This window comes from Nerophis ophidion, linkage group LG05 (assembly GCF_033978795.1).
Source record: "Nerophis ophidion isolate RoL-2023_Sa linkage group LG05, RoL_Noph_v1.0, whole genome shotgun sequence".
In the NCBI taxonomy this organism is placed as follows: domain Eukaryota; kingdom Metazoa; phylum Chordata; class Actinopteri; order Syngnathiformes; family Syngnathidae; genus Nerophis; species Nerophis ophidion.
The window spans coordinates 51,654,927-51,783,237 of NC_084615.1; the positions used below are offsets into that span (position 1 = coordinate 51,654,927).

A 128,311-nucleotide genomic window follows, 5' to 3' on the forward strand; every position below is an offset into this window, starting at 1 on the left:
TGGACATAACACACACACAGACACACGGACACACAGACACACAGACACACACACACACGAGATACAGAGATAAATTAGTTCACAGACACCTGAATTGGATTACAGATGCACAAATTTTTATCGGCATTTGCAAATAATTTTGCTGCAATAGTAGGTTGCCTGTAATGCTTTGATTGACCAACAAGTATCATGTTTCATTGCCTGCTTTATCACCTTTGGTTTCAAAGCGCAAAGCCCTAAACAAGATTTGTTGTGGCCCTGTTTTTCGGTTTTTAATATTCCAAGGCTTGGTTTTATGAGTAGCTAACCAGAGAGAATCCTTCCGGGGCTCTAAATGGCACTAGTTATTGGAAATATAAACAATGTGCAGCACTGTAAAGATCAGGTATCAAGATATGAAGTAATACACAATGACTCCAGTGTTCCAAGCTTTAATGAAGAGGTCATTTCAGTCAATTAATATAGAATAACATTTCTTAACATACTTTGATTTAAAGGGGAACATTATCACAATTTCAGTAGGGTTAAAACCAATAAAAATCAGGTTCCCAGTGGCTTATCTTATTTTTAGAATTTTTTATCAAAATTTTACCCATCCCGGAATATCCCTAAAAAAAGCTTTAAAGTGCCGGATTTTCGCTATCTGTGAAACCACCGTCCATTTTCCTGTGACATCATCCAGTGATGCCAATACGAATAGCGCAGCAAGATATAGCGACATTAGCTCGGATTCAGACTCGGATTTCAGCGGCTTAAGCAATTCAACAGATTACGTATGTATTGAAACGGATGGTTGGAGTATGGAGGCAGATAGCGAAAACGAAATTGAAGAAGAAACTGAAGCTATTGAGCGAATAGCTATTGACGCTATTCGGCCATGTCTGCCTTAGCATCGCCGGTAAATTGTGCAGACCAACGATCGGAAGTTTCGCATCTTGTGACACTGGATCAACTTAGATGTGTCGATTGGTAAGTGTTTGTTTGGCATTAAATGTGGGTGGAGTGAAATGCTGGATGAAAATATAGTTTCAAATGTACATACAGCTAGCCTAAATAGGATGTTAGCATCGATTAGCTGGCAGTCATGCCGCGACCAAATATGTCTGAATAGCACATAAGTCAATAACATCAACAAAACACACCTTTGTAATTTTGTTGACTTTATCGTTGGAAATGCATCTGCAGGTTATCCATACATCTTTGTGCCATGTCTGCCTTAGCATCGCCGGTAAAATCTGCAGACACTACGGCACATTCAATGGGGGTCTGGCGGCAGATTTCTTTGACTTTATCGTTGGAAATGCATCTGCTTTGAGTGTCGCAGGATATCCACACAATCTTGCCATCTCTATAGTAGCATAGCTTTCGTCGGTATAGTGTGCGGAACAAACGACTGACCATTTCGTCGGCTTTCCCCACACCCTCGTATTTCGAACAAATTTCGTCCAATTTCTTGCCACTTTCACATCTTTGGGCCAGTGGTGCAACTTGAACCCCTGCCTGTTAGTGTTTTTACACCCTCCGACAACACACCGACGAGGCATGATGTCTCCAAAGTTCCAGAAAATAGTCGAAAAAAACGGAAAATAACAGAGCTGAGAGCCGGTGTTTGTAATGTGTTTGAGAAAATGGCGGCTTTATTACCTAGGTGACATCACGTTCTGACGTCATCGCTCCGAGAGCGATAAATAGACAGGCGTTTAATTCGCCAAAATTCACCCATTTAGAGTTCGGAAATCGGTTAAAAAAATATGGTCTTTTTTCTGCAACATCAAGGTATATTTTGACGCTTACATAGGTCTGGTGATAATGTTCCCCTTTATGCTATTGGTGGAAAAAAGGTGATTATCGAGAAAATACTAAAACTAGGAGTGTCATGATACATTTTCACCACTGATACGATACTGACTTTGGAGCTGTCAGGCTTTGGTGAGCGTTGGTTGTAGCGTGACCCCAAGAATGCGGAAATAACAGAAGGTATGCAGGTAAAAGTATATTTACCGGCAACAAGAAGCAGACTAAAAAATAGTATGATCCAGCACAGAAGGAGAGACCCAAGTGGAACTAATTAATGAGAATAAAGTGTGCGAGCAGGACATGGAACAGAAAATAAAGGAGCTTCAAAACAGACAGCAAACAAAAAATACTGACAAAACAAGAACACCAGGACAGGAAGTGATTCAAAAACACAGGAAGTATAAACTAGAAATAAGAGTAATGGACACGAATTAAAAACGGCAAACACAAGAAAGCACAAACATGATCAAACTGTTAGTAGCAAACCTGACAGTAGCCCCACTTCCTATAACGGATACTAGATGTTTAAGTTCAACAGAAAGTCCAAAAACCAAGGGAGGGTGAAGGAAAGAATGGTGGAGGGTCGCCAAACTGCATCCCGCCTCAAAGGGCCGGCTAACTATCCATGCCATTTTTCCCACAGCAAGCGGGGAAGAGCCAGGTGTTGGCGGCAAGTGCAACACCGACGCAGCTGGCGAAGGGGAACAAGAGAAGCCCACGATGAATGCCCCAGGAGCAAAAGTCGTCAACGCCCAGGTCCCAGGCGCTGCTGCAGTCCGTGCAGAGGATGCCCATGGACTGGCCACCATTGCGGCTGATAACAAGAGATAAACGCCAGACGGGCGCTTCTTCAGCAGGCGAGGAAGGTGAGCGCCAGACGGGGCTTCTGAAGCAGGTTAGGAAGCTCAGGCGACGTGAGAGAGACAGGCAACGACCCCACCGGTAGAGAGACAAGTGGCGTCGCCAGGACAGGACAGAACGGTGTTAGCATTGTAGACGAACTCAATGGCACAGAATGGAGTACTGATAGCGACGTCGTTAAGGACAGCCCAGCAGGGAAACATAGTATCATCATGCATGACCTCACCGGAGCACAAAGGCTTGCTGGAAGCGCCGTCGTGGATGACCTCACTGGAGCAAGAAGTAGTCGTTCCTCCCCAGCTGCACAGCTACTCATAGCCCCCCCCCCCCCCATTCCATAGAACAGATCCCAAACGCCAACAGATGTCAGGGATGGATGGGAGGGAGCTTGATGAGAGGCTGAAGAACGCTTCAACGTGGCCATCAGTGCCAAATTATTTTCAAACCGCTGGGCCATAGAAATCTCCGCGGGGTCACTCACTGGCTGGATCTTTTCTATCAGGATTTGGTAAACGTTGCTTGTAGCGTGACCCCAAGGATGTGGAAATAGCAGACAGCGTGCAGGTAAAAGCATATGTATTCGGAAACAGACTAACAAGTAGAATGATCCAGCACAGAAGGAGGGACCCAGGTGGAACTAAATAGAACTAACTTATGAGAATCAGGTGTCCTGGCAGGACATGGAACAGAAAGTAAAGGTGCTTCAAAACACAGAGACCAAACAGGAAATACTGAAAAAGCAAGAGCACCAGGGCTGGAGGGGATTAAAAAACAAAGGAAGTAGAAACTAGAAAACAGAGCACTGGACAGGAATTAAAACACCAAGCAAAGGAAAACAAAAACATGACCACACTGTCAGTAGCAAACCTGACAGCAGCCTTGAGTATATATTGGCAGATACCGATGTTTTTACAATATATCAGCACGACTCATACATACTTTTATTTCAAGTGTGAAATGTTAGAAAAGGGTTGATCAGGTGAAATTAATGAAACAGAATAATGGTAGGTATAAAAAAAAAAAAACAACAACTATCTATTACCAACTGTTTGGAATGGATTTACGCTATCTTTTGGTTCAAGTTGAATGTAATTATTTTTTGGTGACCCTAGTGGCGACAGTAATTCATCAAATTAAGCTCTTGACGCAGTAAGTATAACGATGCGGATACATTTTTTACTGGATACTTTCTAATACACTTCAGCCTTGGAGATTTTATTTGTGTAAAAAATATGCAACTATAACTATTTGATACTTGTTTATATTAACCAATATGCTGTTATAGACGTAATTTTCTGTTCAATTAAGGACACTTATTACATATGTCTAGCTTTTGTGCTTAGCTGTTGTGTGGGTGCTAGCAACCTTGTTGGAAGACATTTAGCTCTTGTTTGGAGTTCAAGCTTTGCAGAAGTAAACATGCTGCAGGACTGCCTGTTTCGGAGAGTTTATATGAGAAATTTTAGATCCAGGCTGATATAATCCCATCCTTTCTTTTGATGCTGTGATTGGACCGATTTCCGATCATATCAGGTTGGAATACCTGTAAAATTAAACGGGTAAAAAATTGATGGACTTGCCATGTTAAAACGTGCACATCACACATGTGGAAATGGTGCATTGTGAAAGTACTTAAAAAATATTACGATATCAATTAGAAGAACAGGAGTTGATCATAAACAAGTGGGTTTAAGTCTCGAGTCGTTGGTGCTTGTTCAGGCAGAAAGATTGCTTTCAGTGACATACAAACATGCATTGATGGAGTTTATATGACATTTGAACTTGAATTGTTTAGCGTCAATATCATCAACTTGTAGGGGCGTCCAATTAAAATGGTAAAAGAATGCACATACTGAAATTATAATTGTTCATTATTTAAGGCTGTTAATTGACAGAAACATGAACTTTGATAGGTGGGATACATTCAATGAGGTATTGAAGGTGCTTTCTCCGAACAATGTGTTCCTCGGTCTATTCAAGAAGGGTAGTACCTCGAGATACGAGCTGAATTGGTTCTGTGAGCAGCTTGTACCTTGAAAAACTCTTAACAGCCCATTGAAATGAATTTAAATCAATTTAATCTGTGATAATCCCGCCTTTAAAACAGCACCGTTTTAAAATGCCTTTTAAAAGGAAAAACACATTTTTATATTAGAAATGGTTTTATCGAGTAATGTATAGTATTTACCTTGGAGAGTGGACTTCTAAGCTATCTCTTATGAGTTGCTGCTCCATTAAACACACCATCAGCAGCTTCTTTATATTTTCATGGATAAATGTCCGCCGTTTATATATTATTTTACGTCTTTGGCTGGCCCTCTACTCATTTTACTTCAGTATGGTGGTGGTATGGTGCTTAACCACGTACTCATTATCTTTGATTTTTTTCTTAAATTCAATGAATATCATCAGGTTTTTTTTCTCAGCACTGTCCTTCACACTCACATACTTCCTTCTTATGAGTGGAAAACAAAGTTAGGTCAATCTCTAGCTAGCTAGAAGCAAATTCTAGTGAGTAAGACAGGACGTTTTAGTCGAATCTTAAGGGGTTCACTGACATTTGCTACGCCAACTAGTAACCCGAGGTGCCACTGTATTCATTACCTGAGATGTCTGGTTATGCATTGGGCAAGAGGCTCCATATTAGAAAGTTGATATCATATTATGGCCTACAAGACGATGGGAAGGATTTCTGCAAGCCACATGCATAGAAAAGCCAGCTGTCACAATGATTTAGGGCTGGGCCGATAAAACTTTAACAATATATTCCCGATTGACACATCATTTATATGAGTAGAAATGTTTTGAATACAACGTTTGAGATATATAAATGATAAATGGGTTGTACTTGTATAGCGCTTTTCTACCTACAAGGTACTCAAAGCGCTTTGACACTACTTCCACATTTACCCACTCACACACACATTCACACACTGATGGAGGGAGCTGCCATGCAAGGCGCCAACCAGCACCCATCAGGAGCAAGGGTGAAGTGTCTTGCTCAGGACACAACGGACGTGACGAGGTTGGTACTAGGTGGGAATTGAACCAGGGACGCTCGGGTTGCGCACGGCCACTCTACCAACTGCGCCACGCATATATATATATATATATATATATATATATATATATATATATATATATATATATATATATATATATATATATATATATATATACATATATATATATATGCTTTTGGTCGGAAGAAGCTGTAAAAGAACAAAACACGGTTTGTTGCATGAACAAAGACACTTGCGGTCTGTTAACCTAAAAAACAGGAAGTGAACAGTGAGTAATGGGAGGGACACACTAAAGAGCAAATCGCATAACAGTATCAACTATCAAGTTTGTTTGCGCCACCTTGCTGTCTTGCTGTTGATTCTCTGCATGGAGTGAGAAGATAAAGTAAAAATGAGTGCTGCAGAGAGCGAACGAAGTGTTGATAAAAGTAGAAAAATTAACCTCGACAGCATGGCAGTTTTTTTGATTTTTTCAAAACTGACCATACTCTTTTGCCACGCTCATCTTTTCTTTTTAACCCACTCTTGTAAGTTCCCTGTTTGGATATTCAGAAACAACCGGCCGGAACTGTGCACGACTGTATAAATAAAATGAATAAAAAATATAACAAATGTGTTACTTTAGAATAATAATTTGGTCCAATAATATTTAAATTATTACTGCAAAGCATTAAATTAATTTGCATACCTAAATGAGAATAACAGACCAAATTAAAAGTTACACAGACCAAATTAAAAGTTACACAGACCAAATTATGTCTTGGCAGTAAACCTTTAAAAAAAGTGTTCTTCTCAGGTTTCCCTTGGTATATATTTTCCCATTTTGCACTATTTTGTTACACTTTATTAGTCATTTCTTACGTATTTGTTGTTTTTGAGTCTTCATTGAAAGAGATTAATGTTAAAGGTAAACTACACTTTTTTGTAATTTTGCCTATCGTTCACAATCTATATGGGAGATAAGAACATTTATGTACATTTTGAGGGGGGGGGGGTTAAAATTGATTAAAAAAAAAAGCTTGCAAGATGCGGCTAATGGGATTCACAATTGTAGCCTTTTAAGCAACTTCAAATCCCTCCGTTTTATATACACACTGCAAGTATATATATAATGTAGTAACAGACATATTTATAACAGTATGTAATATGTAAAATATTGGCCCTGTGATGAGGTGGCAACTTGTCCAGGGTGTACCCCGCCTTCCGCCCGAATGTAGCCGAGATAGGCACCAGCGCTCCCCGCGACCCCAGAGGGACTAAGCGGTAGAAAATGGATGGATGGATGGTCATTTTAAGCAATACTGATGGTCAAGCTAGCTGTTTTCAATGGGTGCTGGGTGCCATTTAGCCGTTCTTGAAGAAAAAGTGGCCCTATGTTTGCGTTATTTTTGTGCTGTACAAATCGTGAAAAGGAATAACTTTTCTTCAGAATTCCTTCAAGAAAAAAGGGTGGAAGAGTGCAAGACTTTACGAAACAACATTCAGAAAAGCATGCAGCTCACACTTCAGTCCAAGGGAGCAGAGTCGAAGAATGCATAGTTTGTTTGATATACTTGTAACATTTATTATTTCCCATTTAAGTATTATCTTGATATCATTTATATTTTTTAAACACGTTTGCTACGAGTGTTTCAAAAAGCACCAACTTGGCGTCTATAATGTGAGCAAAACCTAAGAGTTGAGCTTTCAGCACATACACAATGTTGACATCTGTTGTTATATTTTAATAAAACAGGGAAAAACACGGCAGTTGTGAGCAGTGCGTGCAAGAACAACACATATATCAGTAGACTCAAAGTTAAATCCTGAAATGCAATCTCACCTGAGTCTTGGTACCAATTTCCTTGACCCAGCCACACACAAAGAAGTTGTAGACCTCCATGTTTTTCCAAGTTTTCATCTGTTTGTCGTGTAGAATGATGTCTGGAGCACAATAGTTCGATATATTTGGGAAGGCGACTGACGTAATTCTTGATATTACTCGACAAATCTTTTTTGATAAAGTATACGGATAGACTCCATTGTATAGTTAGATTTTTTGCTCATATCTGCTTTTTGCAGGAAGATGTAAGCCTCTTTTGTTACTCAGATTGTTTGCGCGCTGCTTGCTGTACAACAGCCACCTCCCTTGGTTGACCATCACTGGTTTTCACTTCTGGGAAGAAGTCACTTGTCGGAATACAAGAAATACGGAGGATATACTGCTGCTTATAGAAGCCAGCACGAAGAAGAGGCTAAAACGTTGGAGCAGACAGAAGCCGAGAGAGTGAAGTTGATGTGTCTTGGTCCTGGTGCGAATTTTGAGCCAAGCTATGCTGAATTATTGGTGTGTCTACCCACAATAACTGAAAACGGCCCCGGCTAGCTTGACCAAACGGACAACTGTCCATCGAGTGAGTCACTATAATATTTATCATGATCCATACAGCACACCAATGTACAGTACATAAGCTGTCAAGCTTGATATGTACAAACAAAACATGAAATGTGGGCTATTACTTTACAGATACTGTAATATGATTGTTCATGTTTTTCAGTTAGTACAGATTTTTGTTCTGTCGCGTTGTGTTGGTTTATTACATATTCAAATGCGAGTCGGGTGCTGACGTAGAAGCGCGCGTATCTCATTTCCGTAACTTGCTCACGGCTAATACCGTAGCACGCTGATGTGTTGGTACGCTAAAAAAAAAGAGTTCCTCCGTGTTCGCTCTTACGATAACAATGTCACTACAGCTTGGTTATTATTCAGGTTAAAGAATGTAATGGCAGTTTTTAAATGCATTTTTAAAGTGATTTAGAGGTAGAATTGATTGCTCGCCAAACTAAAACAAGGTCATTTTTATATGTTAGAAAAAGAAAATGATTGTGAACGATAAACAAAATAAATAAAACATAGTTCTCCTTTGAGTGTTTATTTCGATTTCAAAATGTTGTTTACACTGATAGTTTTCCTTTGTCATATTGAAATGTCCTTTATTTTTTGCCTCGATACCTGAGGGGATTATCATCAGAGGTAGTTTACATTTTAAATTAAACTGTTAACATTCAGTATAATTTTTCCTGGTCCATATTTTTCATAGGTTATAAAAATGTAAGTAATTGTCAATATCAACCAATATAGAAAACTTGTATTGTGGTACAGTTTTCAGCCATACCGCCCAGCCCTACAATGACTTGCTGTAAGGAGCTTTTTATTTGCAGAAGAAATGATTATCCAAAATTGACATGGACTCATCAAGACCAAACTTGAAATGTGACAATGAGCACATGTTGTGTATGTGCAGTGTCAATGTCATGCAATAAGAGGTGAATGAAACTCATAGGTGCTTTTTGTGCTCCCTCCTACTAGAATTATTATGATGTTCCAAGATGACAAATTTGACTTGTATCACATTGAAAATGAATAATAATGTTCATTATGTTCATTTGCTACCTCAGTGTCATGTAACTTGTTTCACTCAACTGATGGTAACATCCTGCATGATATAATAAAATATAGAAACAACAGTGACTCTTGAGATGTAAGGATTCTTACATCTTCAGACTTTTGGAAGAGTTTGGCAGTTGTATGTTGGATGACATGGGCAATGTGCAATGAAAGTAAGACCAAAGAATGGCGAATGATCAGCTACAATTTATAGGATGGTCAGTGATGAAGGCACTGAAAATGTCTGCGTCTGTTTTGGAGGGCCAAACTGCAGCATCCCTTCCATCATACGATCCAATATGAAGTAAATTTAATTCATAAGGAGAAAAAAAAAGCTGGTGAGCACTGATGTGAGAAAGTTGTAATGGTCAGATTTAGTGCTAGAGACTATCTGTCCTGGCCGTCCATCCTGAGACTATAATCCGAAGCGTCCTCAGAGGGAGTGTCTAACACTGGGTTGACAAAACCCTCAAATTCGGAGTCTGCGCAGTCCTCTGGGTGAGTACTCACAAAATCATTCTCCCACTCCAGTGCGTTGGAGTCCTCAGAGTTGGAGGTTGGGCCACTGTGTGCTTGCTTCTCGCCGGGCCTCAAGGCTGCACGCAATATGTCCTCTTCTGTCCGAGACCTCTCCCAGGCTGGAAGGGCTCGGTTAATTCCTAAGAGAGACAGAGGGATTGAATTAAGACCACAAGGTGCTAAGTTGTAGAGGATGTGAAGTACAGTATTGTTTCAAAACCAAAACACGTATTTGACATGAGAAAAATATCACAGCACATCACCAAGCCTGCCTTGGCTCATTCTGTTGGATGAATGCTAGCTGATGAATAATGTACCTTCTGCCATCCAGTGGAAGAACATTTGATTGTACTACCGGTCACCAATGTTCCCTCTAATTTTCCATATGCGTGAGCAAACGCAAAAACTCCTTGAGCATTCAGGGGAGCACATGTGAGCGACGTTAGACGTGCACATGTACTGTGGCCACACCAGCAAAACACCGGCCCCAAACCTGACTAAATAACAAGTTAAATGTTTTCTTATTATAATCAAAAGACAGCAGTGATTTCCATGAGATTATTCTTTAATATACGAACCCTGTTTCCGTATGAGTTGGGAAATTGTATTAGATGTAAATATAAACGGAATACAATGATTTGCAAATCCTTTTCAACCCATATTCAATTGAATGCACTACAAAGACAAGATATTACAGAGACTGGAGGAGATGTGGATGAAGAAACAGGGCTGCGGAGCTAGCACTGGCGCCGGGACGGACAAGCTTCACAGTGTCTTGGCTGAATGAGCAGGTATCAGACACCTCAGTCTCCTCGAACGTATCCTCGCTGATCCATGCGGACTGGACACTGGGCGAGAGTTGCTTGGCGGCCGAGAGTGGAGTCAGCTCTCTTGGTTGCTTTGTTGGGTCTGCTCCTGTCTCTGGCCATGCTCCCTCCACTCCAGCAGAGGATGGCACAGTGTATATGTTTATTTTACTTTTAATTCATAGCTGTATGTAGAAGTGGCTGGTTGCATCAGCTCTGCTTTTTAAGGGCCTACTGAAACCCACTACTACCGACCACGCAGTCTGATATTTTATATATCAATGATGAAATCTTATAAGGGATTTTCCAGAATTATCCTAGTAAATGTGTCTAATAACATCTGAATCGCTCCCACTGCCCTGTCTTTATTTTTTTCTTCTAGTCATTCACTCCTACTATCATCCTCGCTCCAATTAATGGGGAAATTGTCACTTTCTCGGTCAGAATCTCTCACGCTGCTGGTGTCCATGATTGTAATCAATGTGCGGATGTGAGGAGCCCTCACACCGGTGACGTCATGCGCACATCGGCTTCTACTTCCGGTACAGGCAAGGCTTTTTTATTAGCGACCAAAAGTTGAGAACTTTATCGTCGATGTTCTCTACTAAATCCTGTCAGCAAAAATATGGCAATATCGCAAAATGATCAAGTATGACACATAGAATGGACCTGCTATCCCCGTTTGAATAAGAAAATCTCATTTCAGTAGGCCTTTAATGTCTTTAATGTTCTTTGATGTTGTAAAAGGGATGTCTACTATGGTTATGAGTTGTTTTCCCCCCCTTTGCCTCAGTCTGGACCCCCTCTCCAGGGGCCCAGGCTTAGACCGATTTTTTAAATTTTATTTTATTTTAATCTTTTATTTTTTTGTCCCATTCCCCATCACTTGTTTACCTGTATCTCACCTTTTTGTAAGGGGCACCGGAAGTTGGCAGACCCGTCAGCGATCCTGTTCAGTCTCCCTGTAATGTTTGTCTGAATTTGAATGGGATTGTGCTGAAAATTTAAATTTCCCCTCGGGGATTAATAAAGTACGTCTGATTCTGATGTTAAAACTCATAAACTTTATTTTTTTTGGCAAATAATAATTAACTTAGAATTTCATGGCTGCAACACGTGCCAAAGTAGTTGGGAAAGGACATATTCACCACTGTGTTACATCACCTTTTCTTTTAACAACATTTAATAAACACTTGGGAACTGAGTAAAAACTAATTGTTGAAGCTTTGAAAGTGGAATTATTTCCCATTCTTGTTTTATGTAGAGCTTCAGTCGTTCAACAGTCCGGGGTCTCCGCTGTCGTATTTTACGCTTCATAATGCGCCACACATTTTCGATGGGAGACAGGTCTGGACTGCAGGCGGGCCAAGAAACGACCCGCACTCTTTTTTTACGAAGCCACGCAGTTGTAACACTTGTCTTGCTGAAATAAGCCGGGGCGTCCATGATAACGTTGCTTGGATAACAACATATGTTACTCCAAAACCTGTATGTACCTTTCAGCAAAAATGGTGCCTTCACATATGTGTAAGCTCCCCATGCCTTGGGCACTAATACAACCCCATACCATCACAGATGCTGGCTTTTGAACTTTGCGCCTATAACAATCTGAACGGTTATGTGGACTCGTCGGACCACAGAACACCTTTCCACTTTGCATCAGTCCCTCTTAGATGAGCTCGGGCCCAGCCAAGCCGGCGGCGTTTCAGGATATTGTTGATAAATGGGTTTTGGCTTTGCATAGTAGAGTTTTAACTTGCACTTACAGATGTAGCGACCAACTGTAGTTACTGACAGTGGTTTTATGAAGTCTTCCTGAGCCCTTGTGGTGATATCTATTACACACTGATGTCGGTTTTTGATGCAGTATTGCCTGAGGGATCCAAAGTCTGTAATACGTGCAATGATTTCTCCAGATTCTCTGAACTTTTTGATGATTTTACAGACCGTAGATGGTAAAATCCCTAAATTACTTGCAATAGCTCGTTGAGAAATGTAGTTCTAAAACTGTATGACAATGTGCTTACAAAGTGGTGACCCTCACCCCATCCTTGTTTGTGAATTACTTAGCAATTCATGGTAGCTGCTTTTATACCCAATCATGGCACCCAACTGTTCCCAATTAGCCTGCACACCTAATGGGATGTTCCATGTAAGTGTTTGATGAGCATTCCTCAACTTTATCAGTATATATTGCCACGTTTCCCAACTTCTTTGTCACGTGTTGCTGGCATCAACTACCCACACACTTTTTTTTACGAAGCCACGCCGTTGAAACACTTGTCTTGCTGAAATAAGCAGGGGCCTCCATGATAACGTTGCTTGGATGGTAAAATCCCTAAATTCCTTGCAATAGCTCGTTGAGAAATGTAGTTCTAAAACTGTATGACAATTTGCTTACAAAGTGGTGACCCTCACCCCATCCTTGTTTGCGAATTACTTAGCATTTCATGGAAGCTGCTTTTTTACCCAATCATGGCACCCAACTGTTCCCAATTAGCCTGCACACCTGTGGGATGTTCCATATAAGTGTTTGATGAGCATTCCTCAACTTTATCAGTATTTATTGCCACCTTTTCCAACTTCTTTGTCACGTGTTGCTGGCATCAAATTCTAAAGTTAAAGATTATTTGCAAACCAAAAAAATGTTTATTAGTTTGAACATCAAATATGTTGTCTTTGTAGCATATTCAACTGAATATGGGTTGAGAATGATTTGCAAATCATTGTATTCCGTTTATATTTACATCTAACACAATTTCCCAACTCATATGGAAACAGGGTTTGTAAGTATTTTGGCCCAATTACAATAACAAAAAAAATTGTTTTTCATGAGCTGTGTACTAGTATTGTATGTCTGGGTGGGGTTCCTGGTTTGGAAATAATTTGTACCCCTTTCAGAAATCGCATTTAGTTCCAACTAAAACATTCACATGTTACACAATAGGATGCAAACATGGGATCATGTGTACATTCCTGTAACTTTGTTTGTAAAATATATCTTTATTACTATTTATTTAATATAATAACGTAACTTCATGGTTAATATTTATAAATTAAGATATAATTAAGAAACATACTTTAATGTTCACTAAAGAAAGGTTCGGTGAATGCGCATATGAAACTGGTGGGGGGTTCGGTACCCCCAACAAGGTTTAGAACCACTGCTTTAGTGTGATGCAGTGTTACCCAACTGCAATAACAAGAATAAACATACTATTAAATGCATGCTTTCTGGCAATGTTGTAATTTTAAATGTAAAATGTGTTTACTAGTTGAAAGAGCTCATTAGCCCTTATTAGATGATGTGGCCTGGCATATTGGACCACAGAGTTTCATGTTAACTTTTTGTTTACCCTGCAGTTGGAAAGTCTTCTATGGCAGCTGATACTTTAAGATGATTAAAAGTGGAATATATTATTAAAGAAAAAGAAGGATGAGTTACAGTGACTGTGATGAGGTGACGACTTGTCCAGGGTGTACACCGCCTTCCGCCCGATTGTAGCTGAGATAGGCACCAGCGCCCCCCACCACCCCAAAGGGAATAAGCGGTAGAAAATGGAAGGATGGATGGAGTTACAGTGAAAAGCATTTTTAACACTGCACATAGTCTCATTCTGCACGATCTCATTATTGAGTTTACAAATTCAGAGGCATAGTTGTTACTTGGCCAGCTTTCTGGTATACTCACATAGTTTGCCATGTGATCGTGGATTTGTTGAACTGACAGCATTGATGCATTCATTTTGATGGCAAGTAAAATGTTGTCAATGACAACTTTAACTTGCTTGGGGTCAGAATTTGTTTGACGGCTCATTCCTTTTCTCTCATTCTTTTGCGTTTTCCCGCAATAATGTACCAATCCCCAGTCCCATCTTGAGTCTTTGTACAATTCCAGCAGCTTTCAAATGACTTTCCTGCTGAATATGACGCTTGAGGTAGTTCAACTTCCATTCAGTCCACATTTTTCCCTCGGAAAACTAATTTGCTACTTTAGCTTCGCAACATGTTTTGCAGAGTAGACCCTTCTCACTCGAAAAAGAAAAAAATCTCACCCAGTTTCACCGCTTGTTCTTCTATTTGAACATACTCCGACAGCCATTTCATCTTAAAAGAACCGCATTTCTTTTTTATGACGGCTTGGTGAGTGGAGGTGTCGCTGCCCGTTCGTTTCGCCAGGATAACGGGTTTTTGTCAATATCAATAGTGTCAATGCCATGATTGGCTGCGTAGCGTAAGTGAACCGAATCGTATCATTGGCTGGACACCTGTCACTCACTGAGGTACGTTACAAAATGGTACAGAAAAAAAAATAAATTATTATTTGTATTATTGGTTTAATTGATTAGATAAGATTACGAATAATATTAGATATTAATTAATACATTTATGTTGAATTTTATTTTATGCGCTGCATAGATTTTCTTGTGCGCTGAGAATGTGCGAGCTGTGCGCAATTGCCCAATCGCGCAGCTCAGAGGGAACATTGCCGGTCACTGTATGTCACAGAAACATGAACACGATATATTTGTAAAACATAAATAATCATTTTTGGACTATTAAGTTAAATTGAAAAATCATACAAATCTGATGCTCTCCCATGGCACACTAGTGCGCAGCGGCACATTTTTGAATGTTGTGTTTAGTTATAAAAACATTTCTATTTGCATGTTCTCATATTTAACTTCCATCCATCCATTTTCTGCCGCTTATTCCCGTTCGGGGTCGCGGGGGGCGCTGGCGCCTATCTCAGCTACAATTGGGCGGAAGGCGGGGTACACCCTGGACTTACTCAAATAATCAAAAGTATTGTTATCAGTATCGCCAATATGAAAATCCAAATATTACAACATCTTGCAAAGGTTTGTTTACTCCACTGAATAGATTTACAAGGTGGAACTAATATATGACATAGGCTCATAAAATGCAATTACCGGTAAAAATATTCTAACTCTTTTTTTGATATAATTGTAATCATTGTGGCTTACACCTTTGAAAGTCTTAAATTGAAAATCTCCGAAAATTTTAGGGTTTCAAAAACTGTAAGCCATGATCATCAAAATTATAACAAATAAAGGCTTGACATATTTAATTTTGTATGTAATGAGTTTATGTCCCACATTAGTTTTACATTTGAACTTTTTTGCACAATTTTTCAGTTTCATCTGTATTTACTTGGTATCAGAATGATGACAAAATTCCCAGTATTACCCACCACAGTAACCAAAATAACAAAGCACTTCCTCATTATGCATCAATATGGTTTTATGGCGAGCAAGGTTGCATTCACCAACCTCCTGAATTATGAGCATCAACATCACAACACAAACAAGTCGCTTTTTGCACGTTCTCTGTGTTTTGTATTGCTGCAATGGTTAAGGCAATTTGTTAAGGATTTTTTTCCCTATTGGTAAATGTATTACATAGTTATCATTTAATTTAGATATTGTAAGTATTTAAATGTCACAAAATTCCATTAAATTATAAAGGCCTTGCCTTGGTTTTTTAAAATGGACATGTTTTCCATTTTTAAAGTCTGTGTTTTGTCACCGTTAAATACCAGAACCACTTTAGAAGTACCTATTTGGTACGAGTATCAGTTAATATCTAAAAGATACCCATCCTTAGGACGCACATTGTGTCCAGTTAGTTGGAGGAGGCGGGTTCGAACGGGTTATTGAGTCCCCTATCTTGCAACACCGAGCAACACACCTGCTGCCCGTGAGAGGCGTAGGGTACTCAACTTACCTCCCGGTGGGTTCAATGTCCGACGATTCGGGTTCAATGTCCGACGATTCGACAGCGAGGCTGATAGTCGAATTAGACTCTTCGAATGGAATCGTCATATAGTCAACAATTCTAAGACCATGGCCACAAGAACATGGATACTTTGAAGGGGACCTATGATGATTTTAATTTAGATTTAAAACACTTCCTTTTGGTCAAAAGTATATTGGATATGCTTTGGTGTAATTTCTGCTCACATTTAGAATCCGTTTTTTAAGTCTGTCTGCAAGATGTTTGATTGGGGATGCATTCGCAAATTGCAAATGAAAAAATGCTCTGGTAGTGGTTTATATTTCAAGATTGCTGGTTCACTCATTTAGCTGTCAATCAAAAGAGGGATTAAGCCTCAGACATATAGTCCAATCATCATGTGGAAGCCCAATGCCCAGGCCAGCCATGGCCAAGCCCACATTCCATACACTTCCAGAGACGCCAAGCATCCGATGGGCGGGAATAAGTCAAGTATTTATCCAATGACTGTTTAGTTTGGCTGCAGTGTAACAACCCACTCTATGCTCCCCCAATGAAGTCAATGGACGGTCAGCATCAACAGCGTCTAATGCACTGTGACGCTATCACAATGAATGACAAGAAATGATAAGTAGCTAATTCTCAACAAAGGCTGAACGTGCATATAGCGCAAATTCTTTCTGTTTGTAGTTTGCATGTTCTCCTCGTGACTGTGTGGGTTCCCTCTGAGTATTCCGGCTTTCTCCCACCTCCAAAGACATGCACCTGGGGATAGGTTGATTGGCAACACTAAATTGGCCCTAGTGTGTGAATGTGAATGTTATCTGTCTATCTGTGTAGGCCATGCAATGAGGTGGCGACTTGTCCAGAATGTACTCCGCATTTCGCCCAAGTGCAGCTGGGATAGGCTCCAGCACCCCCTTGACCCACAGAGAGACAAGCGGTAGAAAATGGATGGATGTTAGGAGGAGCTGAGCTTTCGCTGTGGCACTGATTCAGAAAGTGTATAAAAAAACAATTTTTAGCACCATTTGTCACTGAATGTTGCACATCAGTGTTATTATGCAAATGCAAAAATTAGATGAAAATAACACTATCGTATCTTTTTTGTGTTTCCTCATGGCCTGAAGCAGAGAAGAGATTGACTTAATTTCCAAATAAGTGCACTGTGATGTCGCAACATAGCCAGAGGCATACAAAACTCTGTGCATGAACCTTATGTTTTGGCATTGTTTAACACCAGTATCCGACATTTGAACAACATTTACAAGTCAGAAAAGACTAAATTCATCATCAGTCTTCTTTAAAAACTCTTACTTGTTTATGCGTCTTTTGTCCTTCAAAATGATGGCGGGGGTAAATATTTTTTTTAATTCTGTCGCAGTGGAAGAGTGGCCGTGCGCAACCCGAGGGTCCCTTGTTCAATCCCCACCTAGTACCAACCTCGTCACGTCCGTTGTGTCCTGAGCAAGACACTTCACCCTTGCTCCTGATGGGTGCTGGTTAGCACCTTGAATGGCAGCTCCCTCCATCAGTGTGTGTGAATGGGTAAATGTGGAAGTAGTGTCAAAGCGCAAAGAGTTTACATCTGGGCATTTGGACATTGCTTGTGGGGTTCCACAGGGATCCGTTCTTGGTCCCAAGTTATCAATCAATCAATCAATCAATCAATGTTTATTTATATAGCCCCAAATCACAAATGTCTCAAAGGACTGCACAAATCATTACGACTACAACATCCTCGGAAGAACCCACAAAATTATTTAACTTATATATTAATGAATACATTTAAAGTATCAAATGTATTAAAATTAGTCATATTCGCAGACGACACTAATATTTTCTATTCTAACGATAATTATACACATTTAAATTAAATTCTTAGGAGTCACTATTGATAATAAATTAAGCTGGAAACCACACATAAGACATATACAAAGCAAAATCTCCAAAACCATCTCTATTATCAATAAATCCAAATTCTTCTTAAATTACACAGCTCTGCATTTATTATATTGTTAATTGGTCTTACCATATCTAAATTACTGCATAGAAATCTGGGGCAACAACTACAAAACTTCACTACATCCCCTGGTTACACTCCAAAAACGTGCAATAAGAATTCTACACAAGGTGGGATATTGTGACCACACAAATATTTTATTTTTACAATCTAAATTATTAAAACTGCCTGATCTAGTTGATTTTAATACAGCTCAATTATTATTTAAAGCAAACAAAAAGGCTCTACCTGCCAATATTCAAATACATTTCAAACACAGAGAAGGAGTTCATAATCTAAGGGGTTGTAGTATCTTTACTATTCCAACAGTAAGAACTACCAGGAAAAGTTTGTGTGTGTCTGTGCGTGGAGTGAAACTTTGGAACGGATTGGATATGGGGCTCAAGCAATGTTCAAATGTCCATCAGTTCAAAACAAGATACAAAAAAATGGTATGGGCAATGTGTATGAATGTGAACATGGATGCCTAAGTGTTAAACTCCATCACTGGCTAATAATGATTATTGTTATTATTATTATTATTGTTGTTATCATCATCATCTTCATTATTTTATATGTATTATTGTCATCATTTATTGTCATTGCTATTGTTCATATTGTTATTATTATTGTTATCATTATCGATATTATTATTGTTTAGTCATTGTTGATATTATCATAATTATTATTACTTCTATGACATCACCCAACTAGTTAAACTATATGAATTAGTATCAATGAGAGGAATACATTGAATTGTGTGTGTGTGTGTGTATGTGTGTGTGTGTGCGCGCACGTGTGTGTGTGTGTGTGTGTGTGTGTGTACACAAACAATCCTATATGCAATTTTGAGTAATACTAATTTTCTGCAAATGTAAAAACAAATATGAATTCTGACTAAAGAATTGGTCCCGATGGAAACTAAGAAAAGGGATTTGGGTACACTATCTGGAGTACAGGGTAGGCAAGTGGGGGATCTTATGTTCGTGGATAGCTCCTCTGGCAGGGGGCTCCCCTCGACTCTTTTAATGCGCAGCATAGGACACATAATAAGTACACTATCTGGAGTACAGGGCAGGCGAGTGGGGGATCTTATGTTCGTGGATAACTCCTCTGGCAGGGGGCTTCCCTCGTCTCTTTTAATGCAAGGCATAGGACACATAGCAAGAGTGGTCCTCAGGTCCTGTTGATCAGGGGCAGTAGCTCCACAGCCACAGATCCACTATTAACCACTAATATCACAGTCAAAATGAAAGCTTGTTCCCATAGGCACCATAAACTGTTAATAATGTTTAGACAAAAGTGTATATTATATATACTATTATGTGCAGCCCTTTGAGACACTAGTGATTTAGGGCTATATAAGTAAACATTGATTGATTGATTGATATATATTGTATTTATATAGGTGTGTGTGTGTGATGGATATGTGTGTATTTTGGGTATATGTGATTGTGTGTGTATGTGTATATATGTAAATATATATATATATATATATATATATATATATATATATATATATGTATATGTGTATATATATATATATATATAAATTGTATATATGTGTGTGTGTAAATGTGTGTGTACATATGTATATATGTAAGTGTGTGTGAATTTAAATGTATTATATATAGACAATATATAGCAGCAACCACTGAATTGAATTATATTATATATATTATTGTATTATATATATTGTATATGTATAGGGGTGGGACCTAATAAGTTTACTTCTTCCCACTCCCTTTTGAGCCAATCTTGACATCTACAAAAGATTAGGCACATGTAATGTTTTCAATGTAGGTGTAAAAATAATGTATCTATATATTTCTTTTGTATTTTATGTCATTCTCTTGTTTTGTTTGCATGGCTCAAAATAAACCCATTCATTCATTCAAGTACCTTGAAGGTAGAACAGCGCTATACAAGTACAACCCATTTATCATTTATTTATCTTCAAGGTGTGCGTGTGGACCGATAAACAGAGGATTATAGCTTGCACCCTGTCTGATGACGCTACATAGTGTATGTGCGCCATCATTTCCAACAAGTAACATTTTACAGTGTTGTTTCACATTGTACTGTACTTAGGCAAACAACACTGGCTTTAACATACTTAAAGTACTTAGTGTGTGATTAGACATAACTATACTTCTACATTTGCTCTACATGACAGAAAGAGGCGCTACATATGCCGTTCTTCTTACCATGACCAACCATGTGTGATACTGTATAGTGCCGCCTCCAGAAATAACGTTGTGGACACTTCTAACTGCCTAAAAATGCCTTACAGTTGGGTGTGTGCATGCATGGATGGGGACAGAGATGGTGTTTCCAAAAGCATACAGTACGTGTGGATGAAAATAAACAGCTTATAAAAGTAGGGCCATAGCGATCTGTGAATCATGTGATCATGGAAATGATGTCACTTGACGACTAGCACAAACCAAAGACACCGTGTGTATTGGCATTGGGCAAAAAAACCCATCAACAGCCACGGTTTGTACTTCCAAGCTGCCGGTATTTCTATATTTTGCTAGCAAAACACGTGATCCCCACACCCCTGGACACACTGATAAATAAAAAATGAGGACATAGGCTTCAATACAATTTATCGACGTGTTACTTGGGTAGATTGTGTGACATACAGTGCATCCAGAAAGTATTCACAAAACTTCACCTTTTTCACATTTTGTTATTTTACAGCCTTATTCCGAAAATGGAATAAATAATTTTTTGTCCTCAAAACTCCACACACAATACCCCAAAATGACTTTTTTTTTTGCATTTTTTGCAAAAGTCATAAAAAAACAAAAAACCAAGAAAGGACGATATATCCATTTATGGATTAGTTCATGGGCCAAAAAAAAATAATCGACATGAGTTAAGGTCCATATTACCAAGCCCAACAGTCATGTTAGCGACAGTTTAGGGATGTTCACTTGTTTAATTGAGTGTTGCACTAGGGGCCTATGGTGGCATTGTGTTTATATGTATGAGTGCACATGTGTACCTTGTTTGAGTGTGAATAATGAAATTGTGATATTTAAGATATTTCATATTGCTCCTGAAAATGTTTCTGTGCGCCCAAACATTTTTCGTGCTACTATTAGGACTAACAGGACTACCTGGTAAGTATACAACAAAACCGGCAATGAGGCATGACCTCATATTATTTTTATTTGGATTCCGTTTTTTATTTTTTACTACTGGGAGATTGAGCGTGGCCAAGGTCTGCGCTCTCTTCGTGCCTTTCTAGTTCTTATGTTTGATCTTTTTATGACTGTATTTCGTATGTACTTTGGGTGTTCTGTGTACAGTGTGACCTAGCAACTCCTTGAGCTATAAGCTTCGACTTACACTGAAATAGGAAGTGCTATACTTTAGTTTTACAATATAATGACACTCTCACCCTCCTCATCTTCCCACTCTAGATCCAGTGAGGTGCCGTCATCATTGGTGGATCGAGTCTTGGTGGTGAAATCCCAGCTGCTCTCTGTGTTAGGAGTCACTACGTTTGTGTCGGAAGGAAGTCCTGGAAATGAAAAGATCATGTAAAAAAAAAAAATCAGAATAGTTTGTATTAGTTGAAGGTGTGTTTAATTTTTCAATTTATTTTACCATTAAAACATTTAGTTATTTGCCAATTAATTTTTACAGGATATAAAAATATAAAAAAAATATTTTCACACTGGAAAAGCGTGTGTATTATAATATTCATTCTGTTTGACTGTATTTATTTCTGTATATATCCAAAATGGATTATTGATGTGGATGCTGTACTTTTTTATGGTGCATCACTCACTGTTGCTTCTGAAGGCCTCTGACTGGACCTTTACATTCTGCAGGAAGGGATCCAAACCACCAGCAGCGTGTCTGAAACCATGAAAAAATCAACTGTAAATCATTTCTTCACAGCTTTTGTAAAAGTATTAAACTTGTCGAGAAAAACACTCTTTTTTGTAAAGGAATAAAACCAGCATTAAAAATTCTGTTTATGTAAAGGGCAGAACATTAGCAATAAAACACTTTTTGTTGGCATACGACTAGCATAAAAAAAACCCACTTCTTTTTCTATAGGCATAAAACTAGCATCAAACCCAGTTTGTTAAGATATAAAACTAGCAATAAAACACTCCTTGTAAAAGGCATAGAACTACCATTAAAACACTCTTTGTAAAGGCATACAACTAGCATTAAAACACTGTTTTTGTAAAAGCATAAAACCAGCATAAAACCCAGTTTGTTAAGATATAAAACTAGCAATAAAATACTTCTTCTAAAAGGCATAAAACTAACATCCATCCATCCATCCATCCATTTTCTACCGCTTATTCCCTTTTGGGGTCGCGGGGGGCGCTGGCGCCTATCTCAGCTACAATCGGGCGGAAGGCGGTGTACACCCTGGACAAGTCGCCACCTCATCGCAGGGCCAACACAGATAGACAGACAACATTCACACTCACATTCAAACACTAGGGCCAATTTAGTGTTGCCAATCAACCTATACCCAGGTGCATGTTTTTGGAACTAACATTAAAAATATTTTAGTAAAGGCATAAAACTAGCATTAAAACAGTATTTTGTAAAAACAAAAATAGAATTTCAAAACACTTTTTGTAAAGACAAAACCAACCTTAAATACACACTTTCAGTGAAGAAATTAATCTACTATTAAAAAACAACATATTTTAAAAGCATAAAACAATCTTTGTAAATGCAAAACATTTGCATTATAACACTTTTGTAAAGACAAAACTAGAATTAAAAATTGTTTTGTGAAGCCAAAACTAGCATTAGAAACAATATATGAAAAGACAAACAACTATTATTTTTTTTTTGTAAACATGAAACCAGCTTTAAAAACACTACTTGTAAAGGAATAACACTAGCATTACACACACTCGTTTTGTACAGACACCAACATTAAAACACTTTTTATAAAAACATAAATGGTGTATTCTTAGGTTTTGGTTGAGCTGTTCGTTGGAGTGTTACCTGCCACACACATTGTCTCCGTTCAGCCACTGGGCTGCACAAACACACCGCCACGTCCATCTGTCAATGAGGTCATAGGCCTGTCCAACGTGTCACACGTTTTCTCCTTTACGGTCAACTACATTTTTTACCAAACTTGACCTACATAACGCATATAATCTTGTTCGCATCTGGGACGGCGACGAATGGTATACAGCGTTCAACACCCCCCTTGGCCATTGCCAGTACCTGTTTACGCCATTCGGTTTAACAAACGTACCTGCCATTTTTCAGGGCCTCAGTAATGACATTTTCCGATGATATTTTGATTTATTCCTTGCTGACTTTTGATGTCAGCAAGTTCGATTAGTCCTCCAACGTTTACTTGAAAACAAGCTGTTTGTCAAGGCTGAAAAGGGTTTGCTTCATTCGGTAAACTTAGACCCGATCCCCCTAAGGTCAACGGTAGACTGGCCTACACCAGTTTCTATGAAGCACTTACGGAGGTTAATGGGCTTCTAAAATTTTTACCGTTGATTTATTCTGATCTTTAGTCGCGTTGCTGAGCCGACTTCCACTAAGGTCCCGTTTATTTGGACATCTGAAGCGAGCTCTGCCTTTTTGAAGCTGAAGAAATTGTTTATGTCTGCACCTGTTCTTTGTTACCCTGACCGTCCCCTATAATTTTTCTGACACAGCTGTAGGGGCCGTTCTCTCCCAGCAATCCTCCACCGACCAGAGGCAGCACCCCTGCGCTTTCTTCTCACGTCGCCTGTCTCCTGCTGAGAGTAACTACAACATTGGCAACAGGGAGCTTCTGAATGTCATCCTGGCCCTTTAGGAATGGAGCCATTTGCTGGAAGGGGCGTAGCTAATATTTCTCATACTCAAAGACCATAAGAACTTGCCGTATCTACGAACCGTGCAGAGACTGAACTCCCGCTAGGCCAGCTGGCCATTGTTCCTGACACGGTTCAACTTTGTTATCACTTCCGTCCAGGATCTCAAAATGCGAAGCCTGATGCCTTTTCCCTCCTCTACTCCCCTCCCTTGGAGAAGACTTCACCGGAACCAATTGTTCCCCACACCCACATCATTGGGGGACTTCAGTGGGACATTGAGAGGTAAGGGTCGAGGCTCTCAAATCACCTGTTCTTACTCTCTCTCTCTCTCTCTCCCACAGTGTGGCGTGCGGCAGGCTCGAGAAAGCAGGACACACCTGAATCCAATTAATGGTCACACTATTTAACTGTGCAGGTGCAGCATGTTGGCGTCAGAGCTTTGTGTTTTTTCATGTTGGTTCCACGCTTCCAGTTTTGTCTGTATTCCGGCCACTGTCCAATAACCCAGGTCTGTCCAGTTTTTCCTAAATTTGCCTAACACCCTTGTTTAGTTTTTTTTTAAATTTGTTTTTCTATTTTCATTGTGGCCTTTTTTTCGCCACCATCACCTTTTGTTGTCTTATTTTGAGTGCCCTCGCAAATAGAGGAAGAGTTATTGCTTGCAAACTTTCCGCTGCTGCAATTTTTGACATACACACCACCCGCACGCAACAATAAAACTAAACTAAAAATAAAAACACTCTTATTGTAAAGGAGTGCTAATTAAAAGGCATTTAAGTATTCTTGATGGACAATTGGCATCATTAGGAACATTATCTAAATGGCATTGTTCAAAGGATGGAAAAAAATATCTAAATGTTCTTAATTGCTGTTTCAATGCAAAGTTGTACTGAATAATGTTATCTGATGGAATTAAAGGCCTACTGAAACCCACTACTACCCACCATGCAGTCTGATAGTTTATACATCAATGATGAAATATTAACATTGCAACACATGCCAATACGGCCTTTTTAGTTTACTAAATTGCAATTTTAAATTTCCTGGGACTTTTTTCTTGAAAACGTCGCGTAATGATGACATGTACGCGTGACGTCACGGGCTGTTAGGAATATGAGCGTTGCACACACACACAACTAAATGTCGTCTGCTTTAACGGCATAATTATACAGTTTTTGGGACATCTGTGTTGCTGAATCTTTTGTAATTTGTTCAATTAATATTGGAGAAGTCAAAGTAGAAAGACGGAGTTGGAAAGCTTAAGCCTTTAGCCACACAAACACACGGTGATTCCTTGTTTAAAATTCACGGAGGTGAAACTTTCCTATGGATCACAGCGGACATGGATCCCGACTACATGTCAAGCAGCAGGTTTCGGTGAGAAAATTGTGGTTAAAAAGTCCCCACTTACCGGATATCAGCTGAGCTTCTGCCTCCCGTACAGTTGCCGTCGACTTCCCCGAGACACCCGGCCGTGGACGTACACTTTCGACTATCAGGTACTGTTAAACTCACTAAAACACTAGCAACACAATAGAAGATAAGGGATTTCCCAGAATTATCCTAGTAAATGTTTCTAAAAACATATGAATCCGTCTCAATGCAACGCGATTGTAATCGCGTTTTTTTTTCTTTTTTTTTTTTTCCTAGTCCGTCGCTAACAATATCCTCAAACACAAATCTTTCATCCTCGTTTAAATTAATGGGGAAATTGTCGTTTTCTCGGTCGGAATAGCTGTTTTTGTTGGAGGCTCCCATTAAAATCAATGTGAATATATGAGAAGCCATCACACGGGTGACGTCATCGTCTGGGACTTCCGGTAGAGGCAGGGCTTTTCTCCAGTTGCGAACTTTATCGTGGATATTCTCTACTAAATCCTTTCAGCAAAAAAATTGCAGTATCACAAAATGATCAAGTATGACACATAGAATGGACCTGCTATCCCCGTTTAAATAAGAAAATCTCATTTCAGTAGGCCTTTAAATAATAGATAATAAGTTAGTTTTTTTCCAGCGACACACTAGTTGACAGGGCGCCACTACTGGTTGCAGATGAGCAGCAATTTCTTCCAGACAAAAAAATTCAATAAACAATTGACAATTGTTGTATTGATTTAAAACCACTAGAATTGAACATTATCTGCAAATGATTAATAAGATTTTTTTTTTTTAAAGTGCACAAATTATTGAACGCTCACATTGATTCTGTCTTCAGAAGTCAGACAGATGTAACACATTATGATACTCTACTCCAGAAAGATTAACGGGAAAAAAACCTGCTAATTCTGTTGACACAATCATCCGTTTTTCTGACGAGTGGATGTGACTCACTTTCTCTGCTGAGGTTCACTACCGCAACCATCTGCTTTCCCCCTTGTCTTCTGGGTGGCCAGCTGCAGAATAAAAATCCGTACACATGAGGTTGATCAGAAAAGATATTCATAAAGCATGTATAAGGATATATTTATATTTATGTATTTATAAAAGTGTGCAAGCATGTAACATGCCATCAGAAAAGCAGTGAAATGAGGCATTAAAAATATGTCAATACGCATCAAATGTGTCTGACAGTATTAGGGTTGTCTCGAGCCAATATAATGGTCTGATATCAGCAAAAAAATAAGTATACATTTTATTTGGCTTGCATCTAAACTCTGAAACAAGCAGTCCTGCAGATTGTTTGTGTGTGCAAAGCTGGACGGCCAGTTGACATCTAAATTTCCTTTCTATAAGCACACATGGTTGGTCTTTTCTTGTATTTTAGTCTAGGCGTTTACAAAAGTGAAAAGTGGCTATAGGCCAAAAAGAGCAAGCAGCTACACAACTGCTACACACACAATAGCAGAGAAATGTAATGCAAACTAACAATATTGCAGACTAAAACAAATGACAACATCTGAGGTGAAAGTATGGATGTTGTACCTTGGCTCAAAGCACAGGGAGGCCCTTGGAGTGTTTTAAAGTTTAAAGATTTTTCTGCAATTTAAATATGTAATTCATACAAAGAAAAAAAAAAGTCATAAATATTAATATAAAATTAATACAGTTCAGTAAAGTTGTAGAGTTCAATATTAAAGTTGCTTAAATCAAATTTAGAATGTTTAAGAGCACCCCCTATCAAAAATACAAAATGATTTGTTCCACCTGGATAGCAGCATACCTAAAGTTCACCTTTAAGAGGTCACACACAGCACCAACATTTTGGAACAAGAATGAGGTGATAGAAAATAGAAATATAATAAATCTATCTGTGGCAGCAAAGGAGAAAGGTTATGTGCAAGTTTCACGGTTACATTTCCTTGCACACAACTGTGGTATGTTCAAAGGCCCTCGATTAAAGTTAGAGACAGAGAGGCCGCTAGTTTTTGAAGATAAGGGGAGACATAACTCCCTGGAGATGCACTAATAAAATAATCATAAAAATTGTGATGTATTATCATTATTCATATTAACTATTGATAACCATAATTCTATGTCTATTATTATCTATTCTCAGCTTTATACTCAGAACTAAAAGGAAAACTTAATAGATGTATATTTTTATTTAAGTGAATAATTATTTGATACGTTCATATGTTAATCACATCTTTCAAAAAAATCTGAAACCTAAGTAAGATTTTTACATGCTTATTTCAACCAAATGCAAGCAGTAATACTTTTTAGAGCATGTTAAATGTGTATGTTGCGTTGGGATGGGTGGGCTTTCAGGAGTCTTTTGTATCGGAGCTCAGAATTTGGTGCTAATTCCATCCATCCATCCATCCATCCATCCATTTTCTACAGCTTATTCCCTTTTGGGGTCGCGGGGTGCTAAGTCCATTATTGTAAATATAAACAAGTATCAAATAACTAGAGTTGCATATTACTTACAAATACAAAGTCTGCAAGGTATAAACATATTAGCGCGTATCCAGTAACAAATGTATCCACATTATTTAAATTACTGCGGCATGAGCTTAACTTAATTATAGTAACCACTAGATGTCTCCAAAATAACAATTACCATTCCACTTCAACTTTAAGATAAGTCCAATGCAGGCAATTGATAAATAAGTTAGTGTTTTGTAAACCTACCATAGTTGTCTGTCTTGATCAAGCTTTTTACTAACGTTACACACCACATAATATTTAAAAATGTATGTAATATTCCTGATAATAGCCTACTAGGTCAAAATTGAAATCGGCCAGTATTGAAGGTATTCCTGCTAATGGCCTACTAGATCAAAATTTAAATTGGCCAGTATTGAAGGTTCCAATATTTACATCGTAATGTTGTATGGGGACACTCTTACTATGTATTACAGTGGAAGTCATTTATACCAATTCCCGAGATAAGGAGTTGTGCAAGAGAGATGATCTTCCATGTGCACTGAAGGTTCCAAAACAAATGAGCAGTGAAAACATGATACTGGGAGATTAGAAGCAGCTACATGGAGGGCCTGCAAGTCCATCAGCCTCTGGGTGGAATCGGTAGGTCAGTGATTGTTTTTATCCCGGCAGAAAGGGGGGAGCGCTCAATGTCGCCTCACCTCCTTCTGTTTTCGCTCACGTGCCAATCTGGCAGCCTCGCGCTGGGCAGCATTTCTAGCCTCCTCTTCTAGCCTCAACCTCTCCTCTTGTGCCTCTAACTGAGTGGGGATAACCAAATGAAGCAAAACACAGACACACACACACACAACAGAAAATTACTAAACAGAAAAAAAGCAGTGCAGCAAATCATAAGATAAGCAAAAAATAATGTTTTAAAAGATGAAACAAAAGGAACGTGGGCAGCCTAACTACAGTGCATCAATGTAACAGGATACAGGAGAGAGTCTTACCTGGGCTTGTAGCTGCAGGTCTATCAGTACCTGCTGATTTGAAATGGCAGTGTACCGATGCTCACGGAGGTGCTGAATTTCATCCTCACTTATGGGCCTAAAAGGAGGATAAAGGATTGTTTCAGCTATGATCATGCACTGAAAAGACACTGAACATTGTACAATATTGTAAATTAATATTTTACCTTGGACAGGGCTGTTGACTCTCCTCCTGTGATAAAAGAAAAACAATTATTTCACAGAGAATTCCAGTCTGAGTCTACTTTTTCAATGTTCAGTTTAAAGGCAACATGTGTGCTACAAATGATGAAGCTGCCACCCTGGACAAGTCGCCACCTCATCACAGGGCCAACACAGATACACAGGCAACATTCACAATCACATTCACAATTTAGTGTTGCCAATCAACCTATCATCAAGTGCATGTTTTTGGCGGTAGGAGTAGATATATATCTATATATATATATATATATAAATATATATATATATATATATATATAAATATATATATATATATATATATATATCTACTCATATATATATATATATATATATATCTACTCATATATATATATATATATATATATATATATATATATATATATATATATATATATATATATATATATATATATATATATATATATATATATATATATATATATATATATATATATATATATATATATATAAACTTTAAAAAGTCTGCGGTACAGTATGTGTGTTTGGGTCCCTTCTCCAGGAACATAAATACGAAAAAAATCACAATAATGTCGGATTGATTTTGTTAAACACGGAATGGAATTAAAAAAATGTTTTACTGAATAAGACACCCAGAATGTACATGTAAATAAAGAACGTGGGATTGACAATATTAACAATGATCGATAAAACACTTATCACATCACTCTTTTACTTTCTTACATCACCTCCTCGATAAACATCTTTTACAATCAAGCAAAACACAACAAAAATGCACCAAACCTGGCGGAATATGAAACCAAAAAGTAAAAAACAATCAATTTGATACAACATTGCTTTTCTGCAGAACTTTGTTTTAAAATATATGCTTCCATGTCCCTGACACCTGGGACTCCGTTGCAAACAGACTTTTATCTACGACTGTTGTCATGCCTTTCATAATGAGTGTGAATGATAGGCACAATTCCCCAAAAAGTGTGGTTCCCCTTTAAAGCTTTAAATGTAAGCATGAAGTCAAAACACTTACCTCGTCACTTTCTACAAGATTTTCAAACTGCAAATTTGAGCAGAAAAACAGCAACAGAAATTAGATACAAGACACACCCAAAAACAGAGTAATGCTTGTTAAGGTAGGAGGTATACCTCTATAGTAAAATGCTCCCCTGTCGTGCTGCTGCGGAAGTATTTGAACCTGTAAGAACAATTAACCATGAACGTGTTTTTAAAGGATTTCATTTGCAAAGATTCATCCTGAGGCTGGGCACGTGTGGTTTTACAAAGTTTAACTTGTAATTGTCACAAATGAATTAATGATGTAGATAATTGCTTGCTGTCTTTAAAAGGGGCCCAATTATGCATAACTCTTTCTTCTTACCCATTTGTACATGTTTTTTTTAATGTGTTTGGGATCTGAATGAGTCCTGAAAGTCTGAAATCAAACCATGGAATCTTGCCTTCTTTCATACTTCCAGGAAACGGGTTGTTTGGAATTTTCTCATTTGGTGACATCAGCGGATTATTTATAAATGGAATTTACCCGAAGGGCTTTGCACGAGTCTGCCTCTGTAGTCAATAAGTGCCTTCTTTTTCTCTATCCTCTTGTTGTGGGGCAGACTGACTTGTACATGCACATCCATCCTCTGCAGTTGCAAATGCATGGAAGTGCTAAAAAACTACTACATGGCTAATGGGGAGAAGACATAGTAAAAGTGGAGGCACCTAAATAAAACCGCCCACAAATCGGCCCATCCTTAGGAGGTCAGAAAGTGGCCTAAAGCTGGAAAGCAAAACATATACTAAGCAATATTTTGACAAAATAATCACCATTGCATGTTATATAGACCACAATGAAATGTGTTAAATGTAGGGGGAAAAAATTACTTGAAAGAAAATACATATAGTAGTCACTATGCCACTGATTTGTACTGTGGAACGCAGTTTTTGCTGACAAGCAAAAAAAAAAAAAGAAATAACTGGAGGAAAAAAGTTTAACACCCAAAAAACATAATGAAACAGAACCGAAAATTGTGACCCGAAATTGAGGTACGGATTGTAATGTGGGTAACCTGTATCATCGCGCTCCTAAATGGCGGCATATTTTAGTCCATTCATTTTAAAACTTTTTTTTTTTGCATTATTTAGAAAAATAAAATACAAATCTTGTCTGTTCCAAAGTGCGGGCCCAGTGGCATGTTTTGGGTAAGCAGCATTTCTGTTTTTTACTGATGCTCCGCAAATTCCAAAAAGAAATTGAATTAGTTCTTAAGAAGATATTATATTATTCAACAATACACTCATTTGCTATGTCACCAATTAAACAAAGTAAAATGTGAATGTTTTAATACAAACTTTGGTATGTGTACCTCCATCTGGTGGTACTTCAAAAGAATCCATCCATCCATCAATTTTCTACCGCTTGTCCCTCTCGGTGTCGTGGGGGTGCTGGAGCCTATCCCAACTACACTCGGGCAAAAGGCGGGGTAGACCCTGGACAAGTCGCCACCTCATCCCAGGGCCTACACAGATAGACAACATTCACACACTAGGGACAATTTAGTGTTGCCCATCAACCTGTCCCCAGGTGCATGTCTTTGGAGATGGGAGGTTGAACCCACGCAGTCACGGGGAGAACATACAAACTCCACACAGAAAAACCCAGGATTGACCTCAGGACCTTCGTATTGTGAGGCACACGCATTAACTCACTCCACCATGTTACATCCTTCCATCCATCTTCTACTAATGCTTGTCCCTCTCGGGGTCGCGGGAGTGTCTGGAGCCTATCCCAGCTGCACTCGGGTGTAAGGCAGGGTACACCCTAGACCAGTGGTTCTCAAATGGGGGTACGCGTACCCCTGGGGGTACTTGAAGGTATGCCAAGAGGTACGTGAGATTTTTTTTTTAATTTCTAAAAATTGCAACAATTCAAAAATCCTTTACAAATATATTCATTAAATAATACTTCAACTAAATATGAATGTAAGTTCATAAACTGTGAAAAGAAATGCAACAATGCAATATTCAGTGTTGACAGCTAGATTTTTTGTGGACATGTTCCATAAAAATTGATGTTAAAGATTTATTTTTTTGTGAAGAAATGTTTAGAATTAAGTTCATGAATCCAGATGGATCTCTATTACAATCCCCAAAGAGGGCACTTTAAGTTGATGATTACTTCTATGTGTGGAAATATTTTTTTATAATTTAATCACTTGTTTATTTTTCAACAAGTTTTAATTATTTTTATATCTTTTTTTTCCAAATAGTTCAAGAAAGACCACCACAAATGAGCAATATTTTGCACTGTTATACAATTTAATGAATCAGAAACTGATGACAGAGTGCTGCATTTTACTTATTTATCTCTTTTTTTCAATCTAAAATGCTTTGCTCTGATTAGGGGGTACTTGAATTAAAAAAAAATTCACAGGGGGTACATCACTGAAAAAAGGTCAAGAACCACTGCCCTAGACACGTTTCCACCTCATAGCAGGGTCAACACAGGTAGACAGACAACATTCACACACCACAGTTGCCAAAAATATGAAATATACTTGTTTTTAATGAATACTCAGGCCTACTTCGCTACTGTATTTTAATGTTGGTCTTTATGGTGGTACTTGGAAAGCCAAGTGTTTTCAGAGGTGGTACTTGGTGAAAGAAATCTGAGAACCACTAGTTTAGCACATATTGATGTTGATAATGATTAGTGGACAAATGTATAAAACGATCGCGTTATGGACTGTTGCCCCAAAGCACAGGACCCAACTCAGCAATTGTTGTCATGCGAGCGCCTTCTTGGTGAAGTAATAGCCCGCACATGACGTCAGACGCCAGCGTTATTAGCCCAATCGGGATACCATAGTCGGAATTTAGGAAAGCATAGTTGACTTGTTTAATTAACATCCAGTTTCAAGACGTTTGAGTCACTCTATCGTGACTATCTAAATGTGGCAGACATGGAAGTAGCAATGGTCACACAGGGGTGGGGTCTTGAGGGGTTCAGACGCCAGCAGACGAGAATAAAACGTGGTGTATTATTAGTGAAATAGGAACATAAAGACGTGTTAGAAGTCACACGGCAACACCACTTTCACACTCATTGACTGTTGACTAGCGTTAGCATAATGCATCCATGCTAGTTAGCTCATAATTCACTTACCCTCCTCCTCTTTGGATCCTGTTAGCTTCTTTCCTGAAGAAGCCCACACAGAAGACCCAGCAATTACCCATGGCATTGTCAAATAGGACTAAGATCTAGCTCACATATATTATATGTAACAATAGTGACAGTCCAGGACAGTGCAAGTTGAACATAGGACAGTGTTTGCTCCAGCATTACTGTACTTCCTTAGCCTCCTTTTTCTACGACTGATAACACTCTGCCGCCATCTACCGGCTAGTTGTTGTACTGCAGTCTCAGTAGGCACAGTCCATTGCAGGGGTCGGAGACCTTTTTGTCTTAGAGCAGGGGTGTCAAATTAATTTTAGCTCAGGGGCCGCATGGAGGAAAATCCATTCCCAAGTGGGCCGGAATGGTAAAATCGTGGCATGATAACTTCAAAGTAAAGACAACTCCAGGTTGTTTACTTTGTTTTACTTTGGCCAAAAATAGAACAAGCACATTGTGAAAACATACAAATCACAAATAATCCTCTGGAAAAAAACACTTAAAGTTAGTTGAAAATTCTGAGGAAGTTGGTGCAGTTTCAAAAACACAATGAGTTCAGGCGTGGTATCAGTTTATCTACAAAGCCAGGATTAAACTTTAAGTCGCAGTCTTTCTGGGATTGAACAAAAAACACAACATGTGAACTCTTCGAGGTATCAAACACTTCTTTTGTCATGTCCACGTATCAATCCAGAGTTAACTCAACAAACCGTGAGAATCGGAGGTAAAACTATTCAAAAGGGTTAAGTTTTCTCACTATATTTTCATACCTTAGTTGGCTCCAGTCGTGGCGGTAATCCTAGAACCCGTTAATAGAACACCTTATATCACCAATTTGGTCCATGTGGCGCCTCTAATGGCTTTGATATTCCGAAGCATTTTGGGTGTATAGAAAATAGTTTTATCCATCTATTATTATTATAATTAATGTTATTATTATGGAAAAAGGACAATAAAGAGGCATCTTGCAATGTTAAAAGTTGATTTTCAAGACAAAAAATTATTTTCAAGGTAAACGTTGATTATCCGAGTACACAAGATACTACCGTCTATTCTTAAAACCCACACAAAAACATTATTGGGGAGTAAGGGTGCAAAATAACGATGTGTTTCAAGCAGAAGACACAAACCTCTTGCTGGTCCTAACATAATTGCTATAGTGACATCCAGTGGACACATTCAGAACAGCGTTTTCTTTCATTAAAAAAAAATGCAACTCATTTTAATACTTGGCAAACTCCTCAGGCGGGGCGGATAAAACCTGTTGGTGGGCCTGATCCGGCCCACAAGCCGTATGTTTGACACCCCTGGCTTAGAGAGCCAGGAATGCCAAATAATTTAAAATGTATTTCCATAAGAGCCATTTAATAAGTTTTAACACTAAGTACAACTAAATGCGTGCATTTTTAAGTAAGACCAACATTTTTAGAGTACAATAAGTATCTTATTATTTTTAATAAAATTTGTTATTTGATGCTAACCAATAATAAATAAAATACTTCTTACCATTAATGCAACTTCTTGAACAGGTGCGGTAGGAAACGGATGGATGGATTAAAATGCATGAGAACGTCTTATCTTTTGAATGTAATTTTTAACACTGTGATTATCAGCAGAATTATTCATTACTTATTGTGTTATTGTGTTATTGTGTTAAGCAATGTCAGCTAAGATTTATCTGAGAGCCAGATGCAGTCATCAAAAGAGCCACATCTGGCTCGAGAGCCATATGTTCTCTACCCATGGTCTATTTCAACTTTTTTGAAGGAAGCAACCGGGAATAATTAGAAATAATTGAATGCCACTTCTGTATTGATTTCATAGTGTATGTGTTGCACATTTCCATCCATTTTCTCCCGCTTATTCCCTTTTGGGGTCGCAGGGGGCGCTGGTGCCTATCTCAGCTACCATCGGGCAAAAGACAGGGTACACACCTGGACAAGTCGCCAATTCATCGCAGGCCAATACAGAAAGACAGACAACATTCACACACTAGGGCCAATTTAGTGTTGCCAATCAACCTATCCCCTGGTGCATGTCTTTGGAAGTGGGAGGAAGCCGGAGTACCCAGAGGGAACCCACGCATTCACGAGGAGAACATGCAAACTCCACACAGAAAGATCCCGAGCCCGGGATTGAACCCAGGAGTACTCAGGGCCTATGTATTGTGAGGCAGATGCACTAACCCCTCTTCCACCGTGAAGCCCGTGTTGCATATTTGTATTCCACAAATGAAAACAATTCTTCACTTTATAAAGGAATCCAATAACGGTGAATGTCACACATTCACATAACCAATATGACAAATAAATGCTACAAGGCCTAGCTGTATATATTTAAAAAAATAACGTGTTTATTCCCCCAGTCCTTTTATGAATTAAGAATACAGTACGCCTGCAGACAGGTTCAACTTATTAAATGTTTCAACATTTTCAAATACAGGAAATGAAAACAAAAAAACATTTGAGAGTAAATGGGTTACACTATGCTTTTCTACCTTACAAGGTAATCAAAGCACTTTGACACTATTTCCACATTCACCCATTCACACACTGATAGCGGGAGCTACCTTCCAAGGCCCTAACCACGACCCATCAGGAGCAAGGGTGAACTGTCTTGCTCAAGGACACAACGAGGTTGGTAGAAGGTGGAGATTGAACCAGGAACCCACGGGTTGCTGGCACAGCCACTCTCCCAACCGTGCCACGCCTTTGGGAGAGTGGAAAAGTGAATATAATAAAGCTTGTAAGAATTTGTTTGTATGTGTGGATAGAAGTAAAACATTTGGAGAGAAATATAATTGTTATACTATTTAACGTTCCTTTTGCTTCCTACAGTAAGTCCAATGATGTGGAGAAGTAGTTGTTGAAGTCGTCGTCAGCAGAAGAACTTTCCACTTTTTTAAATTTCCCCTTCTGGGCAGTAGGGAGGCATCTAGGCATTAGTTTACGTCCACTCTGAAAGGGGACATAGACACATTTTCGTTTTAAATGCGTTCATTAAATTACAGTTATTTAAAAAAAAAAAAAAATCTATATCCCTTATAAACACTTGTATTTGTTTTTACTCTCTAAATGCGTCTTTCAGGTTTTGAAAAGCACATTATAACTACAAAATAATATGCATAATAATAATAATAATAATAATAATATACACAGAAAATATATACACACACATACTTTACAGCTTGGTTATACTTGTTATTGTCAGTATTTTACACTTGACAAGATGAGATACTTGGATAGGAAGATACTTGAATTAAATTTAGCATAAAGATGTGCCTTGTAGTAACAACCTCCACAATGACCAGACAAACACATACTCACATCAATAATAGTCCTGCCTTATGTGAGTACACTACCAAAAATACCACCTAATTAACAGCCCCTGTGGACCCAAGTGAAAGGTCCAAACGCAGCTGGTCAGTATGTTACATTACAGTATTTGTAAACTAGCGTTAATTTTCTGAGCCCCACGGCCTGCTAATGGTGGGGTAGGGAGGTGGGTGCGGGGGCTTGCTAGTTGCGTAATATAAATAAAGAGGGAAAATCTATTATATTTAATGTGTATCATACCATTTACTACATTAATATCACACTAAAATAAACTAATTTTCACGCAAAATCAGTCGGGCCGCGTACTTGTTTCCCTGCAACTCATTTTGCTAGCTTACTGTAACTGCGCGCAATGATGGAGGACGCTCAATCAAGGGCAATAGTGTGATCCAGGGGCAAAAGTGAAGATTGTCCCAAAATAAGATACTTGAAGATAAAAACCTAAATGGATTTCTTTAAAAATGGGATATCTTTGAGGTCCCTCGAGGATCGGTGTTTTGACGAGACGTGACCCCCATTGGAGTTCATGCGACCTCTGCATATGCACATGTGCATGAATCCCCAGAATGCCTGGAATTGAATGAATCAAATTGGTTTCTTCTAAAATTAATCTCTTTGTGGTCCAGTATCGGTGTTCTGACAGGACATGCTCCCATTGGAATTCATGCGCCCCCTGCATTTACGCAGTATGATTCCAAGGAATGCGAATATGTATTTGTGCATCCCACTGAGTGTATCCCTTTTAAATAAATCTTTCACGTAAGTACAATTATTACACTAAACAACACTATATTTTTATATGTTGTCATTCAATGTACAGGTTCCACACCAGAAGCAATCAAATGTATGATTTATTAGGTTATTTATTTTGCCTGTGAAACTCAAAGCGCTCCCAGCATGGCTGCCGTTTCTTTTCTTTTCTGCTCTGCCCCCCACAACTGCATGATGAGGCACTAGCCTCTAGCTGTTCAAAGCTGGGACCCAGGGTGGACCACTCCGCTGTGCATCATTTGGGGACATCTCTGCGCTGCTGACTTGTCTCCATTCAAGATGATCCCCTGCTGGATTCACTATGGACTAGACTCTCTGTGTACTGGGGGGGTTCCCACATCTAAGGTCCACTCCAAGGTTTCTCACTTTGCCCATTGGATTGAGTTTTTTCTTGCCTTGATGTGGGATCTGAGCCAAGGGTGTCGTTGTGGTTTGTGCAGCCCTTTGGGACACTTGTGATTAAGGGCTATATAAATACCTTTGATTGATTGATTAATTGATGTCTTTCCCTTTTCTGTGCATTGTAGATAACAAAAAAGGCTAGCACAAGGCCATGCAGGTGATGGGTATTTATCTATTTGGCCCATAAATCCCACTAAAGCCCCCCAATACACTTCAATCAATCAGTCAATGTTTACTTATATAGCCCTAAATCACTAGTGTCTCAAAGGGCTGCACAAACCACTAAGACATCCTCGGTAGGCCCACATAAGGGCAAGGAAAACTCACACCCAGTGGGACATCGGTGACAATAATGACCCAGTGGGACGTCGGTGACAATGATGACTATGAGAACCTTGGAGAGGAGGAAAGCAATGGATGTCGAGCGGGTCTAACATGATACTGTGAAAGTTCAATCCATAATGGATCCAACACAGTCGCGAGAGTCCAGTCCAAAGCGGATCCAACACAGAAGCGAGAGTCCCGTTCATAGCGGAGCCAGCAGGAAACCATCCCAAGCGGAGGCGGATCAGCAGCGCAGAGATGTCCCCAGCCGATACACAGGCAAGCAGTACATGGCCACCGGATCGAATCGGACCCGCTCCACAAGGGAGAGTGGGACATAGAAGAAAAAGAAAAGAAACGGCAGATCAACTGGTCTAAAAAGGGAGTCTATTTAAAGGCTAGAGTATACAAATGAGTTTTAAGGTGAGACTTAAATGCTTCTACTGAGGTGGCATCTCGAACTGTTACCGGGAGGGCATTCCAGAGTACTGGAGCCCGAACGGAAAACGCTCTATAGCCCGCAGACTTTTTTTGGGCTTTGGGAATCACTAATAAGCCGGAGTCCTTTGAACGCAGATTTCTTGCCGGGACATATGGTACAATACAATCGGCAAGATAGGATGGAGCTAGACCGTGTAGTATTTTATACGTAAGTAGTAAAACCTTAAAGTCACATCTTAAGTACACAGGAAGCCAGTGCAGGTGAGCTAGTACAGGCGTAATGTGATCAAACTTTCTTGTTCTTGTCAAAAGTCTAGCAGCCGCATTTTGTACCAACTGTGATCTTTTAATGCTAGACATGGGGAGACCCGAAAATAATACGTTACAGTAATCGAGACGAGACGTAACAAACGCATGGATAATGATTTCAGCGTCTTTAGTGGACAGAATGGAGCGAATTTTAGAGATATTGCGGAGATGAAAGAAGGCCGTTATAGTAACGCTTTTAATGTGTGTCACTTGATATACAGTACATGCTGTAACCATGTAGTGTATCACACATAGCAACTAGTGTTACTTCCATCAACAACAACAATAGCACAGAGAGTTTGATCTGTGTTTGCCATCTTGGATACTGTCGTTTGGCATCCCAAAAGAGGTAAAGCATTCTTGTTGGGGTATGGAGAGGATACAGACTTGAGTCTAGCACAATCTTGCAGACAAGATTTGTCCTATCTAGTGTTTGAGCATAAATTGATACACCTTACTTGGTTAAAAGATGAAACGTCTTCTAGGACAATGTCAACCATCCAGTTGAGATCCATTCAATGCCCCGAAAATACAATAAGTGAGATTTTACTGAAATATGAAAAAAAAGTAACTGATTGAAAACCCTGCAGTAAAAGTTACTACTATGCATACATGTTTTAATTATGCTGTAATGTAATGTAATTTAATGTATTAGGCAGCACCATGCACTCTCTGCTCTAAAGACAGTACACACAATAAAAAATCATTAACTGAAGGACTTACAGTTTTCTTGGACTCAGAGAGCGACCGCTCTGAGTATCTCTTCATCCTTTCTATCTGTTTCTCTCTTTGCATCCTCAGCTTTTCTTCACGTTGCCTCAAGAGTAAAAGATTCAGAAAATGTAGATGCATGAATGTTGTATAAACACATCCAAATTAAACAAATCCTAATGGTAATACATTCAAGTCACCAATAATCATGCTGTACATTTATCAGTGGTGTCCCTATCATTTTCACTTCTAATATTGGGGCCTTAAGCATTGTCTGATGCTGATATTAATCCGATACGATCTCAGCACGACTCATAGTACATACTTTTACTAACTTGTAGTGTGGAATGTTCGAAATGGCTTGTTTTAGTGAAATTACACATATAACAACGGTATATGTAAAGAAAACACTAACACTATGACCAAGTGGTCCCAACGAATTATTAAATTAAGCTTATGATGATGCAGTGAGTTGAATCATGTGGGACATGTTTGGTACTGGATACTTTCTAAGAGGTTTCTGCCTTGATAAGTAATAAGCAAATGTATTTATTTGACACTTAAATATATTGGCAAATGTTTTGGACTGCAATATTGTTCAATTAAGGACACGTTATGTATGCATAGCTTGTGTACTTTTGTGTGCTTAGCTGTTGTGTTACTGCTAGCTCTGATTATCTATTGTAAATGATTTCCCCAAAAATGCAACAAAAGACATACATACATAAAAATTTCAGGTTCTCTTTTTTTGTGTAGGATTAGTAAATGATACTAAAAGGGAGACCACCTCTAGTGAGAATGTCATAGCATACCTGGTCCTTCTCTCGCTGTCCTTGATCTTCTGCATCATTTCCAAGCTTTCTGTTGGTATGTCATCCAGGCAGTGCAACAGTGAAGACATCTGTTTCTCAATGCTGGCCAGTTTCTCCAAAGTGCTGTGGCTGCTCCCCCTGTTGTCCACACAGCACCTATACACCTCTGCCACCTTCTCGCTGAGCGCACTCAGCATGTCATCCTGCTATGGACCCACAGTGGATTTGATTCCTGACCTTATGTATGGTAAAACATGCTCCCTGTGTCAGTGCTTCCTCACCTCATCCTCTGTGTTCAACAGAACATGCAGCTGAACCTTCTTTTTAAGCTTGGCGGCTCTCGCTTTCTCTTCCTCGATCTTCTTATTCATCTCATTCATTTGCTGCGTTAGGAGTGCCTCATCCTTTTCACTTCGAATAGAGAATGTTTTGCACTCAATCCACCGGAACATTCCTTACACCAAGAAGCAGACAGTCAGTGCTTACGTCGTCTTCTTGATGGCCTCCATCGACTGTTTAAGCTCCTCTAGTGTTTCCTCAGCTCTTGTAGAGTTCTTGATCAAAGACAGATTCTGCTCTGTTAGCTCCGTCATCAGCTCAATAAGCTGTTTTGGGTCAGTGAAGTACAACTCTGGATCTTCCTGTGAGGATGTGATACACAGTAAGTCGGCAACTGTGAGCGACAGCAAATAAAGCAAGGTTGTGTAAAACTGACCCCGTATTCTGAACCTTCAGCATCCAGGTCAAGCCGCATTGAGAGACTATCACGTTCAGGAAAATATGAAAGAAAGATAATTTGGAAAAAAAACATGCACACATAAAAATAAGGTACACAACAACTTAAAAAAAGATAACTGTCATGTCTTGTGATCATGTTTTGTTTAGTTATGTTCTGTTTTGCTTAAGACTCATTTGTTTCCTGTTTTTACACTTCTTTGTTTGCTTTGTTTCCATGCCAACCCAACTTAGCACATCAGAAAAACAACCCTCACCCAAGTCCTAGTCATGACAATAACAATTACTTATTTTAGGAGGTACTGTCCTAAACAACATTGTGTTTGTTGTCTGCGAGGTTTACTGAGGTATACAGCCTCAATAACAGTAGTATGAAGACCTCTACTGAAGCCAAGTATGTTTGCATGTTGACTTTTTTTTTTACTGTTCAACTTTATGGCTATATTTATCCCACATACAAACACATTTTCCTGACAATAATATCTTACAAAGTGCTCCAATGAAACTGTGGGAACAACTCAATAGCTTTTTCATCAGCCAATCGATGACCGCCAATTTAATCCAAATTGGTAAATGGGTTGTACTTGTATAGCGCTTTTCTACCTTCAAGGTACTCAAAGCGCTTTGACACTACTTCCACATTCACCCATTCACACACACATTCCCACACTGATGGAGGGAGCTGCCATGCAAGGTGCTAACCAGCACCCATCAGGAGCAAGGGTGAAGTGTCTTGCTCAGGACACAACGGACGTGACGAGGTTGGTACTAGGTGGGGATTGAACCAGGGACCCTCGGGTTGCGCACGGCCACTCTCCTAACTGCGCCACGCCATTAGTATGAGTCTCCCTTTAGCTGCTAAGATTCTTGTTTGTCACCATTCACTCTTTGGATTTATAACTGCTATGAGCCTTAGTAAAGGTTTGCTTTTTGTCTAGAGGTTCACAAACAAGGATGGGGTGAGGGTCACCACTTTGTAAGCAAATTGTCAAACAGTTTTAGAACAACATTTCTCAACGAGCTATTGCAAGGAATTTAGGGATTTTACCATCTACGGTCCGTAAAATCATCAAAAGGTTCAGAGAATCTGGAGAAATCACTGCACGTAAGCGATGATATTACGGACCTTTGATCCCTCAGGCGGTACTGCATCAAAAACCCACATCAGTGTGGAAAGGATATCACCAAATGGGTTCAGGAACACTTCATAAAACCACTGTCAGTAACTACAGTTGGTCACTAAATCTGTAAGTGCAAGTTAAAACTCTACTATGCAAATCCGAACCCATTTATCAACAACACCCTGAAACGCCGCCGGCTTCGCTGGGCCCGAGCTCATCTAAGATGGACTGATACAAAGTGGAAAAGTATTCTGTGGTCTGACGAGTCCACATTTCAAATTATATTTGGAAACAAGAGGACGTGGTGTCCTCCAAAACAAAGAGGAAAATAACCATTCAGATTGTTATAGGCACAAAGTTCAAAAGCCAGCATCTGTGATGGTATGGGGGTGTATTAGTGCCCAAGGCATGGGTAACTTACATATCTGTGAAGGAAACATTATGCTGAAAGGTCCATACAGGTTTTGGAGCAACATATCTTGTCATCCAAGCAACGTTATCATGGACGCCCCTACTTATTTCAGCAAGACAATGCCAAGCCAGGTGTTATAACAGCGTGACTTCGTAGTAAAAGTCCAGACCTGTCTCCCATCGAAAATGTGTGGCGCATTATGAAGCGTAAAATACAACAGCAGAGACCCCGGACTGTTGAACGACTGAAGCTCTACATAAAACCAGAATGGGAAAGAATTCCACTTTCAAAGATTCAAAAATTAGTTTCCTCAGTTCCCAGACGTTTATTGAGTGTTGTTAAAAGAAAAGGTGATGTAACACAGTGGTGAACATGTCCTTTCCCAACTACATTGGGACGTGTTGCTGCCATGAAATTCCAATTTAATTGTTATTTGCAAAAAAAAAAAAACGTTTATGAGTTTGAACATCAAATATCTTGTCTTTGTAGTGCATTCAATTGAATATGGGTTGAAAAGGATTTGCAAATCATTGTACTCCGTTTATATTTACATCTAACACAATTTCCCATCTCATATGGAAACGGGGTTAGTATTATTAAGTCTAGAATGGATTTATGGTGTGTTTAAGTTGGAGAAATGTGGTAATTTGTTTTTGGCGACACGTTGTGGTCACAATGTAGTTAAGATCATGATGCAGTGATTATGCGGACACGTTTGTTACTAGATACTTTCTAATACCCTTTTGCCTTGGAGACTCTGTATGTGTAAGTAATATGCAATCATAATTATTTGATACTTGTTTGAATTTAAAAATATGCTGTTTTAGATTGCAATACTGTTTAATCATTAAGGATGTGTAACTTCTGTGCTGTCGTGTGCTTGGCTGTTGTGTATCTGCGAGCTTATAGTTTCATATGATGTTAACTGGCTGTTCATCTTTGCAGAGGTAAATACGCTGCAAGACTGCTTGTATTGATTCACTTATTTTGGAGGATTTAGATATCAGCTGTTATGACCTGATACTTGTTATTTTTCTGATATATGGTAGATGGGGACACACCTACTTTTGTCATCGTTTTTTTATAAGTGCCTGTCCTGAGATTTTGCGGAATGACCTAAAATTGTAAACTGTGAGAGTATCTGAGAATGAAATAAAACAAGAAATATATCTGCAAAAATATTGTTTTCAATTGACTGGAGAGCAGGAGTGTCCCGACTTTTTCCAGTGAGGGTCAGGTTGATATTTTTGATTTTGTATAATAAAAAGGTTGAAAACAATCCAATATGCTAAAGTGTAAACTGTATCAACAGTCCGCGAGGACTGACTGGTATGAGATGTTGCCGACGACGTTTAATGCTTTTAAATGTGATTGGGTGGTTGTACATGTATTGTAGGATTTCATGACTATCACGTAATTAAACTGTTTTTTCATTATTACCGTATAGCAATAGTTGTTTTGTGTGTACTTCAATGTTGTGTTTTAAGTTGGTTGTATACTATCATATTCATTTGGAGTACAATGGTGGCTGTTGCTTGCACAACGAGCTAATTCCTGGAATACAACTATTGACAGAAATTGGAGGGTGCAGGCTATTTAGGTCCCCTGCACTTTTTACCATCCAAAAATACATTCCTAAATAGAGACAAGTTAAGCACTAAAAAACGATGACTAAAGATTTCTGTTAAACTTTGCTGCACTGCAATGATTGACCGCGTGCAACAACTGATGAGCGGTCAGATGCACTGATGTTTGATGCATGTCGAAAGAAGAGTTGGCCTCCAACGCACGTAAAAGAGAAAAACATCAAAAACAACTTTGAACTTGAAGCTGGCTCTGTTGTTGACATTTTGGCATAAAAACCTTTAGGAAAATAAAAACACAAACTACACAATCTTGTCTATTGGTGGCAAAGTGGATTACTGGTCTGTCTTTTGTTGCAGAGAAGGCGGTTTGAATCTCAGCCAGGACATACGAGGATAAAAAAAATGAATATAAGTTTGTTTTTACTGTTAATTAATTGGTACCTAACATCAATTATTATTGTTATTAATTATTATTATTATTATTATTATTTTTTGTCCTGTCCACGTTATCAGGCAAATCATATTGTTGATGTAGATGCCCATATCAGTTATACAAATTTACTTTACAAAAGGGAAGTGTGGGATACTTCTTTTGTTGTCTTATTTGTATTTGACTTTATTGTTGATAATAGAGGTAAATTGTCCCTTGTTCCCTGGGTGCCACACCCGCTGTTTGTGGGTTGGGCTCTCTGGGTGGCTGGGGCCGTACTCTGGCTCCCACACACACTGGGAGTCAAATATATTGTACATACAAATACACATATACCGTATTTCCTTGAATTGCCGCCGGGGCACTAAGTAATTTAAAACCTCTTCTCACTCCTGCGCTTACCAAAGGCATGCGGTAAAAGTAAGCATGCGCTAATTATTTTAAAACCTCTTCTCACTCCGGCACTTACCAAAGGTATGCAGTAAAAATTTGAGTGTGATGTAAGCTTGGACCTTAAATTCTACTGAATAGCTCTTAATCTTCTTCCCTTTATGCAATTTACCGGTATTGAAATCAGTCTCCTCCATTTTGAAAATGTTGACAGGGGAAGTGTCCCTCATGACGTCACAAGTTTGACCAGGTGGTAATACTAAGCATGCGCTAATTATTGTGGGAAGCGAGTTTGACCCGGCAGTAATTCAAGGCAGGCGCATACTATATGCCCTGCGGCAATTCAAGGAAATATGGTATAAATACTCACATACACACCATTATTCATACATACAGACATACATAGGTACCAACGCTCCCACATACATTCCCAAATACAGTACATACCTACATACTCAAAGTTCGTACATCCGCACGCACATTCACTGTACAAACATACATATACACATACTGTACATATACAAGTACATATACATACATACACTCATGCACATAATCACGTTTCATCAAACATACATTAACATTGTTGCCCTAGGGTAAACTGGGTAACACATGGCACACTGACAAAGCTTAACCTATTGTTACTATTACAATCTACACGGTTAATATAGGTTGCTTCTCTTTCTTAGTTATCATTACATATATGTATTGTTTCATTTGAACAATTGTATTGTTGATAATAAAGGTATATTATTGTTATTATTCATTATCAATAGCGCTATTTCTATTGGTATTTGTATGGCTCCATTTGTAGTGTATTAATGCTCATTGTCATTTTTGTATTATTATTTATTTGGCTAACTGCTTCTTTGCTATCACTTTTACCATCATATTTGTACATATCATATGTGCTGATGTTGCTCTATTGTTGTTGTTGTTGTTGTTATTGTTGTGTTTGCTGTTGTTGTTTTTGTCTCTCTGTCTAATCCCCCTCTTGTCCCCACAATTTCCCACTCTGTCTTCCTTTTTTTCACTCTTTCTATCCCCTCCAGCTCCAGCCCGGCTGCACCAAATGATAATATAAATACATTCTATAAAGTCAAATACAAATAAGTCAACAAGAGAAGTATCCCACACTTCTCTTTTGTAAAGTAAATCTGAACAGCCAATATGGGCAACTACATCAACTATATAATTTGCCTGAGAAGCCGGACAGGACAAAAAAAAAAAAAAAAAAAATTGGTTGGTTGAAAAATTTTTGTCTGTATACTATAAATAATGATTATTTGTTTATCCAGCTATGCCAGCGACGTAGCGCTATTCCACTAGATAGCAAAGAGTACACACAGTAACCTAAAACTCATTAGAATATAAACTTTTTGTGACATTTTTTTTGTTTCTGTGGTGTAATATTTTTGGAGAGTAAAATATATGCTTTGGCTCAATACTGCTCTATAGGACATGCAACAAAATAGTGTCTTTCATGCAGTGTATGCTGAAGACCTGATGCTCTCTGCAGGTGACAGCCTGGCACTGCCTCTGTTATTTTCCACACCTGTGAACATGTTATTATTTGTGTTAGTTATTATGTTATTGTGAGTCACATACTTTCATGTACTGTACTTGCCTTGCTTGACTGTCATTAAGTCCATTGGTTCCTTGTTCAGATCATCCTCAGTGTTGCCCATCAGTTGTATTTTCTTCATAACCTTCGCCCTCTGGGCCTCCTGCCAATCTGGTGGAGACAACTTCAAAAGAAGTTCCTTGTATCTCTTGTACTCTTGTAGAGTTTCTTCATAGTTGGAAAGTTCACTAATAAGAGAATACATAGTTCAGATGCTTACGCTTAAAATTATCACACCTGTTTTTGTATTTCACTCACTTGATTACATTTAGCAGAGCTTATTTAATCCAAACGCCTTTCCATATTCATCATTGATCATTTTCACCATATTTTGTACATGTTGACATTCATTTGATTACAGTTTGTGTTTTCAATCTGAGAATGTGTTACAATGGCTTATGCGGTGATGAAGGACAGAAAAAGAAGAGAGAAAAAATGTGTTGAAAAATGAAAGGGGGAAAAATTACAGTAAAGTATATACAGTAGCTGATTTAAAGTTAATGGTGTAGGAATAAATAAATATACAAAATAAAATGTAATTGAGATGAGAATAAATCAAATTAAGGATTGACATGACAATGAAAAAAAAATAAAAATGATTAATGATTATTGATAATTATTGAATTAAAAAGGAAAATAAGAAGAAATAAGCAACAATATGAAGAATACATTTATATACGACTGGTCATTGGACACAGAAGGTCCTCAGTCTCCGTTCGAGTTGTGCAACCTACTCTTGCAGTTCATCTATTTAGCTCTCTGTGTAGTAGTTGTAGTGACCGATGGTTGTTGGCGCTGGAAGTAATCCATGTGGAACATTCAAAAATCCTTGTAATTAAGCGAGCAATTATTATTTAAATTTTCGTATTTGCCAATTTCTTTGCTGTGGTGTGCCTCAATTTGCACCATTGTTACTTTGGTTTTGGACGATTTAAAAATGGCGCTTTAGCAAGAGGGAAAGACAGGAAAGACTATGTAGCAGAAGTGATGAAAATAGCCAACTAATCACAGCTCCGTGGTCAGCCTCTGAGTTGATGCAATTTTAAATTCATTTTTGGAGGTGCATGTGAAACAAGGTTTGGAGGGAGAGTAATGAGCTGGCGTGGTTTGCACAGACAGAGTGATGCTGTAGCTTTGATTCCGCGTACGTTTTCTTCCGCTGCACATGTGTAACTTGTTTTGTTTCGTTTTGTACGATATCATTCATTTATGTGAGTCTCTTCGTAACCAAACAATGTGAAACAGAAGGACGTTACACAAAACGTTGTGTCACGGAATTGTCCAACACAGAATGTATTAACAGAGAAAAAAGCACCACTGATTGTCGTAACATAAATGAGGCAACACGGAATGATGTTACACAAACAACAAAATGCAAATTTTCCTAAAGGGGAACATTATCACCAGACCTATGTAAGCGTCAATATATACCTTGATGGTGCAGAAAAAAGACCATATATTTTTTTAACCGATTTCCGAACTCTAAATGGGTGAATTTTGGCGAATTAAACGCCTTTCTGTTTATCGCTCTGTGGCGATGACGTCAGAACGTGACGTCACCGAGGTAATACAGCCGCCATTTTCATTTTAAACAAATTGCAAACACTGGGTCTCATCTCTGTTATTTTCCGTTTCTTCGACTATTTTTTGGAACCTTGGAGACATCGTGCCTTGTCGGTGTGTTGTCGGAGGGTGTAAAAACACTAACAGGGAGGGATTCAAGTTGCACCACTGGCCCGAAGATGCGAAAGTGGCAAGAAATCTGCCGCCAGACCCCCATTGAATGTGCTGGAGTGTCTGCACATTTTACCGGCGATGACTGACATGGCACAGAGATGTATGGATAACCTGCAGATGCATTTGCAACGATAAAGTCAACGAAATCACAAAGGTGAGTTTTGTTGATGTTGACTGCCAGCTAATCGATGCTAAAATGCTACGCTAATCGATGCTAACATGCTATTTACCGGCGGTGCTAAAGCAGACATGGCACAGAGATGTATGGATAACCTGCAGATGCATTTGCAATTATATTACGTTTCCTTCCACCCACATTTTAAGCGAAAAAAACACTTACCAATCGAAGGATTTAAGTTGCTCCAGTGTCACAAGATGCGAAAGTCCTGATCGTTTGGTCCGCACATTTTACCGGCGATGCTAACGCAACTATTAGGCCATGCTATGGCTATGAATAGCGTCAATAGCTATTCGCTCAATAACTTCAGTTTTTTCTTCAATACTTTCATACTCCAACCATCTGTTTCAATACATGCGTAATCTGTTGAATCGCTTAAGCCGCTGAAATCCGAGTCTGAATCCGAGCTAATGTTGCTATATCTTGCTGTGGTATTCGCCATTGTTTTTTTACATTGGCAGCACTATGTGACGTCACAGGAAAATGAACAGTGTCTTGGCAGAGAGCGAAAAAAAGGCACTTTAAAGCTTTTTTTAGGGATATTCCAGGACCGGTAAAATTTTGAAAAAAAATTTAAAAAATACAACAAGCCCCTGGGAACTGATTTTTATTGTTTTTAACCCTTTTGAAATTGTGATAATGTTCCCCTTTAGGACAAACGATGCAACATGGAATGACTTAACACAAACGACGCAACTCGGATTGTCGTATCACGAAACATTGTGTCAAAGAACAACACAAAATGAACGTCGTAACAAGGAATGCCAGAACACTAAACGATGCAGCACGGGAGGACGTAACACAGGACGACGCAACAATTTAACACGAGAACCGCCTGTACAGATTAGGCGTCGAAAAAGAAAGGAGGAGGAAGAAGAAATGTTGTTAAAAAATAAAAAATAAAAATAAGTGAATAGGAGTTAAAATGAGAGTATATATTAGGGATGTAACAGTATTGTAGATACTGCAGTATTACAGTGTCAAAGTCTTCACAATAATGCTTTGATGTGTGAGGATTTCAAACGAGAACTTGGTGATTGTAGTTTTTTTCTGGCGCTTTAGCGTTGGCCGGGTCTGAAAATAAAGTCCATCTCTTGGAATCCCAGCACAGCACGGGAACACTGTAAACGGGAAGTGAATTGTTGTAGTTGATAGGAGGAATTGCTTTTTTGTGAACATTTCCTGAAAATGTCATCAAAATCCGTCCATGACAGTTTGAGTAATGTTGCTAAAAAACAGGCAGACAAACCCTGGCGAAAACATAAAATCTTTGGCGGAGGTAAGAAAGTATGCCGCTTGTCTCTGTCAATATTGTGGGGAGGCTCGAGCCTATCTAGTTGCACTTGGTCGGAAAGCGGGGACCGGGTACACCCTAGACAGGGCTCTACCGCGTAAACCATTACCCAGAAAAGATACTTGAAGCCAGTGAAGCCAAACATCAGTCTGTTAGGTATTTACATTATTAAAAGTTAAATTGTTTAACTTCTCTGAGAAACAGCATTTTCCAAATTAAAGTAGAAAAATGTCCACTGTCGAGTACATTGGTTGTCATAAAGTAAAAGTTGAAAGACACTAAAATAAAAATTATTGTTTTGCACCGAATATTTTACATTGTCACTTTAAAGTCACCAACTATAAGTTACTTATTTTTTTTACATTTGAAAAATAGATTTTTATGCACATTTATTTTTACTTAAAAATACATGTTTGTAGTAGTTAATATGATTACAATATTTGAGCATTATTATTGTGTTCAATTCCTGAAAGTGCGTTTATTCTAAACATTCCTGCCAGTGCTGCCACTTCATTTTACACAATATGGCATCTTTTTGTTGATGTTGTTGGCACAATATTATCGTATTGTGGCCTTAATATTGATTTTGATACTGTTACATCCTTAGTATATACACATAGTATATGAATTGTGCAGTGTTAAGGAAGAAAAAAGTAATAATGAGAGTAATGGAGTAATTGAAAAGGAGTAGATGCCTTCTTAACTTTGATATTTCAGAAGTCAACTTCTTAATATCAGTGTTTTTCTCCTCTTTGGACCTGGCTTCTTGTTCAAAGCTGAAACAAAAACAGTAACTATTTATAATTATCAACTTGACATATTTGCAAGAAGACTGTCGTTCAAACACTACAGTATACAGACCGAAGTAACGGGACACTGAATTGTTGAAAGTACATGAAGTGAAAACAAAAATGTGATTTGAGCCGTTATAACAACAACCCTTCTTCTGGCAGGACTTGCTAGGACATTTTGAAGTGTATCTGCAGAAGTTATTGTCCATACATCCGCAAGAACATTTATGAGAACAAACGGGTTGTAAGTAAGGAGTCGTAAGTAAGAGGTTGTAAGTAAGGGGTTGTATGCACGTTATTCAACATGTAACTCAAATCATGTCTTTATGAAAATATTTGAGAAGAATGAAGAGTCATATCCAAACGCTGAACACTTTTCCTATTAATACGTGTCCTGAGACCTTTGTCGTGTATATTTATGTTGTTCTTACAATGTTCGGGCCTCCATAGACTTCTTCTCATTGTCTTTCAGGAACTGTTCAAAGCTTTGATTGTCCTTCTCAATGAGCTTCTCCAGCTCCCTTAGCTGCCTCTGCTCTTTTGCGATGGCCTTGTCCATTTTACATATCTCTGACCTCTTTGTCGTCAGCGATATCTAAAAGTGGTAAAGAAAGGACAGATTGTTAGAGATGATGGGCTGAGAATAAAAGCAAAGTGGGAATACACTACAGTTGGTTTTCAAAAAGTGGGTAATCAAAGACACTCCAAGGGGGAAAATACATTTTTATTTTTACATTATTTTAATAGAAATGTTACCTTCAGTTTCTTAGGTGAGGTAGGGGGTAACTAACTGAAAAAAGTTGACAAACATCCCCTATCACTGCTGCAAACTGTGAAACAATCTCTGCAGTTATTTACCTCTAACACAGCCTTCTGACGCTCCATGGCAATGAAGTCATGTTTACATTCTCTCACAATGTGTGCTGCGTTGGAAAAAAAAAAAAACAGAGTTCTTAAAGAGATCTTAAACCTGTTCAAGTTCCGCATCCTTGCCAAGTTCATCTCACTTTGTTTCAACAAGGCCAACTTCAGCTCACGCCTTGCAGGTGTTTGCATCGGGAGGGTTGGCTTACTCCTGGCTTGCTTTAGCATATTCACACTTTCTTCCTCCTTTAGCTGCTTGAAAAGTTCTTTCCTCTGCTCAGCTATCATTCTTGTGCTATAGGTCGTCTTTTCGTGAATCGGGAGGGACAGGAAGTTGCGCATCTCCTGAGCACAGGAAGACAACATCAGGACCAAATGAGGATTTGTTTCCTGTACTTTCTATGGAGAAACCTAACTCTCAAGTAAAGTTAATCATCAAAAACTAAGTGTGGAACAAAGTTTCTTAAGAGAAAATTAAGTGAAACTCAAAGTTTCTTCAGCAAAAAAACTTTCAAATGCAGTTTATTAAGACAAAATTAAGTGAAAATCAAAGGTTTAGCAGGGAAAATTCCTAATCAAAGTTTTGTCAGAAAAAAATAAAACTGTATCAAAGTTTATTCAGATAAAAATTATTTTTAATCAAAATTTATTCGGGAAAAAATTAAGTCCAAATCAAAGTTGGATTTAAGAAATTCGGAATTGCACTCTTCACATTTACATGAAAAAATCTAATACAGGTCACATATGGGCAAAAAAATTTAAAAATGACCTTCAGTGTGAACGAGGCCTGAGTCTGAATCCAAGTTTTTTTCCGAAAAAATCAAAGCCAAAATAAAGGTTTCCTTGAAAAAACTAAGTTAGAATTAAGTTTATTCAGCGCAAACTAATTGGAAATCCAATTCTTGAGACAAAACTTAATGTGAATCAACGTTTTTTCAGGAAAAAAAGTAAGTTTCAATCAGTTTTTTCAGGAAAAAAAGTAAGTTTCAATCAGTTTTTTCAGAAAAAAAAACCTGGGATCCTAATCTGAGTAACGTTTGTTCAGAAAATGCCAAATTCTGATCAAAGATTTTTTTCCTCCAAAACCCTCCACCTCCAAGTCCAAATGAAAGTTTCTATCAGAAAAACATAAACTCAAATTACAGTTTCTTAAAAAAAAACTACCTGTGAGCTAAAATCTAAACGTTTCTTTGCAAATCCAAATCAGAGTTTAAGTCCCAAAGAGACTGGAGCAAGCTAGAGTCCACATAATTTTATTCTCACATAGTCAAAAGCCATTTTTTCTTGGACTGAACATTATCATAAACTATGTGATGACGTAATGGTGACACACAACTTAAGTGTCCTGTTTTTCTTGGATTTTTCGAATAGGTCTGGTTTTGCTGGTGTCATACTATTCCAATACATATCTATTTGTCATACATTCCATCTATGTTCCGTGTAAAACAGAGTCCTGTACTGCAGCAAGATTATTACTCATTAATCAGCTATTATTATTTAAAGAACACACCACAATAAACAAAAAAACACACACCTTTTGTCGATCAGATTTTTCATTTAAACTTTGTAGAAGAATGCTTTTGGTGTCCGGTGATTTCCTCCTTCTTGTGTCTATAGACAAAGTCATGAAAACAAAAGTTAGCATGAGTCTCTATGTCTATGAAGTACATAATATGTGTGTGTGTACTATTAAGGGCTTGATCTACTAAAACATGTGCAAACCTGATAGCACATACAAAGCTGAGCTGCTAAAAACATTTGCAAAGTGGATTGCATCTATTAAAAGGGAACTGCACTATTTTTTGGGAATTTTGCCTATTGTTCATAATCATTATGAGAAACAAGAAGACAAAAGGGTTTTAGTTTTTTTTGCTTTCTAACATGTAAAAATCGGCTTGATCTAGGAGGTTTGCAATGCACCTAATAGGAGCAATCAATTCTTCCTCTAAATCGCTTTAAAAATGCATTCAAAAATACATCATTTATGTTCCGTAACATTTATAATAACCAAACTGTAGTGACATTGTTATTGTAAGAGTAAACACTGAGGGACTTTTTTTCTAGTGTAGTAACCCATCGCCAAGCTACGTTATTAGCCGTAAAAAAAAGCTAACTACGGCAAGAGAAAAGTTAGCTTCTACGTCAACACGAAACGCGTTTAAGTTTGTAATGCACAATGTGATAGGACACCAATCTGTACTGACTGAAAAACATGAACAATCCTATTACAGTATCTGTAGAGTATTAGCCCACATTTCACAGCTAGGTTGACAGTATATGTACTGTAGTTATAATGACACGCCTGACGTGCTGGGTATATCATAATCAATATCAAAGTGACTCAATGGACAGTTGTGCATTTCGTCCAGCTGTTTTTTACAAGTTGACTGGGTGGGCACTCCATTTAAGTCGGAATACCATGGCTCCAAGTTTCACACATACAGCGTCAAAATCACGGCGACCTCAATCTCTCGGCTTTCGTCTGCTCCAACGTCTCGCTCTGCCTTCAAGCTCGCTTCTAGAAGCAGTAGTTAATCCCCAGTATATAATCCATCTTCAAAAAGACAAGGTTGTAATCCTCCTTTGTCGTCTTTGTTGTCTGTTACCAAGTCTGCCATGATTTAAAAAACACTTGCATTTGTATCCGGAAGTAGGAACACATATTTGTTGCCGGAAGTCGGAAGTGCGCTTCTATGGAAACGAAAATATATACGCAAAGGAAACCAGTTCCGGCAATTATGGCTGGGCGATATATCGATATACTCGACATGGCTAACGTTAGCTGGGATGCTAGCGGAGCCGTGCAGGTGGTAATACGAGAAAAAGAAGTTGCTAATCTGGTAACAAATGAAAAAGGAATTCATTCCCAAGTAAAGCAGCAGGGCGTCCATCGTCTGGCGGTGGTTTGGCTTCAAGTGAGAATTCGAAATCCAAGTCTTCCAAGATGGCGGCGCCCGGACGGGCTGCGGCTTGTAGACGCTCGTGGTAGAAATGGAACATTTGGCAAAAATACCGGACAATTCTGCAAAATTCATGGCTGGCTTACAGCGTGGACACTCCGTGGTCACATATGACAGACAATTCTGGAAGTGGATGGATCGGGCCGTTTTGGACTGAAAGATGCGTGTACGTTGGACCACCTCGCTAGCATGGGAATACTTCGCCGGCTACATTCAGCGGCCTTTGACGCAGCGGTGTGATCGAAAGCAGAAGCGAGGATGCCGAGCGGGGCTAACAACAACACTAAAAGCTAATCCCCACATATATCTGGGTAAGGAGTCAGTTAAGTCAGAACTAGCCAGCGCCAGGCTGGATAATCCCTGCTCACATAGCAACTTTCTTAGAATAATACATAACTCACATAATGTTTTTTCTGCTGTGACTGTGTCAGAGTTGGACATGCGTTCTACTGAAGTGACAAATTACGATGCGTTCAGTTTATCGCAGCACCAAGCAAAAAATCTGAAAATTCCCATCATATCAATTCCTACATATGGTCGTAATTATTTTAAGTGCACTACGCAAAATAAACTTAACATTATTAATATTGCTACTACGGAAATGTTTTTATCAAAAACTCCTTAAAAAGCCCACTACGTATAATATGGGCTTTTTAAACATAAGATCATTGTCTCCCAAAACGTTATTAGTTAATGAGGTCATTAGAGACAACAATCTTTCATGTCATCGGTCTCAGCAAAACCTGGCTTAAACCAGACAACTTTTTTGCGCTAAATGAGGCATCTCCTCCTAGCTACACGAATGCGCATATTGCCCGTCCCCTTAAAAGGAGTGGGTGGGGCAGGGAGGGGTCGCACTGTTATACAACGAAAACTTTAACCTTATTCCTAACCTAAATAATAAATATAAATCGTTGGAGGTGCTTACTATGAGGTCTGTCACACCGCTGCCACTATACCTGGCTGTTATCTCCCGCCCCCCAGGGCCCTATTCGGACTTTATCAGTGAATTCTCAGAGTTTGTTGCTGATCTAGTGACGCACACCGATAATATAATTATAATGGGGGACTTTAATATCCATATGAATACCCCATCGGACCCATCATACGTGGCGCTCCAGAGTCTGGAGCGCCGCGCCGGCTCTACGCGGGGGAAAGAGGGGGCAGAGCCCCCTTAAATAAATGTCTTGCCCCCTCAAATCAAAATTTGAGAAAGCAAATTTAAATAAACTCACAAAATTACTACATTACAAGTTGACAAAATGATCTGCACTAGCGGAAAAATCAGCCGAAAAAGGGACACACACGATATAGTAGTGTCGGCTTCCCTCTCATCCCTCCCTCCGCTGTGCGTGTATTCACCATTCCACAGGCTGCGTAGCAGACACACACCCGCACACACCCCTCAGCCCTCAGTAAACATCTAATCACTGTTGCAGTATGAAAGTAAAAGAAAAGGAAAAGTTGTCTACATTTATCATATACTTGTTAAGATGGGTGTAATTGTGTAGTCTTATCTGTCATGAACACGTTTATCGTCGCGGACTTTCGGTGCTACGGAGTTCCTTTTTTTTTTTTTTTACAACTTGACGAGAGCAATGACAGCGGAGGCTCTGAGCAGCAATGGTTTGGAAGGCAGAGAGCCTCCACTGTCCCTGTAACAAGCTACAAGTCATTTATGATGCTGTTAACGAGGGTAAAAATGAAACATAAGGTATATATCCGGCTTAACAGTCCTCCTCTGCTGTCCTCTGTTCAGAGCGGAGTCCCTAGCAACGGCCCGTTTTACTTAGCAACGGTCTGGCAATCGACTGCTGGAATTCTTTTTCTGTTGTTTTTCTTGTAATTCTACATAGTCAACCTTTAATGTTTCAATCTACATTTTGTAATAAACAAATTATAAGTTTCATTTGATATGACCAAGACACCTAAAAACAAAAACACAGCCATTTTCATCAATTTACAAGCAAGTGGGCAACACACATACATTGGAGTGAATTAATTTTGTGCCCAGATGAGTGCCCACGTCCACTGCATGTGACAAACTGAAGACAAGTGACCTGCGTCTGACAGACCCCTACGAAAAGCCCCGCCCCAGGCTGTAGTCCTGTACTGTTGTTGTTTTTCTTCATGTAATATTTCTTCGGAAATATGGCAGCGCTGTTAATGTTTCCCCCCCTGAGGGATTGCCACCTTATTGTGGTCAGGGGGTTTGCGTGCCTCAGTGACCGTAAGAGGTATACCAGCAGGAACTTAGTCTTCAGGTGGGACACCCAAGTTGGACAGGTCTGAAGGTAGAGGCCTGACAAAGTGCAATCCACTACTCCAGGTTGGGGTTGGACACATAGCTAAAGACCCATTTCAATGAAGAAAGCATTGTTACTATAAGCACAGAAAAAAAAGTGCTGGAGCATGATGTGTACACATGATGTGTACACATGATGCCCCCTTTACATTTCTGACTGCCCCCTCATATAAGCAAGCCTAGAACCGCCCCTGCTCCAGACTATAATTGATAGCTGTGGTCTTACACAAATAATAAATGAACTCACGCATCGCAACGGTAATACGATATACCTAGTGCTTGTCAGGGGTATCACCGTTTCCAAAGTTATTATACTCCCGTATACTAAAGTAATGTCCAATCATTACCTTATAAAATTCAAAGTTCAGACTCATGTTCGGCAAGCTAATAATAATAATAACTGCTATAGCAGCCGCAACATTAATGCCACAACGACGACTCTTGCTGACCTACTGCCCTCGGTAATGGCACCATTCCCAAAGTATGTGGGCTCTATTGATAACCTCACTAACAATTTTAACTACGCCCTGAGCGAAACCATTGATAGTATAGCACCGCTGAAGATAAAAAAGGCTCCAAAAAGGCGTACCCCATGGTTTATAGAACAAACTAAAGACACAGATTATCATGTAGAAAGCTGGAACGCGAATGGCGCCCGACTAAACTTAAGGTTTACCATCAAGAATGGAGTGATAGTTTAATAACTTATAAACGCATGTTTACCTTAGCTAAAGCTAAATATTATTCAAATCTCATCCGCCTTAATAACAACGATCCTAAATTTTTTTTTAGTATGGCAGCATCGTTAACCCAACAAGGGACTCCTTCCAGTAGCTCCACCCACTCGGCAGATGACTTCATGAATTTCTTTAACAAGAAAATTAAAGACAATGCGTCCCAGCTACAACTGGGTTGTATTAACATAGATACGACTGTATATACGGCGGATACTGCCCTCCAAAATAGTTTCTCCCGTTTTGATGAAATTATATTAGAAGAATTGTTACAAGGTGTAAATGGAATAAAACAAACAACATGCTTATTTGACCCACTTCCTGGGAAACTTATCAAGGAGCTCTTTGTATCATTAGGTCCATCAGTACTAAATATTATAAACATAATATTTGACAACCAAACAATTAAACAGGGCGACTCGGTAAAGAATCTGGGTATTATCTTCGACCCAACTCTCTCGTTTGAGTCACACATTAAAAGCGTTACTAAAATGGCCTTCTTTCATCTCCTTAATATCGCTAAAATTTGCTACATTTTGTCCACTAGTGACGCTGAGATCATTATCCATGTGTTTGTTACGTCTCGTCTCGATTACTGTAATGTATTATTTTCGGGTCTCCCCATGTCTAGCATTAAAAGATTACAGTTAATACAAAATGCGTCTGCTAGACTTTTGACAAGAACAAGAAAGTTTGATCATATTGCGCCTATACTGGCTCACCTGCACTGGCTTCCTGTGCACTTAAGATGTGACTTTAAGGTTTTACTACTTACGTATAAAATACTACACGGTCTAGCTCCAGCCTATCTTTCCGATTGTATTGTACCATTTGTCCCGGCAAGAAATCTGCGTTCAAAGGACTCCGGCTTATTAGTGATTCCCAAAGCCCCAAAAAAGTCTGCGGGCTATAGAGGGTTTTCCATTCGGGCTCCAGTACTCTGGAATGCCCTCCCGGTAACAGTTGGAAATGCTACCTCAGAAGAAGCATTTAAGTCTCATCCTAAAACACATTTGTATACCGTACTCTAGCCTTTAAATAGACCCCCTTTTTTAGATCAGTTGATCTGCCGTTTCTTTTCTTTTTCTCCTCTGTCCCCCTCTCCCTTGTGGAGGTGGATCCGGTCCGGTGGCCATGGATGAAGCACTGGCTGTCCAGAGTCGGGACCCAGGATGGACCGCTCGCCTGTGTAACGGCTGGGGACATCTCTGCGCTACTGATGCACCTCCGCTTGGGATGGTTTCCTGCTGGCTCCACTTTGGACGGGACTCTCGCTACTATGTTAGATCCACTTTGGACTGGACTCTCAAGGTTATGTTGGATCCACTATGGATTGGACTTTCACACTATCATGTTAGACCCGCTCGACATCCATTGCTTTCGGTCCCTTCCAAGGTTTCTCAAAGTCATCATTGTCACTGTCACCGACGTCCCACTGGGGTGAGTTTTCCTTGCCCTTATGTGGGCTCTACCGAGGATGTCGTTGTGGTTTGTGCAGCCCTTTGAGACACTGGTGATTTAGGGCTATATAAATAAACATTGATTGATTGATTGATTGACTATGTCGAGTAGACAACTTTAATTTGTCAAGTGTGGGGCACAAGCGTTGCTACAAAAAGTAGCATTACTGCTAATATGTAGCATCATTTGAAAAGTCACCCGCTAGAGAATGAATAGTGCTTGAAACTCTGCATATCAACATCTCCATTCGCTGCTACACGCCCACACCATCAAAATGCCGAGGCAAAAATTTCCAGATCAACACCGTATGAAAAAAATAGTCAAAAACAAAAAGAGATAATGTCTGCAGTAACCTACCACATAGCGAAGGACGAACACGATTTCCTATTATGCAGCTCATTTTTATTTGACAGTTATTGAAATACCTTGTGTGACATCATGAACAAAAGTGCTCTTTATTTGTTTTAAACTATTGTAGTGGTGTTCTGAACAAATAGTGCATTTTAATATAGTGTTGTTTTGATATGTCATCTTAGTGACATCATGCACAAAAGTGCACTAATAGCTTGTTTTAAAATGACTCTGACAATCGAGCACTTTCTGTTTTGGAAATGACATGAATGTTTGCTCCTCTCTGAGCTGCCACCTTATCGTGGTAGAGGAGTTTGCGTGTCCCAATGATCCTAGGAGCTATGTTGTCTGGGGGTTTATGCCCCCTGGTACGGTCTCCCAAGGCAAACAGGTTCTAGGTGAGGGATCAGACAAAGAGCAGCTCGAAGATCTCTATGAAGAAGAGAAAACATGGACCCAGATTTCCCTCGCCCGGACGCGGGTTACCGGGGCCCCCCTCTGGAGTCAGGCCCGGAGGTGGGGCACGATGGCGAGCGCCTGGTGGCCGGGCCTGTTCCCATGGGGCCCGGCCGGGCACAGCCCGAAGAGGCAACGTGGGTCACCCCTCCAATGGGCTCACCACCCATAGCAGGGGCCATAGAGGTTGGGTGCAATGTGAGCTGGGCGGAAACCGAAGGCAGGGCACTTGGCGGTCCGATCCTCGGCTACAGAAGCTAGCTCTTGGGACGTGGAACGTCACCTCACTGGGGGGGAAAGAGCCTGAGCTAGTGCGCGAAGTGGAGAAGTTCCGGCGCACAGCAAGGGCTCTGGAACCACTTCTCTCGAGAGGGACTGGACCCTCTTCCACTCTGGCGTGGCCGACAGTGAGAGGCGACGGGCTAGGGTGGCAATTCTGGTTGCCCCCCGTCTTAAAGCCTGCACTTTGGAGTTCATAAAGCCTGCACTTTGGAGTTCAACCCAGTGGACGAAAGGGTAGCCTCCCTCCGCCTTCGGGTGGGGGGACGGGTCCTGACTGTTGTTTGTGCTTACGCACCAAACAGCAGTTCAGAGTACCCACCCTTTTTGGGTACACTCGAGGGAGTACTGGAAAGTGCTCCCCCGGGTGATTCCCTTGTCCTACTGGGGGACTTCAACGCTCATGTTGGCAACGACAGTGAAACCTGGAGAGGCGTGATTGGGAAGAATGGCCGCCCGGATCTGAACCCGAGTGGTGTTTTGTTATTGCACTTTTGTGCTCGTCACGGATTGTCCATAACAAACACCATGTTCAAACATAAGGGTGTCCATATGTGCACTTGGCACCAGGACACCCTAGGCCGCAGTTCCATGATCGACTTTGTAGTTGTGTCATCGGATTTGCGGCCTTATGTTTTGGACACTCGGGTGAAGAGTGGGGCGGAAATTTCTACCGATCACCACCTGGTGGGGAGTTGGCTGCGATGATGGGGGAGCTGCAACCTCATCGTGGTAGAGGAGTTTGCGTGTCCCAATGATCCTAGGAGCTATGTTGTCCGGGGGCATAAAGCCCCCTGGTAGTGTCTCCCAAGGCAAACAGGTTCTAGGTGAGGGATCAGACAAAGAGCAGCTCGAAGACCTTTATGAAGAAGAAACATCATGGACCCAGATTTCCCTCGCCCGGACGCGGGTCACCGGGGCCCCCCCTCTGGAGCCAGGCCCGGGGGTGGGGCACGATGGCGAGCGCCTGGTGGCCGGGCCTGTTCCCATGGGGCCCGGCCGGGCACAGCCCGAAGAGGCAACGTGGGTCACCCCTCCAATGGGCTCACCACCCATAGCAGGGGCCATAGGGGTCGGGTGCATTGTGAGCTGGGCGACAGCCGAAGGCAGGGCACTTGGCGGTCCGATCCTCGGCTACAGAAGCTTGCTCTTGGGACGTGGAACGTCACGTCACTGGGGGGGAAAGAGCCTGAGCTAGTGCGCGAAGTCGAGAAATTCCGGCTGGATATAGTCGGACTCACTTCGACGCACAGCAAGGGCTCTGGAACCACTTCTCTCGAGAGGGATTGGACCCTCTTCCACTCTGGCGTTGCCGGCAGTGAGAGGCGACGGGCTGGGGTGGCAATTCTTGTTTCCCCCCCTGCTCAAAGCCTGTACGTTGGAGTTCAACCCGGTGGACGAAAGGGTAGCCTCCCTCCGCCTTCGGGTGGGGGGACGGGTCCTGACTGTTGCGGCATAGCTCGGTTGGTAGAGTGGCCGTGCCAGCAACTCGAGGGTTGCAGGTTCAATTCCCGCTTCTGCCACCCTAGTCACTGCCGTTGTGTCCTTGGGCAAGACACTTTACCCACCTGCTCCCAGTGCCACCCACACTGGTTTAAATGTAACTTAGATATTGGGTTTCACTATGTAAAAGCACTTTGAGTCACTAGAGAAAAGCGCTATATAAATATAATTCACTTCACTTCACTTGTTTGTGCTTATGCACCAAACATCAGTTCAGAGTACTCGAGGGAGTACTGGAAAGTGCTCCCCCGGGTGATTCCCTTGTCCTACTGGGACACTTCAACGCTCACGTTGGCAACGACAGTGAAACCTGGAGAGGCGTGATTGGGAAGAATGGCCGCCCGGATCTGAACCCGAGTGGTGTTTTGTTATTGGACTTTTGTGCTCGTCACAGTTTGTCCATAACAAACACCATGTTCAAACATAAGGGTGTCCATATGTGCACTTGGCACCAGGACACCCTAGGCCGCAGTTCCATGATCGACTTTGTAGTTGTGTCATCGGATTTGCGGCCTCATGTTATGGACACTCGGGTGAAGAGAGGGGCGGAGCTTTCTACCGATCACCACCTGGTGGTGAGTTGGCTGCGATGGTGGGGGAGGATGCCGGACAGACCTGGGAGGCCCAAACGCATTGTGAGGGTCTGCTGGGAACGTCTGGCAGAGTCTCCTGTCAGACAAAGTTTCAATTCCCACCTCCGGAAGAACTTTGAACATGTCACGAGGGAGGTGCTGGTCATTGAGTCCGAGTGGACCATGTTCCGCACCTCTATTGTCGAGGCGGCAGATCGGAGCTGTGGCCGCAAGGTAGTTGGTGCCTGTCGGGGCGGAAATCCTAAAACCCCTTGGTGGACACCAGCGGTGAAGGATGCCGTCAAGCTGAAGAAGGAGTCCTATCGGGTCCTTTTGGCTCATAGGACTCCGGAGGCAGTGGACAGGTACCGACAGGCCAAGCGGTGTGCAGCTTCAGCGGTCGCGGAGGCAAAAACTCGGACATGGGAAACCATTGATAACATAGCACCGCTAAAGTTAAAAAAGGCTCCAAAAAAGCGCACCCCGTGGTTTACAGAAGAAACTAGAGCTCAGAAATTATTATGCAGAAAGCTGGAACGCAAATGGCGCACGACTAAACTTGAGGTGCACCATCAAGCATGGAGTGATGGTTTAATAACTTATAAACGCATGCTTACCTTAGCTAAAGCTAAATATTACTCAAATCTCATCCACCGTAATAAAAACGATCCTAAATTTTTGTTTAGTACGGTAGCATCGCTAACCCAACAAGGGACTCCTTCCAGTAGCTCAACCCACTCAGCTGATGACTTTATGCAATTCTTTAGTAAGAAAATTGAAGTCATTAGAAAGGAGATTAAACACAATGCGTCCCAGCTACAACGGGGTTCTATTAACACTGACACGATTGTATATACGGCGGATACTGCCCTCCAAAATAGTTTCTCTCGTTTTGAGGAAATAACATTAGAGGAATTGTTACAACGTGTAAATGGAATAAAACAGACAACATGTTTACTTGACCCTCTTCCTGGGAAACTGATCAAGGAACTCTTTGTATTATTAGGTCCATCAGTGCTAAATATTATAAACTTATCACTCTCCTCGGGCACTGTTCCCCTAGCATTCAAAAAAGCGGTTATTCATCCTCTTCTTAAAAGACCTAACCTCGATCCTGACCTCATGGTAAATTACCGACCGGTGTCTCACCTTCCCTTTATTTCAAAAATCCTTGAAAAAATTGTTGCGGAGCAGTTAAATGAACACTTAGCGTCTAACAATCTATGTGAAACCTTTCAATCCGGTTTCAGGGCAAATCACTCGACGGAGACAGCCCTCGCAAAAATGACTAATGATCTATTGCTAACGATGGATTCTGATGCGTCATCTATGTTGCTGCTCCTTGATCTTAGCGCTGCTTTCGATACCGTCGATCATAATATTTTATTAGAACGTATCAAAACACGAATTGGTATGTCAGACTTAGCCCTGTCTTGGTTTAACTCTTATCTTACTGATAGGATACAGTGTGTCTCCCATAACAATGTGACCTCGGACTACGTTAAGGTAACGTGTGGAGTTCCCCAGGGTTCGGTCCTTGGCCCTGCACTCTTCAGCATCTACATGCTGCCGCTAGGTGACATCATACGCAAATACGGTGTTAGCTTTCACTGTTATGCTGATGACACCCAACTCTACATGCTCCTAAAGCTGACCAACACGCCGGATTGTAGTCAGCTGGAGGCGTGTCTTAATGAAATTAAACAATGGATGTCCGCTAACTTTTTGCAACTCAACGCCAAAAAAACGGAAATGCTGATTATCGGTCCTGCTAGACACCGAACTCTATTTAATAATACAACTCTAACATTTGACAACCAAACAATTAAACAAGGCGACACGGTAAAGAATCTGGGTATTATCTTCGACCCAACTCTCTCCTTTGAGGCACACATTAAAAGCGTTACTAAAACGGCCTTCTTTCATCTCCGTAACATCGCTAAAATTCGCTCCATTCTGTCCACTAAAGACGCTGAGATCATTATCCATGCGTTTGTTACGTCTCGCCTCGACTACTGTAACGTATTATTTTCGGGTCTCCCCATGTCTAGCATTAAAAGATTACAGTTGGTACAAAATGCGTCTGCTAGACTTTTGACAAGAACAAGAAAGTTTGATCACATTACGCCTGTACTGGCTCACCTGCACTGGCTTCCTGTGCACTTAAGATGTGACTTTAAGGTTTTACTACTTACGTATAAAATACTACACGGTCTAGCTCCATCTTATCTTGCCGATTGTATTGTACCATATGTCCCGGCAAGAAATCTGCGTTCAAAGGATTCCGGCTTATTAGTGATTCCCAAAGCCCAAAAAAAGTCTGCGGGCTATAGAGCATTTTCCGTTCGGGCTCCAGTACTCTGGAATGCCCTCCCGGTAACAGTTCGCGATGCCACCTCAGTAGAAGCATTTAAGTCTCACCTTGAAACTCATTTGTATACTCTAGCCTTTAAATAGACTCCCTTTTTAGACCAGTTGATCTGCCGTTTCTTTTCTTTTTCTTCTATGTCCCACTCTCCCGTGTGGAGGGGGTCCGGTCCGATCCGGTGGCCATGTACTGCTTGCCTGTGTATCGGCTGGGGACATCTCTGCGCTGCTGGTCCGCCTACGCTTGGGATGGTTTCCTGCTGGCTCCGCTGTGAACGGGACTCTCGCTGCTGTGTCTTGGATCCTCTTTGGACTGGACTCTCGCGACTGTGTTGTATCCATTGTGGATTGAACTTTCACAGTATCATGTTAGACCCGCTCGACATCCATTGCTTTCCTCCTCTCTAAGGTTCTCATAGTCATCATTGTCACCGACGTCCCACTGGGTCATCATTGTCACCGATGTCCCACTGGGTGTGAGTTTTCCTTGCCCTTATGTGGGCCTACCGAGGATGTCGTGGTGGTTTGTGCAGCCCTTTGAGACACTAGTGATTTAGGGCTATATAAGTAAACATTGATTGATTGATTGAAGAGTTCGGGGAAGCCATGGAAAACGACTTCCGGACGGCTTCGAAGCGATTCTGGACCACCGTCCGCCGCCTCAGGAAGGGGAAGCAGTGCACTATCAACACCGTGTATGGTGCGGATGGTGTTCTGCTGACCTCGACTGCGGATGTTGTGGATAGGTGGAAGGAATACTTCGAAGACCTCCTCAATCCCACCAACACGTCTTCCTATGAGGAAGCAGTGCCTGGGGATTCTCTGGTGGACTCTCCTATTTCTGGGGCTGAGGTCGCTGAGGTAGTTAAAAAGCTCCTCGGTGGCAAGGCCCCAGGGGTGGACGAGACCCGCCCGGAGTTCCTTAAGGCTCTGGATGCTGTGGGGCTGTCTTGGTTGACAAGACTTTGCAGCATCGCGTGGACATCGGGGGCGGTACCTCTGGATTGGCAGACCGGGGTGGTGGTTCCTCTCTTTAAGAAGGGGGACCGGAGGGTGTGTTCCAACTATCGTGGGATCACACTCCTCAGCCTTCCCGGTAAGGTTTATTCAGGTGTACTGGAGAGGAGGCTACGTCGGATAGTCGAACCTCGGATTCAGGAGGAACAGTGTGGTTTTCGTCCTGGTCGTGGAACTGTGGACCAGCTCTATACTCTCGGCAGGGTTCTTGAGGGTGCATGGGAGTTTGCCCAACCAGTCTACATGTGCTTTGTGGACTTGGAGAAGGCATTCGACCGTGTCCCTCAGGAAGTCCTGTGGGGAGTGCTCAGAGAGTATGGGGTATCGGACTGTCTTATTGTGGCGGTTCGATCCCTGTACGATCAGTGCCAGAGCTTGGTCCGCATTGCCGGCAGTAAGTCGAACACATTTCCAGTGAGGGTTGGACTCCGCCAAGGCTGTCCTTTGTCACCGATTCTGTTCATAACTTTTATGGACAGAATTTCTAGGCGCAGTCAAGGCGTTGAGGGGTTCCGGTTTGGTAACCGAAGGATTAGGTCTCTGCTTTTTGCAGATGATGTGGTCCTGATGGCTTCATCTGACCGGGATATTCAGCTCTCGCTGGATCGGTTCGCAGCCGAGTGTGAAGCGACCGGAATGAGAATCAGCACCTCCAAGTCCGAGTCCATGGTTCTCGCCCGGAAAAGGGTGGAGTGCCATCTCCGGGTTGGGGAGGAGACCCTGCCCCAAGTGGAGGAGTTCAAGTACCTAGGAGTCTTGTTCACGAGTGAAGGAAGAGTGGATCGTGAGATCGACAGGCGGATCGGTGCGGCGTCTTCAGTAATGCGGACGTTGTACCGGTCCGTTGTGGTGAAGAAGGAGCTGAGCCGGAAGGCAAAGCTCTCAATTTACCGGTCGATCTACGTTCCCATCCTCACCTATGGTCATGAGCTTTGGGTCATGACCGAAAGGATAAGATCACGGGTACAAGCAGCCGAAATTAGTTTCCTCCGCCGTGTGGCGGGGCTCTCCCTTAGAGATAGGATGAGAAGCTCTGCCATCCGGGAGGAACTCAAAGTAAAGCCGCTGCTCCTTCACATCGAGAGGAGCCAGATGAGGTGGTTCGGGCATCTGGTCAGGATGCCACCCGAACGCCTCCCTAGGGAGGTGTTTAGGGCACGTCCAACCGGTAGGAGGCCACGGGGAAGACCCAGGACACGTTGGGAAGACTATGTCTCCCGGCTGGCCTGGGAACGCCTCGGGATCCCCCGGGAAGAGCTAGACGAAGTGGCTGGGGAGAGGGAAGTCTGGGTTTCCCTGCTTAGGCTGTTGCCCCCGCGACCCGACCTCGGATAAGCGGAAGATGATGGATGGATGGATGGATGGATGGGGGAGGATGCCGGACCGACCTGGCAGGCCCAAACGCATTGTGAGGGTCTGCTGGGAACGTCTGGCAGAGTCTCCTGTCAGAGAAAGTTTCAATTCCCATCTCCGGAAGAACTTCGAACATGTCACGAGGGAGGTGCTGGACATTGAGTCCGAGTGGACCATGTTCCGCACCTCTATTGTCGAGGCGGCTGATCGGAGCTGTGGCCGCAAGGTAGTTGGTGCCTGTCGGGGCGGCAATCCTAAAACCCCTTGGTGGACACCAGCGGTGAGGGATGCCGTCATGCTGAAGAAGGAGTCCTATCGGGTCCTTTTGGCTCATAAGACTCCGGAGGCAGTGGACAGGTACCGACAGGCCAAGCGGTGTGCGGCTTCAGCGGTCGCTGAGGCAAAAACTCGGACATGGGAGGAGTTCGGGGAAGCCATGGAAAACGACTTCCGGACGGCTTCGAAGCGATTCTGGACCACCGTCCGCCGCCTCAGGAAGGGGAAGCAGTGCACTATCAACACCGTGTATGGTGCGGATGGTGTTCTGCTGACCTCAACTGCGGATGTTGTGGATAGGTGGAAGGAATACTTCGAAGACCTCCTCAATCCCACCAACACGTCTTCCTATGAGGAAGCAGTGCCTGGGGAATCTGTGGTGGACTCTCCTATTTCTGGGGCTGAGGTCGCTGAGGTAGTTAAAAAGTTCCTCGGTGGCAAGGCCCCGGGGGTGGACGAGACCCGCCCGGAGTTCCTTAAGGCTCTGGATGCTGTGGGGCTGTCTTGGTTGACAAGACTCTGCAGCATCGCGTGGACATCGGGGGCGGTACCTCTGGATTGGCAGACCGGGGTGGTGGTTCCTCTCCTTAAGAAGGGGGACCGGAGGGTGTGTTCCAACTATCGTGGGATCACACTCCTCAGCCTTCCCGGTAAGGTTTATTCAGGTGTACTGGAGAGGAGGCTACGCCGGATAGTCGAACCTCGGATTCAGGAGGAACAGTGTGGTTTTCGTCCTGGTCGTGGAACTGTGGACCAGCTCTATACTCTCGGCAGGGTTCTTGAGGGTGCATGGGAGTTTGCCCAACCAGTCTACATGTGCTTTGTGGACTTGGAGAAGGCATTAGACCGTGTCCCTCGGGAAGTCCTGAGGGGAGTGCTCAGAGAGTATGGGGCATCTGACTGTCTTATTGTGGCGGTCCGCTCCCTGTACGATCAGTGCCAGAGCTTGGTCCGCATTGCCGGCAGTAAGTCGAACACATTTCCAGTGAGGGTTGGAATCCGCCAAGGCTGTCCTTTGTCACCGATTCTGTTCATAACTTTTATGGACAGAATTTTTAGGCGCAGTCAAGGCGTTGAGGGGTTCCGGTTTGGTGACCGCAGGATTAGGTCTCTGCTTTTTGCAGATGATGTGGTCCTGATGGCTTCATCTGACCGGGATCTTCAGCTCTCACTGGATCAGTTTGCAGCCGAGTGTGAAGCGACCGGAATGAGAATCAGCACCTCAAAGTCCGAGTCCATGGTTCTCGCCCGGAAAAGGGTGGAGTGCCATCTCCGGGTTGGGGAGGAGACCCTGCCCCAAGTGGAGGAGTTCAAGTACCTAGAAGTCTTGTTCACGAGTGAGGGAAGAGTGGATCGTGAGATCGACAGGCGGATCGTTGTGGCGTCTTCAGTAATGCGGACGTTGTACCGATCCGTTGTGGTGAAGAATGAGCTGAGCCGGAAGGCAAAGCTCTCAATTTACCGGTCGATCTACGTTCCCATCCTCACCTATGGTCATGAGCTTTGGGTCATGACCGAAAGGATAAGATCACGGGTACAAGCGGCCGAAATGAGTTTCCTCCGCCGTGTGGCGGGGCTCTCCCTTAGAGATAGGGTGAGAAGCTCTGCCATCCGGGAGGAACTCAAAGTAAAGCCACTGCTCCTCCACATCGAGAGGAGCCAGATGAGGTGGTTCGGGCATCTGGTCAGGATGCCACCCGAACGCCTCCCTAGGGAGGTGTTTAGGGCACGTCCTACCGGTAGGAGGCCACGGGGAAGACCCAGGACACGTTGGGAAGACTATGTCTCCCGGCTGGCCTGGGAACGCCTCGGGATTCCCCGGGAAGAGCTAGACAAAGTGGCTGGGGAAAGGGAAGTCTGGGTTTCCCTGCTTAGGCTGTTGCCCCCGCGACCCGACCTCGGATAAGCGGAAGAAGATGGATGGATGGATGGATGAATGTTTGCACCACTGCTTAATAACTGTTTAATAAATACAGTTTTGGTCAATTGACTTAGTTGTGATTTCCTTCTCTGCATGAAAGTTTAAAATGAGCATGTATTAATGTTCTATGACCAAGAATGTTTTAATGTAGACACATAGAATCATCATACTGCTGTGATTATATGTATCAAGTGTTCATTCAAGGCTACGGCAAAATATTGAGATATATATCGTGTATCGCGATATGGCCTAAATATATTGAGATATTAAAAAAGGCCATATCGCCCAGCCCTACCGGCAATACATAAAATGACCCAAATACGGTAATATTGTACATATTACTTATACATATATACTTGCATCCATCCATCCATCCATCCATTTTCTACCGCTTATTCCCTTTCGGGGTCGCGGGGGGCGCTGGCGCCTATCTCAGCTACAATCGGGCGGAAGGCGGGGTATATACTTGCAGTTTATATTAAATGTTGATGGAGGGATTTAAATTTGTTTTAGAGGGCTTTGAAGGCTACAACAATGACTCCCTAAAGCTGTTTTTTCAATCATCTTTAAGACATCCTAAAAAACCCAAAACGGGTGTTCTTGTCTCTCATAATGATTGTGAACAATAGGCAAAATTCCCCAAAAAGTTTAGTTTCCCTTTAAGTGAACAGAAGTGCCATCCATTAAGCCTTTGTCCTCATGAATGTTGTGGGACATGCGCATTCTGCGTCTCCCTCCGCTGCGAGTCCAACCCGAGGACCCCCTGACAGCGCTTTCCAGACACGCCCCCGCACTCATCAAGCGGACCGCGCCCACTCTCTGCCGCAGCCGGCCGCATTACACACCTGTGACTGATGACGAGGAGCTGCTTAAGAGACCAGTGGACCCAGGGATCCTGGCGGGGAAGGAGAGACGCGGAACTACCAAACATTTGGAGTGAATTTGGCGGCGGCGAGAGTATCTAAATCTGTTTTGGCGGTTGAGCATAAGCTGTTTTGTGACTGGATCGAGATGGAAGGGGATAGTGACGGGATGTATGAGGATAGTATGGAAATGGATAGGACTAGAGGGGAGAGAGGAAAGAAGGGGAGAGGAGGGAGTGAAGGAAAGGCGAGTACTAAAAGAGTGCATGAAGACGATGAAGAGGTTGATAAGAGGAAAAGGGTTATGATGGATGATTATAAGATAATTTATACATTTAAATCAAACCAAGATATGAATGACATTAGTTTGATGACACTGGTTAAGGGATTAAAGAAGGACATTGGAGAGGTGGAGATAGCGAAGGTGCTCAGGGACGGACGGCTGTTGATTAAATGCAAAAATGGAGAGCAAAAGAACAAAACAATGCGATTGCAAAAACTGTGCAACAAAATAATAAAGGAAAAAATCGAAGTGGGAGAACGAAAGGGGGCAAGAGGAGTCGTGACAGGAATCCCAAGAGGAGAAAATTTAGATGATCTGAAAAGAGAAATAAAAGGAGGAACTGTCACTACGATGAAAAGAATGATGGCATTTAGGAACGGTGAAAAGACTGAGAGCGAATCCGTGCTAGTGCAATTTGCAGAGGAGGTCCTACCAGAGAGAATCATGATTGGGTATCTAAGCTTCTATGTTAGAGCTTACGTGCCACCCCCAGTACGTTGTTTCAAGTGCCAACGCTATGGGCACATAACTAGTGTGTGTCATGCTAAAATGAGATGTGGAAGGTGTGGAGGGGAGCATGAATATGGACAATGTGGAGAAAATGAACAGGTCAAGTGTTGTAATTGTGGCGGGAATCACACAGCAGCGTATGGGGGCTGCATCATAAGAAAACAGGCAACAGAAGTACAGCAAATCAGAGTTGAACGAAATATTACATATGCAGAGGCAGTTAAAATAAGAAATCAAGAAAGTGCAGAACAGGACAGAAGTGAAAATAGTTCAAGAAATAAAAAACAAGAGGCAGCAAATACAGGAATTTCCATGGACAAACTAGTTGTATTCCTGGCTTATGTAATAAATTGTACAGAACAGGCTAGAAACAAGACTGAGAAAATCAAAATAATTGTCAAAGCAGCAGCAAAGTTTTTAAATTTAAAAGAATTATCCTGGGAACAGGTGCAAGGTGAGCTACAGAGAGTAGACGAGACCGAGTCATGTTACCACAATCCAACGCCATGTTAATTGTTCAGTGGAATGCCAGAAGTCTGATAGCAAACGGACAGGAATTAAAGGGATATATTAATAATATGAAAAATAAACCACATATAATATGTATTCAAGAAACATGGCTGAAGCCAAAATTAAACTTTATAATAAAAGGATATATAACGATACGTAAAGATAGGAATGATGGGCAAGGAGGAGGATGTGCCATATTTATTAAGGAAGATATGCATTATTCAATATTAAAAGTAAAACAAGAACTAGAGATAGTAGGAGTAGAAGTATGGAATAATAAAGAAAGATACAAAGTACTAAACTTCTATAATCCATGCAAGAAATTAGAAATTCACCAACTAGAAACAATAATGGAGCACTGGAGTGGGAATATTATTTGGTGTGGTGACTTTAATGCACATAGCACAATGTGGGGTGAAAGGGATGACTGGAATGGGGATACATTGGAAGCACTTTTGGAGGAAAAAGAACTGGTGTGTGTGAATGATGGGTCGGGAACAAGGTTAGATGTCGTCACGGGTAAAGAAACAGCAATAGATTTAACACTAGTGTCACAAGGGTTAGCAGGAAAGGTGGAGTGGGAAGTAAATAAATACAGCACAATGGGAAGTGATCACTATCCAATCGTCATTCACATAAACATAAATCATAGGACAGAAAGCACTAGGATAGAAGGAAGATGGAAGTATAATCATGGTGACTGGGAGAAATTTAGGGAAATTACCGACATAACTTTAAAGGAAGTAGATATAAATCAAGATATTGAACAATTAAATACAGATATTACAAAGTGCATAATAGAAGCAGCCGAACAGAGCATACCAAGGAATAGTATAGGGAGAAGAAGGAAGATAGTGCCGTGGTGGACACAAGAGTGTACAGATGCAATACAAGAACGGAATAGAGCATTTAGAATATTGAGAAGAACACATAATTTCCAAGACATGATCCAATATAAAAGGCATCAAGCTAGAGTAAGGTATGTTATTAAAAAAACAAGAAAACATCATTGGAGAACTTTTTGTAAAACACTAAATAGAACTACTCCTTTAAGCCAGGTGTGGGGAATGATCAAGAGAATGTCAGGGCTCAGAAAAGAACATAAAAATCATGTGATGAAAGATGGAATGCGGAGTGTGGTAGGAAATAAAGAAAAAGCAGAACTTTTAGCAAAAACCTTTGTTAAAGTGCACAGTAATGATAATTTGAGAAATGTAGAAAAACAAAAGAGAGAAGAAACAATTAGTGTAAATATTGAGGAAATGAAGGAAGACAACGATAATAGTTTTATCAACACTATGGATATGACATTTTCTTTGGATGAAATGGTTCGAATTTTAAAAAAAGTTAAAAATACGACGCCAGGGAAAGACCTGGTGAGTTATCAAATGATCAAAAATTTAGGTAGCATCGGCAAAGAAGTGGTCTTGAAATTATATAATAGGATATATGAAGAAGGAAAATTACCAGATGAGTGGAAAACAGCTGTAATAATTCCAATATGCAAGCCAGGGAAAGATCCGGAAGAGGCAGGAAATTATAGGCCGATTGCATTGACCTCAAATTTGGGCAAAGTAATGGAAAAAATGATTAATGAAAGATTAATATATTATTTAGAGACAAAAGAAATTATAAAAAACTACCAAAGTGGTTTTCGCAAAGCAAGAAGCACAAATGACCCAGCAGTGCAGCTGGAAGAGGAAATTAGAAAGGGACAAATAAATAAAGAAAGTATAATTGCGGTATTTTTTGACATAGAGAAAGCGTATGATATGTTGTGGAAACAGGGGTTGCTGATGAAACTAAATAGGATTGGGATTAGAGGAAGAATGTACAGATGGATAAAAGACTTTTTAACAAGTAGAACATTATTAGTAAAGATAGAGAATGAATATAGTAGAGAATACAAAGTGGAAAATGGGACCCCACAAGGGAGTATAATAAGTCCAGTACTATTTTCCATCATGATAAATGAAGTTTTTAGTGAAGTGGAAGGGTTAGTGGAGGTGGCATTGTTTGCTGATGATGGAGTGATGTGGAAGAGAGGTAGAAATACAAATTATATAGAAAAGAAGATTCAAAAAGCGGTAAATAATGTTCAAGACTGGGGGACGGCTTGGGGTTTAAGATTCTCTGTTGGAAAGACAAAAGTCATACATTTTACGAAGAGGAAAATACAAAACAAGCTCCAAATAAAACTCTATGGAGAAAACATAGAAGAGGTACAAGTATTTAAATATTTAGGAATATGGTTTGATAAAAATATTAACTGGTCAACCCACATCAGCAAGATAGTGGAGAAAAGTAAAAAGGTGTTAAATATAATGAGGGCTTTGAGGGGTAAAGATTGGGGGGCTGATAGGTTGACATTGAAAACAATATATATCACTTTAATTCGGTCTGTTATCGACTACGGATGCATTATTTATCGATCTGCTTCAAAAACTCTACTTGAGAAAATAGACCGGATCCAGTCGCAGGCGTTAAGATTATGTTGTGGAGCTACTAAATCTACTCCAGTGGCAGCATTACAAGTAGAAATGAATGAAAAACCTTTGGACATGAGGAGAGATCAACTCTCAGCAGTTTATTGGGCAAACTTAAAAGGATCCAAGCAAGGACATCCAACCCGTCAAGTGCTAATAAATTACCAAGAAAAAGGGAAGAAAAAAATGAATAGTTTTGGGTGGATAATAGGAGATATATGTAAAAAAACACAAATTGACAATATTAAAGTGAGCCCTACAGTACCAATTCCTGCAATACCACCGTGGATGTATGAAAACCCAAAGGTAGACTTGCAGTTACTGAAGAATAGACATTTAAATAGTTACCAAATAGAACAACGGATTGAGGAAATGTTTTTTGATAATATTATGATATACACAGATGCATCAAAAACTATAAATAGTAAAGTAGGAGCTGCTGCAGTTATCCCACAGAGAAATATAGTGTTGAATAAAAGAATTAGTGATAAACTATCTGTTTTTACGGGGGAATTGGTAGCAATTTATATGGCAGTTAACTGGATAGAGGAAAACAAAGCTAGGAAAGTAGTCGTGTGCTCGGACTCCAGCAGTGCATTGACGAGCATAAAAAACATAACATCAGAAACAAGACTAGATATAGTTTATGAAATAGTTCAGGCAATCTACAGAATAAATAAAGCGGGAGGTGTGGTAACATTTCTCTGGGTTCCTGCTCATGTAGGAGTTGAGGGAAATGAGTTAGCTGATAGATACGCAAAACAAGCAACCACTAAAACAGAAGTAAACATGGAGATTAAGCACAGTAAAGAAGAAGTGAAGAGCATAATTAAGATAGAACACAATAAAAAGTGGCAGGATAATTGGAATAAGGAAACAAAAGGTAGAGAGTTTTACAAAGTCCAGAGGAAAGTAGGTGTAATGAGAGGAGGGGGTAGAAATAGGAAGGAAGAAGACATTATTACTAGAATGAGATTAGGCCATACATATCTAAATAGTTCACTAAAATTGATAGGCAAACATACTACAGGGCTGTGTGATTTTTGCCACCAGATAGAAAATGTTGACCATGTCTTAATACAATGTAGGAAATATAATAGAGAAAGAGAAATACTGGAAAATAAGTTAGCAAAAGAAAATATTAGGTTAGAAGTGGGAGATATATTAGGATTGCATTCAGAAAACATAGGATATAAAGCAATATACACATATTTAAAAAACACTGGGTTAAGTAAAAGAATATAGAGTAGGGATCCACCTCGGTCCACACTCCATTACAGTAGGTGGCGGTAATGCACACCAGAAGGTTGCTTGCCAACCGCCATAAAAACAAAAGAAGAAGAAGAAGGATCCTGGCGGGAACTTAGTTCTCTGTTGAAGTACAGTAAGCGATCATCCTGCTTTATGCAAATCCTGTTTTCCTTGTGTTCAGTCTCCGTGGTTCTCAGTTTCTTTTCCCGTGTCCCCGCAGAACTCTCCGTCACCTGCAAAGTGAGCTGTGCGTCTCACTCTTCCCCGGATCTCCTTCGTCCTCGGATTGCTTCCTTCGTCCCTCGACTCCTCGCTTCCTTCCACGGACTACCCTGCCTGTCTTGCCCTTATTGGACTGCATCGCGTCTCTCAACACGCACCTCCAACACTTTGGTAAGACACTCCAGTTAATCTATAAACACACAGTCTTACAACACACACTCTTGGGTTTTTGACACACACATCATTCTCTAGTTTATTAGTATTATATTTAGTATTTATATATATATATATATATATATTTTATTTTTTATTTTTTTTTTACTTTGTGTAAGAATAAATCTTTGTACATTACTGCCATCTGGTGTCCGTTTGCCGTCACGTCATTAGTAAACCATAACAATGAATATGCAGAATATGCTGATCATCAAAACACCCACAATACTGGGAGGAGAAGATGCAAATATATTATATAGCACGTGCAATGCGATTTATCAACACTCATCACCGTTTTGCTAGCACTTTTTAGTGTTTTATTTAGCATGTCTGAAAAGTGCAAATTGAGCTACACACACAGCTGCACGATCAGGACGTTTGACAAAAAATCCTCTGTCATACGTTTGTGTGTCAATTGTATGGTCTGTCAGAAATAAAATGATTTAAAACGATGTCTGCTGGCGTTTTTTTAGAAAGGCTGTGTTTTCTCGAACTATATTATTGATATAAAATATCTCCCATATTTAAATATTTTTGAAGTATGCATTTTGTTGCTTCTTGAGGCCGATTAAGCACAGGTTCTCTCCCTTGAGGGCACACTTACACGTAAAAAAAACAGGGTTTCTGTTTTTGTAGATGCACTTTGAACTGTCTCTAAAAGTGGCAAATGTCTCCATCTTTGAAAACACAGCAAAACGCCACAAGTTGGATCAGGATAAGATGAATATGCAGTGCTGTCTCAGTGTAAATGCAAAATCCTCATCTAAATAAAGTCTGCACGCAGTCTTAGTAAATCACATGCAACTAGCCCACTAATAGTACACAATTTTATAGATTGCACACACTGTCTTGCGCTTGGAATTAGGATCTTAATAAATCAGGACCTTAGTGTACCTGTTTTGCGGGATTTGACAACGCCATCCTGTTTTGACACGACACTGTCTGAGGACATCTGTGGAAAAGTGATGATTAAATTCAACAGTTTTGTGTTAGTAACAGTACTTAACAGCTTTCTTCACTTGACTTACCATCATTCAATAACATAACTGGCTCCTGCTGTCGACAAGACCAAATTAGATAAGATTGGATTTCATTTTTGACATTATTGTCTCGTTTTTCATTGGTAAGCAATGTGTCCATGTTTTCATAGTTTTTGTCAACGTGCATTTAAAATGTTTGGATTACTTTGTGTGCACAAACAAATAAAACCTGCCACTTTGCACATTTCAGGAGTATTTGAAAACAGTGAAGCCCTAAGACCTAAGCTTGTTGACAATAACGCTGCAAACATGAGCACAGCAGTGGTGCTAACAGGCTGCCAGCATGTACAAACTTTTAGATTTCATCAAATTGAGAGATCTGAGGTGTCGTTTTCTAAATGAGTCTAAATTGCATCTGTTTGTCAAATACCTAGAATAAAAATTATGTTTGCAGTTATGTTGCATTAAAATAGTGTCATTGTTTTTGTATTGTTGCTGTTTGGACAGACACACACACACATACACTATATTGCCAAAAGTATTTATCCACCTGCCTTGACTCACATATGAACTTGAAGTGCCATCCCATTCCTAACCCATAGGGTTCAATATGATGTCATTCCACCTCTTGCAGCTATTACAGCTTGAACTCTTCTGGGAAGGCTGTCCAGAAGATTGTGAAGTTTGTTTATAGGAATTTTCGACCATTCTTCCAAAAGTGCATTGGTGAGGTCACACACTGTTAGTCGAGAAGACCTGGCTCTCAGTCTCCGTTCTAATTCATCCCAAAGGTGTTCTATCGGGTTCAAGTCAGGACACTGTGCTGGCCAGTTAAGTTCATCCACACCAGACTCAGTCATCCGTGTCTTTATGGACCTTGCTTTGTGCACTGGTGCACAGCCATGTTGGAAGAGGAAGGAGCCCGCTCCGAACTGTTCCCACAAGTTTGGGAGCATGGAATTGTCCAAAATGTTTTGGTATCCTGGAGAATAAAAGGTTCCTTTCACTGGAACTAAGTAAAGTTAAAGTACCAATGATTGTCACACACACTAGGTCTCCCGTCCAAAGGCAAAACCCAGTTACTCAATTTTGGTCAAAACTGAGCTGATAATTTTGGAGTTCCTAGGTGATATGCTTTACATTAGTGTATGCGATATTGTAATTTGTTCCGTAAGTAAGCTGTTACGCGCATGGCAGGACCTAGCAAATACCACATAACTGCGTAGATACAACAGAAAAACCTAGTATCTCAGGGGACCAATCAGAGTTTCTTTGTCAGTCGCCTTATAGTCTTTAATGAGACATTTGCACGAATGGGGGCCGACGGTCAACCTGATTATGTGATATGATGGCACGAGAGGATATTTGGAAGATTGGCCCAGGACGTTGCAAGCACCTTCATTAAATGTATTGTTCTTGATTCTTCCCCTTGCATACTCTTTTGGGCAGATAACTGTGGAGGTCAAAATAAAAACTGGACGCTGTACACGGCTCTTGCCCAATGTGCAAACGCAGAATGGGGCCCACCCGAGATTGTAATAAAATATCTGGAGAAAGGGCACACGTTCATGAGAGCAGATTCAATCCATGGCTCAATCGGCAAGAAAATGAAAGCTCAAGAAAACATCTATACGTTTGATGACTTTGTAGATCTTTGTAAGACAGCATCAAGATAGATTGGTTTTCCTTTGTTTTCTCAAAATCAGCAAAAAGTGAGTTACTAGGTTTTGCCTTTGGACAGGAGAGGTGTGGTGAAATGTGTCCTCTGCATTTGACCCATCCTCTTGATCACTCACTGGGAGGTGAGAGGAGCAGTGGGCAGCAACGGTGCTGCGCCCGGGAATCATTTTTGGTGTTTTAACCCAAAATGTGCCGTTCTCCTGGCAACCTCCAAACCCAGACTCGTCCATCAGATTGCTAGATGGAAAAGCGTGTTTCATCACTCCAGACAACGCGTCTCCACTGCTCTAAAGTCAAGTGGTGACGTGCTTTACACCACTGCATCCCACGCTTTGCATTGGACTTGGTGATTTATGGCTTGGATGAAGCTGATCGGCCATGGAAACCCCTTCCATGAAGCTCCCTGCGTACTGTACGTGGGCTAATTGGAAGGTCACACAAAGTTTGGAGCTCTGTAGCAACTGACCCCTTTCTGTCAGTTTACGTGGCCTACCACTTTGTGGCTGAGTGGGTGTTGTTCCTAAACTCTTCCATTTTCTTATAATAAAGCCAACAGTTGACCTTGGAATATTAAGGAGTGAGGAAATTTCACGACTGGATTTGTTGCACAGGTGGCATCCTATGACAGTTCAACGCTGGAAATCACTGAACTCCAGAGAGCGGCCCATTCTTTCACAAATTTTTGTAGAAACAGTCTCCATGTCTAAGTGCTTGATTTTATACACCTGTGGCCGGGCCAAGTGATCAGGACACCTGATTCTGATCATTTGGATGGGTGGCCAAATACTTTTGGCAATATAGTGTATATTGTAGGTCAGAAGACCAACATATCATTTTTTGATTGTATCAAGAATTGTCACATGTGCAAAAAGTGAGTAAAACCATGGAAAAAAAAAAATATACGGTATGTTTACAACTGCAAATAAACATATTTTCCCTCTTTTTGTCATTTTTTTAAATGTCACAAAAATGTGTTTAACTGTCCTTTGAGTGTTTTTCGACGGGGGATCCCCCGTGCCACAAATAGATTGCAGTCCTGTGCTAAACATTGGTTAATGCAGGTTAAACAAGTGTAAAATAGATGTAACTACGTACAACAAAGAACAACAAATAAAGTTAAAGTACCACTGATAGTCACACACACACTGGGTGTGGTGAAATTACTCTCTGCATTTGACCCATCCTTTTGTTCCACCCCCTGGAAGGTGAGGGGAGCAGTGAGCAGCAGCGGTGGCCGCACTCAGGAATCATTTTGGTGATATAAATATATCATATATATTATATATATATAGATAAATATATATAATAAATATTTCCCGATATCTGTGATTTAAACAAAGCAGCCAAGGTTTTTCTTCACTTGATCAAGTCAAACAGCAAATATTGTAATATGTCCATAGTTGCTGCATCAGATGCCCCGTGGGGTATATTGTGGTTTTCTATGACAATGCATAAAGTTATACTTCAATCAATCCTTCGGGGTCGCGGGAAGTGCTGGAGCCTATCTCAGCTACAATCGGGCAGAAGGCTGAGTACACCCTGGACATGTTGCCACCTCTTCGCGTTTTATTTATTTATTTATTTTTACAACTCTTGTATTAGATCCGAATCCCCTCGGGAATTATTAAAGTATTTCTTATTCTGATTCTGAAGTTGAAGTGATTCCTTTCTTTATTCATCTTTGAGTCAAAATATGTTGCTTATTGCTTACTCATGCATATTTCAACATACAGTATTCTTCTTAATGCACCCTTCTGTTTTGAAGCATAAAACCTGACCGGATGATTAAAGACAAAAGTTTATGATAAAGTAACAAGCAAGTAATTTAGTGGAAAGCAGGAAATTGTCAGAAGCCCCCTTTTATAGCTTTGCTGCTACAGCATCCTGTACATCAGTGGTTCTCAAATGGGGGTACGCGTACCCCTGGGGGTACTTGAAGGTATGCCAAGGGGTATGTGAGATTTTTTTTTAAATATTCTAAAAATAGCAACAATTCAAAAATCCTTTATAAATATGTTTATTGAATAATACTTAGACAAAATACGTACATAAGTTCAAAAACTGTGAAAAGAAATGCAACAATGCAATATTCAGTGTTGACAGCTAGATTTTGTGAGGACATGTTCCATAAATATTGAAGTTAAAAATTTCTTTTTTTGTGAAGAAATTTTTTGAATTAAGTGCATGAATCCAAATGGATCTTTATTACAATCCCCAAAGAGGGCACTTTAAGTTGATGATTACTTCTATGTGTAAAAATCTTTATTTATAATCGAATCCCTTGTTTATTATTCAACAAGTTTTTAGTTATTTTTATATCTTTTTTCCCAAATAGTTCAAGAAAGACCATTACAAGTGAGCAATATTTTGCACTGTTATACAATCTAATAAATCAGAAACTGATGACATAATGCTGTATTTTACTTCTGTATCTCTTTTTTTCAACCAAAAATGCTTTGCTCTGATTAGGGGGTACTTGAATTAAAAAAATGTTCACAGAGGGTACATCACTGAAAAAAGGTTGAGAACCACTGCTGCACATCATACTATAGTTGCAGTATACAACAACATAGCACAGCAACGCTGCTTCATAATGACGTGTAAGTGTTAAAGATAGCGGCTTACCTTATGCTGGTGCAGATCAAAGTGTGTCGACGGCAGAAAACTATCAAAAGGTTCAGCGATTCCAGCTTGTGTACTGTTGTCATGGTAACTGCCTTTCTAGCATTTCCAGTAAAAATGCACAAGCATATTACTATAAAAAGTATCATATGCTTTATAAAGTTAACACTGAAATAAAGTAAATAAACAAATGGTATATTAAAAAGGTTGCTGAAAGCGCAAATTGTGTCATGTATGACACTAAAGCCACCACTAGATGGCAATAATGATTTATATATGTGCTGCAATTTGACTATGGACGTCTTTCACTGTACATGCATTGACAGCACAGCAGATACCAGTTCGTTAATATTAATATTAATGAACTGGTATCTGATGTGCTGTTATAAATTCTTCTGTACTTATCTTATTTGGTCATTCGAACGATACACGATAGTGTGCATCAGGGGCGCCGCTAGGGATTTTGGGCCCCATGAAAATAATCTTTACAGGGCCCCCAACACAGCGGCAACATTTTTTGATGCTATTTTACATACAATTATGCATTTTAATGGTATTTTTGACTATCATTACCATATTTTTGAAAGAAGAACAGTTAATAACTTAGTGTCATTATTTTTTCTGTATTATAATTTCATCATCATTAGGGGCCTCTCTGGGCCCCCCTCCATCATGGGCCCCTAGAATCCGTCTCCTTTACCCCCTTTTCAGCACCCCTGGTGTGCATCAGCGTGTATATACTTAGAACAGTTCTATCCTTCCTACGCATCCACACATCAGCTTGTGCATCAGCGCTCACCAAAGCAGCCCACGCACTTTTCTCACTTGTGGGAAACCCCGGGTTAAATTAGTGTTGTTGGCAGCTAAAAGGTCACGTTGTGTAAGGAATGGGATTCATTTACATTCAAATACACATATTTCAATGTAATTATATGGAGTCTTACAAGACACCCAAAGAACCTTTTTTCTACTTTAAAATATATTTTTCCTGAATGGAAAATGTCTACAGCAAGGGTTTAATGTTATTACCATAAAACAACGTTTTTTATTATTTCCCAGCTATTTATACTGTACCTGAATACAGATTTGTCATAGACACACTGCATGTGCATACTTTTTTATTGCAAAATCACTGTATTATGCACATGGGCTTTCAGATGTGCGTTTTTAACAGCGTGCATTCATTTGGCCCGGTGAACAAGTTAGGACAGAAATCATGGTCCCAATACGGAAAATCATTTCATATAGTAGAGAATGTCTCATTTGAAGCCCTGGTGGGGAAATCTATCAAAGTCAATGTGGTCCCAAAAAGGAAGGATTTTTCAAATTGACTTATGAAATAAAAAGTGTGTGTAAAAATTTGAAGTGCTCCCCCTCCGGCCAATATATATAATAACAAATGTGTGAAAGAAATTGAAATGCACCCCCTTTGGCCAAAATGTATTGAATAAATTAAATAAATATGCATAGAGAGACATACTGTCATAACTTGAAGTAAATAATTATGATTTATTAACAATTCCAAACAAAAAATATAAAAATAAAAATGACCTAAAATCTTACCTTTTTATATTTGCAAAGTATGTATATATTATTAATGTTGTAACTGCACATCTCTATATACCTACAAAGGGTGGTCCTAAAGAGTGTGTGTGCGTGTGTGCGTGTGTGTGTGGGTGGTTGATGATTGGAGAGTTGGGTCATTGTTTTTAATTCTGTAAAGGGACTTGTGTTGCATTTGTTTTATTTATGAAATGTGCTTTGTAAATACAGTTTAAATTAATTTGATTATTGTTTTAGATTGAATATATGTGTATATATCTCCATCCATCCATCCATTTTTCTACCGCTTATTCCCTAAGGGGTCACGGGGGGCGCTGGTGCCTATCTCAGCTACAATCAGGCGGAAGGCAGGGTACACCCTGGACAAGTCGCCACCTCATCGCAGGGCCAACACAGATAGACAGACAACATTCACACTCACATTCACACACTAGGGCCAATTTAGTGTTGCCAATCAACCTATCCCCAGGTGCATGTTTTTGGAGGTGGGAGGAAGCCGGAGTACCCGGAGGGAAGCCACGCAGTCACGGGGAGAACATGCAAACTCCACACAGAAAGATCCCGAGCCCGGGATTGAACCCTGGACTACTCAGGACCTTCGTATTGTGAGGCAGACGCACTAACCCCTCAACCGTACTGCCCGTGTATAAGGATTGTATATAAGCCTTTTGGCTAGAAAGCCTGTTATTTGAACTTGTCACAAAAAAAAAAGAAAAAACACAAAAAATGTTTATTTGCTAGAACTACACCATATACAAACTGGCTCATCACAAATAGCCCCAAGTATCCAAATCCTGTATACTGCAATATCTTGTTTCATAAACCCCTTTTTCTGAGTGACACTTTTATGTGCTGAGCTTTGCAATGCCAGCTAATAGTTAAGCATTTTTACCAGTCGTGTGACAGCCGTTTTAAAAAGTTGTTTTCCCCTACTGATTCAGCATATTTGTGCACAAAAAAAGTTATTTTGCTCACAAGCAAGGAAGAAGAGGATTTTGCAAGCAGAGAACTTTCTCTTCACAGCAGCGACAAAACTTTTAGCAGCACAAGAACACAATTAGTCTTCTTCACTGTGGATGTATATTTTCTGTAAGGGCCTTAGCCTGTAATGAATGTGCTCAACTGATTATACTTTATCCCTTTTCTGTGCCCACAGACAGTCTGTTAATTAAGTTCATTTTTGCACTGAAAATTCCAAATTTGGAACGTCTAAAAAGTAGGGTGCTAAGGCGCTAATGCTTGTTAACAAGGATGATTATTTACTGGAAATACATCACTTTTAGCAGACAAATGTAGACATTTAAGATGTACTGATTGATTGGCCGCCGATGGACCGACTTATGTGAAAAAGAACAAGATCGACATTGCCGATTGTTGAGTATTAAACTCTGCAACTGTTTTTTTGGATATTGACCACGTTGGGGTTCCGGTCAGAGAACACACAGTCATCATTTGGACTCTTCCAACTTTAATGGTGCATATTGGGTTATATTAGGTTCAGTTAGTACATCGTCAAAGACTAGAGCACCGATTAAACATAGCAGAGAAACAAGTCACCACACATTAACACACTTCAAACGGGAAGCGGAAGTGACACTGTCAAGAAATGCTTCAAAATAAAGTATCTGAAACATAGGTAACATGGAGGATTACAGAACCCTACAACACAGAGCTGATAATGTTCCTACAAGCCCACAGGCCAAAGAGAAAGAGCATAGACATTTGAGGGAAGCCCGCAAAACCTGTGGTTACTCCAGCTGGTCGTTTGTTAAATAATGCATCTAGTTCCAGAAGTAAAAAGAACAGAGGGAATGAGAAGGAAAAAGGTGACAGACGCAAACATTTTGTCATCCCATATGTATCAGGTCTATCAGATAATTTTTAACCAACACAACATCCCAGTACACTTCAAACCGGGCGACAGCCTGAGACAGAGACTGGTGCATCCTAAAGACCGGACGCCCAACACCCACATCAACACCCATAACAACAATCTGGTGTATGCTATAGAGCGTAATGATGAATGCACTGATTCATATATTGGGGAAGCTAAACAAACTAAGCCGACGCATTGCACAGCAAACTCTTCAGGCCAAGACTCAGCTGTCTACCTGCACCTCAGGCAGAAACAAAATTCCTTTGAGAACAAAAATGTACAGATTCTGGACAGGTAGAACGGATGGTACAAAAGAGGAGTGAGGTAAGCCATCTATTGCAAGGTTGAAAAAACATTTTTGAACAGAGGAAGTGGGCTGCGACACCACCTATCCCCACATACAACACTGCACTTTCAATCATTCCTAAAAGACTCTGCAACTTAGCCTCCAACAAATAACAGGAGTTAGAAACATTTTGGACACAGAATGTGACCAGAATGCAATTTGTTTTCAACTGCTTTTCTCACTATGATAGGGCGAAACCATCCTTGCCCAGACACACCCCCCTGGTTTTTGGATTATAAGTATTTGGGGTTTTGGCACCAACCGTTGGACTAGATCTGACCAATCTAAGTCTATTTGCACGAACTGATAAGCGGCAAAATGTCTTCCAAGACAAACAAAGCAGTCTAATTGCGAACGATTCAATGCCCTGAGATGACAATGACTTGGAAGAATGAGAACCTTCAAAGGTATTCTTGCCTTTAATATAAATAAGGGAAAAGTTTGAGAAAGCTACCTTTGAATTTCCCTGGCTCTGGCCTGTTGCAATTATCCTGGAATCGTTGTGTCAGTCAGAGACTGCAGTGAGACACCGTAAGCGGGGCATGATATCCACAACAAGCCAATCATCATCATCATCATCATCATCATCATCATCATCATCATCATCATCATCACATTTCCCCCGGCCTCATCATCCCCACCCCTCTATAAACAGCTGATGTGTGGTTGGAACCTGACACTTTGCACTTCATTCAACCAAAGTGTAGTAACGAGCCACTTCACAACGCCGTTGCAATGACGGGAACAGTAATTACATTAGTCGTTACAAAAAAAAATAATGCCATTAATAACGCCGATACACAGAGTATAAAGTTGATGTGTGAATAATCAATAATCTATTGGCTACCAAGACTTCAAAGCAGAAGGTAGTGGGTTAAAATCAATCAATCAATCAATCAATCATCCATCCATCCATTTTCTACCGCTTATTCCCTTTTGAGATCGCGGGTGGCGCAGGCGCCTATCTCAGCCAGTCAAAGTTTATTTATATAGCCCTTCATCACAAGTGACTCAAAGGGCTGCACAAGTCACAACGACATCCTTGGCTCAGATGCCACATCAGGGCAAGAAAAAAACTCAACTCAATGGGATACAATGAAAAACCTTGGAGGGCAGCGCAGATGTGGGGATGATTTCAGCCTTTCAAAGCTCCTCTTGGACTACCATTTTTTTTAACTCTGTATTTGTCAAATCCTGGTTACGGCCCTTACCATAGGGCCAGCTGTTCAAATATTCCCTGTTCCATCGTTCATAGAAAAATGTAAAAATTCCATTCCGTTTTTTATGGTGGTTCTGCCATAACGTTTTTAGCATTCAATCAGACATTATTGTGAGGTTTTGTATTAGTGTTCCTAAAAATAGATATAGCAGCCCCCAGACACATTATTTTCTCTAAATGTGGCCCCCCGAGTCAAAATAATTGCCCACGCCTGGTGTAGAGGGAGAAGAGCAGTGTGGAGAGAACACACCCCTGGGGGGCGCCAGTGCTGATTGTCCGAGTGCTGGGTGGGTGGGGGAAGATAACTATCCATGTTTCTTGTGTTTAGAAGTGGCAGTTTACCCAACTTATTAGCCAGGGAGCGGACATTCGCCATGCGAATGGATTGAACCATGCTGCCTCAGTTTAATGAGCGCACCTGCTTGTTATCTCCGTCTGTGGCATCACCGGCAAGGTCCATACAGAGCTGCTGCTTGTTATCTCCGTCTGTGGCATCACCGGCAAGGTCCATACAGAGCTGCTGCTTCTCCAGTTAGTCTTTGCATGACTTTTTGGTTCATTGAGAACCTGCGAAAAAAGTTTGGTAGAAGACTGTCCAATGTTTAATAGTTTTCTCCCGTGAGAGACACCAGAGAAAGGTGAGAGAACCGAATGACAACATAACACCTGCAACAGAACCGCACCTTTTGAAGGTTTATCAAAGAACTGAAAACCTTTATTGGTAGAGCCGCCTTTGCTGCTGAAAGGACTGTTTGAACGATTACTGTGATGTAAAAATAGATTAGGGCTTAATTGGAAGGCGACAATTGCATGCAAATCATTATTGTTTCAAGTGTTTCACCACTCAAGGGACACGAAAGAAAATGAAGGCCGTTTGGGTTAGATTCCTTTCAGCTGCCATTGTACTCCTCTGAGAGTCGTCGCTCTTCCTTTTTCTCCTCTTTCTGCCAACGGAGCAGCACACACAAGCTGGCAGTACAACTGTGAGGAAAATATGCCAAATATTGTTTGATCAGCAGAAAGTCATCCAAACTCAACCGCTCGCAAACAAAAGTCAACCAGCATGGGAGAAAATAAATATTAAACTCCTCTCTGACACCAATTTTTTCATTTTCATTGGCTGTGTGCTCCTCACCAAAGCAGGAAATAACAAGTCAATGAACCAAGCGATAATTTGACTGGTGTCCAGGCCACCACAGGAAAGGTGGGTCTGCTGGACATCAGCATTATTATTAGTAATACCGTATTTCCTTGAAATATTTCCTTGGGCACTAATTAATTTAAAACCTCTTCTCACTCCTGCGCTTACCGAAAACATGCGGTAAAAGTAAGCATGCGCTAAGTATTTTAAAACCTCTTCTCACTCCGGCACTTACCAAAGGCTTGCAGTACAAATTTGAGTGTGATGTAAGGATACCATCATTAAAAGCACATTTAATTAAAAAAAAATGTTATTGTGGTCTTACCTTTACTTACAAATATAGTCCATGCCAGCTCCTTCTGATCAAAAGCATCAATAACTTGTTTATAGAAGTCTTCCTCTTTCTTCAGTTTTAAAAGTCTCTCTGTCTCGATGGAGATCTTCCTATCTTACCTCCTCCAGCAACATTTCACGTCACTCATTTCACTTCTTCTGTAGCCGAGTGGTCGTAAGAAGGATCACTAGCACCCTCTACCACCAGGAGGCGGGAGTCATTTAATGACTCATATTTGACGGACGCAGCTACGGTAATGTGACGGTCTCAAGCCGTCGTCTTGCAAGTTCCCAGGACCACCAAAGAACGACATGGCTTGAGCAGGTTTTATTTTTCAATAAAACCTCAATCAAGGTAGCTCTTCCGCTCCTCCTCTGCGCTCACTCGCCGTCTCCTCGCCGCCATCTTGGGCCAAGCTCCAGCGTGCCCTACCTGTCTGTCGGACCGTCGGCTCCACAGGTATATTAGTAAAAAATAGCTGCTTACTGTTCTTTTTAGCATACCGGTATTCAATAGCTTGGACCTTAAATCCTACTGAATAGCTCTTATTCTTCTTCCCTTTATGCGATTTCAAATTATTGAAATCAGCCTCCTCCATTTTGAAAATGATGACAGGGGAAGTGTCACTCCTGACGTCACAAGTTTGACCCGGCGGTAATGCTAAGCATGCGCTAATTATTTTGCGAAGCGAGTTTGACCTGGCAGTAATTAAAGACAGGCACATACTATATGCCCGGCGGCAGTTCAAGGAAATACGGTAACTTACTGTTATAGCCTGCATGTATCTATAGATTATAGAGATTCTTGTCAGTCATTTATTTATTCATCTTGACTCTCTAATGTTCTATATATTATTCATAGAAAAAGGATGAACAGATTTGTATTTATTCTCATTTTGTTTGTTTTCATTTAGTTTCTTTTTCTTTCATCGTTGTCAGGTTCGTTTTTTACTTGTATTTTGGCATTTTCCAATGAATTTTCGGGTATATTGAGTGTATTCTACCTATTGTAGTTCAAAGTAGCAGTTATCATTATTACTTGTTATATTGTAATTGTGTGGTTGCAAAATCACAAATGTCCTTTGCTTAAAAAAAATAAAAATAGGCATCCTCCATAAAGGGTTACACCCCTACCAAGAGGATCGTCATACTCGTTCGAGTGACCGCCGATGAAGCCTGTATGCTGGACATTGAATATTGTGGAGTGTTTTTTATTTATTTAATTTTTATACAAGTTATTTTTGTTATTTATTTTATTTCTACTTGCATGTCTTTTATTTGGGTTTTTATTGTTGTATGTAATATTTTTCTGTGACCTAGATCCCCCTGGGTCTGAAATAAAATGACTACTACTACTTCTACTACTACTACTACTACTACTCTGACAGGTACAATTAATCCAAAAAGTTACTTAAGTAAATATAACGGATTAAAGGCCTACTGAAATGATTCTTTTCTTATTTAAACGGGAATAGCAGGTTCATTCTATGTGTCATACTTGATCATTTCGCGATATTGCCATATTTTTGCTGAAAGGATTTAGTAGAGAACATCGACGATAAATTTCGCAACTTTTGGTCGCTAATAGAAAAGCCCTGCTTTTACCGGAAGAATGTGCGCGTGACGTCACGAGTTGCAGGGCTCCACACATATTCACATTGTTTATAATGAGACCCACCAGCACTAAGAGCAATTCGGACCGAGAAAGCAACAATTTCCCCATTAATTTCAGCGAGAATGAAAGATTTGTGAATTAGGATATTGATAGGGAAGGACTCGAGAAAAAAAAAAAAAAAACGACGGCTACGGGCGGCGGCAGTGTGAGCGTTTTAGATGTAATAATAATAATAATGATTAGATTTATATCGCGCTTTTCTATTGTTAGATACTCAAAGCGCTCACAGAGAAGTTGGAACCCATCATTCATTCACTCCTGGTGGTGGTAAGCTACATCTGTAGCCACAGCTGCCCTGGGGTAGACTGACGGAAGCGTGGCTGCCATTTTTGCGCCTACGGCCCCTCCGACCACCACCTATCATTCATTCATCATTCATTTACCAGTGTGAGCGGCACCGGGGGCAAGGGTGAATGAAGTGTCTTGCCCAAGGACACAACGGCAGCGATTTGGATGTCAATAGGTGGGAAGCGAACCTGCTACCCTCAGGTTTCTGGCATGGCCGCTTTACCCATTACGCTATGCCGCACACACTTACTAGGATCATTCTGGAAGATCCCTTATCTGCTTATTGTTTTAATAGTGTTTTAGTGAGATTTTAAAGATTGTAAAGAAATACCTCGAGGTCGGATAGCTACGGTAAACTCGTAGTGTCTCAGAGAGAAGCCGAGGAGCCAAGCTCACAGCTGCCTTTTTGACAACTGCTGCAGGACGCCGAATAATCCACTGATGTCTCCGGTAAGATAAATATCAGAATTTCCCCATCCAAAAACGTGCTCGTTGACGTAGAGAAAACATGTTCGCTTGACCGCTCTGCTTCACAACAAACAAAGAAACACCGGCTGTGTCTCGGTGCTAAAGGCAATTGCAATCCACCACTTTCGACCAACAGCATTGTTCTTTATAGTCTCCATTATTAAATGAAGAAATTGCAAAAGATTCAGCAACACAGATGTCCAAAATACTGTGTAATTATGCGGTTAAAGGAGACGACTTTTAGCCGCGAGTGGTGCAGCGCTAATATTTCATGACAGTCCGTGACGTCACGCGTACGCGTCATCATTCCGCAACGTTTTCAACAAGAAACTTGCGGGAAATTTAAAATTGCAATTTAGTAAACTAAAAAGACTGTAATGGCACGTGTTGCAATGTTAATATTTCATCATTGATATGTAAACTATCAGACTGCGTGGTTGGTTTCAGTAGGCCTTTAAGTGTAGCACATTACTACTAGAGATGGGTACCTTTCACATTTGATATGATACGATACCGATTCCTGGTAATATAATTTTTTTTTAATTGTAACATTCAAAAGGAGCTGATTATGATAACTGCTGTCCAGTTGTTATATCTTGTTTTATTATCACATTTTTAAGTCTCATTTGCACCAAGTTGCAATTGCAGTTGCAAGTCCATGAGATTAGATGGCAGTAGTGTATAGTTTTTGGTGAGTTGATCAGTTTATCATTTGGTCTCTGTTGCGCCACACAAAGTGTTAATACTGTAAGTATTGTACTTATTACCCACCAGCTGTTTGATTATAACATACATCTTAGTTGTAGTTTTACTTAAGAAATGTGAGAGTGTTTAAATTACCATGTAAAATTGAATACCGTATGTAGAGAGGCGGAGCCGACGGGCCGAAGGCGGGGCAGGACACGTTTTGGCCCAGCTCAAGATGGCGGCCAGGAAGCGGTAAAATGCAGCGAAGCGAAGAGGCGGGGCTTGCTGGGAGCGACGCCGCCACAACCTGAATCAGGTGCGTGGCACACACACCGGCACACAATTAATGCATTTCATCCTGCTGTATAAAAGGGGAAAAGGAGGAACGATCAAGGCAGAAGGAGTAGGATAATTAGCAGGAGAACGAGACGAGCAAAAACGACCGAGAGCGAGCCGAAAACAGCAGCGAACACGCAGCCGACTGAAGGCGAGCAAGGAGCGAGCCGGAGCGTAGCAGCTGAAAAGAAATCCGACCAAAAGGCAAAGCTGTTATTGAAAAATAAAGCGAGTCAAAGCTGCAAAAGCAATGTCCTTCCTTGATGGTCCATGTAACCTGCACGATGACGGCAGGAAGCCGTTCACAGTGGCACCCAACATGGGGGGACCATCGGAGGCAAGGGAGGACGATTTCCTCTGGGCGCTAGTCAGCGCGTTCACCAAGCTTGCGGAAAGCAGCCATCAAAATTGCCAGCTCATGCAGGCGCTGGCGGACAAGATGGGGGGAGGCGGCGAGTGCCCCCCCAAAGAAGAAGTCAAGGAGGATGCCAGTGAAGTCTTGGCGGAAGCGTCCCACCTGGAAGGCGGGGCTGAGGAGGCTGCAGTGGCGTCTGCAGACCAGTAGGGCGAGCTATCGACCAAAGAGAGGGAGGATGAGCTCGCCTTGGTAGAGGATAGGATTAGAAGAGCTGAGGAGAAAAGAGTTGCGGAAGTAGAAGAGAGGAAAATGACTGAAGAAAAGGCCAAGAAAGAAGAAGAAGTGAAAGACGTGGTGGTTGAAGAAGAAGTTGAAGATGAAGAAAAAGTTGAAGATAAAGAAGAATAAGTCAAAGATGAAGAACAAGTTAAAGATGAAGAAGAAGTCAAAGAGGACGAAGAGAAGTCAAAGAGGACGAGGAAGAAGTCAAAGAGGACGAGGAAGAAGTCAAAGGCGATGAGGAAGAAGTCAAAGAGGACGAGGAAAAAGTCAAAGACGACGAAGAAGAAGAAGACAAAGACAAGGTCAAAGAAGACAAAGACAAGGTCAAAGAAGACAAAAAAAAGGTCAAAGAGGACGAAGAAGAGAAGACAGGTGACCGTGGCAGTTTTTTCCCCCCGCTCCTTCGAAAAAAGGGAGGGGGTAGTAGGTTCAGCCGGACTGAAGCCCGGCTTGAGTTTGGCGATGGAGAACTGTGGAGAGGCGGAGCCGATGGGCCGACGGAGGGGTAGGACACGCTTTGGCCCTGCTCAAGATAGCGGCTAGGAGGTGGAAAAAGCAGCGGAGCGAGGAGGCGGGGCTTGCTGGGAGCGACGCCGCCACAATCTGAATCAGGTGCATGGCACACACACAACGGCACACAATTAATGCATCTTCTCCTGCTGTATAAAAGGGGAGAAGGAGGAGCGATCAACGCAGAAGGAGTAGGAGAACCAGCAGGAGAAAGAGACGAGCGAAAACGACCGTGAGCGAGCCGAACACAGCATCGAAGACGCGGCCAACTGAAGGCGAGCGAGGAGCAAGCAGGAGCGGAGCAGCTGAAAAGCAATCCGACCAAAAGGCAAAGCTGTTATTGAAAAATAAAGCGAGTCAAACCTGCAAAAGCAATATCCTTCCTTGATGGTCCATGCAACCCGCACGATTACGGCAGGAAGCCGTTCACACCGTATTTTTTGGACCACAGGGCGCACCTGATTATAAGGGGCACTGTCAATGAGCAGGTCTATTCAGGTCTATTTTCATAAAAAAGGCGTACTGTAATGAGTCGTTGCTTTAGGTTTTTAAGTCTTTTTGAATTATCTTCTGTTAGTTTTGGTCTCATTCGGTTCCGCTTAGTGGTCCTCTGTTTGTTTCCATGGTTACTCATTGTTTTCACCTGCTGCTTGCTCCTGAGGCGCACCTGTGTTGTGATTACTTTCTTTATTTAAGCCTGCCTTCTCCCATCAGTCTGTCCGGGTCCATTGTTTGCGGTAAGCAAAAGTCACGTCTATGTTTCTGGTTCCAGTCTCTGTGCTAAGTATTAGCCTTAGCTTCCCATGCGTTCAGCACGCTGTCCTCTTGTTTCCAGACTCTGTGCAAAGTATTAGCCATAGCTTCCTGTGCGTTCGGCATGTTGTTCTTTTGTTTATTTCTGTCCGTTTAGTATTGTGTATCGTAAATTAAATCATCCTACCTTTACGTTTTCGTCCGGAGTGTCCTTTGCATTCCTGGGGAAAACAAAAACGCGCATCACCATGCACCCCGAGCGTGACAATATGTATTGTTAGAATAATTATGTATATATTATCATCATAACTATATGCTTAAGGGCCGTTACTATAAAGTATTGTCAATTTGTGCTGAAGCGTTTTTTCTGTATTTGTGCAGAACTAGCAATCTGAGAGATTGCTTGCCTTTCTTTCCTATGAGTGTTCTGTCCAGATTCCGCATGCTGACTGCCAAGGCCAAACATTCTGTTCTGGGACCAGCACAAGTACAGACTGGGCGATAGCACCAAGTGTCAACATATTTGCATTTTTGTATTATCATATCTTGTGTCGAGTCCACTCCCCCCTTTCCCTCAGTCACAATGATGTAATAGGGATTTCCTTAATAAATACAGGAGGCACGCGGGCTGTCCTTTAGAACGTTGTTTGGGTCTGTAACTAGACTACAGCCCAAAACACGTGTCTCCTCATGAGCTCTATTTAACCCTGTGTCTGCTTGGTTCCTTGGTTCTTTTCTGATTAATAGATGTCACCAGTGTTTGAACCTGACATCTTCTTGGTCCTTCGAGCAGGATCCCAACAAGTCTGACGATTCCAGCTGGGTGAGTAAAATTGGAAGACCATGGCACCCACATCTCCCATTGAGGAGCTGATTTTCTTCACCCCGGGCTGGGATCGGAATGACTGACAGGAACCGAGGACAAGAGGAAGGAACGCAGATTTCAGTGAGTACATTTTGAATTACAAAGAGAAAAAGCGTGTAACTGAGGGTTACGACGCATGAGAAAAGTGTGTAACTAAGGGTTACGACACAGAAAAAGCGTGTAACTGAGGGTGACGACGCATGAGAAAAGTATGTAACTAAGGGTTACGACACAGAAAAAGCGTGTAACTGAGGGTGACGACGCATGAGAAAAGTATGTAACTAAGGGTTACGACACAGAAAAAGCGTGTAACTGAGGGTTACGACGCATGAGAAAAGTGTGTAACTAAGGGTTACGACACAGAAAAAGCGTGTGACTAAGGGTTACGATGCAAAAACAAACCCTGTCAATCTTAGGCTCTAACAGGTGCAAAGGCCTAAGAATCAGAAAGACGGCAGAGTAAAACTCTGTAAGATTCAACATTGAAAATAAGCCAAATTAAGGACCTCGGAGTCCACGTAAAAACCGACAATTCCAAAACAGAAGAGGCCATACAAGGACGACTGAGTCCTCGGGATCCAAAAATTCAAGTAGAAGGAGTGTGAAAGGTGTGAACGTGAGAGTGTCTGGGAGTGATCGCCACTAGGCTATCATTCCATACTAAAATTGTGAGAAGTAATAGTGGGTTATTGTGGAAACTCTATGTAAGACACCTCCACTGGGGGATAAAACCTCCAGCAGAAGCGACGTGTACCACAATAATAAATTAAACCACTATCTTACAACAAAGACAAAAGTAATCCTTAAAAGTTCGGCTCTGTAGGGGACGACGGATTACTCCAAATTCTCAAAATGGGAAAGGGGACAAGTAAACCAAAGGTTAGTCCAAAAGACAAGTTTAAATGTAAAAACTGGAAAGCAAAAGAAAAAACTAATCCAGACTTACTGAAATTTCTCAACCTCAAAACATGAATTTACCGGTAGTAGGTGATATAGTAAACAACAATCTAGGTTATTCAGCATTACTAGGTCAGGAGACATCCAAATCTCCAAAGACTACACCAAAAGACAAAGAAGGTCATACTAAGTTAAAACATTAAGAAAGACGTATGACATTTGGTTTTAGATTGTTGTTGACCTTGTTGTATTTTATAAGACTAATTCATTTTGAATGGACGTGTTGTTAAGGACAGAAACAGATGTATTAAATGTAAGTTTTATTGTGAGTAGTGTGGGGAAAGAGAGAGAAGTAAAAATAGATGAAGAATTGGGAAGATATCAATATATATATAAATATATATGTATAAGAATAATTTAATGCAAAATGGAATAAACTAATGCGTACAACAGATAATGTGGGGATATTGAAATAAGAGATTAAGAGAATGTAGGCTGAAGATATACATGTATGTTTGTGTATATAAACAGCGCTGTTATATATGCAAATACATGTATGTATATTTTTAAAATAATGGAACAAATAAAAACATAGATTATTAACTATAATAAGAGTTTATATGTATAGCATGATAAAGTGGTATACATTTTTATTAACTCAGCAAAGAAGAAGAGGAAAAAGAAAGGGCTAATAGAAATGAAAGTTAAAGTAAAAAGTAAAGTACCAATGATTGTCACACACACTAGGTGTGGTGAAATTTGTCCTCTGCATTTGACCCATCTCCTTGTTCCCCCCTGGGAGGTGAGGGGAGCAGTGGGCAGCAGCAGTGGCCGCGCCAGGGAGCTTATGAGATAGGCCCAGTTAAGAGAAGAAATAGGCAAATTGTAGGGCAAGATAGTGAGGAAGAGGTACAGATCGAAGCCACCACAACCAACGCTTCAACAATAACATAATGCAGATTAGCCTTAAACAAATAAAAATAAAAAATCCACCGCCATACAGTGAAAGCGTATTGGAACAACCAACAATATATATATATATATGTATATATATATATATATATGTATATATATATATATAGGATCAAAAAGGGACCCAAAAAGAATGCAGCCAACCAAAATATTAGATAACAATGACAACGACAGCAGTTATACTGCATGATGGTGTTTTGGGAAAGAAGGACACTTTGTACAAGACTGTCCTGAGAAAAAAAAAAAAAAAAAAGACGATCTTTGAGTGTTGTTCGCCTTATCTCTTGGGATAAGGCGCACACACACACACAATTGTGTGTGTGTGTGTGTGTGTGTGTGTGTGTGTGTACGGCGCCTTAGGAGTGGAGGTTTGAAAATAGATGTATTATGCGTAATACAATTCTTAGGTTGTATTATTAATTTTTTTTGATATTTGCAAGTACACCATACATCTGGGTGCTGAGCTAAGATAAGATAATGGCATAAGATAGAATATAAAAAGAGGCATGGCAATCACAACAGCTATCAGTTAGCTTTAGACTTTTGATAGTATGCGAGTAATAAACGAACGAGAATAAATACATGCTTTTATTTTGTAGAATATTGCACACGACAGGAAGTTAGAATGCACAAGGGAAAAGTGTGGCATGACAGCATAATGGAATGTAACTGACGGACACAAATGATAGTTTAAATAGCCCAAGACGCAAAAATCTGTAAAATAATGACATTTAAATGATGTGCTAAATAAATAGCACCATTTTCTCAGTAGGTGCAAAGGCAGGAGAATTACTATAACCATTACAATGTTTTGCTTTGAATATTGTTGAATAATAATTACAAATAAAAAATATAAAGTAATTGAAGAATGTCTCTTCTGAGTTATAAAATTATAGTTTAATTCACATAGACAGTTTTACTGGGTTTAAAATGTTACTTAAAATTACATGAAGTAATAAGTATAACATTTGAATTACAAATATTGACTAGTGTTTATTAGGACAATAAATGCTGTAATTTTAAACATCATATGCAGGATTTGGACACATTTCACAGGGATTGATATCAGTAATGCATTCTTCTTGGTACCAATACATAAAGAAAGTCAATTTTGGTTTGTATTTACTTATAAAGGGAAAAGATACACCTATACAAGACTCAAGGGTATGTGGAAAGTCCGACAATCCATTCACAAGCAATGCATGCAAGCATGTCCAAATTTGACCCTCCAGGAGGAGGACAAAAGTCCTGATATACGTAAATGACATGTTAGCATCACCGGATAAGGAAACCTGTAGAAAAGATACATTAGCCTTATTAAATCATCTACATTGTAAAGGACACAAAGTAAACAAAACAGAAGTCCAATTATGCAAAACAGAAGTAAAACCGCTAGGACATTCTCTGAACAAAGATGGACGCACTTTTCTGGAAAGTAGAAAAACAACAGTACTACAAGTACAAAAACCACAAACAAAGAAGCTTATTATGTAATTTTTAGGCTCAACTAATTACTGTAGAAGTTGGATACCAAATTATGCTGAAATAGTAGCTCCATTAAGTAAATTAATGTGTGAAAAAGATTTTCAAATGTCAACACCTGTAGAGTGGAATTTAGAAGCTAAAGCAGCATTTTGTAAAATAAAAATAGAATAGGATGTGCGGTTGTTAGAGCAACTGAAGTTTTGAAAGCTATCAAATGACCATCAAATTACTCAATGCAAGCTGCACAACCAGTAGCACAAAAGTATGTAAATTAATAAAAGATCAAAATGCTACAATACACACAGATATTCTCTACAGTACACACATTTGCACAACACTGGCAAATAGAGGAATGATTACGTTAACAGGAAAACCTGTAAACACACGGAGAACTATTAAAAGAATGATTAAAAGCGGTACAGTTAGCAGCTAAAATAGCAATGTGAAAATGTGCGGCACACACCAAAGGAACGGATGCAATATCATGTTTGCAAACAAAACAGCAAAACAAATAGCAGAAGAAGAAATTGAAGTTTTTAAACTACAAACTAGTGACATGAATGATGATATACTAAAAGGCATGCAACAAAGTACTCCAAAAGAAAAATGGATTAAAAAAATAAATAAATAAATAAAAAACTGAACAGAGAAGACATCTATGTATGTCCAGACAATAAACCAATCTTACCAGACATCTGTATAAGTGGGCAGCAGTATTGAGCCATGATTGTACTCATGCCTCAACAGGAGGGATGGTGACCCTTATACAGATTTACTATACTACCTACAGCTTTCAATCTTATTCCCAAAACATTTTTTTGTAGGGCATACATGACCTGTGCAAAGCCGATTCCCCAAACCAAAACACCCGTTCCAACATCTATGTATTGAACAAAATAGGAGTGAAGAAATAAGTATTGTCTGGTCATAGTAGATGCATGTTTAAAGTGGGTAGAAATATTTCCCAAAGGAAAAGCATGATGCAATATAATACCAAGATAGGGTATAACTAAATCTATACAGTACAATGGACCTCTTTTGTAAATCAATTAATCGAGAATAAGAAGCTATTTAACCAACAGGAAGCAATATGTGAAGATGGGTGAAAATATGTCAACATGGCTAGATATATCTTGTGGTCAATACTGGGACCAAGATTGTTTAATCTTTATACAAACAACATTTGTAAAGTTACAAAGGATTTAAAGTTAGTTTTATTTGCAAACGACACAACTGTTTTCTGTTCAGGAGAGAACATACAGAAGATAATACACGAATACAAATAGACGAAGTAGATATTGAAAGGGAAAAAGTAACCAGATTTTGGGGAGTATTAATAGATGATAAAATGAACTGGAAATCTCACATACAACATAAGGTGGCAAAAAAATATTTCAAATATGGGGAAATAACTATAAATGTGCGAACTTTATTTATTGAGTCAAGAATATTAGGTTTTGGTGATTTGGTAAAATTGCAGACAACTAAAATGATGTACAAAGCAGGTTATGACGTGCTACCAAAGAATGCACAACAATTCTTCTCAACTAAAGAGGACAAATGTAACCTTAGAGGGAACATTTTATTTAAAACATTCGTATGCACGTACAATACTTAGAACCTTTAGCATATCAGTATGTGGAATTAAATGATGGAATTGATTAAGTAAAGAAGTTAAACATTGTACTGATATGATCCAGTTTAAGAGCTTGTTCAAATTAATAGTGCTCACAAAGTACAAAGAAGAATTATGAGAAATACTTTCAACCTTATTGAAAATAAGATATTTCTGCATCTCAGTACGTTGGTATTGACTAAATTAATTGATTAAATATTACAAAACTGTTGTGTATACTAATTCACAGATGTTATTTTATTATAAAAAGGTCAGTAAATGATTCTATATATTTGTAAACGCTCTGAAGTGGGAAAGGGGCAAGGATTAAATAAGTTTTGCTTCTTCCTATTCTTTTTTGGACATGATGTAAAGTGAAATGATACGGAACTGTGTGAAATACTGTAAGTGTGTTCATGTTCAAAATAAATTTAAGAAAGAAAGACTATAGGATCATTATTCCACATTGAACTCAAAAACCCCTGTGCTTGTCATCCATAAAGCGCAGGACTAGTGGAAAGGAAAAATGTAACAATTAAAAACAGACCAAAGAAATGTATGGAAGAAGCAAAACGTCCACGGACACAATGTAATAGATTTAGTAAAAATGTACATGAACATTACAAGTACAGCCGTATTACACGACAAACTGGAAATGTTAAGGCAAGAACAACGGACTATGCCGTCTGTTCGATAGATCTGATCCTAAAACCCAGGTCTAAATATAACAATCTGTGTCCCATAGATAGTCTTGTGGGCCTAAAATGAATCACTGATGTTTACGATAGCTTCCAATACCACCTCCACAACACTATTTCCTGTAAGAAACTTCAAAGGATTCCCACCACGGGAACAGACTGACCAAATTCCTGGTTGTATCTCACAAGCCATACAATACAGGGGAACATGGACACTACATATATTATATTATAGTATATATTATATGTATTATTCTACTTATTTTGTTTCTGGTTTTGTATTTGTTCTTTTGTCATCCCGTGAGGTGTATATTATTTTTTGTTGTTGTTTTTGGATTTATTTGTTTGGTTTTTATGCTTGTGAATCCGGGCTATCCATTAAATAAAGACTACTTATTATGTTGAAGAGGGCAGGAATTATAAGATTTTCTTTATCCTGTTCCTTGTCAAGCATAGGGGTGTAAATATGTGTTTAGTTGCTAAAGTTTAATTGTCTATTGATAATGAATGAATAAATGAATGAATTACTTGCCCCGAGAGATAGCGAAGAAGCTAAGTTCTTTAAAAGTCAAATAACACTGAAACATCACGGCCCAGATCTAGTGTTAACCATATCACTCCCTGATGGACAAAATAGAGCACCCAGTGCCACACTGTTCAACACATCCAGATGGGGTTTCCAATTATGGTCATGGTCAAGTGGACTAGACCCATATTTCCCGGTGATTGTTTGCATAAATCAAACGATGCGCAACACCGAACAACCCAGAGTGAACACCTGAACTAAACGTGCTGGAGTCACGTTTGTAAGCGTACCATTTGATGATGTGTATAAATGGTTCAAAGTGACAATTGGTGTGTAATAATTGGTTCCTCCTTTGGCTGTTAATTGGTTACTCATGACAAAAAAGTTAATTTGAAGTAATCAGCAAAACAACTCCTGAATGGGATTGCACTACATGGGACAAAATCTACTCTAACCAAAGAAACAAAGCAGAAAACAATATTTGATAAACATGTGACAAAAGCGAAATTACACCTGCATTAACATGCTAGGCTCTGGACAACATTAAGATAGATATTAGTATTTTATTGAGAAACTTAGCATCAGACAACTGCTTACACATAGTAAATGTATCAATAATTGTACAAGAACTGTTAAAACGCCTGAACAGTTTGATACCTGAACATTGGAAAAGAACTACACGTGATGTAAACTGGCAAAGTGTTGGAGATCCAACTTATATTGATGTGATAGGTGTCCCCAGAGGTGTACCTGACGAGTACAAAATGGTAAATCAAGTTGCAGCTGGATTCGAATTATCCCTCTGCTGGTGGTGTACGATTAACAAGAATGTTGACAGAATAAACTACGTCCACTACAACGTACAGAGATTAGGAAATTGGACAAAGGCCAGACTTGAAGTCATCGCTGATCAACTCGCCGCAACCTCCCTTATGGCCTTTCAAAACCGTATGGCACCAGACATGTTGTTAGTGGAAAAAGGAGATGTGCGCGCAATATAGGGTGAACAGTGTTGCACTTACACTGATGCGGAAGATAGCCTGACCAGAGCACTGGAAGGCCTTCGCACCCTCAAGCGGTAAAAATGAAAGAGCACTCATCTATGTGGGATGGATGGTTGGATGTGTTCGGCAAATACAAGTCCTTGGTATCATCAATTGTAGTATTTATGGCTGTATTTGCAGCAATACTGACGTTGTGTGGATGTTGTTGTATTCCCTGTCTGTGTTCTCTGCTTAACCGTCTGATCACCACAGCGATTGGCCCAGCAGATGATAGAATTGTTCAGACGCACCTTCTGGTGGACGACAAAGAAGATGAATCTGATGACGAGGATACCTACCTGGACGGTGTTCCTGATCTGTTTTTAGACCCTGGTGACTATATGTCTGGAAAAAAATATAAAAATATGATGACGTGTAAACATAACTTGGCCCTAAAGACATGAACTATTAACTGAAAATCGCAAGAAGAAGTTATTGGGGATAAGAAGAGTGTGGGGAAGTTATGTGATAAACAGGAGGGAATTGTTAGAATAATTATGTGTATATTATCATCATAACTATATGCTTAAGGGCCGTTACTATAAAGTATTGTCAATTTGTGCTGAAGCGTTTTTTCTGTATTTGTGCAGAACTAGCAATCTGAGAGATTGCTTGCCTTTCTTTCCTATGAGTGTTCTGTCCAGATTCCGCATGCTGACTGCCAAGGCCAAACATTCTGTTCTGGGACCAGCACAAGTACAGACTGGGCGATAGCACCAAGTGTCAACATATTTGCATTTTTGTATTATCATATCTTGTGTCGAGTCCACTCCCCCCTTTCCTTCAGTCACAATGATGTAATAGGGATTTCCTTAATAAATACAGGAGGCACGCAGGCTGTCCTTTAGAACGTTGTTTGGGTCTGTAACTAGAGTACAGCCCAAAACACGTGTCTCCTCATGAGCTCTATTTAACCCTGTGTCTGCTTGGTTCCTTGGTTCTTGTCTGATTAATAGATGTCACCAGTGTTTGAACCTGACATGTGTATATATATATATATATATATATATATATATATATATATATATATATATATATATATATATATATATATATATATATATATATATATACAGTATATGAAATACTTGACTTGGTGAATCTTGCTGTTAATATACTCCTCCCTTCTTAACCACGCCCCTAACCTTGCCCTGCCCATTCCCAACCACGCCCCCGCCCCACCCCGCCCCACCCCGTCCATGCCCCCTACGCCCCCCACCCCCCACCTCCCGAAATCGGAGGTCTCAAGGTTGGCAAGTATGGCTAATAGGTGCCATTTTGCGGTCCTCGTATAAACACACCACAATAATACTCGTAGGTCTAACTGTGGTAGCCATAATGCTCCAACAATCCATCAAGAGGTGTGGCTTCATGGCTTGCCAAAGTCGTACTACAACATTTTGTCAGATATTTGAAGGGCATGAGTTATGTTCTATATTCTCAATGAAACATCAATGTTTTGATGTTGCTTGTGGATGTCATCTTGCAGTCTACATGTATCTCTTTTGTGTGACTGCCATATACTGGTCACACTTATCATTACCCCATGTACAAAATAAAATAGCTTCGAGGTCGGTAAGCACAACCAGAATAATTCCGCACACAAGGGGCATCGGGTTGTAAGGCACACGGCATATTTTTGAGAAAATGAATGGATTTTACGTACCTGGTACGATCGGCGGGATTTGGTCGGTGCCAAAAAAGTACTGGATTCATTACACACCGCTAGTTATTACCCACCTCTGTTTATGGGTCAGATGACATATCCAATTTATACCCACATACAAAAGAGTCGCATTTGAATAAACATGAGATACGTGTCACATATAGGTCATAAGTGTGAACATAGCCTATAGTGGAACCTCAGAAGGAAACCTTTGTACATCCCAAATGTAAGAGGCAAAGCCTATCATTCATTTGAAATATATATTTTTGTTAGACATGATAAAAGGGAATCTAAGTTTAATAAACATGTGTTATTTATTAGAATGATAAATAGTTCCATCGATGGCATATATATCTGCTGGAACCACTGAATACGTCCGGTAGTGAAGTGAAAATGACTTTTGGATCCGTGCAAACGCTCGCCTTCCTGGCCTGATTGCTGAGAAGTTCTTGCTTCATTTCACCTCTCCATCGAGGCAGGCGGTGTATAAATAGGCACACTTGAAATAGAGTTCCTCTCTCCGAGGAGATCCTCAAGTGAGGACCAATGGCCAAATTTCCAAAGCTGATATATAGGCCAGGACGTTAGTGAGCTCTCGTCGCTTCTGTGGAATCCCTTCACTTTGGAATGAGTGAAATTAGAAAACCTTCTTACTGTTTCGTAAAGGTTTTTTTTCCTCCAGTATCCAGTTATTCATTTACAATCCATTTACTCCTACACGCCTCATATACTCCCAGTGTGTGTGTGTGTGTATCTGCATGTGTGTGTGTTCTCTCGCTCTGTTCTGAGTTGTCCCAATTATGTTGTTCATGATCAGACATGTTTCCCCAAAAGACACTGATTTTTTCTAAGGTGCGAATGGATCATGACTACAAAGTGCTTTCTATATTTGTACATATCACTAGTCAGCTCAACTGCTGATCTGGAAGAAAATTATTTCAACAATACTTGTTGATGTCTGAGTCCATTATGTTTTGAGTCTAACTTGCATGACCCCCGCCCTCCCACAAATGTGCAACAAATGTTACCATTTGTTAACATGATCCTATCTGAATAATCATGATCAATATGGGTGTTTCGATTTAATATTGATATAAGATATTGGTCCGCTAGCAGCAAAAAAAAGTATCGGATGATATCAGCTTCCACCTCAAGTCTACGATACAAGCTTCGATTCTAGCAGTCCTGCAGCATCTTTACGTGTGCAAAGTTGGACAGCCAGTTAACATCTAAATGTCACCCAATAAGCACACAAGGTTGATCTTTTCTTGTATTTTAGTGCAGTCTTTTAAAGAAGGTAAACATGGTAGGCTATATGCTACTAGGAGGTAGCAGCTACACAACAGCTAAGCACACAATAGCACACAAGATCGACCTACTTATAAGTTTCCTGAGTTGAACAATGTTGCAGTATAAAACAGCACATTTTTCAATATAAACAAGTATCAAACAGTTATAGTTGTATAGTACTTACACATACAAAGTCTCCCAGGCACAAGCGGATTAGAAAGTATCCAGTAACAAATGTGTCCGCATCATTCCACGTACCGCGTCATGCTCTTTATTGTATGAATTATGACCACTAGGTGTTGCAAAAAATAAAACTAACACTCCACTTCAAATAAATTGTGCTGTTAAAAGGTTAATGTTTTTCATACCTACCATTTTCTCTGTTTGAGCGATATCAGTAGATTTAACTTTTCCTAACATTCCACATTAAACAAATAAAAAAAGCATATACTTTTACACCTTAAGGTTATTGTTTTTCATTCATACCAATGCTCCTAGTTTGACTAATTTCACTTGAACAAAACTTTTATAACATTCTACACTACAAAATATTAAAAGCATGTATCCTTCCTGCTGATATCGAATCAGAGTATTATCGGTATTGGCCAACACTGAAAGCTCCAATATCGGTTTTGTATCGTAAGTGATAAAAAACGTTGGTTCTAGCTTCAATGGCGCCCCGGGGAAGGTTCTCCTGATAGTGTTGACATTGTGGATGGTGGCGCGACCCCAACACGCAGAGACAACATATAATGTGCAGGTGAAAGTCTATTTATACAGTAAGAGAGCATTAGAGTGGTTGATGTAGTGGACCACATATCAACAAAAACACAAGTAGGGCAACAATAGCAAAGAACAGGCATACATGCAGATATACTGCCAACATAAGAAGCCTCCTGATTAACAACCAGGGACGGATGTGTCTCCTGATTCCCAACCAGGAGCAGGTGAGGGAAACAGTTCTCAGGCCAGAGGCAAGGTGGAGGAACATGGAAGTGAATAAATACGATTGTCACAAACTCGCATTGCTGCGGTGGTTGTGACCTCAGAATGCAGGAGACAGGAAGACAAGGTGCAGGTAAGACAAGTATTTAAAAAAATCACACGGGATGTGCAATAAAGTAAACAGCTTGCCGCTAACAAAGTCTGTGACACAAAATAATCCTCGAGCCCTGACAAGAGGGCGAGGCAGGCGTTTTTAACAGCCTGATTGGCAATTACAACCAGGTGTGCCCAGGCTGTCAATCACCAACAGGTGACAGGAAAAAAGCGCTCGGAGAGACAGACAGGAAGTAGAACTAATCTAGAAGCGCCAAACAGGAAACAAATGCAGAAAACATGTGAGATCGTTGCAAAGAGTGCGTTTTTTATTTTGTGTATTAGGAACCAAGGAAAAGACCAAAAAGCAGGAACTTCTGATAATGCCGCAAACCATTAATTTTTTGATAACAATGACATCCCCGTGCCGTCATGGGAACATAGGAATGAGAAGAATGCACGCAACAGCTGCTAACAACAACAACAACAACAACAATTGTGAACAACAAAGCTCTGTCCGTGCTGAAGTTACTGATATTAGCATCATAGCAACAAAACCTCAACAATGTGGTTGCTGCAGTTGGGAAGTATTCAGAGATTTCTAGTTTTTCTTTTTTTAAAAAGCAAAAAGCAACTTATTCTTGTTGTCTTGGAGACTTTTAGAGGCTGACATAAAAGCATGTATTGCTCTTCTCAACGGGCAGCAGGTACCGCTGTGCCCATTGGTTACTCACCCATCTAAATGCTCTCACAGGTTGGTAAAAAAAAAAAGAGTGAACAGAACCACGTCATTTGTATTTCTAAGCATAAACGCTTTTTTTTTTTCATGTTTTTGTGCCACTACCATTTATGCAAATTAGACAATGACATCACCCATGTGGAAAACAGTGTAGAGAAGTAGGACTTACTGTACATCTGCTGCTAACGTTGTCCTTAAGCTACAACCTCCTGTTTTTGCTCCATATAAACATCTGTTCTTGCTCCATATAAACATCTGCTCAGGTGTAAATGTCGTTCAAAACGTTCATCACATTGTTTCTCCGGAGGAGCGAAGTCTGCATCTGCTGATGCTGGAGGGGATCAGACCTGCCGTGGAGACCAACGAGGACGACGAGCACAAGCAACAATGTTTTTATCATATGTGCTGTGTTGCTTCTGTGAGTCAGCACAAAATATAAAGAGCAACAAAGCTATTTGGAGTAATAATTTGCACTTGCAGCATATTTCTTGAACTTTATCATACTTTAAAATAGGCATGTCCTGATCCAGTATTGATGTAAGATAACAGTTGATTATCAGCACAAAAAAAACATCTATCAGATCATATGGATATTTATCTATTACGTCCGATATAAAGACCCCGATACAAGCTGTCGTCCTGCTCCTGCCAATGTGTTCTTGCTAGCTTACCATGTTGTCTCCATTTGAGAGCCTTTTAAGTCTTTACTTCAAAACACTGTAAAAGTGAACATACAGAAATAAAGTAAATACTTTTCATGATCAATCAATCAATTAAAACTTTAAGTGTATAGCCCTAAATCACAAGTGTCTCAAAGGGCTGCACAACCTACAAAGATATCCTCGGCTCAGATCCCACATCAGGGCAAGAAAAACTCAACCCAATGGGATGACAATGGGAAACCTTGGAGGGGACTGCAGATGTGGGAATCATTGCAGAATAAAATAAACTCATTAAAACAAATGCGTTTGCTTGATGCTAATTTACATTGAATATATCATATACGTGCTATTGTTTAGCAATGGTGTTCTGCTGACCTCGACTGCGGATGTTTCGGATCGGTGGACGGAATACTTCGAAGACCTTCCTCAATCCCACCAACACGTCTTCCTATGAAGAAGCAGTGCCTGGGGAATTTGTGGTGGGCTCTCCTATTTCTGGGGCTGAGGTTGTTGAGGTAGTTAAAAAACTCTTCGGTGGCAAGGCCCCTGGGGTGGAGGAGATCCGCCTGGTGTTCTTTAAGGCTCTGGATGCTGTGGGGCTGTCTTGGTTGACAAGACTCTGCAGCATTGCGTGGACATCGGGGGCGGTACCTCTGGATTTACAGACCGGGTTGGTGGTTCCTCTCTTTAAAAAGGGAACCGGAGGTTGTTTTCCAACTATCGTGGGATCACACTCCTCAGCCTTCCCAGTAAGGTTTATTCAGGTGTACTGGACAGGAGGCTACGCCGGATAGTTGAACCTCAGATTCAGGAGGAACAGTGCGGTTTTCATCCTGGTCGTGGAACTGTGGACCAGCTTTATACTTTCAGCAGGGTCCTTGAGGTTGCATGGGAGTTTGCCCAACCAGTCTACATGTGCTTTGTGGACTTGGAGAAGGTATTCGACTTTGTCCCTCGGGAAGTCCTGTGGGGAGTGCTCAGAGAGTAGACCACAGACTGTCAGAATCTAAAACCATGTCTCTTTTTCCATCCCCCTAAGCACTGGCTCCCACCAGGGATGTGTGCTGAGCTCCCTCCTCTTCATACTCTTGTCCTACTAATAAACATATTGTAAAGTTTTTGGAAGACTCAGCAATAGTGCAAAAGCAATGTAAAAAAGATAAATCGGATGGTGGTGGACTTCAAGAAGGTCAGATAACCCCCATTCCCCCTGCACATCGGAGAAGAATATGTGGAAATGGTCTCTAACTTCAGGTATCTTGGAACCACACCTCACTTGGAACCACAACACTTTGTGTCTGCTCAAAAAGGCACACCGGCGTCTCTACTTCCTCAGGAAGCTACGGCGTGCTGGACTAGGGAGCTCCATCCTTAGGAGATTCTACAGATAGAGAGCACTCTTAGCACCAGCATAACAATGGGGCACAGGAGCTGCACGGTTGAAGAGAAGAAGGCCCTGCAGAGTTGATAAAAGCTACTCAGAAGATCGTGGGGAGAAGCCTTCCACCACCACAGACGTCTTAATCTGTGCATCACCAGGTATCCGACCCACCCTGCACACCCGCTCTTTGACGCTTCCCCTCAGGCAGGAGGCTGCGGAACATTCGGAGTAGGAAGAACAGGCTGAGGAACAGCTTTTTCCCAAAAGCCTTAAGACTGCTCAACTCCGATGCATCTCCCCTTCTCATCACCAGTTCTTGTGGTACTGTTACGACCTGTTAGGCCAGGCCATTCTTTGTTTAATTTTTTTGTTTTTTTTTTCCCTGTGTTTTTAGCTTCACTTTCTGTTTTATGCTCTTATTTTGGTTCCACTTACTGTTTTGTTTGTATTCTGCTTGCTCTCTCTTTTCCTGAGGGCTTCCCTCATCACCCGCGGCTTGTTTTCGTTAATTGTCGCACCTGGTGTCGGAGGGCCATTTAGGTCAGTCTCCGTTCTTTGCTGGTTGTGGAATCATTCCAAATGTTTGGTGTCTTGGTTTGTCGCATTTTCGACTTCTTGTTTTGCATTTATTTCTTGATACCGGTAGCTCACTTTAGTTATGTTTTTTGCACAATTTCCCTGAGCTTGCTTTGTGCACATCCCTGTTGCACTCTACCTTAGATTTTGGAATTTTGAGCTTTAAATACTATTTTGTCTGCACGCTGCCTTTCGTCTCCTGGCTTTTTGAGGTCCTACACCCAGTCCAGAAGAGCATTCATAACAGGTACTCATTGTGCTAAGTCTGGGGCCTCGGGTACTACGTTCTCTGACATCTCATGTGTGCTGGTATGACAAAGTTCCTTTAAATCCTTATAAATTGTATTTGGATATCCTTGACTTAAACATTGTACACGTGTGCCTGTGTAAGAAACATTGTAAGCATATGGTGTCTACATAACACAACTGCTGAAGAACAGTCCCTGATACCAAATCAGACACTTAGTATGGGACAAGGGGAGGATAACACAAGCTTTTTTTCACCCTGTTTCTTTTTTAACTTTAATGTTGAATTTTTTTAGTTTATGTGTGTTTGGTTATTGTGCTCTACATGTTTAACATGATTTAAATAAATGTTATTGTATTGTGGATAGCCCGGTGGTTATTCAGCCCCGATTGTCAATCCTCCAATGTTTAACTTTACTTACTACACCTCTATCTAAATTACTGTCTTCAATGTTAAACATTGTCAGATGGAAAATTATTGGTTTTGAGAAAATATTAGGAGTACCGTCTTGTGTATACTTTAACCTTGTTTTTAACCTTCAGCGTGTGTTGCATAGGCCAGTAAGATGGACATTTGCCTCTCAGACCTCACTTTATAAGTTCTTTACTTAAAAGTTGAGACAACAGCAGTACAGTAATGTGGGACTCCAGGGTAATGCAGAGGACACGTCATATTCAATATATAATGTTTCTGTTGCAAGTACAACGTGTAGATTTGGTAAGACATGATCTATTCACTCAAGCGGACATTTAAGAAGTACACTCTTCTACCTAATATGTTTGCCAATACCAGACAACCCAGAGTTCTTATACTTTAAGTCTCAAACACAATGTGGAAATAAGAATATAGGGTGATGTTATGTGCCCACAGGAAGGACACACCAAATCCAGGACTACGAATCAGCACCACCAGGACACGTTGCCATGGGAACCCAAGCTAAATGTGTTGATCAAAGGAGAGCGCGCCCTTCTTGATCTGAGCAGGACGAGGACTATTTTTGTTCAAGACAATTTTGCTTCAATCAATCACACTGTGGAAGAAATCTAAGACCTAAAATTGCCGCTCAGTGAGTATTAATTGGACATAAACGAAAACAATGAGAAAGAGGGAATCTGATTTTTGTATTCATTGTACACAATGTTCTTTTTATCCAAATGTGACTGCTTGGGTCAACAAGGACTTACATGCAGGTTGACCGCTTGCATTTCATCAAATGAGAACGATTGTCTTTTTCCTGTCTCTTTTACGCAGCATTAAAACCTGCAGACAGTGAATTCTTTGTCTGTGCAAAGTTAGCTTCAAAATAAAAGCTTGGCAGTATTAAGCCCGGATCAGAGGTCTTCAACAGGTGGTCTGTGACCCCTAAGGGAGGGATATTCAACCAAATTGTTTTGAAAGGCACATCTCTAGAAAGTTAAGGACCTGACTTGTCACTATGACATTATTATAATTTGTGTGTATATCAGAATCAGCGTTATTGGCTAAGTATGTTTAACAGACAAGGAATTTGACTTGATCGACCGTGCTCTCTTTGTTCAATGCAAGCAACAAATCTGGAAAAGCAATAGACATTTGATTTTGGTCTATTTATTTTGTCAGATTTGCAGGAATACTCTGTCAAAGATCATCTCTGTGACAGCACAATGCTGTTAAGAACCTGCAGCAAAAATTTGAGTCAAGTTTTTGAACTCAACAAGGGGGCCACCAGTTCAATAGCCTAAATGATGAAAAAGGGAGGTCTTAAAACACAACATTAATGAACACAACTTGAATAACTGAAAAAGTTGAACAAATGACTAAAGTAAACAACCTACAGCAACAAAAAACATGTGCATCTACCAAAAAGTAGAGGACTTAAACGGGTTCTTTGAGGAATGCCTCGGTTATGTAAATCACAAGTTTGGTCCCCAGTGTTCTAGGTTTGTCAGCAAGGTTAAAATGTCAATGCAAAGATCTGCCAATGTGTTAACAGTAGTCCAAGTTCCTCTGTACAAAAGGAGCACTTGTGTTTTTAGAAAGTTGCTGCAAAAATGTTTGTCTCCCAAGTCTTGAAATGAACATGCCATGGCGTAATTCACATGCCAGATTTGGCCCCCGGGCTGCCAGTTGAATAGTTTTACCATACAGTAAATACTTACGGAACCTTCCCACAGTGTCACAGAGCGAGAACAATGTCACCTCATCAAGTACTTTGAAGTACTTGCATGTGATAGGTGGGCAGGCTCGGCTAAGTAATAGATGAAGTGTTCCACCTCAGCGGAGCACAAACGACTCCTATCGTTCACAAGTGGTTAACAGTCAAGAATGATTTCCTACTTTTGCGTGATGGATACATTATGCTTAACACTCCATTACATTTACAGAATATTTTTTCAACACTTCACTGCCATATCCCTTTTTGAGGATGATTATAAAAGCTGTAGAGGATGATTTTGATGGAAAAAAGCTTTGAGACGACATTTATCAATATTGTTACCCTGCTGCTTTTATTTACACATTCTGTTTGAACCAAAGTGGAAGATTCTATCCTTCTGAGGAAAAATGAGAATCCAAAATCAAAGAAAACGCATTTTTCTTATTATGGGACAAATTAGAATCTATGCTGTAATTCTTCATTTGTTCCCTCAGCATGTGGAGAATGACAATATTCTGCATGACAACATGTACGTTTATAAATAACTCGACAGCATTTCAGGAACCAGCTGGTCATTTTACAAGGAAGAGAAGGAGTGGGTGTATTTACTGTTGTTGTAAAGGCTACTAAAGGAATTTTCCCTCGCTACATTGTGCTTCGTAATATCTTCAAAGTATATTCTACCTTTCTATGGCCTAAATTAGGCCCAAAAATGTGTTGAATAAACAAAATATATCAATACTACAGTAATAATGGCCATTTGATGAGACCAAACTAATGAGAGCATGCTGTTCATTATTATAGCCACTGATTTACTAAGCCTTATTTTACTTTAAAGTATGGGGGCCCCTTGTTGCATACAAAAGTGCATGTCAAATGTTAATGAATGACAAGTCTCTTTTAATAAATGTTGTGGTTTAAAAAAAAAAATCCAAGTGCAGATCAGTAAAAAAATCTATATCAAAAAGTCACTGGAGAAAATAAATCAGTAGTAACAAATCATCAGCTCCAGGAAAACCGGGTCAAAAGTCTGTCCACCATCGCAGGCAACGGGCGAACTGGCACTGGCTGGCTGGAGATCCAGGGTTTAAGTCAGGTGGTTGATTAGAAGCAGGTGCGCTCAGATGACTGGCAGCACACCTGCAACTGATGACCGGGTAGGAGACTTACAGACACTAGAGGGGAGGGGAGTACGAAAACAAGAGGAAAAAAAAGCAAGAGAACCGCCATCATGACAATAAAATTCCTCCAGAGACTCATTCGCAGCTCCTTCTGCTATTTCACTGATCAGAAAATAATGGAACATTTCCCCAAACATTCTCACTGTTCTACAGTGAGCGAATCGTTAGCGTTTGGCTTGTAAGCCAGTCATACTGAGTAATACGCCAGTCAGAGTCGTATCAGGAATACAATTCTGTTAAGGGTCCTTAATATAGCCTTAATTATATGCAACCCTTTTTAAATGTATTGTCTTTCTGCGAAATTAAATTTATTTTTTCTTTTATTATACAAACCCCGTTTCCATATGAGTTTGGAAATTGTCCATCCATCCATTTTCTACCGCTTATTCCCCTTTGAGGTCACGGGGGGCGCTGGTGCCTATCTCAGCTACAATCGGGCAGAAGGCGGTGTACACCCTGGACAAGTCGCCACCTCATCGCAGGGCCAACACAGATAGACAGACAACATTCACACTCACATTCACACTAGAGCCAATTTAGTGTTGCCAATCAACCTATCCCCAGGTGCATGTCTTTGGAGGTGGGAAGAAGCCAGAGTACCCGGAGGGAACCCACGCAGTCACGGGGAGGACATGCAAACTCCACACAGAAAGATCCTGAGCCCGGGATTGAACCTCTGATTACTCAGGACCTTCGTATCGTGAGGCAGACGCACTAACACCTCTGCCACCGTGAAACAGAATACAATAATTTGCAAATCCTTCTCAACCCATATTCAATTGAATGCACTACAAAGACAACATATTTGATGTTCAAACTGATAAACGTTTTTTTTGTGTGTGTGCAAATAGTCATTAACTTTACATTTTGATGCCAGCAACACGTGACAAAGAAGTTGGGAAAGGTGGCAATAAATACTGATAAAGTTGAGGAATGCTCATCAAATATTTATTTGGAACATCCCACAGATGTGCAGGCTAATTGGGAACAGGTGGGTGCCTTGATTGCATACAAAAACATATTTCCAACAAATGCTCAGTCTTTCACAAGAAAGGATGGGGTGAGGTACACCCCTTTCTCCAAAACTGCGTGAGCAAATAGTCAAATAGTTTAAGAACAACTTTTGTCAAAGTGCAATTGCAAGAATTTAGGGATTTCAACATCTAGAGTGAGTAGAGTCTAATCGGTGTGCTTACTGGCAAATGGTTGGGGCGTGGTTATTTACAGCTGTTATGTGCACAGTTGTGCACTGCACTTTCTAAAGTAGATGTTATTGTCACATATGCATGATTAATTGAATTATTGAAACTTTATTTGTAGATTGTACAGTACAGTACATATTCCATACAATTAACCACTAAATGGTAACACCGCAATAAGTTTTTCAACTTGTTTAAGTCGTGGTACAAATATATATTATCAGCATAATACAGTCATCACACAAGTTAATCATCATATTATATACATTGAATTATTTACAATCCGGGGGGTGGGATGAGGAGCTTTGGTTGATATCAGTACTTCAGTCATCAACAATTGCATCAACAGAGAAATGGACATTGAAACAGTGTAGCTGTGACTTAGTAGGATATGTACAGCGAGCAGAGAACATAGTGAGTTCAGATAGCATAAGAACAAGTATATACATTAGAAATACATTTGATTATTTACATTAGGTTATTTACAATCCGGGGAGATGGGATGTGTATGTAGGAGGATAAAGGGTTGAAGTTGCCTGGAGGTGTTGTGCTGGTGCATGTACAGTAGATGGCAGTATTGTCCTGTTTAAGAGTGTCACATGCTGTTTACGGCAGACGAACCGCCTTACGGTAGAGTGGTAGACGTAAACGTGACTGCTGTTGTTGTGTGTTGTTACTGCGCTGAGAGGACGTTAATGAAACTGCCTAACAATAAACCCACATAAGAAACCAAGAACTCGCCCTCGATCATTCTACAGTTATAACGTCATTGAGCAGACACACTCTCAGACGCGTCACTCAGGTCCTCATGGAGCTGGAGGGGGCGTGGCTTCCAGCTCTGCCTGAATTTCGGGAGATTTTCGGGAGAAAATTTGTCCCGGAGGTTTTCGGGAGGGGCGCTGAATTTCGGGAGTCTCCCGGAAAATCCGGGAGGGTTGGCAAGTATGGCTCCAGCACTCCCTGCGGCCACAATAGGGACAAACGGTAGAAAACGGATGGATGGAAGTGACCGGTGGCTCTCTAACATGCTCCAGCTGGCGAAATGTACGTCAGAAAATACACTACGACCAGAAATAAACATTTGACCTTCTTTTTGCCAAAATCCTCATTAGCTTTTGACCAACAATTACAGAGAAATTATGATTTTTGTGGGATGATGTCAGCTTTGGTGTCTGCCTCTAATATAATGTTTGTAATCACAGCGCTATATACAGTACGTCTCTGCTTTTTCTTTTTCTTTTTAAAATATTTTTTAAAGGTTTTGCTGTAGCGAGTCATAGATTCCTGATTTCATTATCACCATATTGAGTAATGCTGTATTTTAATGCAATATTTATTAATTTAATTTGAAAAATTGGTGACATGCAGAAAAGGTGCAATTTTGAAGCAAAGTTTTGTCAAGAAAAGTATATTGTTTCACTCTTACTCAGAGTGAGATACACCACTTTCCCATCTGCATGTACTGTATGCTTGCTTCCCTCGCACAAGAAACCGTTATTGGCTCCCCAACCTTTACGGCAAACATTCACTTCCCTTTCTGGGTTGCAGGAAATGTATGTGATCTTTTCCACATTTTCTGTGATTGGTGCATCCTCTTGTCTCACAACAGGGCATCTTTGCACGGCAAACACTCTTCAATTGAAATAAATGTATGATGAGGAAGTGCAGTGTCGCTTGGCTGCGGCTTTAAACTGGTACTTAACATGACGCCTTGACTTTTGACCAGTCATATTTTTCTATACTTTACACGTCTCTAGGTCAGTTTGCTATGTAATGCATCAAAAGCTAAAACACACGGAAAAAGTCTGGGAAAAAAAAGTTTCTAAAGCGTAAAAATTATGACCAACCTGATAAAGCTGTACTTATATTTGATTGAATTTATTTTTATATAATAAACATATTTACTATGTAAAATACATTTAATTAGAATGTATTTGTTTTGGCACTGCACACATAATTATATGTAAATGTAATTTTCATCAGTAACCACATTTTAAAGGCAAACACACACTCTAATCTCTGCCTTATCTATTTTTTGTGTCAGTTCCTTTCCTCAGTCAATTAGTCCCCAGAGAGGCACACCTGCAACTAATCGCTACCCGGTAGCATTGAAGCTCATCACCGCCAGCTGGTCCCTGCTGGTTTTTGTTTCCTGAACCCCGTACGTACATGTGCCCGCTTCAACTCATCGGTCCTGGTACGTTGGCTTTCTTAAATCCTGTTAATCTTGACCTCGTTGTGCTTTGTTTCCTAGCCACCTTGTTTTAATGGGGACTTTTGCTGTGCTTAGTGCGTCCTGGCTTTTTCCCCACCGACCACTGAAGAAACTGTTTTGTTAATATTATAGTGTGCACTTCTGCCCCATCACCTTTTGTTACTTCATTTGGACCTATTAAATTGTTTCTCTTTTGTACATCTACCTTGCCTTCCTTCTCAGCATCCCGGGGTACACCATTGAACATTTCCTAATAGCTCCTACTCTCATCATTTCCACGAAATGTGAGCTGCTGTTTGGCGAGGAAGCAGGTTGCATTGATGACATCTTTTAAAATCTCTCGGTTCTCTTTTACCTTAGCATTGTGGACACTGATGTTGAGTCGCCGCTGTTCATCCAAAGCTAAGTCTATCCTCGTCATCCCAAACGTTTTTAGCGCAATCTAGCTCTGAATATGAGCGGCCGACCGCTCATGTTTGGTGAGGCTTCTTTGCAAATTCTTTATGTCACAAAATCCCATTTGAGTCCACACAGTTCCAGAGGTTGAAAAAAGAAGGCAAGGAAAGCAGAAAAGGCGGTTTCTTGCAGAACATCCACAAAGCCAGTCTTTTCACGTTTAACACTCGGTTTGGAAAGAGCGAGTAACTTTCTGTCCTGCTGATTGAAACAAAACATTCAGCTCCGGCGTTGGTCTTCCTTTAGTAATTATCTCCTGCTTCGCTTGAAAGTCCACTTTAGAAAACTGTTTGAGTGCGAAAATGTAGTCATCCATGTTGAAAGACAGAAAAAATAAGTCACTGCGGCACTTACCCGCTGAGGCCACCGTATGTCTGGGATCATGAGCGCCCCGCCACTATCGTGAGGTGCGAGAACTGTTTGCCTCACCTCAGACTTTTTTCTCTGCCGTTTTGATGGCTCAACCAACACACAAAACATGTTACTCACTGCGGCACTTGATTTGCTTACGTCACCGTATGTCTCTGATCATGAGCGCCCCTATCGTGAGACAAGAGAACTGTTTGCTTCGCCTCAGACTTTTTTGTCTGCCGTTTTGAACGCTCAGCAACACACCAGACAAGAATGCGCTCTGGCCGCACGGCAGACAGAGAAGTTCACGAGGGATTGCGAAAATTCAGAGATATTTAAGAAAAAATAATCCAAATTTGTGAAGCTAATTGAAAATTTAAAACTAACGATTACAATTATTTTATCATTATATATCTTTATTTCTTTCACTGACAAACACATACACACATATCACATGCACGCACACACAGCATTATTTGCTTCCTAAGAAATATCAATAAATAAACAAGGATCAATAAAATACACCAACAATAAAACACAGAGGACCACCAACGTACACTGAGTTAAAACCAAGGTAAATAACAAACAATTCAAAACAGTAAAACAATATACAGTAGTTAAGCAGCAATATTGTCATGATCCGTGGTCCGGATCATGTTTAGTTTAGTTATGTTCTGTTAGTTTTGGACTTCTTCGGTTCCTGGTTGAACTTCCTTGTTTGAATTGTCACTATGGTTACTTATGATTTGCACCTGCCTCTGTTTGGGACACACCTGTGTCTAATCACAAAGCACTATTTAAGCCTGCCTTTTTTGATCACTCGTCTTGGCTTCCTTGTTTGCGGTATACAGCTATCACATTGGTTTATTCCTGTTCTTGATTATTGTTCTGATTCCTGTGCTAAGTTGTCGTCTTAGCTACCCGTGCGTTCGGCACGCTTTTTCTTTTGTTTGTTTCTGTCTGTTTAGTACAGTGTATTATTTAATAAATCATATCATACCTTGAAGTTTTTGTCTGGAGTGTCCGTGCTGCTTTGGAGGAACGATCCCGCACAAAGATGCGACTCCCATGTAACAAATATGTTGTTTCAATGCTCTGAATTCTAGCAAAATGCAAATACACCTTACAGTATGTCAGTTTATGCAGCAAGGATTCATGAAGTGAACGCAGTGATGCACACCAGTGTGAGAGTCAAATATGCACACCAAAGCGTCAGGAAGACGGATGAAGAAGTGTAAATGAAATGTATGCATGTAAATGTTTTTTTATTTGGTTAAGTGTTCTAATAATACAGTGCCCGACTTATTTTTACACTGGTTTGAGTTAGAAAAGTCAAACATCTTACATGCAACATTGCCTGTACAATTACAGTAAGAACACTGGATCATACTGTGTTCCTCCTAATGCGGCGGTTCGTGTGTGTGTTTGTGTGCGTTTGTGCGCACATGTGTGTCTGTGTCACCAAGCTCAGCATGCGTTTAAAAGGTAATGTAATGACCCTTCACGGCCACGGCCCCTCAACTCCTTAGATCACATGGTCATGCTTTACCTTTTTCTACCGTACACACACACACACACACACACACACGCATACACACACACACACACACACACGGACAAAAGTACTTATAATAGCAGTTAACTCTGCTGCAGGGTGTGCGGCTTACAAAGCATGAAGGGACAGTTTCAAGGAATCTATCTATATATCAATCTATCTATGTATCTATCTATGTATCTATCTATCTATCTATCTATCTATCCATCTATCTATCTATCTATTTATCCATCCATCTATCTATCTATCTATCTATCTATCTATCTATCTATCTATCTATCTATCTATCTATCTATCCATCTATCCATTTATCCATCTATCTATCTATCTATCTATCTATCTATCTATCTATCTATCTATCTATCTATCTATCCTCATAATTGAATACATTTTGAACTACAATTGAATTTCTATTAAAGGCTATTCGAAGTTTGTCAAGTAAATAGTAATGAAATGATTCAAAAACACACACTTGGAAGAACGGCTGCACATGACTACTTGTCATCCCCCACAGTTCTGCCTGGCTTGTGCGTGCTGTGGGTGGGCTAGGGTGGGCGGCAGTGCAGGGAATTGGGAAGAGTGTATGTTCTTCACATGTAAGGAATATACTAGATGTTTTCTCAACTCAAACTGTGTGTTTGTGTGTAATTTGTACTGCAGAATTGAACAGAAGAACACACATTCATGTGCAGAGAAATGCGTGACGCAGCATGTGGCTTGTCCCACTTCCTTCAGCAGTGTACTTGAGTGTGTGTGTGTGTGTGTGTGTGTGTGTGTGTAAGTGCGTGTGTTTGCATGTGTGTGTGTGTGTGTGTGTGTGTGTGTGTCTGTGTGGTTACGTATTGCGCCAAAAATGACCCATTTGAATTGTCACACTGTATGCAACACCATCTAGAAACCAGTTAAATTTTGGTGTCGGGGGCTGCAATGCTGAATTTATACTCAATAGGCTCTAGCACCCTCCGCAACAAGAAAAGGGACAAGCGGTAGAAAATGGATGGATGGGGGTCAAAAGTCCTGCCTCCATGTTCTCATCACAATAGTTTTTTGCATGAAGGCAAAGAGGATAATGTGATAACAAGAGGAAAGTTTACCGTATATTATATATATATATATATATATCAAAATGATACAATCAGTCAAATTTAAGCCAGCCCGCAACCCATTCCTCACCAAGCTGAAAAATGACACGGAGCGCATCAAGAAAGTAAGCAACCTCATCATAGCCACCGATAAAACCACAAACTTCTACAGAATGGACATACCAGAACATAACTCTTTACTGGACAAACGCATCACCAAATCATACAAAAAAGCGCAACCCAACACTTTACAGAACATCCACCTGGAAAACAAGCGGATCGCAACCGAACTGGACATTGAGGACAGGGTGGACGCCACAGCCAACAAAGAAGCCTTCATCACATTGAAGGACCACAAACCCAACTTCGCAAATAACCCAACATGCCGACTAATAAACCCAACTAAATCCGAAATAGGAAAAATCAGCAAACTAATCCTGGACAGAATCAACGCAAAAATCAAGGACAAAACACCACTCAACCAATGGAGAAATACAGCAGCAGTAATCAAATGGTTCAACAACATCCAAGACAAACAACAACACAACTTTATCTCCTTCGACATCGAAGAATTTTACCCTTCCATCACGCAAGACCTACTGACCCAAGCACTAAACTTCGCCTCGGACTACGACTCAATCACAGGCAACGAAAGAAACATCATCATCCACGCAAAGAACTCCATACTCATCCACAACAGTACACCATGGCAAAAAAAGAACAATTCAACATTTGACGTTACTATGGGGAGTTTTGACGGAGCAGAAACGTGCGAACTCGTTGGGAGTTTCCTCCTCTCCCAGCTTGCTAGCCTCAACCTGAACCTTGGTATTTACCGTGATGATGGACTGGCAGTGTGCCGCGCCTCGCCAAGGAGCAGCGAGAACACCAAGAAGCGCATATGCCAAATCTTCAAAGAAAACGGCCTACGGATCACGATTGAAGCCAACAAGCAAACCGTCAACTTCCTCGACGTCACATTCAACCTGAGAAATAACAGCTACCAACCATTCACGAAACCCAACACAACACTCCAATACGTGCACCACGACAGCAACCACCCACCCACCACCACGAAAAGAATACCTACCGGAATTAATAAAAGACTATCGATGCTGTCATCTAGCAAAGCTGAATTCGACCAAGCAACCCCCCCGTACCAGAAAGCACTTGATGAAAGCGGATACAACTTCACCCTCACCTATGAACCCACCCCAGGAAACCAACCAAAAAAGAGCAGAAAACGAAACAACATCATCTGGTACAATCCGCCATTCAGCAAAGACGTCTCAACCAACATCGGCCGCAAGTTCCTCACTCTGATCGACAAACACTTCCCCAAAGGCAACACCCTAAGAAAAATATTCAACAAGAACAACATTAAATTGAGCTACAGCTGTATGAATAACATGCAACAAATCATTTCAAACCACAACAAAGCAATTGCAAAAGGACTGCCTACCCCCAGACTAAACGACTCTGAAACCAATAATGAATGTAACTGTCGCAAGAAACCTGATTGCCCTCTCAACGGAGGGTGCTTACAGACATCAGTCGTTTACCAAGCAAAGGTAATACGCAAGGACATTAACACATCCGACACGTACGTAGGATTAACCGAAGGAGCGTTCAAAACAAGATGGAATAATCACAACGCCTCCTTTAGAAACCAGACTTTGCAGAATTCTACAGAACTCAGCAAACACATTTGGAACCTCAAAGACAATAATGTTGAATATTCAATAACATGGCAAATTCTTGCATCCAGCACACCTTACAACAGTGGTAATAAAAGATGCAACCTATGCTTAAAAGAGAAACTGTTTATTATATATCATCCAGATCTATCATCTCTCAACAAGCGCAGTGAAATCATTTCAACATGCCGCCATAGACGGAAACACCTCCTAGGTAACACATGAGCCAATCACCACACCCTACGCCTGCTTGTACCCACCCACTCTGTGCTCTATATAAACCATTGTATGTGAATGCTTCCATTAAAATCTCCTGATGATTGAGGGAACCCCTCATGAAACAGATCTGTAGAGATGAAGTAGTCTTGTGATTTTTTCCCACACCTACATATTGCGCTCTACCACGGTATCGAGCACTATTCTCTGGATAATCCAATCAAGACATATATATATATATATATATATATATATATATATAAAAATTAGGGCTGGGCAACGATTAAACATTTTAATCGAAGTTAATCGCACTATTTCTCTGATTAATCGCGATTAACTGCATTGTATACGCAAAGCCCAATAATGAATTCAAAAGTAGTGTGTAGTGCACCTTTATTGGAATATTCCCCCACATGAACAAAAGCGCCAAAACATTCGTTGTGCAAACACAATTTAAATCAGTCCTTGTTAAACAGTAGCAGTTAAATAGCATATTTTATGAAAATCAACTCAAAAAATGTAAATACAAACATTTAAGCTTATTACTACAACTGCCAGGGTATTTAAGTTATCCTGTTTGTTATGGAAAATAAATATAATCTACATACAAATCTCTGAGCCACAATCATAACATCTGAACAGGCAATTTCTGAGGTAACAGCAGAAACATTTTTTTTTATCAGGGATCTTATGTTTTAAAAACCTATATTATAGGTAGTGGGCTGTTTTAGGGAATTTTTGATCAAATTATCCGTAGTAGCAATATTAATAATGTTGTGTTTATTCTGCGTAGTGCACTTAAGATAATTATGACCATATCTAGGAATTGATATGATGGGAATTTTCCGATTGTTTTCTTGGTGCTTTGATAAACTGAACGCATATATATGGTACTATATTGTGATGTTATGAGCCAGGGGAAAAAAGAACTACCCTACCCAGCATGCAACAGGAGTGACGAGCATGCGCGGTAGCCCGGTTGTGTCGCCATGACGGCATCTTGTATGTTGTTATATGCACGCTCTGAAAGTAAACGTTAAGAACTCAGCCAACACTCCTCGTCTGCATTATTCATAAATGAACAGACAACACATATACTCCGCTGCTTCACAGGCCGCTGGATGTAGCCGGCAAAGTATTCCCATGCTAGCTAGCCGGTCTAGCAAGCACGCGTCATTCAGTCCAAAACGGCCCGATCTCTCCACATTCAGAATTGTCTGGCGGTCGTAAGTGATCCCGGAGTAACCACGCTGTAAGCCAGCCATGAAATTAGCAGAATTGTCCGGTATTTTTGCCAAATGTTCCATCTTTACCAAGAGCCCCTCGACGCCGGGCGACGCCATCTTGTTAAGAAAAGGCGTTAACAAAATAAAAGCATGTAAACAACATACGCAAATGTGCGATAAAATAATTGTCGGCGTTAATAGATTGATGAGTTAACTCATAATTAACGCATTAATTTGCCCACCCCTAATAAATATACATACATACACACACACAAACATTCATTCGAAAAGACACAAGCCGTAGAAAATGGCTGGATAGATGTTACTCGAACTCTTTTGGTAACATGGAACAAAAGCTCAGCAGTATAAAAGAGAGTCTAGATGAAGGCTAGAGTCACTTAAATCTGAGACTTTTGTCAAAACACATCAAGACACCTATTCAATCACACACTTTCAGCTTACCTATAATAGCGCTATGCGCCACATCCGGTCTAACTACCATAAAAAAAAAAATCCTCTTACATTACGATGTTGTCTAAGATGTTTTGTAATGCAATATGTGATATTTGTACCTAAATGCTTTCTGGCAAATTGAAATTATTTGTATATTCTTTTATCATCTGTTGTGATTGGTATTCAGCAATTATGATATGTTTAGCGGGCTAAATATTGCATTTTATTGATAAATAGAGAATGTTAAGACGTTGTCATGCAGAGATATACAAATGCTATTAACTTACACATACAACATGTAATATACAGAATATCAGAATAATTTATTCAGGTACAAATATCACATTTTACATTACCAAACATCTTTGACAATCAAACTACAAACATATTGTCGGGGTCAAATATTATAAAGACACAAAAACAGAGAAAAGAAGACAAACCAGTAGTTGCTTTTCACGTACGAGGAGAGAAACTGGAGCAAGTTGTCAGTTACAGGCTCCTAATTTACTCTGAAACTTTCTCCAGCCTCCTCGACTTTTTAATTCATTTGGGGAAGCCCTTTCAGTATAAGCACGCACACACAGCTGCGCTCAGGGAGGGGGATTTACAGCTTTGTGGGATACCTAACCCCTGTGCTGATAACTAAACACAGGCAAATACATAGCAATAAAAAGATTAACAACTTCCTGCATTGCTCTGGGCCATCCGCAAATTCCTCGTTTAAGTGGGTAGGTTAACCTAAGTTCAATCTAAGCCAAGTTTCATTTATACTTGTCTACACAATGCGCAAAACAATCATATTTAAATAGAAATTAGATAACTTATTTACAATTAATCCAACACACATCAATCTAAATTGTGTGTTATTATTGCATAAAACTGGCACCAAAACATGATGTAGCTCCTCCTCTTAATGCAAGTGCTCCTACAGCAGAAATTTTAATTATGTATTATACAAAATACTAAATCTGGCAAAACACCAACACACCGCAGGTATTTCTATAACTCTCTTTAAAAACATGTTAACACTTTGTGTTAAGTTGTTCAAAAAAGCATAATGTTCAAAAAACATTTAATTTAAAGCAAACTAAATATCCAGTCATGGCAATATAAACCAGGAACCCTCGTGTTGCTGGCACGGCCGCTTTCCCAACCGTAAAGTAAAGATAAGATATAATAGCTAAGTTGAATTGTGTTAACAAAGCATAAAATGGATGATTAAAATGATTAAAGGCCTACTGAAACCCACTACTACCGACCACGCAGTCTGACAGTTTATATATAAATGATGAAATATTAACATTGTAACACATGCCAATACGGCCTTTTTAGTTTACTAAATTACCATTTTAAATTTCCCACGAGGTATCCTGTTGAAAACATCAGTATGATGACGCGTATGATGACGCGTGCGCGTGATTTTTTTCCAGCCCGATCCCAGCTATAAGTAGTCTGCTTTAATTGCATAATTACACAGTATTCTGGACATCTGTGTTGCTGAATCTTTTGCAATTTGTTCAATTAATAATGGAGAACTCAAAGTAGAAAGATGAAGTTGGGAAGCGGTGCACTGCAGCTGCCTTTAGCAACACAAACACAGCCGGTGTTTCCTTGTTTAAAATTCCCGAAGGTGAACCTTTACTATGGAAGAGAGCGGTCAAGCGAACTGGGATCCTGACCACATGTCAACCGGCAGGTTTCGGTGAGAAAATTGTGGTAATAAGTTGGCTCTTACCGTAGACATCAGCGGAGCTTACGTCCTGCTGCACCTGCGGACTATTACCTCCTCCCACCGGAGACACTGGCGGTCACTACAGCCGTGGCCACACCCCTCCGACTTTCAGGTACTATATAATCTCACTAAAACACTAGTAACACAATAGGCAGATAAGAGATTTTCCAGAATTATTCTAGTAAATGTGTCTAGTAACATCTGAATCGCTCTCACTGCCCCTCGCCTTTTCTTTTTTTTTTAAACTTTTTTTCTTTTTTTTTTCCTAGTCTTACACTTTCATTAACCACATCCACGAATCTTACATGCTCGCTCAAATTAATGGGAAAATTGTCGCTTTCTCGGTCTGAATTGCTCTAGCTGCTGCTGGCTATGATTATAAACAATGTGAGGATGTGAGGAGCCCTACAACCCGTGATGTCACGCGCACATCGTCAGCTACTTCCGGTACAGGCAAGGCTTTTTTATTAGCGACCAAAAGTTACGAACTTTATTGTGGATGTTCTCTACTAAATCCTTTCAGCAAAAATATGGCAATATCGCGAAATTATGAAGTATGACACATAGAATGGACCTGTTATCCCCGTTTAAATAAGAACATCTCATTTCAATAGGCCTTTAAATAGGCATGGATGACAGCTGAGCTTATTACTACCCACATCAATAACATTTTCCCCTGGTGGATTATTCAAGTTAATCTTAGTCTTTTATCAAAAAAATATTAATTAATTCAATATTGACACTATTTTGTGTTTATTATTTTGTATTGTTATTATACATACTATTACTTTCTATTTTTTACTTCATCATCTCCAAGGACTATCTGTGATTGTATACATTTTTGTTGTGAAGTCAATCATGGTTATGGTTATAATGTAATTTATTTTGAACATTCATCCAATTACAATATGATACAGTTTCTCATTATACAACATGTCTGAAAAGGGTAGGAAGATGCAGAGTTTATTCAATTCTACCCCTTTTTGTTTCATAGCAATTTCTAACACATTTTTTGTATACTGTAGCTGTATACTCAAGCTGTAACAATGAATAATAAAAAATAAATAATAATAATAATGTTGAACTACATTTGTATGGCGTTTTTCCAGACACTCAAAGTTATTGACAGAGAAAACAAATAACCCATCATTCAGACCGGTAGGTCATGAGTTCAAACCCCGGCCGAGTCATACCAAAAACTATAAAAATGGGACACATTACCTCCCTGCTTGGCACTCAGCATCAAGGGTTGGAATTGGGGGTTAAATCAACAAAATGATTCCCGAGCACGGCCACCGCTGCTGTTCATTGATCACCTCCCCTCTCAGGGGGTGGAACAATGGGATAGGTCAAATGCATAGGGTAATTTCACCACACCTAGTGTGTGTGTGACTATCAGTGGTACTTTAACTTCATTCACTCAACATTCACACACTGTAAGCTGCATTTGTAGCCACAGCTGCCCTGGGGTAGACTGACAGAAACATGCCTCCCAATTTGCGCCTGCGGCAGTGGGCTAGGACCACCGGGGCACGGCCCGGTACTTTGCCGCAGTTCGATTGGTACCTGGCCGCAGAAGAATTTTTTATACATTTTTAAAAAATTTTTAATTTTAATTTTTATTAAATCAACATTAAAAAACACAAGATGCACTTACAATTAGTGCACCAACCCAAAGAACCTCCCTTTTTCACTACAAAAAAAAAAACATTCCCCCCACACGGCACCTGGGCCGCGGGACAAATTATCAAGCGTTGACCGGTCCGCAGTTACAAATAGGTGGGGGACCACTGGCCTACGGCCTCTCAGACCGCCACCAAACATTCATTAACATTCATCCACAAGTGAGCGGGACGGGGAACATAGTGGGTTAAGTGTCTTGCCCAAGGACACAATGGACGTGACTCGGATGGCGTAAGATGAAATTGAACCTGGAAGGGCGCTCTACCATCTGAGCCACACCACAGATAAATGAGGAACTAAATAAACATCAAATACTTAAATAGTAGATAAGAAAGGTTTAATCAGTGCATCATTCACAAAAAAATGTTGGGTTAAAAAATACCTCAATTTTAACCCAACTGCTTGTTCAGAAAACGGCAAATCCTTTATTTGAGTTAATTTAACTCAACAGTTTGGGTAAATTTTTTCAACCCAACTTTTGCGTTGAATTTTTTAACCAAAAATTTTAGTTACTGTATGATAACTTAATTATGGTTTATTGCCAACCAAACTACTGGGCTAAATTATTAACCCAAAAGTTGAGTTATACTAACTCAATGTTAGTTGATTCATAACCCAACTATTGGGTTGAATTTATTTAACACAAAAGATGAGTTATGCTCACTACAATGTTGGGTTATTCCAAACCCAACTATTGGGTTGCGCAATTTAGCGTACCTTGACCCAAAAGTTGGTTAAAAAATATACATTTTACTGCTGGTTTGTCCTACTTCTTCCCAATTGCTGATCAAAATTATTTTTATTCCAATAAAATATACTCATAAGCAAGATATGACTGACACTTTTTTTTCACAAGAATTGCCATGTATGGCCATAGTTGTCACGGCGGGTCGCATTTTACTGTGTGGATCGTATTCCCAGGATCCAGACAGAACTCCGGAGGCACGGCGCAGGTAAGGAAATTATTTACTGTCCATAAATCATGCCGGATACAAACAAAAGAGCACCAGCAAGCCGGTAGCATGGGAAACTAACGGAATAGCAAACAAGAAAAGCTTAGCATGTAAACAGGCAAACAGAAAGGCAAAGCTTAGCTCAGGAAACAAATTAGTAGGCGTCGTAACTGCTGCGTGGAAGCAAATAAGAAAGCCAGACTGAGTGTGGCGAACAGCAGGGAATAAGTAGCTCTCTGATTAGTGCCCAGGAGCAGGTGAGCGTCCCGAACACTAGTCAGAGCCAGGTGAAAATAATCAGCAGTCATGTCAACTAAAACACAAACCTAGGGGTGCTCCAAACAGGAACTGAGAGAGTCAAAAACTACACAAACATGATCCAGGCAGTGGATCCTGACAATAGTAGTTCTATACAGCCTGCTCAAATATATTCATGTAAAGTTAAAGTTCCAGTGATAGTCAAACACACACTGGGTGTGACGAAATGTGTCCTCTGAATTTGACCCATCCCCTCGTTCGACCCCTGGGAGGTGAGCATTGAGGAGCAGCGTGTGCCGCGCTCGGGAATTATTTGGTGATTCAACCCCCAATTCCAACCCTTGATGCTGAGTGCCAAGCAGGGAGGCAACGGGTCCCATTTTTGTAGTCTTTGGTCTGACTCAACTGGGGTTTGAACTCACAACCTCCCAGTCTCAGGGCGGACACTCTAACCACAAGGCCACTGAGCTGTATATGTTCACAAGTTGCATGATTGTAAATAATGTTAATAAGATTAATCCTTATTAAAATTCCATTCAAGAAAAAGTACCGTTTCAATAAAAAAAGCCTTTTACCCTAAAATGCATTACTCATTGCAAAACAACCCAAAAATGGCTCATAGGTTTGAAAACCCAGAAATTGAGTTAAAAATAGTACTGTTATTACCCACAAAGTGAATTCCTCTTCATTAAAATAACTCAAAAATTTAACCCAACACTCACAACTCATACACTGGGTTATCACAATAACACAGCATTTTTTTAGTGTGCATAATGGTGATAATGGTGATAGTGTGATTATAATCGTACAGTCTATGATGGTTCAGTCCGTGGTTACAGCAGCGTTTGCCTCCTTCTCCACTTTCTCACACCTCTTTTCCTCCATCCTGCATCACTAATGGGGTAGGGGGAGGGGCATAGTCCTCATTATTTAGTTTGATCATATAAAAGTTGACGCCAAACAGGATTACTTTTCTCCCCATCAGCTAAATCGGGGGTGTCAGAAATGCGGCCCGCCGGCCAATTAGGGCCAGCTAGACGTTATTTTGCGGCCCCCTTCTTAATATGAAATGTTAATGTCAGTGCAGCCCTCGAGTTTTGTATGAATGGCGCTTGACAGCGTTGTGTTATTTGGGTCCAAAATGGCTCTTTCAACGTTCTGGATTGCCAACCCTTGCATTGGTGGAAAAGCGGCAAATGAGTGAAAGCGACACAAACGTTACCATGGAGACGAGGGTTTTCTTATGTGCCTGGCTGCAGTCACACCGCGACACCTGTCCGTCAGTAATAAGAGTCCCCTATAACCTGGACCCAATCAAACCGTTATTTGTTTTTTTTTATTGTTTAATTTGCATTGCCTCACACGATGAACACTACATACATTTCTATATGACGCCGGATAACATTCCGGGAGCCCTCACTTTTTTGAGCTTGCTATCCGCCGACCGCCCTGTTGCTGTAGGGAGGAAAAGCGGAACGACACACATTGTGGAACTAACATTATTCTCCGTGCGTCGGCTAATTACAAATATATTCCACAACCCCAAACATGTCTTTTTCAAAGCCTGTAGTGAAGAGAAAGGTTAGTGGTGAGCAAAGTTAAAGGCCTACTGAAATGAGATTTTCTTATTTAAACGGGGATAGCAGGTCCATTCTATGTGTCATACTTGATCATTTCGCGATATTGCCATATTTTTGCTGAAAGGATTTAGTAGAGAACATCCACGATAAAGTTCGCAAC

At 40.4% G+C, this 128,311-nt stretch overlaps 3 protein-coding genes across 4 annotated transcripts; 1 reads left to right on the plus strand and 2 right to left on the minus strand.

Moving 5' to 3' along the window:
• Nucleotides 1–415: 415 nt before the first annotated feature.
• ap1ar (adaptor related protein complex 1 associated regulatory protein) lies at nt 416–33,427 on the minus strand. 2 transcript variants are annotated; one of them, XM_061901490.1, is made up of 10 exons: nt 33,195–33,426; nt 30,176–30,224; nt 30,060–30,086; nt 29,017–29,042; nt 28,832–28,928; nt 28,541–28,639; nt 26,343–26,404; nt 21,998–22,068; nt 21,605–21,727; nt 416–9,767 (listed from the first exon to the last, which is right to left on the minus strand). In XM_061901490.1, exons 1-10 carry the CDS (start codon nt 33,263–33,265, stop codon nt 9,496–9,498), a joined length of 897 nt encoding a protein of 298 aa, XP_061757474.1. In that variant the 5' UTR covers nt 33,266–33,426; the 3' UTR covers nt 416–9,495. The 2 variants fall into 2 exon arrangements, with proteins under 2 accessions (XP_061757474.1, XP_061757475.1); XM_061901491.1 differs by lacking the exon at nt 28,541–28,639 and having other exon boundaries at nt 33,195–33,427.
• A 215-nt stretch (nt 33,428–33,642) lies between these two features.
• cfap100 (cilia and flagella associated protein 100) lies at nt 33,643–53,054 on the minus strand. Its single transcript, XM_061902169.1, has 13 exons — nt 53,005–53,054; nt 51,614–51,815; nt 51,465–51,529; nt 51,038–51,201; nt 50,511–50,591; nt 46,610–46,794; nt 46,486–46,537; nt 41,024–41,069; nt 40,795–40,949; nt 40,590–40,719; nt 40,309–40,514; nt 39,509–39,602; nt 33,643–36,160 (listed from the first exon to the last, which is right to left on the minus strand). Exons 2-13 carry the CDS (start codon nt 51,810–51,812, stop codon nt 36,035–36,037), a joined length of 1,503 nt encoding a protein of 500 aa, XP_061758153.1. The 5' UTR covers nt 51,813–51,815; nt 53,005–53,054; the 3' UTR covers nt 33,643–36,034.
• Nucleotides 53,055–69,934: 16,880 nt separating this feature from the next.
• On the plus strand, nt 69,935–75,430 carry LOC133553371 (uncharacterized). Its single transcript, XM_061901493.1, has 2 exons — nt 69,935–75,061; nt 75,149–75,430. The coding sequence occupies exon 1, from the start codon at nt 70,037–70,039 to the stop codon at nt 71,192–71,194; it is 1,158 nt and encodes a 385-aa protein (XP_061757477.1). The 5' UTR covers nt 69,935–70,036; the 3' UTR covers nt 71,195–75,061; nt 75,149–75,430.
• The last annotated feature ends 52,881 nt before the right edge of the window (nt 75,431–128,311 follow it).

Bases quoted from the DNA above. Each gene is read 5' to 3' on its own strand.
- ap1ar (XM_061901490.1), bottom strand. From the start codon at position 33,265: ATGGGTAATTGCTGGGTCTTCTGTGTGGGCTTCTTCAGGAAAGAAGCT. The intron at 28,929-29,016 runs GTAAAATATTAA...TCCTCCTTTTAG, and splicing joins AGTCAACAGCCCTGTCCAAG to GCCCATAAGTGAGGATGAAA. The intron at 22,069-26,342 runs GTGAGTCACATC...TCATGGTTTCAG, and splicing joins AGTGAACCTCAGCAGAGAAA to ACACGCTGCTGGTGGTTTGG.
- LOC133553371 (XM_061901493.1), top strand. From the start codon at position 70,037: ATGGAAGGGGATAGTGACGGGATGTATGAGGATAGTATGGAAATGGAT.
- cfap100 (XM_061902169.1), bottom strand. From the start codon at position 51,812: ATGCGCAACTTCCTGTCCCTCCCGATTCACGAAAAGACGACCTATAGC. The intron at 46,795-50,510 runs GCATCTACTCCT...TTCTCTTATTAG, and splicing joins GAAATATCAAAGTTAAGAAG to TGAACTTTCCAACTATGAAG. The intron at 40,515-40,589 runs GTGAGGAAGCAC...GTGGGTCCATAG, and splicing joins TGTTGAACACAGAGGATGAG to CAGGATGACATGCTGAGTGC.